This window comes from Bos mutus, chromosome 21 (genome assembly GCF_027580195.1).
Source record: "Bos mutus isolate GX-2022 chromosome 21, NWIPB_WYAK_1.1, whole genome shotgun sequence".
Taxonomy (NCBI): domain Eukaryota; kingdom Metazoa; phylum Chordata; class Mammalia; order Artiodactyla; family Bovidae; genus Bos; species Bos mutus.
The window spans coordinates 22,359,540-22,500,346 of record NC_091637.1 but is presented as its reverse complement, the minus strand read 5'-3'; the positions used below and the strand labels follow the sequence as shown (position 1 = coordinate 22,500,346).

The following is a 140,807-nucleotide window of genomic DNA, read 5'->3' as shown; positions in this document are numbered from 1 at the left end:
AGCCTCCTGAGCACACCTGGGAAGGTGGGCACAAAGCAGACCATGTCGCCAGGTCGGACACAGACCCAGGCCACTTCGATGGCATAAAGCAGAGGAGCCACGCAGGAGAAGGCAGTGGCGATGATGGCGCGGTTCTGGGCGGGGCCTGGAGGAAAGACCTGGATGTAGGAGGTGCCGAAGATGAAGGAAGTCACGATGCAGATGATGACGAAGTAGGAGGAATAAGCATGAAGAAAACCATCCCAGGAGCAAGGGAGGCGGGACTGCAGCCCACATAACTCCACTATGGAGATGATGAGGCTCATGGCAAAGCAGAGACACCAGACGAACACGCACCAGTTACCCAAGCCCTCCTCCCAAATGCCCAGGCTGACCCCTAGCGAGAAGGACACGCAGGTGGAGAGCAGCTGCCCCACGCGGAGGAAAAAACCCATGATGGGCTTGGAGGCCAGGCCTGAGGACCAGCACATGGTGATGGTGACGGTCAGGTGGTCAACGTCACCGCTGTTGTAACCTTGCTTGTTCTTCAACCAAAGGCTTGTAAACAGTTTAAACACAGCTCCGGATTTGACGTTCTGAGTTCAGATTTGCTTTGCCGGTTAAGTTCTGTTTCTGTCTCCGTTCTTTTTTCTCAAGAAAATATACGACCACTGACCCCTAGAACTGATGTGCTGATCTGAACAAAGTAAGGACCACACTCACCTTCTCAATCCAGCAAGGTGGCCCAAGGGTTAATGTAAAGTCCCCAAAATAGAAGCACAGCGCACCCCGGCACACAGTCTGCAGCCGTTTCAGCTTCCTTCCTTGTATAAATTCCAGGTGAGCCTTGCCGTGTTGGAAGTTGGTTCTTTTGCGCAGTGATCCACCTTCTCCCCTGCCCGCCGGCTTGCTTAACATAAAGCTACTTTTCTTCTGCCCAAGACTTATCTCTCAGTACTGGCTTCTTCAGGGATGAGCAGTGGAGCCTGAGCTGGGTGACAATATTATACATCCAGGCAGCAGCCAGGTCCCCGGAGTTCCTGCCCTCCCCCTCTTCCTGGAGCGAAAGGGACAATGCGGCTGGGAAAGTTGGGCTGCTCGCTGCTCCCACTGAAGATTTGTAGGTATTTTTCCAGCAGCTGTAAAACTTACCTACTCCTTGCTCACAGCCTGCTTTCACTTTCTGTTGAGAGCAGGAAACTGGGCTCTGACGGAGCAGCCAACCTCTTGATCGAGTGAGTAAAAGAGCATGCATCCTGCGAGGCCACCTTCCCCGCTATTTGGTCATATTCTTTGCTCTTTGGGACTATGCGGTCAGTAGGATGCTGCAGGAGTGGGGAATGGCTTATTTGTGACTCTGTACCACTCTCTTCCCAAGGAAGAATTGGTTTGGTTGCTTTAAATCTGTTCTGGGGGAGCCAGTTAAGTGGGGGGAGGGGGTCTACATCCGTCCCTTCTAGAAGTCCACTGGCACACATCTTGGCAGGTTGGCAACACTAGAGCTATTACCCAGTAGGTAGCCATGAATAAAATGCTTTTTTAATATAGCCCAAGTCGTGTATGTTTTCGATTCTGAAGAACAGTGGCCCTGGAATGGGTCTCTAAATTACTATTTTCCAGTTAGAATTCTTTTGTCAATGATCTGATAAGTGGGAGGCTTTCCTGTTACTCATGATAAAGATTCTTCCAACAAGGGCACCAAATTAAAAGCAAAAAAAAAAAAAAAAAAAAAAAGAAACTGTGAAAAGCCTGCCTCCTTTACAGGGGTGACTTTGCAGGCAAGGGAGGAAGAAGAGGGGGTCAGCTTTTTAGGGAACTGAATCCACACCGACCTCTATGGTTTCTGTCCTGGTCTCCCAGGCAGGGGATGCCCGGGTCTGTGCCGCCTCCCCCCAGTCTCTGGAGGGAGAGGGGTTCTAGTGCAGAGGCAAGGGTGGGAGGAAGAGCCTCAGCGCCCCCACAGCGTGAGGAAGAAAGGTGGTACGAAGTAGTTTCTCCCTTTAAGATCCCACAGGACACTCAATTTGCCTGGAGTGTGTCCCTTACAAGGGGAGAGGGAGGGAAAGTGGATTTTCGCTAAGACAATTCCCTACAGGAGGTTTGAATCCACAAGGACAGCCGGTTGGCTGTTGTTGGACATACAATCTTTTTTTCACCTCAGACCTACTAAACTGGAAAAAAGAAAATCCTCCATACCAAGATGACTCACAAAAAAATGATGGAAATGTTCATTAGTACTTTTTTTAACCCACTGCCCAACATGGGCTGATGCAGACATGGGTGGTGATTGTATTCACAGCGGAGGAGCGGCACCTTGTCCCAGACAAATCCTGACACTCGTCTCTCGGTATTTGGCTTCTTGAGGACTGAAGAGACAAGCCTGAGTTCAGTAACACAGCCACAAGGTAAGGGGCCTCCAGAAGCTAAAAGAGGCAAAGAGGGACCCTTTCCTGGGGCATCAGAGACAGCACAGCCCTGTTGACACATTGTTTCAAAACACTGACCTCCAGAACTGTGAGAGAATGCATTTCTGTTGTTTTAAGCCACCAGGCTTGTGATAATAGCCCTAGGAAACCAAGATGAACTTCCAGAAATGAAAAACATATTATTTGTCATATATTTTTATAGTTTCCAGAAAAACTTGCCGACCTCCTGCTCTAGAGCATGATGGTCACATGGATCCCAGGATCCCTTGTCATATCCTGTGTCCCCAGTGTCTGAAACTCACTGGGAAGGGTCCACTGATCTAGAGAAGGGGGTCCAGTCCAAATGCCCACAGGACTCAGGAGGGAAAGAAATAAGTAAAGGGGATGGAGAGGACTAGGGCCCCAAGAGAGGACGAGCTGCACCTGTCGGGGGTGGTGGAAAAGCAAGATGTGGTGTGTGATGATATGGTCTCATGTTTATAAAACAGCAAAAAAAGATACAGATACTCCTTACAAACATGTGTGAATGTATGTACACACATGTCTACATATGATCAGAGCCTGTGAAATGTGTTGAAGGCTGTACATGAAGTTGAGGACCTGGATGCTCCCTGGATGGGGGTGTGGACGTGCCTGTGAGCAGGCAGGAAGCCTGGTCACACCCAAGAGAGGGAATGGGGCACTTTTGAGATGATCACAGTCCTGCTTTATGTCAATTAAACATGAGAAGAAGAAAATGTAGAAAATACTAAACAGAGATGAAAATGAAAAATAATATAAATGGCAGAGCATTTGCTCAGCTTCACCCCACACCAAAGGAACATAGCCCAGTGACACCAGATCTCCTGCAGCTTGAAAAGGAGCTGGAAATGTGGATTTTCATGTGAAATTAAAACACTTTGCAGCTACCAAACACAATAGAAATAAATAACACCAATTCTATACCCTCTCTTTCTGAAAACACTGAAGGGACACCAAACACATCCTTAGATCACCTCCAATACAAACTGGTTTGCAACCTCTGATCTGGAGCAAATCAAGCTTGTATGTGCTATGTCCAGAATGGGGCCAGGGCCTTCTGGGTCCTCTGTGAGGGAGCAGGGGAGGAGAACAGACAGCTGGCATGGATTGAGTGTGCCATGTGACAGGCCTTCTGATAAGCTGTTCACATGATTTCGTTAATTAAAGTAGGTATTGAATCCATTGCACAGATGGGAAAACTGAGGCTCTGGTGAGTCACTTTCCCAGGATCATCCAGCTATGAAATGTCTGCCAAAGGTCCAGAGCCTCCTTGTAACTCTGGTGACCATCTCCCCTCCTTCTCTGCCCTTCTGGCACCTCCTCCTTCCTTCCTTCCTTCCTTTATCTTGGCCATGACCTTCCCGGCTCCCTGTCTTCCAGTCCACGTGCCTGGCTGCTGGGCAGGCAGGGCTCAGCCACATCCAGGCTGTGCTCTGACAGGGGCACTGTGTCCAAGCTCACATATTAGAGTGGAGGAGGGGCTGCTGGGGAACTCAGGCAAACCTGCTGCTTCCCAGTTGGGCAACTGAGGCCCAGAGTGGCACATGCCTTACCCAGGGTCACACAGCAGGAACACCCATGGCTCTCCTTCCCCAAGCCCTCCCTCTGTCCCATTGTGCACAGCTGCTCAGTCATGCCCAACACTTTGCAACTCCATGGACTATAGTCCGCCAGACTCTTCTGTCCATGGGGATTCTCCAGGCAAGAACACTGGAGTGGGTTGCCATGCCCTTCTCCAGGAGATCTTCCCAACCCAGGGTTCTAACCCAGGTCTCCCCATTGCAGGTGGATTCTTAAAACGTCAGAGCCACCAGGGAAGCCCAAGAATACTGGAGTGGGTAGCTTATGCCTTCTCCAGGGGATCTTTCTGACCCAGGGATCGAACCAGGGTCTTCTGCATTCCAGGTAGATTCTTTACCAGGTGAGCTACCAGGGAACCCCCTCTGTCCCTGGATCCAAAGTTGTCATTTCTCCCTGGAAGGAAATTCCAGATGAGTTCTGGGAGGTTGGTGGGAATAGACTGGCAAACAGCGAGCAGGACACCCCAGCCTCCCTCACCCCAGTGCCCCTCCCCACCTCTGGCATGCCCACTGGGAGGCCCACAGGCTCCAGGGCTCCACTGGCAATTGGGGCTCAAGGAGCTTTGTGAGTCCAGGGAGGTTCTCAGGTTTGCTCTCTGTTTCTCTTTCCAGCCTCAGCTTTTCCCAGGGTTTATTATCAGCAAAGGCAACAAGGCCCCTGATGGCAGGAAGCTGGCTAGGGCTCAGTCTGCTGACCCTTCAGGCCTGGGGGCGTCTCAGCAAATAGTCCTTTGGAAACAGGGCAGCGGTCCCTGAGGAGGGGGCGGGCTGGGAGGGGCCTCACTCCCCCCACACACTGGACCCTGGAGGAGCCCCTGTATGAGCAGGACTGCAGCTCTGGCTGGCGGGACTGTCTTGGGCAGGTGACCTGGGCAATTCCATGGTCTCCAGGGTCCCTGCCACTCTGGCCATGTGTCCCTGTCACAGCCCTGAAACCCCTTCAGGCCCCTGTTCTCCTGTCTCAGTTCCAGTCCAGGCCCCTCCTCCATGGGAAGGTTGGCTCCATGCCTGCATCTCTTCTGGGTCAGAAGACATGTACTAGACTGCCTCAGGGTCCCTGGGACCCTGGGATCCCCCCAGTCATCTCCACTCTGCCCCCCACCCCCACCCCAGTCCCAGGTGCATTCTCAGGGCTGTCACCTCCCAGGGGTCCTACAGGGGCCTCCTCTTTCAGCTCCTGCCCTTAAAAGGGGGTAATCATCCATCCATCCCCACCCACTCCCTGGGATGTATACATCAGCCTCAGACACAGCATCCTTGTTGATTTCCAGTCCCTTCTTCCCAGCTTGGAAGTTGCTAACCTGTCTCCCAGGCCAGGAGAATCCTCACAGGTAGGACTACTTCTAGATCTTTCCAAACTCCCACCTGGATGGCAGTTCTGGAGCTTAAGAGTCAGACATTATGTTAATTTATTCTGTGATTCTTCCATGATGCTCCATGATGCTTGGAGTCATGCTGAGTTGGGGTCTCCCTTCCCCAGTGCAGAAGAGTCACATGTGAAAGCAAAATTGGGGGAGGGGATCCACAACAGTCCCTACTTCCCATGTCATCTTGTCCCTAGGGCCTTGTTCTCACCCCATGGGCTCCTCTCTGTTCAGACCTGAAGCTGCCCTCCTCTGGGTGGGGCTATGTCTCCTCAGATGGCAGCTCCTTCTAGTGATGGCTGCAGGGAGGACAGGCCGGGACATGTGTCTCCAGGTTACTGTGGAAGGAGGCCGTGGGCCTGAAGGTGGGTCCTGGGTCCCAGAACTCCCACCCACAAGGGACCTGCTGACATGTGGGCTGTAGAGCAAAGTGCTCAAACCCACAGCTTTGCTATTTTTATCTGGGGTTTACACTATTATAGCCTTTTCACCTTAGTTTTCTCATCCACGAATGGATTATCAGATTTTCCTGGTGGTCCAGTAGTTGTTTCACTGAAGGGGGCACAGGCTCAAACACAGGTTGGGGAATTTTCACATACCATGCAGCGCAGCTAAAAATAATTGCATTAACAATGCAATCCACTACTTCTTTTCTGAACTCATGGGCTCAGATGCTCGTTATTCAGAATTTTTAAGTCAGACAGGTATATGGTGAATCTACTCTATATGCCATAACACTCGGCCTTGTGTCTGAAAGCACCTTGAAATAAACACGTTAGTGTTTTGGCAACTGAATTATAATCAAACATGTTAGTGTTTCAGCAACATAAATTGTCTCAACTTTGTTCAAGTCAAAGTTTGTTACTAAACAATTAAAAACTTTTTTTTTTTTCAATTTGGAGAGAGTTGAAACTTGGGATTATAGAAAACCATCACTGTAACCAGAGCTTCTCAGATAGCAATAGTGGTAAAGAATCCACCTGCCAGTGTTGGAGATGCGAGAGACAGGGGTTCGATCCCTGGTTTGGAGAAGATATCCTGGAATAGGAAGCAGCTATCCACTCCAGTATTCTTGCCTGGGAAATCCCAAGGACAGAGAAACCTGGTGGGCTACAGCCTATGAAGTCACAAAGAATCAGATACGACTGAGCACATTCTTGTACCCTGTATGGCTGTAGATAATGGCATGCAGTGCAAAGAGTTAAAAATGTGCATGGCTTTGTGGTGAGACTCAACCCACCTTTGAGATAAGACAAGTCTCTTGACAAAGCCAAGGGTGACGGGTGGGGAGAATAACTGTAGAGCAGCTGTGCTGTTACCAAGTGTCTGGTTCTAACTCCACAGATTCTGAGCCTCAGCCATCACAGGGCCCTGTGTCATTTCCAGACGTCTGACTTAATCTACCTCTGGAACTAGGTCTTTCTCTGATGAGTCCTCAGCGAAGACCACTGCCGTACTGGTGCCATACTGATGCCTGACCATCACAACACCATGTCCACCAATAGGACATTCACTTTGTCCATCTCAGCCTCTTGGAACACCATATGGTTCTACCTCCGCCTGCCGCAGCTGTTCTCCACTTGTGTGGCCTTCTCACTGGTGGCCAGCATGGGCACTGGGAGAGGGGATGTACGCAACTGGTCCATGGCCATCTGGTGCTTCTGTTTCACTGTGACCCTCATCATCTTCATTGCTGAGTTACGTAAGCTCCGGTCCCCCTTCATTTCTTCTGGCACCACCTCCTCGACACCTACACCTGCTATGCCGCCCTCTTCTGCCTCTCGGCCTCCGTCATCTACTCCATCACCTTTGTCCAGTTGCTGTTCAGTCACCAAGTTGTGTCCGATTCTTTGTGACCCTGTGGACTGCAGCACGCCAGGCCTCTATGTCCCTCACTGTCTCCGGAGTTTGCCCAAGTTCACGTTCAGCTGTGCAACATGAAGTACAAGCTGCCCGTCAAGGTTGTGCACACCCTGCTCATCGTGCTCCTCTACATCAGCGCTCTGGTCCTCTGGCCACTCTACCAGTTCTATGAGAAGTTGGGTGGGAAGCCCCAGCGGTCCAGTGATGAGGACTGCACTGATGGCTCACCACCTACATGTGCACCTCGGACCAGCGCCTGGCTGTGGCCGTCCTGACAGCAGCCATCAACCTGCTGGTTTATGAGGCCGGCCTGGTGTACTGGGCCCGCCAGCTCTCTGTAGGAACTAAGGCTCTGCCCAGCACTCCTGATTCCCTCTGCTCATAGGAGGTATCCTCACCAAGCTCTGACATCCTCTGACATCCTCAGTGGACGTGAACTTGGACAAACTCTGGAGACAGTGAGGGATCTAGAGGCCTGGCGTGCTGCAGTCCACAGGGTCACAAAGAGTCGGACATGACTTGGTGACTGAACAGCAACAACGTTGTCTGATATTCTCTTCCTGGCTCCCTGTTGCCTTAACGGTCCAGAAGCAAGCCACGAGAATGAAGACAGAACACAAAATCTGGTGCAATGGGTCAGGGGACCTGCAGCCTCTATTGGACTGAGGTGCAGAGTCCACTCTGAGTCCAGCTTTTATTCCTAATTGCAGACTACAAGACTTTCCTTGATGTTATCTTTCTCAAGACACGTGCTGTTTTAAGCACGTACTCCTAAATGTCATGGACTACACTGACATAGTCCAGATCTCCTTGTTTTTACTCCAGGCCATTCCCTTCCAGGCTAGTCTCAGGAACAATCAGCAAGTACGTAGGCAGTCTTCATGCCTGGCGCCTACCCGGTGTTCCAAAGTCCATGCTTTCATGATCCCGGTCATACTCCCTTCTGGGTCTGGCCTTGGGGTTTGTAGCAACGCTATTATTCTAAGAAAATCATGAAAGATAATCATTAACATAGTTTCTTAATATATGCTGTTTTTCCAGATTCTACTTCTGTGGAATCTCTCAAGGCTGGGTAAGTACATTATTAGGAATTCCCAGTAAATCTCCCCCTTTTTATTTTTGCAGGCGTAGATACACCAATTGAGCAACTTCTTTCTTCAGCAGTTCTTGGATGATTTCTTTCAGTTTCTCTTATCATCTGAGGATTAGACACAAAATAGTCAAAAATATACATCCTGATATTATAGTACTAAGCAATCCTCCTCCTACAGGGGTTTAGTTTATGTAAACCTTCTTCAATTTCTTCAAATAAGTTTCTGGGAGTAGTTGTAAGTGAGCATTCTGCATATTAGAAATAGTAGCCTGTAATTGGGAAATATCTAAGGATAGATTATTACAAACGTGTCCTCTCAAATGTTTAGATAATTGATCCCAAGTATATGCACTTTGATTACACTTATGAAGTGTGACACGAAATGAAGAGATATTCCAATCACACTTCAGATGAATTTGTAATTTTAAATTTTGTACTCTGTCCCCTAGTAGGAGAACTGCATTTTCTAAATCAATCAATTGTTCATTAACTTCTTGGTCTGTGTGAGTTTGAGTTCCCCAGGCAGAACTTGCATTTTGGTGCCACTGCTGGACAAATGCAGTCATTTGTATAGTTTGATGCAGTGGCACCCCGGCTACTGCCATGGTTGTGGCTATAGCAGTAATTCTCATAATAGCTACTATAAGGAGTCCAATAAACCTTTTGGAACGTTGCAGTACTTTCTTTATAACCTTTAAAAGAGCATGTGTTTCAAGGGGGCCTTCCCAAGGTCTGGTTTGATTTACTGGAAGCCATATCCCCAATCTTCTTCTTAATATAACAAATGAGTGATTAGAATTATAAAGTGAAGAATTTAAGCAGGTACATAATTTTCAGTCCTGGCAAGAAAGTTCCTGTACACTTTCACTGATAGAAATTGTTCCTTTCAAGAGCACATAAGGATCTCTCATGCAAGCCTGAATATAAAATGTCCAATTTGTACTGGTATTAAATGTCAATGAATAATTCGTTTTATCAGAATAATATCCATCCCAAATTTGGAATCTTTTAAGACTTAAAGCTAATTTCCAAATCCCTCCTTGCCCTCTTCCTTGATCTAATTGTGGGAAGGGGGTGACATGCCACTACCATGCCATATAATTGGATGATCTGAAGAGTGGTAAATTAGTATGGTTAAAGACTTTATGCCCCTGCCAACACAGCCTTTTGTGAGGATAGCAGAACTGCTTTTGATGAGAGCAATTAGAGACTGCATACCCCTTAGGGGACCAGTCCCATACAATTCCATAGGAACCATTAATCAAAATTATTCCCTCAGTCCCGCTGCAATTACCCCACTGAATACGATCTTGCTTTTCAGTCCACAGCTTGTGATGCTCGCATAAAGGTCTGTCCAATTTGGTGTCATCATGGGGTTCCCTAGTGGCTCAGACGGTAAAGCGTCTGCCTGCAATGCAGGAGACCCAGGTTCAATCCCTGGGTCAGGGAAGATCCTTGGAGAAGGAAATGGCAACCCACTCCAGTATCCTTGCCTTGAGAATCCCATGGACGAGGAGCCTGGTAGGCGACAGTCCACAGGGGTCACAAAGAGTCGGACACGACTGAGCGATTTCACATCGGGTTCTGAGTTGTTATAAGCAAAACTCAGACCACAGAGAAGATGTAGCTGAACCTTAACATAGTTACTATTTAAAGAATTAGTGGACAGCCAGGCTTGCATAGACAATTTAAGACATCTTGTAGTTGGTCCCATACAAGTTGGCCAGGATTCATACCCATAAGTAACACTGAAGGGAGTCCCTTCCTCTTGTTTAAAAAGAGGAAGGCGTGTATCTTTAGGTCCTGGTACCCAGGAAGAATAATAAACATAAACGGGGATCATAGAATCCCCCCAGTCAACGGGTTTTAGTAATGGGAGGCTAGGTATATATGCCCAATAAGTTTAATTTTTAGATTCAGCTGTTGCTAAGGGTATACTCACTGTGGTGGTGATAAAAGCAAACATGGCAACAGGCAGTTTGTTAGGAGTGACAGCATTCCCTTTATTTTCTAAGATCTCTTCTGATTTCTGTGTTAATCTTTTAATTTTTTATCCCCAAGTGGGGATCTTGTTGCGATAAGTCAACGGGAGAGGAATCATTATCTTTGTGTGTTTCAGACTCAGGCCTTTGAAACTTATTTCTGGGGGCGCAACGTTCCACAGAAAAGATGCTTTCAGATGACGTGAAGGGATGTTTCTGAATCACCTGGTGAAACACAAGCGAAACCCCTCCCCCAGGTTGTCAGAGTCCCCCTGTGCTATGAACGTGTTACTGGATCACATCACCGAACAGGTGGTTTGGGGTGAATTTCTTTTTGTTCCTTTTTAAAATGTCATTCTACTGCAGTGAAATCATTATTTTGATGCAAAAATTTTAAATTAATAATGCTTTACATAATTTTTACTGTGGAGGAAGTGACATTCCATTTCCCACCTTTTTGTTTTTGTAGCATTTCTTTAAGAGATCGTTAGCTCATTTTACAATATCTTGTCCTTGGGGATTATAGGGAGTTCATGTATGATGTTTTATAGACCAAGCCTTTTTAAAAATCCCTAAAAGTAGAACTAGTGTAAGCCAGGCCATTGTCTGTTTTTATATTTTGTGGGAGGCCCATAGTAGTAAAGCAACTACGCAAATGTGAAATAACATGTTTTGTAGATTCCCCAGAGCAACCAGTTGCCCAGATAAACTTAGAGTTAGTATCAACCATGATGTGTACATAAGCAAGCTTTCCAAAGGATGGAATGTGAGTTATGTCCATCTGCCAGATCCGACTTGGCTTCAGGCCACGGGGATTAACTCCCAAGGCTTCTGTTGGAGATGTGGTTATCACAACCATCTGGCATGTAGGATAAGGCCATACAATCTGTTTAGCTTAAGCCCAAGGGATATGAAACTTGGTTTTTAAATATTTTAATTACAATGTGACAGATCATGAAGGGCTGATGCTTCTATAAATGCTGGAAATAAAAGGGCATTGGCTTGATCATCTCTGAGATGGTTGGATGGCATCTCCGACTCAATGGACATGAGTTTGAGTAAACTCCGGAAGTTGGTGATGGATAGGGAGGCCTTGGATAGGGACGCCTGGCATGCTGCAGTCCATGAGGTTGCAAAGAATCAGAGACAACTGAGCGACTGAACTGAACTCTGTTAAAGGCCCTGGTAAATCAGTATGAGCTGGAGTATGAGTAATGTAGAATGGAGACTGTTGGTATCTAATCACCTTTTGTAAATTTGTAAAAAGTGTATACAATGTGGATGGGATAGTATCCTTAATAGTTTCTATTTCTATATGTTTAGTAACATGTACAGAATATTGAGAATCAGATAAGATGTTAATTGTTTGGGGAATATTTTGTAATGTGTGTTTAATAGCCAGAATTTCTGCTCGTTGTGTAGAATATTCAGGTGTTTAAATAACTAGCATAAACGTGCTTGTATATCCTGTTTTACCTCAGCTAGTGCCATCTGTAAAAATAGGAGGAGCTGAGGGAATGGGGTCAACACTAGTAATTCTAGACAAGATCCATCTTGTTTATTTTAAAAACTATAAGATAGGTAAATCAGAACAGTGTCTGTCGATTTGCCCAACATAGTCAGCTAAAGCAAGTTGCCAAGATAAAGAATTGTGAAGAGAATATTTTAATTCTTTGGAAGTTAGTGCAGTGCAAATAAGGCAGGAATCATGTCCAGTAATCTATTGAACACGCCCTCTTCCTTTGAGAATTATAGTGGCTATCATATCTAAATAAGGGGTAATAGATTTTGTTTGTGAATTAGCTATGAATATCCATTCAACTATTAAAGGAGTTAGCAAATCAACCTAGTAGGGGAATGACGGGTAGGGAAGATAAACAACTGGAGAGGCGCCAAAGGGTCTATTCTGTCTATTTGGCATTTTTGTACAGCTTGTTCTATAATTGATAGTTCTTTCTCAGCCTCAGGAGTTAGCTCTCGGGAGCTATTAAGCTCTGGATTCCCTCTTAATAGAATAAATGGGATAAAGAATAAGTTGGAATCCCTAACTTAGGTTGAATCTAGTTAATATCTTCCAGTAGTTTTTGTAAGTCATTTAGAGTTTTAATTGAGTCTCTGCATATTTGCGCCTTTTGTGGTTTGATTGTAGTATGCGTGACTATATTTCCTAAGTACTGAAAAGGTTCAGTGTATTGTAATTTATCAGAAGCTATATACAAGCCAGCACACTCCAAGCATTCCTTTAGCTTTAAAAACAGTTCCTTTAGGCTTTCAACTTCAGGTAAGGCACATAATATATCCTGATATATGCACGGGAACTGTTGTTACACTGGGTGTAAAGCCTTCATTACAAAATGTTGACAAATAGGGAGCTATTAAGCATACCCTGAGATAATACAGTCTATTAAAATCTTTTATGTGGCTCCTTTAAATTAACGGAAGGAACTGAAAAGGCAGATCTACGTTGATCATCAGGGTATCAAGGACTAGCAAAAAAACAATCTTTGAGGTCAATAATAAACAAATGCCAATTTCTTGGAATCATACTAGGATTAGGGAGGCGAGGCTGCAAAGCACCCATCGGAACAATAATAGCCTTAACAGCTCTCAGATCAGTAAGCGTTCTCCATTCACCAGATTTCTTTTGTATAACAAACACCAGAGAATTCCAAGGGCTAAAGGACTCAATAATATGTCCCTTGCTAAGCTGTTCATTAACTAATTCATGTAAAGCCTCCAATTTTTCTTATTTTGGAGGCCACTGCTCTATCTACACAGGTTGATCAGTTTTCCAATTAAGAGGTATGGGTGTGATGGAGGAAGATTAATATGAGCAGTGGCCACTAAAGAAAAGGGAGCGGTTTGAAATCTTGAGTAGTCAAAGGATAAATCTTCCTTGTTGATTTGTGCCCAGTCCCAATCCTGGTATATAACCTTGACTGAACATAATTCAGTGACTGGCCTCGCTATATTGATTTGAAGGAATATGTATCTCAGCATGTCATTGTTCCAAGAGACCATGACCCCATAGATTGCCAGGTATATCAGCAATATAAGGTTAGATAGTGGCTGCTTGTTTATCAGGCCCTGAACAAGACAATACCATAGCACTCTGCTTTAGCCCCTGTGCCTGTCCCGGACCTACAATAGGTATTGGAGCCGGCCTAGTCAGCCACACTTTAGGCCAATGTTGAGAGCTGATGATAGAAATGTCAGCTCCAGTATCTATTAAACCTTGAAAGTTTTTGCCACTTATATTGACTTGTTAGGTGGGTCTGGATTCTAAAATTTTTTCATTGAGAAAAATACCAGCCTTTCCTGTGCTTCCAAATCCCCCAGAGCTCTGCTTTTTGTCTGAATGTCCTATACCCACATAAGGTAGAATTAAAGGCTGAACAATTCTATCCCCTTTAGAAACCTTCCAGGGAAGAGCAGTAGAGGCCATAACCTCCAATTCTCCTTCATAATCACTGGCTATAACTCCGGTATGAATTTGAACTCCCCGGGAAGTCAGCCCTGATTTTCCTGACAATAATTCAACTGTCCCCTGTGGAAGCAGTCCCAATATTCCTGTTGAAATAACAGTTGGTGTCTCTCCAGGAGTAACAGTAATATCCTGACTACTACTTATATCAAGGGCTGTGTTTCATTGGGTTGCTGGGGATAATTCCATGACACAGCATGGTAAATCTTGTCATGGTCTAGGTGTGGGTGGGAATAGAATTTCCAGACATGAGACAGAATGAGAAGGAAATAAAGTTTATTAGAATGGGGGACACTGTTAGAACAGCGGGCCAGCTCAAGGGAGAACCAACATTGAACAGGGGTCTTTAGTCCACTTTTATACCCAGGGTACAAGGAGTGGGATAGGGGTCTTGTAGGTCATTTGCTGATTGGACGAGGCATGTATATTGGGTGGAGGGAAGAGTAAGGCAAATACCTTCTCCCTATAGGGTAAGAGGGGAGCCACGTTATGCTGCTCAGGAGGACTTGAAATCCATTAATAGTTACAACAAGGGGGAGGGAAGGATGACAAGGGTCTGGTTTTTCCATTCCTGCATTGCAAGATCCTCCTTGGTTTTATCTGCTCTTTTGTCCTTGGGTCACCATATTCCTCCCTCTCTTTATTTCTAGGGCTAATTCTTTGGCCTCTTTTGATACCCTGCTCATGTCTGTCTACCTATTTCCCTTCTCAGGCATTTGGGAACCCAGTCTCAGGGGAAAAGGGGCGATGACCACTCTGGCTTCTTCAGGCTGTACAGGGGCGTCGTGGGGCTCTGGGTTCCCTTTGTCTGCTCTCTGTCAGGTGCATTTACGGAGGGAGATGAGAGTCCATGGAATGATAAGGTGGCTTGTTTCAGCATTGTCTGGGTGTTGGTCAGGGAATATTCTTGTCATCCTACCACTTGGAGATTTGTTGTATTCTGGAAGAAACAAACTTAACAAGAAAGTTAAAAGTATATGGCCCAAAGATTAATAGAAGTAGAAAAGCTGCTCCGGGGCTACCAGGGGAACCAGGACCAGACATTGGTTTGTGACGTTAGTGTTTCTCTAGGTATGAGAAGATGCAAGAATTTGGGCTCATAAAATCTTTACCTGAAAACATCTGACTATCTGAAGGCCGGTTCTTCTGGGTTTTTCCCAGAGCACAGAGTGCCTTATTTCTGATCTCCACCCTGACTTCCTTTCAGGCAGTATCGAAGGTCAGCAGCTTGCAGTGGTCATGATGTAATCTTTGTAGACGCAGCTGGCAAGTACCAACTTCTGGTCAGCAGGGCCCCTTCACAGCCACATATTTGACCATGTCTGGGGGCCATTTCATGGCCATTGTGTCCCACGGTGCTGGGAAGGCTCATTCCCAGGTCTAGGGAATATTCCATTGACAGGCCACTCAGTGTGCTGTTATTGGACCAGGCCTTGCAAGTAGCAAGTCTCTGGACCACTGTCTTACTAGCCTCTTGGTCCAGGAAAATATTCCCTCTTTTTGCTTCTTCCCATATCTAGAGTTACATTATTACAATCATTGATCTCATATGGAACTGCATATCAGCATTGTATCACAGGCTCAGTCACACATTTGTTAACGTAAGAAATAATCTTCTGAAACAAGTGACATAGAAAATAATATAGCTATAGCTAGCTGTTATTAGTAAAGTCATAAGCAGAAGGAAATGGCAGCCCACTCCAGTGTTCTTGCCTGGAGAATCCCAGGGACAGGGGAGCCTGGTGGGCTGCCGTCTATGGGGTTGCACAGAGTCGGACACAACTGAAGCGACTTAGCAGCAGCAGCAGCAGCAAGCAAGAATTATAAGTCAAAAACTTTCATTAGGTAGAGCCTGGTATACCCCAGGTCATCTGACTTCATTTGTTAAATGACTATAGGCTGGTGTTAATCTCCTGGTTGTACATTATGGAACATCTGACCTTTATCTGAAGATTGGTTACTGAGATAAGCCTTAGAAACAAACTTAGAGTGTCCTTTTTAATAATTTAATTAAATCTTTTAGCAGTATAACATAACAAGGAACTATCTCAGAAGTGAGTCTTAGCAAACACTAGACCTTAATTAACAAAACTAGAAATTTAGTTTAACAATTTACAAAACTTAATATTCAGTGATTTTTTCATTATGGAGGCATTAACTCTGTAGCCAGGGAAGGTTTTAACCCATCAAATAAAAATGAGGTTTGTCAGGGAGCTGGGAAAAGCCAAGCGGCCGTCTTGGATTTCCCATAGCCCTGACTCTTTGATTTTCAGCTATCGTTCACCCATTTTTAATTCCCCAATTTAGGAGTAGACTGTTGCCATTTTTTAAGGACATTAGGATAGCACAAGTCTAACAGTGAGGCGTTATTTTTTGTAGAAGCAGAATGAGCTTTTACATGTACCATAATCTTAAATAACACTTATTTACTAAAGTAACAAAAGATTTTTAAAACAAATATAAATCACTTAAAGGCAAAGAAATTCATAATCTATTATTGAAAGATTCATTCTAAGAAAACTTTGTTCTCTTAACATAGAGAGTAGACTAAATTCCAGTCTGTTACCAATTTATCAGGTAGCAAACAAACAAAATTTATCAGTTAATCTTAGAAAAGTCTTTTCCATACATCTTGAAGAACTAGCAGTATTTTTCTAAAGGCATGAGAGTGAAACCATATAAGGCATGTTTAAAATCTAATTAAATTGTAATTGACAAAGTAGCCTGGTCATTGCTGTGACTTGTAACACTTTAACATGATAACTAGAATTATAACTGACAACATTTTACCAGGACATATCAGATTTTCATGAATTTCACATAATTTCTAGGATATCTATATAAGTAACATCAACCATACAATTAACCTGAGAAGATTCGTCACTCCTCCAACAATATTTCCCATGCAATTTAACATGTCAAATGAACTCAGGTAGTTTAAGAGCTCTTTGGGATGTCTCAGGGGCCCTCTGAAGCATCCCAAAGTCAGCTAGAAGTCAAGCTATTTAGGCAGTTTTGTCAATAAATATCAGAAGGGTTTATAACACTCAGTCAGATAGAATCATATAGATCATTGTGAAATAATATATTCACTTAGCCAAAGTAACAAAGAAGATTTCAAAGGTAAACATAGAACAGATCACTTTAGAGGCAAAGAAACTTAAAATCCATTATCAAAGGCAGTTCAACATCTCAAGAAAACTTTTATTTATACACAAAACTCTTCCCTTGGGGTCCACTTTCCATAAAGCCTTCTTATCACTCTCTGTACCCATTTGTTCTCCCATCGTGGAACAGCCAATGGTAAGTCAGACCTACTTCCTTCCCCTTCATAAAGTGTAACTTCATTCCTCATACCTTCTCTATTGAACACACACATCCTGCTTTCCTTAAGCAACCAAGAATTGACCTTTATATTAGCATTCTATAGATTGGTGAACACACATACCAGTGATAATTTCTCAAAAAAATTCTAGCGAACATCTCAGGATGGCATCAAACATTATTTATTAATAGTCCAAAATCTTTAGTTTCTCTGTAAATTAGTATTCAGTAATGAATGTTTCAGAATCTTATTTTATTTGGAAATGACCTAGCTGTTCAATAAACTTCTGTTACTTAGTTCAGCACAACCCTAGAAATCCAGGTTACCAAAATCTAGAGAAACTGTTTTAGACAGACGTTTTTAATCTTAATAGAGTTTATCTAAAAACTCATATCTCGTTTACATTTTTTTTGAAGTTTTTTCACTTGAGGTACCTTCCTTGCCGACAAACCTGTGACAGATATAACAATATAAAATATTTAACTTATAATAAATCTAGGTACAATGAAAATATGCTTAATCTTAATGACTCTTAGACATGTCTATATTAGATTAGCAAACAAATGTTAATACTAGATATTTAATATTGAATATTTCCCAATTCACGTGAATCTGAAATTCAGTTAGGTTAATTTCTCTTGTATTTAGAATTGTCTGATTTGTAAGCACTTACTTTTCTTTAGGCCAATTAAATTAGAACTCACAACTTCAGCAATATTATTAAAAAAAAAAAAAAAAAAAAGACACACACTGAGACACACATAAATCCAGACAGACAGACAGAGATCTCATAGTTTTCTGCCTGAGATTTAAAATGTCTCTTTGAACCACCTTCCCCCCCGCCTCCCCCACTGCTTTTTTTTTGCTGAAGTTCTAATTTGCCCAAGGCTGAGGTCTCAGGCAAAGTGGGCTGTGTATTTCAGGGACATAGAAAGAGTTAACTTCAAGCTTTTCCCTAGGCAGGGCTTTTATTTATTTATTTTTTTAGGGATGAATAACTTTTTATTTTTTATTTATTTTTTAATATAAATTTATTTTAATTGAAGGCTAATTACTTTACAGTATTGTATTGGTTTTGCCATACATCACCATGAATCTGCTACGGGTGTACACGTGTTCTCCATCCTGTAACCCCCTCCCACTTCCCTCCCCGTACCATCCCTCTGGGTCATCCCAGTGCACCAGCCCCGAGCATCCTGTATCGTGCATCAAACCTGGACTGGCGATTCATTTCACATATGACATTATACATGTTTCAATGCCATTCTCCCAAATCATCCCACCCTTGCCCTCTCCCACAGAGTCCAAAAGACTGTTCTATACATCTGTGTCTCTTTTGCTGTCTCGCATATAGGGTCATTGTTACCATCTTTCTAAAGTCTATATATATGCGTTAGTATACTGTATTGGTGTTTTTCTTTCTGGCTTACTTCACTCTGTATATAGGCTCCAGTTTCATCCACCTCATGAGAACTGATTCAAATGTATTCTTTTTAATGGCTGAGTAATACTCCATTGTGTATATGTAGCACAGCTTTCTTATCCATTCATCTGCTGATGGACATCTAGGTTGCTTCCAGGTCCTGGCTATTATAAACAGTGCTGCAATGAACATTGGGGTACACGTGTCTCTTTCAATTCTGGTTTCCTCGGTGTGTATACCCAGCAGTGGGATTGCTGGGTCATATGGCAGTTCTATTTCCAGCTTTTTAAGGAATCTCCACACTGTTCTCCATAGTGGTTGTACTAGTCTGCATTCCCACCAACAGTGTAAGAGGATTCCCTAACAAGCTAGTTGTTTCTAATTGCACATGCAAAAAGAACCGGTTTTGCAGTTTCCAAGAAAAAACATTTTTGTTTTAACCAGTTTTCTCTGGAGTCTAAAGAATATCATGGCCATCCTGTGTCAAAAAGTCATCTTTCCTTTCTGTAGTCATAGTTTTACACCTAAATTATAGACCAACTATGCTCAAATTGACTCTGATATCAGGGACAGATCAGTTGATAAAATTCTTGGATGGTCCCTCTGGTGGGAAGTGAGGTCTTTGTCCCATCAGAAGAATCTGAAGGGTTAAGGAAATTTGCAGGAGTGGGGAAGCTTGATCCTTCCCCACCCTGAGAAACAGTAGTTAGCAGGGAACTCTTTAGTATGTTTAGGAGTGGGGGGAACTTGGTTCTCTCCCCATCTGAGAGATAAGCATAGAGGACAGTTTTGATCCTTCAGGCTTTTGAATATAGGAGAAAGACCTGGACCAAAGGGAACCTCAGAATTCTTTCCTAGAGATCATGTGGATATGAAAGGTCGAGTAGGGGTTGTCTAGGAAATCTAATGGAGAGAGACACAGCAGGGGACAGGAGATAGGGAGGCAACAGAAAGACACCTGCGGCATGAGTCCCTCAAATCCATATTCTAACTGAGGGCCATGAAGGACTGAACATAAGGAAATTCTGAATCCTTTCTCTGCTTTTGGCAAAAGCTAGTGTGCCATTCAGAGGCCATTTTGGGGGGTCCCCCAGTTTGTATTGGGGCAGGCCTTTTGCAGGGTCAAAATTTTCCAGTTTCTGAGAATGTAGCCAAGGGGTGAGTCTGAGAAAGGCTCCCAAGACATACCAGAACCCATCCTTAGCCTATACACCATAGAACGGGGGTACTAAGAGTCACCGACGGCAAAAAATCGTCCCTTTTTTGTCTCAGTGACGTCTCGGTGCAACTCTTGGCACAAAAATAGCCGACCGTCCCAACAGTAGCGTACAACAGTGAGAGGTGACCTCTGAGAACTGTGCAGCTAAGGCACCACGTGACCTGGGCAGAGAAAGACAGAGATCCCTGGGAGCAGCTGGGTGACTCACCATTGGGCGATTGCCTGAAACATGGAAGGCACTCCTGGGATGGCTCAGAGGCAACACCGAGGCTCCTGTAAATCAATCCGGACCGAAAGGGAAAGAAGTGAAAGTGACAGGCGAGAAGGCTGAGGAATCCACCTTACAATGCTACGGGGGAGGCGGTGGCCAGGGGACAATGGTCTGTCCCTGCTTTGCTTCAACCACTATGTGCCTGACACGGTGCACGGAAGTTGTCTTCCTGGGGGCGGATGCCCTTGTGGCCTGATCCGCTCTGCGACCCTCCTAGTGGACCGGCTCACGGGAGTCTTCATGTGGCAGGCACCCTAATGGCTTTTAAGAGCCTGAGCCGTGCCCACACAACATTGGTTGGCCTAGTCCTCAGTTGGAAAGAAGACGAAGGAGAGACCCTTCCCATTTGGGTGGCATCTACTGGGGCTCAGTGAGCTGTGGGGTCCTTGGAACACACCAGAGGATAACCCTGGCCAGAGTTCCTCAGTTGCTTCCACAGCACTTGCCTGTTCGCAGAGGGTCCCTATGAGAAAGGAGAAGTGAGGAGGTGGGGAAGAGACCCCAAGTCCCCATATAGGCCACCAAAAATGTTGTGGTCTAGGTGCTGGTGGGAAAAGAATTTCCAGACATAAGACAGAATGAGAGGGAAATAAAGTTTATTAGAATGGGAGACACTGTTAGAACACTGGGCCAGCTCAAGGGAGAACCAACATTGAACAGGGGTCTTTAGTCCACTTTTTAACCGGGGTACAGGAGCGGGATAGGGGTCTTGTGGGTCATTTGCTGATTGGATGAGGCATGTATATTGGGTGGAGGGAAGAGTAAGGCAAATACCTTCCTCCTATGGGTAGGAGGGGAGACAGGTTATACTGCTCAGGAGGACTTGAAATCCATTAATAGTTACAAGAAGGGGGAGGGAAAGACGACAAGGGTCTGGTTTTTCCATTCCTGCATTGCAAGACCCTCCTTGGTTTCATCTGCTCTTTCGTCCTTGGGTCACCACAATTCTGACCGTTATTGTTGCTGGCAGGAGTAGTTGGGGAAGACACCTGTGGAGTCTGAACAGGACAGGCTCCCTTGTTTGATGGGGCTGGGAGCTTGCCCTGGGAGCCGTTTCCCAAAAGGGGGGTGCCATCCTTATGAAATTTAGAACGACATTGATTTGCCCAATGATTTCCTTTTTTACATTTTGGGCAGAGGCTGGGGACATTCCCCTTTTGTGAATTACCTTTTTGAAAGTTCCCTTTTTTGAACTTACATTCAACCCTAGTATGTCCAGGTTTCCCACAATTAAAACAAGTGCTGGGGAATTTAGGAAGTTGTAATCTAGCCATAGCTTGAGCTAATAAATCCCCTTTAAAGGATTCGGTTCCCACTCCCTGGCATAGCTTAACATAATCATTTAAACTAGCTTTTCCTTTGAAAGCGTTCATTACTTTTTTGCAATCAATGTTAGCATTATCGTAAGCCAACAATTGTAATAAGATGTCTGCTGCCTTGGCATCTGTGACTTGCTGGGAGATTGCCTCTTGTAATCGGGCAATAAATTCAGTATAGGGCTCCTTAGGCCCCTGGACAACTTTTTGAAAGGAAACAGAAGTCTGGCTTATTGACTGTATTTTCTCCCAGGCCCTCAAGCAACAGCTTCGCAATTGTTTTATGGCTTGATCATTCATACGTATTTGATCTTGCACTCTCCCCCATGGACCTATCCCCATAAGTTGTTCCAAGGAAATAGGGATATTATGAGTCTGATTGTGTGCAGCCAGAGTCTCAGCATGATCCTGCCACCAAGTTCTGAACTGACGAAACTCCCCTGGGGTCAAGACTGTTTTTGCTAAAGCCAACCAATCTGCTGGAATGAGGCGATTGCCCTCTGCCACACTCTGAACTATTTCTACCGTGAACGGGGAATTTACACCATAATTTTGTATTGCTTGTTTTAATTCCTTTAGGATTTTAAAAGGAAAAGGCTCACGAACAGCCTCATAGACTCCATTAGGGTTGTTAGGATCAACACCAAGAGCTATACTCTCATGAATAGTCATAGGAGAGGTAGTACAAAAAGCCTCTAAATCTCCTTCCCGTTGTGCTTGTAAAATTCCTTTCTGTATGGATGAAAGGCGAGGAGTGGGCATAGACTCTCGACTGAAAATGTTTCCTGCAAAAGCAGGTGGTAGGGATGGAGAACAGTGGGAAGGAGGTGGAGAAAAAAATCCCTCATCACCCTCCTTGGGAGCTGAGGGAGCGGGTTTTGCAGATGGCTTGCCCTTTCCCTCTGGCTTCACATACTCTGGACTTTGAGGCTTTTCAAAAGAGTCATCATCACTTTCATCAGAAGAATCAGAAGTCTGTAAAAGTTCCAGTACTGACTTAATTAATGCCCACGTACTCCAAATAGAAACAGGGAGCGGAGTTCCTTTCGCATATTCTTTCTTTAACTCAGCTCCAATCTTTTCCCAGGCTTTTAAAACTAAGGTCCCTATTGATGGGAACCAGCAGCAGTATTTATCCACTGCTTGTAACAATTCTAATAATTGCCCTTCACTAATAGAAACTCCTCCCACTTTCAAGAGCTGTCTTAATAAACAAATATACGGGCAGTAGTGTTCTGCACTCTCAACATTTCCCATTTTAACCCCGATTAAATGCCTGAAAGACTTACCAGTGGAGATTTTCAGAGGCCGCTCCATCGTCCCAGGTTCTGCGTCCTGCAGTTTCACTTGCACTCGTAGAGAGGTCTTCTGCTCCAGCCCCACGCTGGGTGCCAACTGTTGCCTTAACAGTCCAGGAGCGAGCCTCGAGAATGAAGACAGAACACCAAATCTGGTGCAATGGGTCAGGGGACCTGCAGCCTCTATTGGACTGAGGTGCAGAGTCCACTCTGAGTCCAGCTTTTATTCCAAATTGCAGACTACAAGACTGTCTTTGATCTTATCTTTCTCAAGACACGTGCTGTTTTAAGCACATACTCCTAAATGTCATGGACTATACTGACATAGTCCAGATCTCCTTGTTTTCACCCCAGGCCTTTCCCTTCTGGGCCAGTCTCGGGAACAATCAGCAAGTGCGTAGGCAGCGTTCATGCCTGGCGCTGACCCGGTGTTCCAAGGTCCGTGCTTTCATGATCCCAGTCATACTCCCTTCTGCATCTGGCCTTGGGGCTTGTAACAAGGCTATTATTCTAAGAAAAACATGAAAGATAATCATTAACATAGTTTCTTATGCTGTTTTTCCAGCTGCTATTTCTGTGGAATCTCTCAAGGCTGGGTAAGTACAGCATTAGGAAGTCCCAGTACAGCTCCCTCTCGCCCTCCTTTCACCCTTCCTCACTCTCCTTTCTGTTCCCTTCCCTCCTTTTGCTCTGTCTCCTTCTGGGTTTTGTGTTTCCCCACACCCTGTTTTGCCTTTTTCTCTTGGTGCTCCCATGTTTCCTGCATTTTCTGCTTTTTGTCCTTTATCGGGTCATCCTTGGTTTTCTTGTCTCCCGTGTCCTGACCACCTCTCCCCATTCTCCTTCTTCTGATCCATCAGGACCTGAGACTCCTTCCTTCTCTGCCCACAGCCCCCTCCCACCTCCTAACGTGCTGACTCCACAGCACACAGCCCTCTGTGCAGCTGTTCACACCCTGGGCCTCCGGAGGGACCTCATTGCCAAAGTGTGTCTGTCCCCTTGGGGGTGCCTTAGTTGGTGCCTGTGTCTGGCTTTGGGGGTGGAGTGGATATATAGGGATTGGAGCCTGTCTCAGAGCAGAGGGATGTACCGTGTGTCTCCCTTTTCAGTTAAAACAAAATCTCTGCTGCTGCTGCTGCGAAGTCGCTTCAGTCGTGTCCGACTCTGTGCGACCCCAGAGACGGCAGCCCACCAGGCTCTGCTGTCCCTGGGATTCTCCAGGCAAGAACACTGGAGTGGGTTGCCATTTCAAAACTCTGGAGGTCAATAATTCCCAGTGGGCGAGAGTCTTGAAGCAGAGACCCTGGGTCCCTGAGCCCCACCTGGTGCTCAGCCCCACCTGAGATTGGCTCCAGAATTTTGGCAGGCTCATTAAACACTGGCTGCCTAGAGGGCATCTTAGAGGAAGCTGGAGGTGAATGCCTTCCATCCCAATACTCTCTGGGAAACCAAAAATAGGAGCCAGTAGAGAACCCCAAGGTCTTGAAGACACCCGTCGGCAGTGTTGGTGAGGGGCAGTGATGTAGCCCCCCTGTCTCAGTGATGGAAACATCATGTCCTGCCTCTGCAGGGAGAAGAGCATGGCCACTGCAGCCTTAGAGGTGATGCTAGCCTGGAGTTTTTTTTTTCTCCTGTTCAAGGGGTCAAAAATTGCTGGGTGACTGTTTTTAAAGGGGAAGTCTCTTTTCAAATTTTCCTGGGCAGGTGCTTTAGGGGGTGAAGTTTGCTGCTTCTGTTCTCATAGGAATTGCAGCGCCTGGCTGTGAGGCGACACACATGTGTTTCTGTGTGCCAGGTGCTTTCTGCTTCTGCTTCCTGTTTCTCTGAGCCTCAAGCGTAATACGATCTATATCAGTGTATATTATTTTTAAAAAATTTCTGAAGCTTCCGGTTCCCATTAGCCCCTTCAGTTAATCACAGAGAAGAACCTTGTCCCTTCTCCCATATTGATAATGTCCTTTGTAATCTCAATAGAAAGATGGAAGGAAGAAAAAAACTCTGCAAGACAAATTCACATATACTAATGCCCCAAATTTGCTCACAGCAGAGACACAGGTCAGAAGGGTCCTAGCCAATTTGCACCCTCACCCAAACCTAGGTTTCTGGGAACCACTGCCACTGATTCCCCACCCACACCTGGACCACAGCCAGGGGTTGTAGCCCAGCCTGTGACTCAAGAGGTTGGACCCCACCAAGTGCCAATATCCTGTCCCCCTAACTCTTAAAGGGGCCATGGCAGCACCCAGATGCCTCTCTTTAAAGTTGTATGCCTGTGTGCACACTCAATGTGTGTCTGTGTGTGTTTGTATGTGTGTCTGAGTATATGTGCCCACTGTTCCCCTGCATTGAGATAGGCAGCCCTTTACAGTAACTGGTGGCTATGAAGGCCCCACAAGTCTCCCATGGACAGAGCAGTCTGGTGGGCTACAGTTCTTGTGGTTGCAAAGAGTTGGACATGACTTAGTGACCAAACAACGGCAACAACTACAGATATGTGAAAAAGAAACAGGAGGGAACCATTTCCTCAGGACTTGGGCCCAGACCACCTCTTCTCTGGGAGCCCTTTCAGCCTCATAAACAGTCAGATGACTTTAAGACTCCACTTGGTCAACAAATACTATTGTGCACCGAGTGAGTGTGTGCCAGGCGCTGATCTAGGCACTGGACAGAGAGCAGAGAACAGAACCAAGAGTTCCATCCTCATGGAGCTTGCACTCTTGTACAGGAGACGTGCACATCAGTATATAATAACAAGTCAGTGAGTGATAAATGCCACATAAGAGGAACACAGGTGAGAAGAGTTATTGGAGTGCCTATGCGGGGGGTGGGGGCGCAAGGCTGCTATTTTAGGTAGGTGGGCAGGGTAGATATTTAAGAAGATACTGAATGAAGCAAATAGGCTGTATAATGACAACTCCCCAATTCCTGCCTCCGGAGCTGATCTCACTTGGGATCACAGTCACAGCCAACCACCTCCTGATCTCTGCTTCTGGACATCTCAGGACACGTCACACTCAACATGTCCAGACCCATCTCTTTAATCCCCCACCCCCAACACACGCTAATCCTTCCTCATCTTTCCCATCTCAGTCAATGGCACCACCTTCACAGATGCTCTTCATAAAGTACTTGTGAATCCACACACTCGTCTTCATCTCTAGAGCCACCTGAGGGGATCCATCCATCCCCTCACCTGCACTCCTGCCATAAGCTTCTAGTTGCTTTCTCTATTTCCATCCTTTCCCTCAAAATCTGATTTGGAGTAAAGTCAAAGTAAGGCTTCTGTTTGCTCCCTTAGGCTGGAACACAGATTCCAAAACATCACCTCCAAAGCCCTGCAAGTTCAGGCCCCTTTCTACCTCTCCAGCCTCCTCACCTCCCTCCCTCCAACCACTGACAGCTGCTTCCAATTCCTCTTTGTTATCTCAGGGCCTTTCACCTTACATGTCCACACACCACCCAAACCTGCACTGAGACGAGAACTCAGCCTGGCACACAGTGTTCAGTCCTGTGTCAGTCAATGCCACTCTAAGCCTCAGTTTGCTCATCCAGAAAATGGAGATAATAGCTCCTGCTTTTAGTCATAAAGGCTGTTAACTGCACCTTGAAGAGAACATCTCTGGCCACTTAAGCAGAGAATAACTGTACTAGAAGGATGCAGGATAGCTTGGAGAATCATTAGGGAGGGACCAGCCTGACTCCAGGCTGAGACCAGGAGGAGGGGTGCTGGGCAGCCAGGTCACAGCCAAGGGCAGCGGGTCCAGGCACCGTGGTCATTGGAAGCACACATCAGATGCTGCTGCAGGCCCCGCAGAAGGAATTCTGGCCTTTGTTTCTGTGTATCACCTGTTCTTGTGTGTCCAGGCCCCACTTACAGGGCAAGTCAAATATTTATCTGGCCTTTTAAGGTTCTTATTGAGGGTGAGGCCCAGTCTCTCACCAGGACTCACACAATGAGTTTGTTCTCAAATATGGCAGGAAGTTCACATTCTCAGTGGTTCCCCTCCATGGCCACATCCATCACACAAGGCCAAGTGTTGTTAGGAATATTAAATGAGACAAAATATGACTCAGCGATTCTCAAAAATTTCCCCAAATGGCAGAAGGATGGAATGTCTCCTGGTCAGGAGGCTCATCCTGGAGCCTGAGCTGTAAGCTTATGTTATATTCATTTAACAAACACTTGCCATGTGCCAATGGGGTAGTTATGGCCATAAAAGTTATAAGAGGTGTAGCACTCACTGCATATCAGGTACTGCTTTAAATTCATTTGTTCCTTCCAGCAGCCCATGAACTTTGTACTCACTGTCTCCATTTTCACAGGTACAAAGAGCTTAACTGGCCAAGATCATACACTGAGTAAGTGGCCAAGCTGGAATTTGAATCCAGGCACTTGAGTTCAGGATATTAATTTCTGATTGGCATTGACTTTGTACCTTATATCCAAGAAAGATAGAGTAGTCAACATTTTCTCAGCAGCAACAGACTGACTGGGTGACTTACTACCTCCATATCATTTCATCATAAGGGATATTATTAGTATTATCCCCATTTAAAAGATGATGAAACTGGGGCTCAGAGTGTATATTACATCATTTGCTCAAGGTCACAGAGCAACTCCCTGACAGTGTCAGGATTTGAATAAAAGTCTGTCTGCCTGCAAAGCTCAGCAGGTAATAGAACCTCGGGAAATGCTGAGTCCCTTCCCTCTACTCTCCGGTCCAAGGATCACCTCCTGGCTTCTGTCTGTCCTGCTCTGATTGCAGTGCCCCACTCAGAGGTCCTGCAGCAGCACTGCCATCTCAGCCAGACCAGTTCCTGTTGACTAGCCAGCCAGAACACGCCAGAGAGAGTGGAGACCTTACATAGGCATTGATTAGAGCCTCACTGCCTTCTCCTCAGCTCCCATGACTCCCTACAGGCACCTTCAGACAGGAGCCAGCCGCACAGACAAGGGCCGCATGGATTGGCAGCCAGCACTGCCACCCCCAACCAGGGTGGACAGCCAGGTGCCTGAGGCCACAGGAGATAAGGGTCCCTCTTCTCTCCACTCAAAGCTGCACTGAGGAAGTCATCTTCATGATTTTCCACAAAACACCAGAGAATGGGAACAGCTGTGCCCCGGGCTCTGTTCTGGATGCGGCTCAGGACACAGTCTGGTGGGGCATCAGCTGGAGTTACCCTGTGCGGAGGAGGCTCTGGCCGGCTGAGGAAGCCTCTGGCTGCTGCCCCAGGAGACAGGGAGCCCAGACCAGGAAGGAAGCAAGGGAAGGGCCTGAGGCTTGGGCACCGGGCAAATGGGGGATGTTTTCTGACGGGGTCCAGACCCGGTGGATCCAGGGAATTCGAAGCCGGGATGGCATCGGCGAAGATCAGGAAACAATTGCTTAATTAAACATTAATTAAGGATATAAAGAGTGGTTAAATAAGGATAGCTCAGTGAGGAAATTCAGTGGAGAAAAGAGGCTGAATAATTCAGCCAGAAGGTGAGAGAAAGAACGACATGGGGAGACCAAGCTTTGGTGAACAAGGCCCACACTTTATTTTCCAAAGTAGTTTTTATACCTTAAGTTATGCATGGGGGAAGGGGTAGAGTCATGCAGTAAGCCAGGCTTTCTTCCTGCAAACATATCATATGCAAAAGTTTCAGTGATTTGCATCATCTTCTGGCCCGGAGGCCTGTTAACATTTTAAGACCCTTTCTTCAGAAAACTTATTTTTCTCTAAAGGTGATTAGTCAGGCGCCACCCTCCAAAAGCATTAGATAAAGTTGCATTCCTACAGAGCAAAGGTGTGGTGGGCTATAACAAGAAAAAGAATTAACTCAAGGGTCCAAGGTTACAAACATTAAAGCTACTACTTACACCAATTATATTAATCAATACACTGTCAGGGACACAGCAGGTAAGGGATATGGAAACTTAGCAGCAAACATTGGCCCAACAAGTGAAAAACCCTTCACCAATACAATTTCTAATCAATCTTTTAACTGCTCAAAGGAATCTGTATTTAGACAGTTTAGAACATCTCATGCCTCTCACAGTTGGGAGGCTCTGAGCAATCACATGTGGCCAGAAACACCTATTCAGGCAGGCTAGAGGACTTCCAAAGGAGTTTGTAGGTTGAAACACTATCATACCCAGGAATTATTAACTGGAGCTGTAAGTTAACTTTTTTTTTTTTCAGAGAGGTAGTAGGGGACAGCCCCCCATAAAGTCAGAGGTGCAGGTGAGAGCACAAAGCAGAAAGTAGGCAGACTCTGGTTTTGGGGGTAGATGCTCGAGAATTTCCAGGGGGACTCCTGAGGCTCGATCCCGCCTTGGCGTATGCCGAGCCTCCTTCCTCATGACCTTTGCCACGGGCGGAGCTCCTGCTCCCGGCTGTTTTCCATCAACTGTTTGTGCTAAAGGGCTGCGGGAGGCCCTGGTCATGCAGCAGGTGGGCTTGGGGGCCACAGCTCCCCCTCCCCAGATTCCTGGACCCAAGGCACCTCCCTTTCTTTTGCCTTTGGAGACAGGCCTGTGCGAGCATCTCTCAGCTCCCCCAGCTGGTCTGCTTTGGAGTCAGAACCACATGTGACTGTCGCCCAGCTGTGGCCCCTGATCTACCTCGCTCTCACTCTAGGCTTCCCTTTCTTCTTCCCCTGCTGAGATCAGCCCCTTTGTTCTCTCAGCAGAAAAGACTGTGTTTCCTAAAGGAAACAGGAGCTCCTCAAACAGGATGAGAGCATCCAGGCTGCTGAACTGGATTCTGAAGAAGAGAAAGTGAAGAATGTGCAGGAACAAGGGAGTCTGGGGGACCTCAGACGGTGGGGACACCTGGAAGCAGTTTATTTTTGAAAAGCATCACTGGAGAGTTGGACCACTGGGAGGTGACTGAGAAAACTCATGGGAGAGGAATATTACCAAGCAGAGGTTGTGGGGAAGGAGGGTCTGTGTAATCATGAAGGTTGTGACCAATAAATCAATAAACTGACCAATAAACCCAGCAGCCAAGAGCAAAGAAACAAGCAGAGAGGGTGGACCGAGGGGAGGGCTATGCTAAACAGAGGACCTTTAAATTTCCATTTGAGCTCCAAAGTGAAGAGACTGGACCTTGTCTTGGAATTGTGACAAATGACCTTTAACTCCCCAACGGGTGGGATGGAGCAGCCGCCCTCATGAACCACAGGCTTAGACAGTGAGTCTTTCTGGTGAGCTGGCCTTTGGCAATTCTTTTACTAAAGCATAGCCAGAGAAGGCAATAGCAACCCACTCCAGTACTCTCACCTGGAAAATTCCATGGATGGAGGGGCCTGGTAGGCTACAGTCCATGGGGTCTAGGAGTCGGACACGAAGTGGGAGTGACTTCACTTTCTCTTTTCCTTTTCATGCATTGGAGAAGGAAATGGCAACCCACTCCAGTATTCCTGCCTGGAGAATCCCAGGGACGGGGGAGCCTGGTGAGCTGCCATCTATGGGGTCACACAGAGTTGGACACGACTGAAACGACTTAGCAGCAGCAGCAGCAGCAGCGGCTGCATTTCCCTCCTCCTGGGAAGTGAGGTCCCTGGGCTGTGTGTGTGTATTCAATTTGGATCAGGGAAGTAGTAGAATATGAGATTCCTGCAGCAGACTTGGGGAGATCAATGCATATTTATTTTTGTGGATGAAAAATTAGTCAATATTCAACCTAAGAAAGAAATGTAAATTTTATTCTGGTCAGCCTGAGGATTGTGACTAGGGAGACAGCCTCTCAGGGAGCTCTGAGGACTGTTCTGAGGAGATAAGGAGGGGAGGACAGTGTGTATGTGACTTGGGGGAAGGGGGACACGCAACCAGCACACAGTTCGGTACAGGTTACTGCTCTTCAGGAGGAGCAGATGTCTTGGTTAGTGGTTTTAGAGCTTTTCTGAGTATGGGAGGATGCAAGAAACTTGGTCCATAAAAAAGTCTCCTGAAAATATCTATGTTCCTGAGGGCCAGTTCCCAGAGCACAAAGTACCTCATTCTGACCTTTTCCATGACTTCCTCTCAGGGCAGATTTTAGGTCAGTGAGCTGCAGTGGCTAGTGACTTGATTCTTGTAGAACCTGGTGGTGGGCAACATTCTTTATCACGCAATCTGCTCTGTTTCTGTCTTAATTTCAATCAAGATTTGGGAGAAATTTTGACCATTTTGTCCCAGGGTGCTAGGAATGCGCACTCCCAGGCTGGGCAAGGTTTTCATTGATAAACCAGTAAAAGGGCAATTACTCACCTAGTCCTGTTAATAGGAGCCAAATCATCCGGACCACCTGTCTTACTAGTCCCTCAGGCTCTGGGAAGTGGCTCCCTCTTGGTGCTTCTTCCCCAGTCTAGTCACACCGTCACAATCATGGTTGTTATAGAACTGTATATGAGGTCAAGTGTTTCAGTTAACTGGTTATTATCATTTTTGTCAGAGGCTCAGGGACACATTTGTTAATGTCAGAAACTATGCTCTTGTAAAATGGGAGAATACAAGTAATATAGCTAATGACATTAATAAAGTCATAGGTAGGCAGTATCATATAAAGATACAAGGCTGAAGTTAGAGGAATAAAAATTGATCTTTATGGTGGTTCAGGTATTTCTGCCCTTAGGAGGGCTGGTTAACACATACCACAGATGCACACTGCACACTAGAGGGGAGGCGGGAGGTCAAAACAGGCAGAGAAAGCTTTTAAAGTGTTTCTTGTCTTGCCTGAAAATATTAATTTTGTTTCATTGCTTCTTAAGATTTATCTGCCATGGGGACTACCTCCTGGAGCCCTCCCCATCCACCCCACCCGCCCCTGGGTGAAGATCACACGCTTCATCCCAGTACAGGAGCGAGGGGCAGCAGTGGGGTGGGGGGGTGGGGGGGCCTTCCCCTCCCCTCCCCCACAGCTCTGCTTGCCTGGCCCCTCTGGCCCTGGTGGCACCCAGATGCTGGGCTCTGGGGCTTTGTGGCTGCAAACAGGTGAGAAACAACACCTTTAAATACAGTCATCTAGGGTGGGGCCCTTTAAGAGCTAAGGGGACAGAAAGTCTAGTGTTGGGGGCACAACAGTTAGTCATTTGGGGCTGGGCCATGCCCCCAGGTTCTGGGGAAAGGTGGGAGTGGAGACACACTGGGAAGGGCTCCCAAAGATGGGGTTTGGGTGAGAATAAAAATCTGCTCAGTTTTTCTGAGTTCTAAGAAAATTTGGGGCAATTAGGCTATGGCTGGTTTGTATTTTTTTCTTTTATATTTGTATTGAGATTTAAAAAAGAACATTATAGATATGGGACAAAGGATAGGCTTCTCTCTATGAACAGCAAGATTTGATGGTATCCAGAAATTCCAGAGAATTAAAAAATATATGTATATTTACATTTATTTAGACCAAAAGATGTGTGGGTCCCAGAGAAGAAGGAAGCAGCATCAGAAAACAATTGACACACAGAAACACACGGGTATGCAGTACACACTCAAGCAATGCAGTTTCTTCAGCTATGGCATCAGCAATACCCACCCACCCAACACCACCCCCTAGTAAAAATTTGAAAAGAAACTTTATGTATAAATATACAGTCACCCAGTAACTTTTGCCCTTGAGACAATAAAATAGAAAAGAAAAAATCTCAGGCTGACATCAGCTTTAAGGCTGCAGTGGCCATGCTCTTCTCCCTGCAGAGGCAGGACCTGCTGTTTTCATCACTGAGGCAGGACGGCCACGTCTCTGCCTCTCACCAACACTACAGACAGCTGTCTTCAAGACCCTGGGGTTCTTCACCAGCTCTCCTTTTTTTTATTTCCCGGAAAGTAGTTGGGATGGAAAGAATTCGTTCCTGGATTCCTCTAAGAAGCCCTCTAGGTAGCAGGTGTTTAGTGAGCCTGCAAAGATTCTGGAGCCAGTTTTAGGTGGAACAGAGAACCAGGTGGGGTCTAGGGACCCAGGGTCTCTGCTTCAAGACTCCTGACAGTGAAAATTATAGACCTCCATAGATTTTAAGTTAAAAGGCAAGTGCACTGAGCACTCCTCTCCCATGGGAGATGAGGGCCTGAATCTCTAGCTGCTGCTGCTGCTGAGTCACTTCAGTCGTGTCCGACTCTGTGCAACCCCATAGACGGCAGCCCACCAGGCTCCCCCGTCCCTGGGATTCTCCAGGCAAGAACACTGGAGTGGGTTGCCATTTCCTTCTCCAATGCATGAAAGTGAAAAGTGAAAGTGAAGTCGCTCAGTTGTGTCCGACCCTCAGCGACCCCATGGACTGCAGCCTTCCAAGCTCCTCCATCCATGGCATTTTCCAGGCAAGAGTACTGGAGTGGGGTGCCAGTGCCTTCTCCAGAATCTCTAGCTACCCACCCTTATCCCCAGCCCTTCCCCCCACATCTCCAAATAAGACACTGTCAGGGGGACAAACACACTTTGGCAATGAGGCCCCTCCAGAGGCCCAGGGTGTGAACAGCTGCACAGAGGGCTGTGTGCTGTGGAGTCAGCACCTTAGGAGGTGGGAGGGGGCTGTGGGCAGAAAAGGAAGGAGTCTCAGGTCCTGGTGGATCAGAAGAAGGAAAATGGGGAGAGGTGGTCAGGACACAGGAGAAGAGAAAACCAAGGATGACCAGAAAGGGGGCAAAAAGCAGAAAATGTAGAAAAGATGAGAGTGGAAAAAAAGAAAGAAGCAAAACAGGGCTTGGGCCAACAAAGAAAACAAGAAGACAGAGCAGGAGGGAAGGAAATGGAAAGGGAAGGAGATGAATGGGGAAGGATGTGAGAAGGGAGAGAAAGAACCAGGAAGAGAACATCCCAAGCTCAGTGAAGAAACTGCAGGTGAAAAGAGAAATTGGGAGCCCCGGGGCCCATCCTTAGTCCCTACAGAAGACTCCAAGGCCAAGTATAGCAGGTCAGCCAAGTAAATCAGCAGGTTAGTGGATGTCAAGATGCCCACAGTCCAACCTTCATCCCAGATGCACAGAGCAGGTGAGTTTTTTAATCACAGCAGCTCACACTGCTGGACCTCAGGGGCTGCCTGCCCAGCTTTATTTCAAAGGTGTAGTAGAATGGCCAGAGGACCAGAGAGCTGGTGTAGAGGAGGATGGAGAGCACGGTCTCCGTTTATAGTAAAAGATGGTCCACAAATATGTGTGTTTCATTGTCATCCTTGAGCAACAGGGTGGACATGGTCCCCAGGGAGAAGCAGATGGAGCACAGGGTCATTTGTCTTACCATGGCAGAAGTACACTGGAAACGGGTGTCACAGTTTACAAGGATGCTATAAGTGAGAGCAAGAATGACACAGACCAGGAAGATCAACAGGCTCCCAAGCACATCTGGACCAGCAGGCACCGAGCAGGATGTATCACCAGTCAGGGCACAGGTCCAGGCCACTTTGGTGGCATAAAGCACAGAACTGATGAAGGAGAAGGCAGTGGCAGAGATGGCCTGGTTCCAGGTGGGACCCTGGAGCAAGAACTGAACATAGTTGATGATGAAAACAATGAGGCAGCAAAGGGTGAAATAGAAGGCATAGTGGTAGAGAATAGCAGGACAGGGGAAAGTGGGATTGGAGCCCACACAACTCCACTATGAAGACAGTGGAGGGTCCCACCGAAGCAGAAGCACCACAGGATCACAGACCAGTTGACTGTGCACTCACTCCAAGTGTCCATGCTGGCCACCAGCAGGGAGGGCACGCAGGCGGAGAGCAGCTGCCCCAGGTGGAGGAAGAAGCCCATGGTCCTGGAGCCCAGGCCTGAGGAGGTTCTCGTGGTGATGGTGACGGTCAGGCAGGTCACCAGCACTGGTGTGGTAATCTTGCTTATTTTACAATAAAATCTGTGAACTACACAGCTCTGGGTTTTGATGGACTGGTTCAGTTTCACTTTGCCTGTTTTGTTCTGTTTCTTTGTTTTTATTTTTCCAGGAATATATGGCCACTCACCCCTAGAGCAGATGTGCTGATTTGGACAATGTAATGACCACAAACTCAGGTTCTCAGTCCACCAAGGTGCCTTATGCTTAATGCAAAGTCTCCAAAACTAGAAGCACGACACACCCCCAGCACACATCCTGCAACCATTTCCTGTTTCTCTTGCGTAAATCCCAGCTGAACCTTGCAGCGTTGGGCGTTGGTTCCCACCTTCTCCCCTAGTTGCCGGCTTCCTTAAGATTAAGTTACTTTTCTTTCATCCAACACTTACCTCTCTGTATTGGCTTTTCAGCAAACTAATCAGAGCCTGGTGACAGTCAGAGCCTTTGTGCAACCAGGCAGGAGTCAGGTCCCCTAGCCTCTGCCCCTCTAGCTACACTTGAGTTGATGAGGAGGCTGCTGTTGGGAAGGTGGGGAGGATCTACAGGTAAGTTTTACAGCTGCTAAACTCATTAGTTTCTGGAATTTTCCTATCCCTCCCCACTGTGACAATGAAGTCATTGTCCACTCCCTTCATTGTGGACAGCCTGTTTTCAGTTTCTGTTGAGAGAAGGAAACTGGCTTCTGAAGGAGCAGCTGAGCTCTTGACTGAGTGAGTAGAGGGTTGTGCACCCCGGAAGCCCCCCATTCCCACCCATTTGGACATAATCTTTGCCCTTTAGAACTCAGACATAAAGAATCTGCCAGCAATGCAGGAAATGAGAGTTTGATCCCCGGATTGGGAAGATCCCTGGAGAAAAGAATGGCAACCCACTCCAGTATTCTTACTGGAAAATCCCATGGACAGGGAAGCCTGGCAGGCTACAGACCATGGAGTCACAAAAGAGTTGGACATGACTAAGCAGAGACTAACGCCTTCACTTTGAACACCGCAGGAGTGGGAAATGACTCGCTTGCCACTCTGTACTAGTCTCTCCCAGAGAATTAGTTTGTTTGTTTGTAATCTGCTCTAGGGTAACAAGTGATGTGAAGTGCATTGGGGGGGGGGAGGGGTGTCTTTATCCATCCCTTCTAGAAGTTCACTGGGACGCATCTTAACAGATTGGCAAAACCAGAGCTATAACCCTATAACCAAGAAAAAAGAGGTTTTTAAATTATAATACAGCCTGGCTCACATATGTTTCTTTTTGTGTGTGTGTGTGTGTAATAAAGTTTTATTGAAGTATAAAGGAGAGATAGAAAGCTTCTGACATAGGCATCAGAAGGGGCAGAAGAGTACCCGCCTGCTAGTCTTCAGCTGGATGTTATATAGTCACTAGCAGTCTGTTAATGAAAGAAAGGAATGCCTTAAAATTCAGAATGGCACCAGGCCCCTCACCCATAAGATGCATTTTGGGATAGTCTTGGCGCCAAATGGTTTATCCTGGGCCATAAAATGATTAACTTGAATCTTGAAGAAGGACAGATCACCATACAAATAGTTTCATTTACATAGATTAGGAGAACAATATCCATACTGGTTTGTCAAGTAGGTTCTGGGCCAAGAGGCGGAACCAACTTGGAGACAGAGTTTGGGGTAAAGGCATAGTACATTAGCATAGCTTAAGACGAACATTTCCATAAGAAAAAGGCATTGGTTATCTCTAGGCTCAAGAATAGCTAACTTCAGGCGAAACCAGGTGTCATTATGGCCACACAGTACTTTAAGAGAAACCTCCCTTTAAATTTGTATAGAGAAGGAAAAAAATATTGCTAGTTTGTTTCCTCCTGCCGCTTAAGAGAGATAAAAATGTCTGATACTTGCAGGCTATTTCCTCCATTTGGAGAACCCTGGCCTTCCTGCCTGTTACCCTCTCATTCCCCCCTTTTCTTTTAGGAGAATTATGTTGCCTAGGGAAAAGGGGCATCGTTCTCATTCCATAACTACTTCCGAGCTGACAAGGGGCATTGTCCCTAAATTGGTGAGGCAACATATTCTCCTAATCCTCATATTGAGGATATCTGATCCAGGGGCCCCAAATAGTAGTTGGAGGAAGCTACAGCAGTAGCAGGAGTTTGAGCAACCATTTGAAACTTAAAAGCTTTCATGCGGCTAGAAACAAATCCAGTTATACAATTACAGATGCAGGGAGCAAACAGCAAGAACAAAACAACCAGAATTCTTGTAATTAAGATAGTTGTCCACCATGGGGAACTAGTTAACGTTTCCCAAAGTGAAGCAATTGAGGCTTCAGGAGTATCCATGGCCCTAATCATCTTGTTCGTGTGGTTAGTAAAATGAGTAACATTCGTGCTCATATCAGGTATATATGTACAGCATTGGGTATGAATAATGGCACAAGTTCCTCCTTGTGCAGCTGTCAGAATATCTAGAGCCAATCTGTTTTGTAAAACCACCTTTCTAATTTGTGCTTGTTCAGCATTAAGAGCTGAAATAGCCTTTTGAGAATCTTGTAATGCCTGTTGAGTAAAATTAGTCAAAGCATCCACTCATAACATAACATCTGTAGTTCCCAAAGAGGGAACAAACGCTGCAGCCAAATAATCATACCAATAAAATACAGACCTTGCCCACTGAGTTTTAAGGTGGGGTAAATTAGCAGGCTTTTCTGGAAGCTCTGAAAATATAAAGCCATGAGTAAAGGCTAGACCCAGGGTGCATCTCCCTATCCAACCAGGGGGAAGCCATGCCCATAGGTAAGAGCCACATATCCAATAAGTCTCGTTTGGAGCAAGCCAGCACGACTGAGATATCCAGTCCCAATTCGTGCCTGGCCAGACAAAGGGAGAACCTGAACTGGGATTGGAAAACATGGGAATGATTACATTGCATGTTTCCTGAGATAAATATCCCACTTGTTTCCAATCATTGTAATTAAGTTGTTGGCTAACTTTTGGGGACGGCTCTGTTTGTTCCCAGCATATAGAGGCAGTAGATATTAAACGTCCTTTTTCAGGAGTTAGCCATGTAACCTCATGCCATATTTGATAAACATCAGGTAAAAAACCATTAGATCTAGACCTATTTACCTTATATGTAGCAAAATAGTCATTGAACCGAGACAATGTATAATCAAAATTAAAAGTCACATTATGTCCATAGTTAGAGTACAAAGTGTTGCACCAGTCCATTTTAGGGTTGGTAGATGTCATCAGATGAAGAAGAGGCATCGCATGTGATTGTTGTCAAAGGTATTCGCAGACTTGGAGAAAGTCTTTTCCTTGAAGTGGGGATGTCCACCACGGGAAGCCTTCCACTGACGAAGAGGGGAGCGCTCCGCAGACCCAGCAGTTAGACTGATTGTGGAATGCAGCATAAGAGTGAGCCCAGGACAGGAAGACATTGTCTTGAGGATCCAACGGCAGACTCAGGATATTTGGAGTCAGCAGAAGTAAGCTCACATAGGTTATCAGGCCCATCTTGTCCTGAAGGATCCCGGACGAGCCCCCAAGATGAAAGGTTGTTGTTGAATCACGCGAATACTTCTTGGCCCGGAGGAGAAGAATTCAATCTGGGGCCAGAGTCGCTCAGAGCTTTTGTGTAATAAAGTTTTATTGAAGTATAAAGGAGATAGAGAAAGCTTCTGACATAGGCATCAGAAGGGGCAGAAAGAGTACCCCCTGCTAGTCTTCAGCTGGATGTTATATAGTCACTAGCAGTCTGTTAATCCACATATGTTTCTGATTCTGAAAAGCAGTAGTCCCAGGTGGGTCTCTAAATTACTCCCCTATTTTGCAGTTAGAACTGATTTGTCAGAGATCTGGTTAAGTGGGAGGATATTCCACATTTGAGCATTCCTGTTACTCATAATAAGGATTTTTTCCAACAAGGGCACTAAATTAATTGTACAAAAGGGAAACTAAAGTGTGAAAAGCCTGAACTCTTTACAGAGGAGTCTTTGCAGGCAAAGGAGGGAGAAGAGGGGCCAGCTTCTTAGGGAACTGACTCCACCCCGACCTCTGGGGTTCTTATCCCGATGGCCCAGGTAGAGGTTGCCCCGAGGTCTGTGCCCGGCTCCCCAAGTCTCTGGAAGAAGGAGGGGTCCTAGTGTTGGGGCGGGGCACAGCCTTAGCGTCACCACAGCATGAGGAAGAAAGGGGGTCTGAAGTAGTCTCTCCTTTTAAGACCGTCAGGTCACTCAGCTTGGCCTCCATGTGTCCTCGAGGGTGGGTGGGGTTGGATTTCCACTAAGATAGTTCTCTGCAGGAGGACAGCCCGGTGGCTATTATTGGACTTACACTGTTTTCAACCTCAGACCTACTAAACTGGACAATTGCCAATCCTCTTTACAGAGATTATCCACAAAAAATGGTGGAAACGTTTATTATATTTTTCAACCCGCTGCCCATCATGGGCTGATGCACAGATGTGGGTGGTGATTGTGTTCACAGCAGAGGTGCAGCACTTTGTCCCAGGCAAAGCCCAACATTCATCTCTCAGTGTTTGGCCTCTTGAGGAATGAGCAAACAAGCCTGAGTTGGATAACATGGCTAAGGGGTCTCCAGAAGCTAAAAGAGACAAAGAGGGACCTCCCCTGGGGCATGAGAGACCGCAGTCCTGCTGACACCTTGTTTCAAAACGCTGACCTCTGGAACTGTGAGAGAACACATCTCTGTTGTTTTAAGCCACCAGGCTTGTGATAATTCACTGCAGTAACCCCAGGAAATCAAGATGAATTTCCAAAAATAAAAAGTATATTCTTTGTCATATTTTTTTTTAAAGTTTTCGGAAAAGCTTGCTGACCTCCTGCCCTAGAGCATGGTGGTCACATGGATCCCAGGACCTCTTGTTATCTCCTGTGTCCCCCAGTGTCTGAGACTCACGGGGAAGGGTCCACTGATCTAAAGAAAGGTGGTCGTCCAAACGCCCCCAGGAACGAGGAGGGAAGGAAATAAGTAAAGGGGATGGAGAGGACTAGGCCCCTGGAGAGGACCAGCTGCACCTGTCGGGTGTGGTGGAAAAGCAAGATGCTGTGTGCATGATATTGTTTCATGTCTATAAAATGGAAAAAGAGATATAGATACTGCCTCAAACCATATTTGCATGTATGTACACATGTTTCTACATATGATTTCAGAGCCCATGAAATGTGCTGAAGGCTGTACATGAGGTTGAGGACATGGATGGAAGGGTGGATGCTCGGGTGAGCAGGAGGAAGACGGGCCATGCCTAAGAGGGGAAACCAGGACATGGGAGATGATCATACTCCTACTTTATATCAATTATACATGAGAAGGGACTTCCCAGGTGGTACTAGTGATAAAGAACCCATCTGCCAATGCAGGAGACGTAGGACATGGGTTCAATCCTTGGTCAGGAAGATCCCCTGGAGGAGGGCAACACACTCCAGTATTATTATTATTTTTAATTTATATATTACTCCAGTATTCTTGCCCAGAGAATCCCATGGACAGAGGATCCTGGTGGGCTACAGTCCATAGGGTTGTGAAGACTCAGACACAGCTGAAGCAACTTAGCATGCATGCATACATGAGAAGAAGTAAACCACACAAAAATATGAATGGAAAACAATATAGAAGCCATCCACAGTACAATCCACAATCCCTTTTTTCAAACCCTTTTTTCTAAGGGTCTGAAAGCACCTTATAAACAAACATATTACTGTTTTTGCACTGAACCTTTGAACGTTCACACTAAGTGAAATAAATAAAGACTCTAAATTTTTCCCTACCATCTTTTTGGGGCTTCTCCTTTGTCCTTGGACATGGGATATCTTTTTTGGTTGGATCCAACATTCTCCTGTTGATGGTTGTTCAGCAATGAGTTGCCAACTCCAACTCTCCCTGGAGTTTTCAAGGGAGAAAATGAGTGCACATCCTTCGACTCCACCATCTTGTTGTTGACTCCTGGAATGGGCAAATTTAATTCAGATGACCATTATATTTACTACTGTGGGCAAGAATCCCTTAGAAGAAATGAAGTAGCCATCATAGTCAACAAGAGTCCAAAATGCCATACTTGGGTGCAATCTCAAATATGACAGAGTGATCTCTGTTCATTTACAAGGCAAACCATTCAATATCACTGGGATCCAAGTCTATGCCCCAACCACTAATGCCAAAGAAGCTGAAGTTGAACGGTTCTATGATGACCTACACGACCTTCTAGAGCTAACACCAAAAAAAAGATGTCATTTTCATCATAGGGGACTGGAATACAAAAGTAGGAAGTCAAGAGATACCTGGAGTAACAAGCAAGTTTGGCCTTGGAGCACACAATAAAGCAGGGCAAAGGCTAACAGACTTTTGCCAAGAGAACATACAGGTCATACCAAACACTCTACTCTTCCAACAACACAAGAGATGACTCTACACATGGACATCACCAGATGGTCAATACAGAAATCATATGGATTATATTCTTTGCAGCCAAAGATGGAGAAGGCCTATACACAGTTAGCAAAAATAAGACTGGGAGCTAATTGTGGTTCAGATTATGAATTTCCTTATTGCCAAATTCAGACTTAAATTGAAGAAAGTAGGGAAAACCACTAGACCATTCAGGTATGACCTAAATCAAATCCTTTACGATGATACAGAGGAAGTGACAAATAGATTCAAGGGGTTGGGTTTGATAGAGTGCCTGATGAACTATGGACGGAAGTTCATGACATTGTACAGGAGGTAGTGATCAAGACCATCCCAAGAAAAAGACATGCAAAAAGACAAAATGATTGTCTGAAGAAGCCTTACAAATAGCTGAGAAAAAAAGAGAAGCTAAAGGCAAAGGAGAAAATGAAAGCTATACCCATCTGAATGCAGAATTCCAAAGAATAGCAAGGAGAGATAAGAAAGCCTTCCTCAGTGATCAGTGCAAAGAAACAGAGGAAAACAATAGAATGGGAAAGACTAGAGATCTCTTCAAGAATATTAGAGATACCAAGGGAATTTTTCATGCAAATATGGGCACAATAAAAGACAGAAACGGTATGGACTTAACAAAAACAAGGTATTAAGAAGAGGTGGCAAGAATACACAGAACTATATGATAAAATAACTTAATGACCCAGATAACCATGATGGTGTGATCACTCACCTAGAGCCAGACATCCTGGAGTCCATAGTCAAGTGGGCCTTAGGAAGCATCACTACAAACAAAGCAAGTGGAGGTGATAGAATTTCAACTGAGCTATTTCAAGTCCTAAAAGGTGATGCAGTCCTAAAAGTACAGCACTCAATATGCCAGCAAATTTGGAAAACTGTGGCCACAGGACTGGAAAAGGTCAGTTTTCATTCCAATCCCAAAGAAAGGAAATGCTGAAGGATGTTTAAACTACCATACAATTGCACACATCTCACACGCTAGCAAAGTAATGCTCAAAATTCTCCAAGCCAGACTTCAACAGTATGTAAACTGAGAACTTCCAGATGTTCAAGCTAGATTTAGAAAAGGCAGAGTAACCACTCTGGTGGTTTCAAATTGCCAACATCCGTTGGATCATCAAAAAAGCAAGAGAGTTCCAGAAAAACATCTGCTTTATTGACTATGCCAAAGCCTTTGACTGTGTGGATCACAAAAAACTGGAAAATTCTGAAAGAGATGGGAATACCAGACCACTTGACCTGCCTCCTGAGAAATCTGTATGAAGGTCAAGAAGGAACAGTTAGAACCGGACATGGAACAATGACTGGTTCCAAATTGAGAAAGGAGTACATCAAGGCTGTATATTATTTAACTTATATGCTGAGCACGTCATGTGAAATGCTGGGCTGGATGAAGCACTAGCTGGAATCAAGATTGCCAGGAGAAATATCAATAAACTCAGATATGCAGATGACACCACCCTTATGGCAGAGAGTGAAGAGGAACTGAAGTGCCTCTTGATGAATGTAAAACAGGAGTGAAAAAATTGGCTTAAAACTCAACATTCAGAAAACTAAGATCATGGTATCTGGTCTCCTCACTTCATGGAAAATAGATGGGGAAACAAAGGAAACAGTGACAGACTTTATTTTCTTGGGCTCCAAAATCACTGCCGATGTTGACTGCACCCATGAAATTAAAAGCTGCTTGCTCCTTGGAAGAAAAGCTATGGCAAACCTAGACAGAGCATTAAAAAGCAGAGTCATTACTTTGCTGACAAAGGTCCTCATGGTCAAAGCTATGGTTTTTCCAGTAGTCATGTACGGATGTGATAGTTGGACTATAAACAAAGCTGAGCGCCAAAGAATTGATGCTTTTGAACTGTGGTGTTGGAGAAGACTCTTGAGAGTCCTTTGGACTGCAAGGAGATCAAACCAGTCAGTCTTAAAGGAAGTCAGTCCTGAATATTCATTGGAAGGACTGATGCTGAAGCTGAAACTCCAGTACTTTGGCCACCTGATGAGAAGAAGTGACTCATTTGAAAAGACCCTGATGCTGGGAAGGATTGAAGGTGGGAGGAGAAGGGGATGATAGAGGATGAGATGGTTGGATGGCATCACAGACTTGATGGCCATAAGTTTAAGCAAGCTCCAGGAGTTGGTGATGGACAGGGAGCCCTGGCTTGCTGCAGTCCATGGGGTCGCAAAGAGTTGGACACAACTGAGCGACTGAATTGAACTGACCTGATAAATTTTCTCATGTCTGTTCAGGAAGATTCTCTAGCCAAAGGAATTTATAAAAGTTCTTCTTTTCTTTTTGGAGCCTTAAAATGTTGGGATTGCGGATAAGGGCCACATTCCACGGTATCTCCAAAAATAGTGGCGCACAGCCAAAGAGATAAAAAGTCTTTATGGCTTGAGGCAAAACCAACTGGGCTGTGAGGTTTGGAATGGGATAGTCTTGACAGAGTCAGACACAACTGAAGCGACTTAGCAGCAGCAGCAGCAGTCTTCTTACAAGGTCAAGGGTGATGGGTGGGGAATATAATTCTGGAGCTGTTGCCCAAGTGACTGAGTTATTGGTTCTAACTCCACAGATCCTGAGCCTCAGCAGTCACAGGCCCCGAGACTTTTCAAGGCATCTGATTTAATCCGCCTCCAGAGTGTACGTTGGCTGGTGGGTCCTCAGTGAAGACCACTGCCATATTGGCGACGGGACTTGCCTGACCATCACAACATCATGTCCACCGGTAGGACATCCCCAGAAAAGTGTGGCTTGTACATTGTGTTCAGCTGCCTCCGCGTGCCACAGCTGGTCTGCATCATCTCGGCTTTCTTCCTAGTGCTCCACATGGGGATTCGATGGGGGGACATAAGTAGCTGGATCATGTTCAGCTGGTGCTTCTGTATCATCGGTACGCTCATCATCGTCATACTGGAATTATATAGGTTCCCGACCGACTTTCCTTTCTGCTGGTACAACTTCTCCATCACCTATGCCTGCTATGCTGCCCTTATCTGCCTCTCAGCCTCCATCTTCTACCCCATCACCTACATCAAGTTCTTGCCTTATGATGCCACCCGAAACCGGGCCATTGCTGCCACTGTGTTCTCCTGCATCGCATGTGTGGTTTATGTCATGGAAGTGGCCTGCGTATGGGAATGCTACAAGCTCAAGGAGATCCCCTGCTTCGTGCACACCATGCCAGGCCTGCTGAAGGTGCTGGAGACCTTTGTGGCCTGTGTGATCTTTGCCTTCCTCAGCAACACCTCCCTGTACATAGACCAGCCAGCCCTGGAGTGGTGCGTGGCCGTGTATTCCATCTGCTTCATCCTGGCAGTTCTGGCCATGCTGATGGACCGGGAAGAATGGGAGAACAGGCTGCCCATCTCCTTCCCCGTTTTTCATCTGGGACTGAACTTGCTGTCTATCCTCCTCCACTTCACTGCTCTGGTCCTCTGGCTGCTCTACCAGTTTGATGAGAAGTATGGCGGGCAGCCCCAGCAGTCCAGCGATGTGAACTGCATTGATAGAACTACCAACGGCATGTGCGCCTGGGAGCAGCGCCTGGCTGTGGCCGTCCTGACAGCCGCCAACCTGCTGACTTACATGGCCGACCTGGGGTACTGGGCCCACCAGGTTTCTGTAGGGACTGGGGGTCAACCCACAGACTCCTGATCCTCTCTGCTCACAGGAGATCTCTACTGAGCTCTGATATCCTCTGATACCCTCTTCCTGGCTCTCTCTCCCTCCTCACATCCTTCCCCATTAATCTCACTCTCTTTTCTGTTTCCTTCCCTCCATCTGCTCTGTCTCCTTCCTGTCTTATGTGATAGCCCCCATTCTCTTTTGCCTCTTTCTCTTGCTTCGCTCATCTTTTCTACATTTTCTGCCTTTACCCCCATTCTGACTCTCTTTGTTTTCTCACCTTCTGTGTCCTGACCACCTCTTCCCATCTTCCTTCTTCTGATCCATCAGGACTTGAGACTCCTTCCTCCTCTGCCCACCGCCCCCTCCCACCTCCTAAGGTGCTGACTCCACAGCACACAGCCCTCTGTGCAGTGGTCACACCCTGGGCCTCCAGAGGGGCCCCATTGCCAAAGGATGTCTGTCCACCTGGGGGTGCCTTAGTTGGTAATTGTCTGTGTGTTTTTTTGGAGAGTGGAGGCAGGTGGTAAGCAACTGGACACTCTCTCCTGGTGGAGCGTTGGAGGGTGGTGTGCAATGTGCCTCCCCTTTAAATTAAAAAAAAAAAAAAGTCTCTGGAGATCGGTAATTCCCAGTTGGCAAATTTAAAGCACAGACCCTGGGCCCCTCCTGGTGCTCAGCCCCACCTGAGAATGGCTCCAGAATTTTTGCAGGCTCACTAAACACCCACTCCCTAGAGGGCATCTTAGAGGAAGCCAGGGGTCAATACCTTCCATCCCAGCTATGCTCTGGGGAATCACAAAAGGAGCTGGTGAAGAACCCTAGGGTTGTGTTGGTGAGGGGCAGCGATGTGGCCCTCCTGCCTCAGTGATCAAAACTGCAGTCCTGCCTCTGCAGGGAGAAGAGCATGGGCCCACCAGCCTTAAAGTGATGTTAGCCTGCTTTTTTTTTTTTTTTTTTTTTTTTGCTGTTCTTGTCTTTTTTCTGATTGGGAGGGCAAAAATTACTGGGTGACTCTGTTCTTAAAGGGGAAGCTTCTTTTCAAATTTTCTTGGGCAGGTTGTTTGGAGAGGGGAGGGAGTTGCTGTTCCCATGGTCAAAAGAACTGCATTGCTTGAGTGTGCAGTGACACACAGTTCTTCTTTTTTTTTTTATAAAGAATTTTTTAAAAAATTATTTATTGATTAAGATTTTGCTATGCTGAGACTTCGCTGTTGTGAGTGGGCTTTCTCTAGTTGCAGAGCACTGACTCTAGTGCACACAGGTTTCAGTAGTTCTGACACACGGGTTTAGTCACTCTGCTGCATGTGGGATCTTCCCAGACCAGGGGTGTGCCCTGCGTGACAGGTGTTCTCTATCCACTGTGCCACCAGGGAAGGCCACATGTGTGTTTCTGTGTGCTGGTTGCTTTCTGCTGCTGCTTCCTGGTTCTCTGGGACTCCAGCATAATGTGATCTATAAAATGCATATAATTTTTTTTTTATTCCCAGAGCTTTTGGTTCCCATCAGCCTCTGCTGTCAGTCATTGAGAATAGCATTGTCCCTTCTTCCACATTCATAATGTAGCTTTTCAACCTCATAAAAGTGAAAGAAAAAGACAAAGACAAAAAACTCCAGAACCAAATCCACATAGTCTAATTGCGCCCAACTTGTCTAGAGCTCCGAAGGTCCTAGCCAGTTCCCACCCTCACCAAAGCTAGGTCTCTGGGAGCCCCTCCCACTGACTCCCATCCACAACTGGACCAGAGCCTGGGGGTGTGGCCCAGCCTGTGACACAAGAGGTTGGGCTCCACCCCAGTGCCAGCATCTTTTCATCTAACACTTAAAGGGGCCATGACAGCACTTGGATGCCTCTCCAGAAAGGTGTGTGCCTGTGTGTATGCTCAGTGCAGGTATGTGTGTATACATGTGTGTGTGACCATGTGCTTCCCTGCATTGAGACCACAGCCCTTTACAGTAACCGGTGGCTGTGAAGGCCCCTCAATCTCCTGTCCTCAATGACAAAGCCTCGAGCTTAGCCTCCTAGAGTCACCAGGGCCAGAGGAGCCAGGAAAGCAGAGCTGTTGGGGAGGGGAGGCTAAAGACCCGCCTCTGCTGCCCCTCACTCCTGTACTGGGATGAAGCGTGTGATCTTCACCCAGAGGCAGGTGGGGTGGAGGGGGAGGGCTCCCAGGAGGCCGTCCACATCACGGCGAAATCCTAAGAAGGAAATTGTATTTTAAAGCAAGATAAGAAAAATTTAAAAATAAAAATTTTCTCTGTCTTTTTCGGCCTCTTCCCTCCATTCTAGTATGCTTGTGCATCTGTATTATGTGTTAACCAGCCCTACTCAAGGGCAGAAATACCTACTCAAACATAAAGTTGAGTTTCTCTGGTGCATGCATGTAACTCCTTAGAAGGTACTACTACTTACTTATTTAGGACCTTATTGTCACTAGCTGTGTTACTTATTCTGCCTATTTTACAAGACTCTTGTTTCTTGCATTAACAAATGAGTGATTGAGCCTATAATAAACAATCATGATGACCAAGTGACTTGAAATGACTGATCTGATGTAAAGTTCTATAAGATCCATGATTGTAATAGTGTGACTCTGGATACAGAAAGGAAAGAGGCAACAAGAGGGAGCCGTTTCCTGGAGCTGACACACTAGTAAGGCAGGTGGTCCAGAGGATTTGGCTACTGTTACCAGGAGTGGGTGAGTAACAGCGCATTCAGTGGCCTAACAACAAAATCCTGGGTTGATTTTGGAATGAGCATTCCTAGAACCCTGGGACAAATTGGCCAAAAAAGCCTCCCAAACCTTGTTTGAAATTAAGATCAAAAGGAAGGGAATTGTGCAGTAAAGAATGTCGCCCATCACCAGCTGTACAAGAATCAAGTCATTAGCCACTGTGGTCACCGACCTATAGTTGATCCTGGAAGGAATTCAGGGGGGAAACTCAGGATGAGGCATTTTGTGCTCTGGGAAAACTGGGAGAACCTGCCCTCAGATAGTGATAGTTTTTTAGGAGAAATTTTTATGAACTCTGTTCTTGCATCTTCTCATACTTAGAAAAGCATGAAAGCCTTTAGCTAAAGTATTTTTCCTTGGGAAGAGCAGTAAGCCTCTTCCAAGCCGTGTGCTTGTTTGCATGTTCCCCTTCCCCAAATCACATACATACTAATCTCCTGCCTTATGTCTTCAGAACAGTTCTCAGTTTACTGAAAAACTAGGACCTGGGTTATAGTTGACAGGTTGGCTTGAATAAAGTTTTTGGTTTCTTTCTTAGATTGACTAGTGATTAATTTTTTTTCATTGAGAAAAGCAAGTGCACATTTACCCCTGTAAGTCTAGGTACAGGATTTTCACATTCTTCTATTTTCCTAAATCAAATTGAAAACAACCCTGGGACCTCACTTCCCGGGAAGATGAAGGTGCCTCTCTGCTTTAGTAAAAGAACTGCCCAGGGTGGGCTCACCTGAGGGGCTCACTGTCCAAGCCTCATGGTTCTTGAGGGCAGCTGCTCCATCCCCCTGCTGGGGGTTTAGCGTCATTTGTCACAGTTCCAAGGCTGGTCCAGTCCCCTCACTGTGGAGCTCAAAGGAGAGTGTAAAGGTCCTCTGCTTAGTTCAACCCTCTCGTCATAGGGGAGGAGCAGCTGGACCCCGGGGAGGGGCAGAATGTGTCCAGAGTCACCCTGTGTGTGGCAGAGTCAGAGTCAGGACCAGGTGCCCTGTCCCCAGGCCGGCTGTCTGTCCACAGCCCCACACTGCTTGTGACAAGTGTGGTAGCAACATCCTCCAGGCTGGGATTCTGCCCCATCCACCCTCATTCTGCATAAACCTGCTCCATCCCCCTGAGGAGGCACTCACTGCTGCTGAGTCAGTTTCCTCATCTGCTAGAGGGGGGAGGGGTGCCAGAGACCCCTGGTCCCTCCCAGCCCCCCTCTTCCCGGGGCCCCTGGACTTACCAGTCTTGGAAACTCAGATGTGGAGATGGAAGCCCCTGTGCCTCCCCTGTGACCATGCTTCCTCCACTGAGAGCGGGCTGTGCAGGAGGCGTGGAGCTTGAGATGGGGCTGGTGCCACGGCACATGCTACCCTCTGGGTCCTGACACTCGCTCACCTCAGCACCTACCTGGGAGGTAAGGAGGCTTCCCTAGCTTTTCCCTCCCCTGGGGACATCCAAACCCCAGAGCCAAAGCAGGAGGTTGAGTTAATTTCCTTCGGGAAAAGTTTTCCTTTGGGAATCCTGGTTCCTGTCCTTTTGAGGAAGCCTGAAGCCCTGGAAGGAACTAGGGGCTAGGAGTCAGGGAGCCTGGGGTCACCCTCCAGGCCAGGCCACAGCAAATACACCCCAAATACATCTTATGGATGAGGGGCCTGGTGCCATTCTCTGAGTTTTAAGACATTCCATTCTTTCTTAACAGACTGCTCAATGGCACCTCACTCCAGTACTCTTGCCTGGAAAATCCCATAGATGGAGGAGCCTAGTAGGCTGCAGTCCATGGGGTCGCTAAGAGTTGGACACGACTGAGAGACTTTACTTTCACTTTCATTCATTGGAGAAGGAAATGGCAACCCACTCCAGTGTTCTTGCCTGGAGAATCCCAGGGACGGGGGAGCCTGGTGGGCTGCCGTCTATGGGGTTGCAGAGTCGGACACGACTGAAGTGACTTAGCTTAGTGACTATATAACATCCAGTTAAAAATTATCAGGGGGGTACTCTTTCTGCCCCCTTCTGATATGTATGTCAGAAGCTTTCTCTATCTCTTTTATACTTTAATAAAACTTTATTACACAAAAGCTCTGAGCTATTAAGCCTCATCTCTGGCCCCGGATTGAATTCTTCTCCTCTGGAGGCCAAGAATCCCAGCGTCTTTTCATGGATCAGCAGCAACCTATTACCAAGGGCTCTCCCTTGGTGGCCACTCACAGCCACACAGGCAGCCCCACCCAACCCAACAGCTTCCAAAGTTCATTAAAATAATAATAATAACAACAACAGAGTTCATGACCCTAAACCCTAGAGCCAGAGCAGGAGAGAACCCTGAGAGGTCAGGCTACACATCCCCACTCTCCCAGACCTGGTTCCCAGGTGGTACCACCTACATCACCTGGTTCAGTGGTACAAATGACAGGCATTGCTGTTGTCCCCTTGGAGGTGCTCAGCCCTTAGGCCAGTGGCTCATCCGTGGCTGCACAGCACAGTAGCCTGATGTAGGCAGCACTTCTCAAACGTGAAACCTGTGCCAGGCTCCTGTGTCTATGGAATTCTCCAGGCAAGAATAGTGGAGAGGATTGCCATGCCTCCTGGCAGACTACAGTCTATGGGGTTGCAATGAGTCAGACACAACCAAGCAACTAACAGTTTCATGACACCAAACTACCGTGTTTTTCACTCAGGGGGTTGGGGGGCGGGGAGGGGGGTGCTGCTTTACAACAGCAATGCCTGCTATTTGTACCACTGAACCAGGTGAGAAGCACAGGCTGATGCTCTAGAGAGACCCCAGTCAGCCCACCTGACTCTGTGTCTACCTCTGTGAGCTCAGGTCCTGTCCATCAAAGGGCTGAGGAGGGGGCTGAGGTCCCCCATAGGCAGGGTGCCCAGCACCAGGCTGGGGGTGGTGGGGACCTATGAACAGAACCATCACCCCTGTTCCTAATAAAGGCAGAGCCACCCCTGCTGCCCCTCTGGACCCCTGACCTAGCTGGGCCCCCACACACCTGGGGTTGATGCTGCAAATGCTGGGTTTTCTCACTGAGGCTGTGATAGAAGGAGGCATGGGAGGTGATGTTTGTTGAGGGGCTGCTTTGTGACTGGTTCTGGGCTCCGTGCTTCACACATGTCATCTTTCACAGTCCTCCAGTGACCCCAGCCTGGCTCCTGAGCCCCTGCTCTGTCCTCCCCAGCAGACCACTGGGAGCAACTCCTCAGAGAGCACATTTGGGACAACCCAGGAGCCCTGCTGTCACCTATGGCTCTACTCATATCTGGGCAACTCCTGCCTCAGTCGTCTCCTCTGTGAAATGGGGACAATAGTCCCGACTCCGTAGCCACCATGGAAAGAACTGGGCTCATGCTGAACTCTGCTCTAGCCTGTTCAGGCATCCGCATGGAGGTCACTGCCTCCTGCTCTTCTGCTCTCAGTTCTGAAAAGAGCAGGTCAGGGTCCACCCCAGGCAACAGGGAGAAGTGAGAGCTGTGCTTCTCAACACCCTTCGCCTTTCGGTGGTTTCTTCCCAAGCCCTTTAGCTGCCCTACTCTGCTTCTCCAGATTAGTTCCCCAGCCCCTCTTCTCACCATCCACCCCCCACCTTCTCTCTGCTCCGTTGCTTCTGCCATCCTGTCCTGGGCCAGGGGGAGAGTGTGTGTCCCCATGTTGTCCTTCATCTCAGCTCACAGAACACCTGCCCTTGTGCCCTTCTCAAGCCTTCGACATCCTGGGGACAGTCTGCTGCAGGGCAGGAGGCTCCATGAGTGACTCTGCCGTCCTGGGTGGTAGGAACCAGTCCCTGGAGACCGGGATAGACCCAGCAGGATGGCAGCGGGAGGAGAGGAAGAAGGAACAGCCTGTGGGGAGTCTCCAGTGTGTGTGAGGTGGGAGGGGAGTGCATCTGGCATGGCAGTCCTGGCTGGGATGTGCTCTCACCTGAGCCTGTGGGAAGACATTGTGCGTCCCCTCCTGCCCCGAGGGGGCTGCGTGTGAACCTAGAAATGGGGAGGATGATGAGTGTGGTCAGGACCTCTGCTCCAAGGCTCACCACCCCCAATGCCTAAGCGGTTGACCCAGGAACAAGTGAGTGACCCCAGACTGATGCTTGTCAGGACTGAGAATGCAGGCTGCACTGCACAGGTGCCTCTCAGCCCAGCTAATGGTGTCTGTGAAGAAACGCTGACCCGTGGGAACAGGTTTGGGGCTATGTCTGGACCACAGGACACCAGGTTGAGCCCTGAACCCTAGCCCACCTCCCCCCTGCCACCTGACTCCTTTCACCTGGGCCATGGACCCTGGCCTGGACGTGCCCAAGGACAGAGGAGTCGTAGTCTGGAAAGCACTGCTCGGAGGGTTGAGTCCCTGGTTTATACACACAAGGCTTTCCCCACTGAAGTTTCCAGCCAGGATAAATCCAGTGTCACTTCCACATGGTGACCTGTCACCCATCTTCACCTCATCCTCATGTCTCCATCTCAACCCTGAGTTCTTGACTGTCCAGGTTACAAGGCCCCAGTTTCTTCAATACTTTCCCCTTATGTGGAACCTGACTCCATTTCCTTCTGCCCCACCACCCACCCCAATATTGGCCTCCTCCTCCCTTCTCTGCTCACTTTAATTTAGTCACATCTGCAAAGATCTTTTTTTTTTCTCCAAATAAATAACATTCACAGGATACAGGAGTTGACAAGGTTATCTCTCCAAGAAATATTTTTCCAGCCTACCAGAGGGACTGATTGTTTTTAAGGAAATAGGTATTTTTAGACTATTTCCCAAGGAGAAATTCAATGAGAAATTCAATAAGAAATTAACAAGAGCAGAAAAGAAATTGCTAGATAAAAATGAAACTGACCTGAATCAACCTGTATGAATTTTTAGTGGACTGTTTCAGGAAAGTCGGTAGGCCAATTTTGTGTCAAAACCTTATTTTCTGTTATTCCCTTATCACCTCGATTAGCAAAAACACTGAAATATCCATGTAGATTGTGTAAAGTTCAAGTGTGGCAAGGAAACAATGTGGAAAAAGATATTTTAGGTAAATGTAAATTCATTAACTAAAGCCCAGATTGCAAATTTAAATTCTGAGAAACAGAATTTGGGGTAATAAACATCACAAGGGACAAGGAGATAGTTTTTGAATTGAGAAAGTAAACAAGAAGACATAACAAGCCCAAACATATATGCATCTAACTATACGGCCTTGGAATATATGAAGCAGGGCAGTCAGCAGAACTTTTTAAAATATGTATTTATTCATTTATTTGCCCTCATCAGGTCTTCATTGCATCACTTGGGATCTTTGGCTGTGGTGCATGGAGTCTCTAGCTGATGCACGTGGGCTCGCTAGTTATGGCATGCAGGCTTAGTTGTTTTGAGACATGTGGAATCTTACTTCCCCAACCAGGGATTGAACCCACATTCCCTGCATTGCAAGGTAGATTCTTAACCACTGGACCACCAGGGAAGTCCCCAGTAGAACTTTCTGCAATGATAGAAATATTCTATACCTGTCTTGTTCAATACAGTAGCCTCTAACAACATGTAGGTATATGGTGCTTGAAATGTGGCTGGTAGGACTGAGGACTTGCATGTTTCAATCTATTTAATTTTATTTAGTTAAAAATTAGGGGACTTCCTTGGTAGTTAAGACTCTGCACTTCCACTGCAGGGGGCACAGGTTCAGTTCCCATTTGGGGAACTAAGATCCCACATGCTGCATGGCTTGGCTAAAATAAATAAATAAATAAATAAAACAAAAGGATATGATTAAAAAAAATTAAATAGCCGCATGCATCTACTGTCCAATATACTGTACAGAAGAATTGGGTTCATGAAGTAAGTAACTCTGAAGTGATAATCACAAGTTTCTTCACATTAATAACCTTTACCCTCTTTCTCTTTATTTCCTGTTCTGACTCCAAAACAGTTGGACCATTCAGACTGTTTGATAACAAGTTAACGTATCTCCTATTTACCTAAATGATTTCATACACTGTCACCGTGATTCACATTTTATCATGCTCTGGGCATTAAAAAGTATTTTCCCCTTTGGGCCTTGTGTCAGTATTTGGATGTTCCTTTGGGTTGAAGTCAAGCAATAGTAAATGACCTTTTGCAAACTTATCATCTAGGTTCCCTTGACCCTTGGCTCCTCTCCAACTGTGACCCTCTCTTTCCCCTTACAGACACTAGCTGCCCCAGGAGAAACCTATATTTACCGTCTTTCGTTCTCTTTCTCTGTCTCCAATGCACTGGCTTTTGTCCTGAGAACTTCATAAAAAAGCTCTAAGCAAGGCTGTCAATGACTTTCAAATGGTCACATCCAGTGGACACTTTTCAGTGCTTATTTCATGTGATCTCTGCAGTATTTAACCAAAAGTTTATGTTTAAATTTCTCTTGTCTTTCATTAAAATGTTAATTTTATTTCAGTGCTTCTTAAGATTTGCCTGCCATGGAGACTACCTCCTGGGAATGCCCCCTGCTCCACCCCACCTGCCCCTGGGTGAAGATCACATGCTTCATCCCAGTCCAGGAGAGAGTGGCAGCAGTGGGGGGCCTTCCCCTGCACCTCCCTCACAACTCCACTTTCCTGGCACCTCTAGCCCTGGTGACACTAGGGTGCTGTTTTGAACACTGGTGCAGGAGGGCCACATCGCTGCCCCTCACCAACACTGCAAACAGGTGTCTTCAAGATCCTGGGGTTCTTCACCAGCTTCTTTTTTTGATTCCCTATAGAGTAGTTGGGATGGAAGGCATTCACCCCTGGCTTCCTCTAAGATACCCTCTAGGCAGCAGGTGTTTAGTGAGCCTGCAAAAATTCTGGAGCCAATCTCAAAGGGGCTGAACACCAGGTGGGGCCCTGGAATCCAGGGTCTCTGTTTTAAGACTTCTGCCCGCTGGAAATAATTAACCTCTTGAGATTTTTTTTTTTTTAATTGAAGGGAGGGCACACTGTACACCCGCCTTCCACTCAGATAATTGAGGCCCAATGCCTAGTTACCCCGGAGAAGGCAATGGCACCCCACTCCAGTACTCTTGCTTGGAAAATCCCATGGACGGAGGAGCCTGGTAGGCTGCAGTCCATGGGGTGGCAAAGAGTCGTACACGACTGCGAGACTTCACTTCCACTTTTCACTTTCATGCATTGGAGAAGGAAATGGCAACTCACTCCAGTGTTCTTGCCTGGAGAATCCCAGGGACAGGGGAGCCTGGTGGGCTGCCGTCTATGGGGTTGCACAGAGTCGGACATGACTAAAGCGACTTAGTGGCAGCAGCAGCAGCCTAGTTACCCATGCCACCCCTAAACTCACACACACACACCAACTAAGGCACTGCCAGGGGTACAGACTTGCTTTGGCAACGAGGCCCCTCCGGATGTCCAGGGTGTGAACAGCCACACAGTGAGGTGTGTGCTGTGAAGTCAGCACCTTAGGAGGTGGGAGGCGGTGGTGGGCAGAGAAGGAAGAAATCTGATCTTGATGGATCAGCAGGAAAATGGGGAGAGGAGGTCAGGACATAGGAGACCAAGGATGATCAGAAAAGGGGCAAAAGCAGAAAATGTAGAAAAGATGAGAGAAGCAAGAGAAAGACAAAACAGGGTGTGAGCAAACACATAAAACAGGACAAAGAGCATATGGAGAGAAGGAAACAGAAAAGAGAGAGAGATGAACGGGGAAGGATGTGAGAAGGGGAGCCAGGAAGATGACATCAGAGCTCAGTATAGAAACCTCCATTGACAAGAGGGCTGATCCTCAGTCCTTGACAAAACCTAGCGGGCTGAGATCACCAGGTCGGCCACATAAATCAGCAGGTTGATGGCTGTCAGGATGGCCACAGCCTGTCGATGGTCCCTGCGGCTCCAGCGGTTCCAGCGGTGGGTGAGCCTCAACATGTACAAGACCCAGAATCCCTTGGGCTTGCCCTCAATCTCCTCATCTACTGGGTAGAGCCACCAGAGAACCAAAGCAGTGGAGTAGAGGAGGACGGAGAGCAGGGTCAGCTGGACGGGCAGCCTGTACTCCCAGCTGCCCAGGTTCAGCAGCGTGGCCACAACTGCCTGGATAAAGCAGATCAATAGATGGCCAGACACCACTCATGAGCTGGCTCCTTCGGGTGCCGGGAGGTGTTGCAGATGAAGGTGAAGATGACACAGGCCACAAACATCTCCAGCACCTTCAGCACGCCCTGCGTGGTGTACACAGCGCAGGTGAGGTCTTTGAGCTTGTCGCAGTCCCACGTGCAAGACAGTTCTACACCATAAAGGAAGCACGTAATGTAGGTGAATGATAGGGCAGCGTTGACCCGGTCTATGAAAGGGTCATAAGGCAAAAACTGGTGTCTCCGGATAGACTGGACGACGAGTAGTGAGAGATAGACGTGGGCGGCGAAGCAGGCATCTGTGAGGGGCATGTGGTATGAGAAATGAAAGTGGGACTGGATATAACATAATTCAACTATGACTACGATGAGGCTTATGGGCAAAGAGAGGAACCAGATGAGCATGGCCCAGATATTTACGTCCCCGTAGCCCCTCTTCCGAAAGCCAGAAGTCACCAGCCAGAAGGCCATACAGCTGGAGAACAACTGCAGCAGGCGGAAGCAGAACCACACCAAGGCCAAGTAGTCCTGGTCTGTGGATGTGGACCTGGTGGCCATGGTGCTGTGATGGTCAGACAGGTCACGGTCACTGGTTGTGGCAGTGGTCCTCACTGAAGATCCACCAGAGAAAGATCCAGATCCGGAGATGGATTGAGTTAGATGCCTGGAAACGACCCAGGGCCCTGTGAAGGCTGAGGCTCAGGACCTGTAGAATTAGAATCAATGACTCAAGACACTTGGGTAACAGCATAGCCACTCCAGAATGATTCTCCCCACACATCACTGGTGGCTTTTTCAGGAGACTTGTTTTATCCTAAACTCACAGCTAGACTGAGGGTGGCATCAAAACTGTGTATATATTTTTATCTCTTTGTGCTGCTGCTACTGCTTCTAAATCGCTTCAGTCGTGTCCGGCTCTGTGCGACCCCATAGACGACAGCCCACCAGGCTCCCCTGTCCCTGGGATTCTCCAGGCAAGAGTACTGGATTGGGTTGCCATTTCCTTCTCCAATGCATGAAAGTGAAAAGTGAAAGTGAAGTCGCTCAGTTGTGTCTGACTCTAAGCAACCCCATGGACTGCAGCCTACCAGGCTCCTCCATCCATGGGATTTTCCAGGCAAGAGTACTGGAGTGGGGTGCCATCGCCTTCTTTGTGTTAGATACCATTATTTAAAGGAATGTAGAGTATGCTTCTCCTTTTCTACAATCACAAACCTTCATGAGTCTCAAAATTGAAAAAGAATTTAAAAAAAAAATAGTTTGGTAGCAAATTTTGACCTGAACAGACCTGAGACAATTAACAATTTTTGTTTATTTCCATGAAAGTGAATGTTTAAAAGTACAGCTGCCAAAATGAATGTGTTTGATCACAAATTGTTTTTAGACACCAGTGGGGTGTGATGTCATATAGAGTAGATGCACCGTGTTACTAGTCGGAAGCAGAATGTTTCTGAATTCAGAAGCATATCTGTCCCAAAGGGACTTCAGAAAAAAGATTATGGATTGTAGTCTTTTGGAGGATGTGTCCCGGCCTGTCCTCCCTGCAGCATCACTAGAAGGAGCTGCCATCTGAGGGGACACAGCTTCAACCACAGAAGGGCAGTTTCAGGGGTGAACAGGGAGGAGCCATGAGGTAAGAGCAAGGCCGTGGGAACAGAATGACATGGGAAGTAGGGACTGTTGTGAATCCCCTCCACCCATTTTTGTCTCAACCTGTGACTCTTCCCCACTGGGGAGGGGATATCTCAACCCAGCGTGACTCCAAGGACGAGTGTCTTGGAGAAATCACAGAACAAATTAACATAATGTTTGGCTCATAAGCTCCAAAGCAGCCATCCATGCGCCAGTCTGGAAAGATCTAGGAGTAGTCCTACCTGTGTGGGTTTTCCTGGCCTGGAAGACTGGTTAGCAGCTTCCAAGCAGGGAAGAAGGGATTGGAAATGAACAAGGATGCTGTGTCTGATGCTGATGGGGAGTCTTCCAGGGCATCTCAGGGAGGGACTTAGGATGGATGGATGATCACCCCCTTTTAAGGGCAGGAGCTGAAAGAGGAGGCCCCTGCAGGACCCCTGGGAGGGGCCAGCCCTGAGAATGCTCCCGGGACTTGGGGGGAGGGGGTGCGGGGGGCAGAGTGGAGATGACTGGGGGGATCCCAGGGTCCCAGTGGCGCTGAGGCAGCCCAGTAGGGGTCTTCTGACCCAGAAGGGATGCAGGCATGGAGCCAACCTTCCCATGGAGGAGGGGCCTGGCCCCGAACTGAGACAGAACAGGGACCTGAAGGGGTTTCAGGGCTGTGACAGGGACACGTGGCCAGAGTGGCAGGGACCCTGGAGACCACGGAATTGCCCAGGTCACCTGCCCAAGACAGTCCCGCCAGCCAGGGATGCAGTCCTGCTCACACAGGGGCTCCTCCAGGGTCCAGTGTTGGGGAAGTGTGCCTCTCCCTGCCCGCCCCCTCCTCAGGGACAGCTGCCCTGTTTCCAAGGGACTATTTGCTGAGAGGCCCCCAGGGCGGAAGGGCCAGCACCCTGAGCCCCAGCCAGCTTCCTGCCATCAGGGGCCTTGTCACTTTGCTGATAATAAACCCTGGGACAAGCTGAGGCTAGAAAGAGAAACACAAAACAAAGCCTGAGAACCTCCCTGGACTCACAAAGCTCCTTGAGCCCCAATCACCAGTGGAGCCCTGGAGCCTGCTGGCCTCCCAGTGGGCACTGCCAAGGGTGGGGAGGGGCACTGGCGTGAGGAATGCTGGGGGTGTCATGCTCTCTGTACCCCAGTTTGATCCTGGCTTAATTACCTGAACTCACCCTGAGATTCCACCTAAGACTAAATGACAACTTTGGATCCTTCTCATGTCACAGAGGGAGGGCTTGGGGAAGGAGAGGATGAGGTTCTTGCTGTGTGACCCTGGGTCAGGCCTGTGCCCTCTCTGGGCCTCAGTTCCCCGACCTGGAAATCAGCAGCTTTGCCTGAGTCTCCCCAGCAGCCCCTCCTCCACTCTAATCTGTGATCCTGGACATGGTGCCCCCGTTGGAGTACAGCCTGGATGTGGCTGAGCCTTGCCTGCCCAGCAGCCAGACGTGTGGACTGGAAGACAGGGAACCAGGAAGGTCATGGTCAGGACAGAGGAAGGAGGAGGAGGTGCCAGAAGGGCCAGAGGTGCCAGAAGGTAGAGGGGAGAGATTGTGGGAGATCCCTCAGAGCTGGATGAACCTGGGCAAGTTACTCACCAGAGCCTTAGTTTCGCCGTCTGTGCAGGGGGCTTTAGTATCTACTTTACATTAATTAAATGTATGGAAGCATGTGAAGGGCTTATCAGAGCCCTGGTGCATGGCACACTCAACCCATGCCATTTACCTGTCCCCCTCCCCCTCACAAAGGACCCAGAAGGCCCTGGCCCCACTCTGGACATCAGCATATGCAGCTTGATTTGCTGCAGATCAGGGGCTGCAAACCAGCTTGGACTGGAGGTGGTCCAGGGATGTGTTTGGTTTCCCTTCAGAAAGCGATGGTAGAGAATCAACATTATTTTTTTCCTCAAGTGTTTGGTAGCTGCACAGTGCTCCAATTTCACATGAAAATCCAGATTTCCAGCTCCTTTTCAATCCTCAGGAGATCCAGTTTCACTGGGCTGCATTCCCTAAAAAGGGGGTCACTGGAGCTGAGCAGCTGCTGTCTCCTTTATATTGTTTTCATTCTCCGTTTAATTTTCTATATTTTCTTTTTCTCATGTATAACTGAACTGACAAAAATTAGGACTATGATCATCTCCCATGTGCCTGTTTCCCCTCTTGGGTGTGGCCAGGCTTCCTGCCTGCTCACAGAAGCATCTGCCCCTCCATTCAGGGAGCATCCATGTCCTCAACCTCATGTACAGCCTTCAGCGCATTTCACATGCTCTGACATCACATTTGGACATGTGTGTACATATATGCACACAAGTTTATAAGGCATATCTGTATATCTTTTTCAGTTTTATACACATGAGACCGTGTCATGCACATGGCATCTTGCTTTTTCACCACCCTTTTGAGGTGCAGCTGGTCCTTTCCAGGGGCCCTAGTCCTCTCCATCCCCTTTACTTATTTCCTTCCCTCCTGGCTCCTGCGGGTGTTTGGACTGACCTGCCTTCTCTAGATCAGTTGACCCTCCCCTGTGAGTCTCAGACACTGGGGGACACAGGATATGACCAGGGGTCCTGGGATCCACATGACCACCATGCTCTAGAGTAGGAGGTCAGCAAGCTTTTCTGAAAACTTAAAAAAAAAAAATATGACAAAGAATTTATTTTTCATTTCTGGAAATTCATCTTGAATATCTAGGGCTACTGCAGCAAATCATCACAAGCCTGATGGCTTAAAACAGCAGTGTATTCTCTCACAGTTCTGGAGGTCAGAGTTTTGAAACAAGGTATCAGCAGGGCTGCTCTGTCTCTGATGCCCCAGGGAAGGGTCCCTCTTTGCCTCTTTTAGCTTCTGGAAGCCCCTTAGCCATGTTACCCAACTCGGGCTTGTCTGCTTATCCCTCAGGAAGCCAAACATTGAGACACCAGTGTCGGGAACAAGGTGCTGCACCCCCACTGTGAACCCGATCATCGCCCATGTCTGTGCATCAGCCTACAACCGGGGGCGGGGTCGGAAAAAATACTAATGAACGTTTCTACCATTTTTCCTGGATCACCTGTGTACGGAGGACTGGTGTTTTTATGGTTTAGTAGGTTTGAGGTGGAAAACAAAGTCCAATGATGGCCAACTGGCTGTCCTCTCGCACTCAGACCTCCTGCAGAGAACTGTCTTGTTGGAAATCTACCCTCTCCCTCCCCCTCCCCCTGTAGTGGACACACCCTGACCAAACCGAGTGTCCTGTCAGGTCTTAAAGGAAGAAACTATTTCAGATCCTTTTTTTCTCATGCTGGGCAGGGGGTGGGGTGGGGGGTGCCCCAGGTTAGAACTCCCCTGGTGTTAGAACAATAGAACTCTTCTTCCGTCCAGAGACTGGGGGAAGGGAGCGCAGACCTAGGCAGCCCCTGCCTGGAGCATTAGGATAGGAACCACAGAGGTGGGGGAAATTCAGATCCATAAGAAGCTGATCCCCTCTTTTCCCTCCCTCGCCTGCAAAGGGGGCAGGCTTTTCACAGTTTAGTTTCCCTTTTGCCTTTAATTTAGTGCCCTTATTGGAAGAATTTTGCCTTTCAGTGCCCTGTTACTGTTACTATGGAGTAACAGGAAGGCCTGCACATGGAGTTCCCTCCCACTTACCAGATCTTTGACAAATTAGTTCTAAGTCCAAATAGTGGAGGAATTTAGAGACCCATTCAGGGGCCACCATTCTTCAGAATCGAAAGCAAACTGGGCCAGTCTGTATTGCAATTAAAAAAAAGACTTTTTTAAAACAAGGTCATAGCTCTAGTTTTGCCAACCTGTCAGGAAGTGTCCAGTGGACTTCTACAAAGTCTAGAAGTCCACTGGATGGATGTAGGCCCCCCGACTTCACTTCACCCACTCCCCTGGAACAGATTACAAACAAACATGCAAATTCCTCTTGGGTAGAGACTGGTACAGAGTCACAGAAAAGCCAGGTCCCACTCCTGTTCTGTCCAAATTGACCCCAAAGTTCCAAAGGGCAAAGAATATTCCCAAACAGGTGGGAAGGGGGCTTCCAAGGTACACACCCCTCTACTCACTCAGTCAACAGCTCCGCAGTTCCTTCAGAGGCCGGTTTCCTTCTCTCAACAGAAAGTGAAAGCAGGCTGTGAGGAAGTGTTAGGGGAAGCACGCTGACTGAAACCGCCCACCCTGGCCAGGCACTACCCACCCTGGCCAGGCACCATAGTAACCATTTCCGTGAGTTGTTTTACGACAGGAAGTCCTGGTAAGGAACAGGAAACTAATAAGCCTCCATCAACCAGAAGAGTTCGGGAAAGGTCAAAAGGAGGCACCACCTGTCCGACCACCTCCCAGAATCCTTCTCTCTGGCATCCGTCTTGCCTGAACAAGGCACCACCAGGAAGGACTCTGAGTCAGAATGATTGGCTAAAGACCACCCGGAAACTAATCCCATCACCCTAAAACCCGAGACGGCGAGCCATGTGACAGAGCAGTTCTGGGTTCCCTTACCCTCCTGCTCTCCACCCGGGTGCCCTTTCCCAATAAAATCTCTTGCTTTGTCAGCGCATGTGTCTCCTCAGACAATTCATTTCCAACTGTTACACAAGAGCCCAGTTTCGGGCCCTGGAAGGGGTCCGCCTTCCTGCAACAGAAGGACTCGGGAGGGACAGGGCAAGTTCGGAAACTAACACATTTGGCAGCTACTGGCACATCCCTGTAGATCCTCGCTGGGAGCAACTGGCACCTCGACCTTCTCAGAGGCACCACCCTTGTCGCCCCCGGAGGAGGGGGAGGGGCCGGAGCCCCAGGGACATGACTGCTGCCTGGATGGCCAACATTGTCACCCAGCTCAGAATAAGAACTCAGTATTGAGAAACAGGTGTTGAGTAAAAGAAAAGTAGCTTTATTTTAAGGAAGATGCAACCGGGGGAGAAGGCAGACCACTGTGCAAAAGAACCAGCTCGCAGCACTCCAAGGTTGACCCGGAATTTATACAAGGAGGGAAACAGGAAAGGGATGCAGGCTGTAGGCTGCATTGCTGGAGGTGCTCTGTGCTTCTATTTTTAGAGACTTTACATTAACCACGAGACACCTTTCTGGCTTTTAAACTTGAGTGTGGTCCTTACATTGTCCAGATCAGTGGGTCATTATTCTACAGGTCACTGGTCATATATTTCTAGAGAAAGAAGAACTAAGATAGAAACAGACAAAAACAGGCAGATCCACACAGTCCATTTTTTGGACTGATCAAACAGATCAATACAGATAAAAACAGTCCATCAAACTCTGGAGCTGTGTTTAACTATTCATAAGACTTTGGCTGTAAAACAAGCAAGGTTTTAACTCTGTTGATAGTGTCTGACCATCACCATCACTATGGCAGGAAGTTGCTGGGGATCAGGGTGCTGGCCCTTCAGCCCTGGGGGCATCTCAGCAAATAGTCCCTTGGAAACAGGGCAGCTGTCCCTGAGGAGGGGGCAGGCTGGGAGAGGCCCCACCCCCCGACACACTGGACCCTAGAGGAGCCCCCGTGTGAGGCAGGACTGCAGCCCTGTCTTGGGCAGGTGACCTGGGAAATTCCATGGTCTCCAGGGTCCCTGCCACTCTGGCCACGTGTCCCTGTCACAGCCCTGAAACCCCTTCAGGCCCCTGTTCTCCTCTCTCAGTTCCAGTCCAGGTCCCTCCTCCATGTGGGGAAGGTTGGCTCCATGCCTGCATCTCTTCTGGGTCAGAAGACACCTACTGGGCTGCCCCAGGGCCACTGGCCCCCCAGTCATCTCCACTCTGCCCCCTACCCCCACCCCAGTCCCAGGTGCAACCTCAAGGCTGTCACCTCTTAGGGGTCCTGCAGGGGCCTCTTTCAGCTTCTGCCCTTAAAAGAGGGCCGATCATCTGTCAATCCCCACCCTGTCCCTGGGATGCCCTGAAAGGCCCCCCATCAGAATCAGACACAGCATCCTTGTTCATTTCTAATCCCTTCTTCCCAGCTTGGAAGCTGCTAAGCAGTCTCCCAGGCCAGGAGAATCCTCACTCAGGTAGGAGTACTTCTAGATCTTTTCAGACTCACATCCGGATGGCAGTTTTGCAGTTTAAGAGTCAGACATTATATTAATTTGTTCTGTGTTTCTTCAAAGACGTTCCACTTTGGAGTCATGCTGGGTTGGGGGGCTCCCCTCCTCAATGGGGAAGAGTCACATGTGAAGGCAAAATTGAGGGAGGGGATTCACAGCAGTCCCTACTTCCCATGTCATCTCATGTCCCCACGGCCTTGCTCTCACCCCAGGGCTCCTCCTGTTCACCCCTGAGGCTGCCCTCCTACAGGTGGGGCTGCATCCCCTCAGATGGCAGCTCCTTCTAGTGATGCTGCAGGGAGGACAGGCCGGGACACTGTGTCTTAGTTTGCTGTGGAAGGAGGCCGTGGCCCTGAAGGCATGTCCTGGGTCGCAGAGCCCTGAGGCTTGGTCCTGGCCTCCCACCCACGAGCCCTGCTGACATGTGGGCTATAGAGTGAAGTGCTCAAACCACAGCTTTGGCATTGCTATCTGGGTTCCCACTCCTCAGCTTTTAACCTCAGGGAAGTCACTTGAGTCCTCCAGCCTTAGTTTTCTCATTTGTAAAATGGGGTTAGCAGTATAATCTACAGTCTCTTTTCTACAGTCTCAATTCTGGAGTCAGAGTTGAGATATGCTCCAGAATTCAGAGATTTTTAGCACTAGACAGATAACCTGGTGCATCCACTGTATATGACATAACACTGAAAGCTCTTTGCAATTAAACACATTAGTATTTGTGCAACTGCCTAAATTGAACTTTCACACTAAGTGAAATAAATGCATGCATGCTTGCTAAGTTGCTTCAGTCGTGTTCGCTTCTTTGTGATGCTACGGACTATAGCCGCCCAGGCTCCTCTGTCCATAGGATTCTCCAGGCAAGAATACTGGAGTGGGTTGTCATGCTCTCCTCCAGGGGATCTTCCCAACCCCGGGATCGAATCTGCGTCTCCTGAGGCTCCTGCATTGCAGGCAGATTCTTTACCCTTGAGCTACGGGGGAAACCCCAAGTGAAATAAATAAAGATCATTAATTGTCTCATGTATGTTTAGGTCAAATGCTTTTACCAAATGAATTATTTAATACTTTAATTTTCAGAGCCTGAAAGGCTTGGGATGTCAGATAAAGCCCATCCTACTCTGTGTTCCTGTAGATAATGACACAGTTTAAAGGGCAAAAATATGTTCATGGTTTGAAGCCAGACCCAACCCAGCTGGGAGTTTTGGGATAAGACAAGTCTCCTGACAAGGCCAAGGCTGATGGGTGGTGAGAACTCTTCTGGAGCGGCTGTGCTGTTACTCGAGTGTCTGAGCCATTGGTTCCAACTCCACAGATCCCGAGCCTCAGCCGTCACAGGGCCCTGAGCCTTTCCCTGGCAATTGACTTAATCAGCCTCTGAAGCTGGATCTTTCTCTGGCGGGTCCTCAGCCACGACCACTCTCATACTGAAGGTGAAGGTGACCTGCATGACCATCGTGACCTCCATGTAATCATCCTGAGGCCTGGACTTCTGGGCCATCATGGGCTACTTCCTGCGAACACTGCAGCTGCTCTCCACCTGCGTGGCCATCTCACTAGTGGGCAGCCTGGACAGCTGGACGGTGCCCACAAGTACCTGGTCCTTTGTTATCTTGTGCTTCTGCTTCGTGGTGACCTTCATCATCCTCATAATCGAATCACTGGCGCTTCATTACTGCTTCCCCTTCTCCTGGGGGGACTTTCTCCTCTGCCATGCCTGCTACCTCGCCCTCTTCTGCCTCTTGGTCTCCATCATTTACCCCGCTACCTATGTCCAGTTTTTGTTTTACACCCCCTCCTGGGACCACGCCATCGCTGCTACTGCGTTCTGCTTCATTTCTACTGTGTCTTATGCCACCGAAGCAATCTGGATCCTGGGCTGGCCCCAGACAGGTGATTTCACTGGCTATACAGGCAGCTTGCCATTCCTCCTCAAGATGCTAGAGACACTGGTGGCCTGTGTCATCTTACCCTTCATCAGCAATCCCTACCTGTACATGGACCACCCATTGCTGGTGTCGTGCGTGGCCGTGTACTCCATCTGCTTCATCCTGGGGATCGTGACCATCCTGTTGAACCTGGCTAACTATGAGAACTGGCTACCGATCTCCTCCTCCGTGTTCCATCTGGTGCTGAGCCTGCTGTCTGTCCTTCTCTACATTGGTGCTCTGGTCCTCTGGCCACTCTACCAATTTGATGAAAAGTTTGGTGGGCAGCCTGAGAGGTCCAGGGATGTGAGCTGTCAACATAGACTTACCAACTATGTATGCGTCTGGGACCAGCGACTGGCCGTGACCATCCTGACAGCCATCAACCTGCTGATTTACGTGGCCGACCTGGTGTACTGGGCTTGCCAGGTTTCTGTAGGGACTGAGGACCAGCCCGGGGACTCCTGATCACCTCTGCTCACAGGAGGTATCTTTACCAAGCTGTGACATCCTCTTCCTGGCTCCCTCTCTCTCTCCTCACATCCTTCCCCATTTATCTCACTCTCCTTTCTGTTCCCTTCCCCTCTTCTGCTCTGTCTCCCTCCTGTTTTCTCTGGTTTTCCACATTCTGTTTTGCCTCTTTCTCTTGCTTCTCTCATCTTTTCTACATTTTTTACTTTTTGTCCCTTTTCTGGTCATCCTTGGTTTTCTCATCTCCTGTGTCCTGACTACCTCTCCCCATTTTCCTTCTTCTGATCCATCAGGACCTGAGACCCCTTCCTTCTCTGCCCACCGTCCCCTCCTGCCTCCTAAGGTGCTGACTCCACAGCACACAGCCCTCTGTGCAGCTGTTCACACCCTGGGCCTCTGGAGGGGCCTCATTGCCAAAGTGTGTCTGTCCCCCTGGGGGTGCCTTAGTTAGTGTGTGGGGTGGATTTGGGGTGTGATTGGTAGCTAAGGATCAGGCCTCACTTCAACCTCATGGAGGGGGTGGTACACTGCACCTTTCCTTTAAGTTAAAAAAAATAAAGCTCTGAAGATCAATAATTTCCCTTAGGCAGGAGTGCTAATGCAGAGACTTGGATCCCTAGGCCCTCCTTGGGGCTCCGTCCCACCTGAGATTGGCTCTGGAATTTTTACTGACTTACCAAAACCCACTGTCTATAGGCCTGTGGACAAAAAAATATTGTGAATCATTTCTGCAAACAATCAAGCCTTCAGCCACTGCAGTAGCCCCCACATGGGGCAGCCCGAGGGGAATTCACGATGGAGAAAGACAGGGCACTGGCTGTAGATCGTTACGATGCATAAGAAAGGAATGATTCTAATGCACTCAGAATCCTGCACCTTCTGGTCCTGAGAAAAACACTAAACCTCGAGATGTCTGTTTCTGTGATTAGGGATAATCCTTTGATGTTTGACCACATGTTTCCTTTCTTTTTTTTTTCAGCAAAAACTCCCATGTATCCTGGCCCCCTCTCACCTCTTTGGAACAGTTGTGCAGCGTGATCTGTGAGGTGTCTCCCAAGCTATAGTCTCCAGTGAGGTCTCCAAATAGAACATAACTCACAACTTAGATTGTGAGGTTTCTTGTTTTTTCATTTCCCTTCAGTTAGCAGTTTTGGTGACTGATGAAGGAGGAACCCAGAGCAGACTTCTCCTAACTCTACAAGGCACTGGAGGTTGGGTACCTTTTGTGCCCATCTGCCTCCTCAGAGCGTCCAGATGACTATGGGGGAGGTTATTGGATCGCCTGTTATTGGGTGATGATGCAAAGTTTGATTTGGCGCTATTAAACTCTTCCCTGGAGGGGTAGGTGATCCTCGGCACTTAGTTCAAGAAGCAGTACCTGGGCTATTCTCAGGAGAAAGACACTAGGAAGATTTTGCTCAGTGGAAACACACTGAGTGAAATGAAATGAAATCCATATTTTAATGGCAAGAGGAGAAAAGATTAAATATAAAATTTTCCTTTCCCTGTTTGGGCCTCCTCCCTCCCCTCATTGGGTATTGTGCATCTGCATTAACCACGCCTCCTAAGTAGATAACATTCCTTCTTTATCATATCAAGGATCACAGCTTCTTAGGAAATAAACTTTCTTCTCCTAAGGGGGCCACAATGACCTGTACGTACCACACACTTTGTTGAGCTGATCTGGATCATGTTAAGTGTCAGTAATACCTCGCTTGATGGATAACCGTTTGTCCCAAAAGTATAACTGTGCTTTGACCTCCTGGGTAGAACATTTGCAGAGTGTTCTGAAAGACTGTCTCCTAGGTTATAATTCCCAGACTGGCCCAAATAAAATTTTCCACTTGTTTCTTAGACTGTCTGTCAATTAATTTTTTTCATCACAATGGGTTATTTTCAGATGAAAGACACAGAGAAGTGCCTACAGAATTATATCTACAATGTCTTGCTTAATTGGAAATTAAAGGAAACATCACCCCAAAATGGCCGAATTGGTGTTCACTGGACTTTGCAAAATTAATTAGTTTTGCATGTGCAGCAAGAAGAACCAGCTTGATAAAATATCTTTTTGGAATTCTGACCCTAAAGGATCAAAAGCCCTTTAGAGGGATCTTGCATTTCTCTTCCTGCATCTTTGATATGTAAACATACCTGATCTTCTGAGGCTTTTTTCCCCCTGTATATTAAGAGTTTCCTATATTTTAAGAGTCTCTACCATCCAGAAGGAGCACATGGCAGCCAGTCAAATAGATTAGAATTTTAAGGAGATTTTTTGGTCTGGCTGTGTCACTCGTAGCCCATAAGTGCCCTTTGTCACTTTCACCGGTGAGGTATAGGTATCTGCCTATACAATGAAAGCCCTTTACTTTTTTAGACTATTTTTGAAAGAAAGCTTTCTAGGTCTTGTGAAGGCTCTGTCCTCTTTTTGGGGCACCTCTTGTATCTTCTTGGTTTGAGTCACTATCAAAATTACTACTCATCAATGGCCAAACGACAACAGATTTTATTTTCTTGGGCTCCAAAATCCCTGCAGATGGTGACTGCAGCCATGAAATTAAAAGCCGCTTACTCCTTGGAAGGAAAGCTATGACAAACTTAGGCAGCATATTAAAAAGAAGAGACATCATTTTGCTGACAAAGGTCCATATGGTCAAGGCTATGGTTTTTCCTGTGGTCATGTATGGGTGTGAGAGTTGGACTATAAAGAAAGCTGAGCGCTGAAGAATTGATGCTTTTAAACTGTGGTGTTGGAGAAGACTCTTGATAGTTCCTTGGGTGGCAAGGAGATCCAACCAGTCCATCCTAAAGGAGATCAGTCCTGAATATTCATTGGAAGGACTGATGCTGAAGCTGAAACTCCAATACTTTAGCCACCTGATGAGAAGAAGTGACTCATTTGAAAAGACCCTGATGCTGGGAAAGATTGAAGGTGGGAGGACAAGGGGGACAACAGAGGATGAGATGGTTGGATGGCGTCACCAACTCAGTGGACATGAGTTTGAGTAAACTCTGGGAGTTGGTGATGGACAGAGAAGCTTGGTGTGCTGCAGTCCATGAGTTGTAAAGAGTCGGACACAACTGAGTGACTGAACTGAACTGAACTGAACTGATGTACTATGAGTTGGAGCTGAGACACTTCCCTAAAGCCAGGGCCATGTGGCCTACAGGGTCGGAGTAAGGGTAGACAAGCAAAACCATGGCCTTCAGCTAGAGGAAAGGGTAAGGCTGACATCCACCTTCACAGGAGTTGGGATTGTTTTTTTTTTTTTTAGTCACTACAGGAGAAATAGAAATCTCAAGTCTTCTCTTCTTGTGGGTTTGGGCCAAAATATTCTTGATCCTTGAGCTCTAAAAACTCCAACCTGGGAAATTAAGTCAATTTGTGCCCAACAGGTGATTGGCCAGGAGGATTCTGAGCAAGTGCAGTTCTTCTGGGTGAAGCTCCCAACCCAGGCGGCAGGATCCTCCCAGGTAAAGGGGGATCTTGTAAAAGGGGGCTCACAGTTTAATGACAAAGTACACGAGGGCTCAACCCACTGTGAGTCCCAAGAACTCCACTGAACAGACACCAATCTGAAAGAGACAGCAAATAAATACAGTTGATACAATTAATCACATTAGAAAAAGTCACCATGAATAAAGGACAGGAAGATGGGAGCGAGGAGCATATGAATTGAAGAGTGTCCTCCAAAAAAGTCATGTCTACTCAGAACCTCAGAATGTGGCCTTATTTGGAAGTAGGGTCTCTGCTGACATAGTTAAGGATTCCAGTGTGGAAATTGTCCTGGACAGAGGGTGGGACCACAGTCCAGTAACTGGTGTCTATAAGAGAAAGGACAGAGAGATTCACATACATGTAGTTGAGAGAAGATGAGCACGTGAAGGTGGAGACAGAGAGGGAGTTAAGTAACCACAAGCTAAGGGGTCTCCAGAAGCTAGAGGGGGAAAGGACAGACCATCCCCTGGGGCATCAGAGACAGCACAGCCCTGCTGACCCCTTGCTTCACACTTCTGACCTCTAGAACTGTGAGAGAACAAGTTACTGTTGTTTTAAGGTACCAAGCTTATGGTAGTCTATAACTACTATAGACTACGAATTTGTTACAAAACCAAGATAAATTTCCAGAAAATTTTCCAGAAATGCTTGCCTACCTCCTGCCCTAGAGCATGGTAGCCACATGGATCCCAAGACCCCTGGTCATATCCTGTGTCCCCAGTGTCTGAGACTCACAGGGGAGGGTCCACTGATCTAGAGAAGGGTCCAAATGCTCCCAGGAGCCAGGAGGGAAGGAAATAAATAAAGGGGATGGAGAGGACTAGGGCTGCTGGAGAGGACAGAGGCAGCTGCCTCTGTCGGGGGTGGTGGAAAAGCAAGAGGCCATGTGCATGATAAGGTCTTGTGTTTATAAAACAGGAAGAAAGGTTACAGATATGCCCTACAAACATGTGTGCATGTCTGTGCACACGTGTCTACATATGATTTCAGAGCATTTGAAATGTGTTGAAGGCTGTACACGAGGTTGAGGACATCGATGCTCCCTGAATGTTGGAGGAGTAGATGCTCCTGTGAGCAGGCAGGAAGCCTGGCCATGCCCAAGAGGGTAAACCAGGACATGGGAGATGATCATAGTCCTGCTTTATATCAATCAGACATGAGAATGAGAAAAATACAGAAAATACTAAGCAAAGATGAGCATGAGGAACAATATAAAGGGCTGAGTAAGTGCTCAGCTCCAGGCACAGCCCCCCACTGCTCCCTAAGGGCACACAGCCCAGTGACATCAGATCTCCTGAGGAGTCAAAGAAAGCCGGAAATGCAGATTTTCACTGAAATTAAAATATTGAGTAGATAACAAACACTTAAGAAAAAAATAACACCAATTCTATATGATCTGTTCTAGAACACACTGTATAGGGAAACCAAGCACACCTTTGGGCCACCTCCAGTATAAACTGGTTTGCAGCCCCTGATCTGCAATAAATCAAGCTTGCATGTGCTGATGTCCAGAGTGGGGCCAGGGCCTTCTGGGTCTTCTGTGAGGGGCAGGGGGACAGGTAGCGGGCATGGATTGAGTGTGCTTATGTTCCAGGCCCTCTGATGAGCCCTTCACATGCTTTTATACATTTAATTTATATGAAGTCAATATTAAGACCATTGCACAGATGGGGAAATTGAGGCTCTGATAAATAAGCTTGCCCAAGGTCATCCGTCTATGAAGCATCCCCTCCAGGCCCCACAGCCTCCTTGTCACTCTGAGTGTTCATCTCCCCTCCACCTTCTCTGCCCTTCTGACACCTCCTCCTCCTTCCTCTGTCCTGGTCTTGACCTTCCCAGCTCACTGACTTCCAGTCTGCACGCCTGGCTGCTGGGCAGGCAGGGCTCAGCCACATCCAGACTGTGCTCTGACTGGGGCACCATGTTCAGGCTCACAGATTAAAGTGGAGGAGGGGCTGCTGGGAGACTCAGAGAAACCTGCTGCTTTCCAGGTAGGGGAACAGAGGCCCAGAGAGGCACAGGCCTTATCCAGGGTCACACAGCAGGAACCCCATGCCTCTCCTTCCCCTTCCAGCTCTCCCTCTGTGCCATTAAATGAATCCAAAGTTGTCATTTATTCTTAACTGAAATTGAAGGATGAGTTCCTGGAGGTTAGTGAGAAAAAAACTGGGGTACAAAAAACATAACCTCCCCAGCCTCCCTCACCCCAGTGCCCCTTCCCTACCCCAGCAGTGCCCACTGGGAGGCCAGCAGGTACCAGGGCTCCACTGGCAATTGGGGCTGAAGGAGCTTTGTGAGTCCAGGCAGGTTCTCAGGTTTGCTCTGTGTTTCTCTTTCCAGGGTTTATTATCAGCAAAGGTGATATAATAATCTCCTGATGGCAGGAAGCTGGCTGGGGCTCAGGGTGCTGGCCCTTCAGCCCTGGGGGCATCTCAGCAAATAGTCCCTTGGAAACAGGGCAGGTGTCCCTGTGGAGGGGGTGGGCTGGGAGGGGCCTCACACCCCCGACACACTGGACCCTGGAGGAGCCCCTGTGTGAGCAGAACTGCAGCCCTGGCTGGTGGGACTGTCTTGGGCAGGTGACCTGGGCAATTCCATGGTCTCCATGGTCCCTGCTACTCTGGCCATGTGTCCCTGTCACAGCCCTGAAACCCCTCAGGCCCCTGTTCTCCTCTCACTTCCAGTCCAGGCCCCTCCTCCGTGGGGAATGAACAGCATCCTTGTTTATTTCAATCCCTTCTTCCCAGCTTGGAAGCTGCTAACCAGTCTCCCAGACCAGGAAAATCCTCACTCAGGTAAGACAACTTCTAGATCATTCCTGACCTACACCTAGATGGCAGTTTTGGAGCTTAAGAGCCAAACGTTATGCTAATTATCCTGAGGTTCCCCCATGACATCCCACCTTGAGTCATGCTGGGTTGGGGTCTCCCTTCACCAATGGGGAAGAGTCACATGCTAAGGAAAAGTTGGGAAAAGGATTCAAAGCAGTCCCTACTTCCCATGTCATCTTGTCCCCACGGCCTTGCTCTCAGCCCATGGCTCCTCCCTGTTCACCCCTGGAGCTGCCCTCCTCCAGGTGGGGCTGTGTCCCTCAGATGGCAGCTCCTTCTAGTGATGCTGCAGGGAGGAGAGGCCAGGACACGTGTGTCTTCAGTTTGCTGTGGAAGGAGGCCATGGCCTGAAGGCGGGTCCTGGATCCCAGAACTCCCACCCACGGGGCCCCTGCTGACATTTGGGCTATAGAGCAAACCACTGAAACCCACAGTTGATACTTTTATCTGGGATTCCCAGTTCCTAGCCATGCCACCTTAAGGAAGGCACCGGATTCCCCAAGAGTCAGTCTTCTCATACGGAGAATGGAGTGATTATGGAGTACTATCCATAATCCCTTTTCTGAAATCCCCGGGTCAGATCTACTCCAGGACTCAATATTTTTTAGCTTTAATCACATAACCTGGTGCATCTCCCTACATGCCATAATACTCAAAGGGGCCTGGAAGCACCTTTTAATAAAACATCTTAGTATTTCTACAACTGAACTCTTGAACATTTACACTAAGTGAAATAAATATAAACCACAAATGGTCTCATGCCTGTTCAGATCAAATTTCTTACGAAACAAGGTTTTTTGTTTGTTTGTTTTAATTTCTTTTCCAGTTTCAGAAACTTAAAGGTTTGGGGGTGTAGATAGAGACCACACTATTCTGTGTGTCTGTAGATAACGGCACATAGGAAGATCCAAAATGTTCATCATTTGAGACCAGACCCAACCCAGCTGGGGGCCTCGGGATAAGACAAGTCTGACAAGGCCAAGGGTGATGGGTGGGGAGAAAAAACTGTTAGAGCAGCTGTGCTGTTATCAGGGGTCTGAGTCACTGGTTCAAACTCCACATATCCTGAGCCTCAGTCATCACAGGCCCCCTGAGCCTTTTCCAGGCGTCTGACTTAATCCGCCTCCAGAGCTGGACTTTCTCCCTCAGTGAAGACCACAGCCGTATTGGTGACACAGACGTGCACCACCATCACAGCACCATGAGCTTGTTCTCAGGCCTGGACTCTGTGACCATCGTGGGCTATTTCCTCCGCCTGGGGCAGCTGCTCTCTACCTGCGTGCCCTTCTCGCTGGTGGCCGTTGAGGACACTCTGCGGGTGGGCATAGGTAACTGGTGCATCTTCATCTGGTGCTTCTGCTTCTCTGCATCCCTCCTCATCCTCCTAACTGAGTTATGTATATTCCGGTCCCGCATCCCCCACTACTGGGATGGTTTTCTCCATGCCTACGCCTTTTACTTTACCTTCATCTGCCTCTCAGCCTCCATCATCTTCGGCATCACCTACATCCAGTACTTGCCTCAGGGTCCTGCCCCAAATCATGCCATCATCGCCACTGCCTTCTCAGCCGTGGCTTCTGTGCTTTATGCCTTGGAAGTGGCCTGGGTGTGTGCCCGGCCTGGCAATATATACTGCTTTGTGCCCACCTTTCAAGGTGTGATCAGGAGGCTGGAAAACGTCGTGGCCTGTGTCATCTTCGGCTTCATCACTAACATTGACTTGTACCAGCACCAGCCGGCCCTGATTTGGTGTGTGGTCGTGTACTCATTCTGCTTCATCCTGGGGGCCATGAACTTCTTTATCAACGGGTGTGACAGTGACAACGACAGAAGGCTGTCCATTCCCTACCCTGGTTTCCTGGTGGGGCAGACAGTGCTCTCCATCCTCCTCTACACCACCGCTGCGGTCCTCTGGCCGCTCTACCAGTTTGATGAGAATTTTGGGGGCCAGCCTCTAAGGTCCAATGACATGACTTGCAGCAGTGACCTTCCCCACACACTGTGTGTCTGGGACCAACGATTGGCTGTGGCCATCCCGACAGCCATGAATTTGCTAACTTACATGGCTGACAGCGCATACATGGCCTTGGTTTTTGTAGGGTAACGTTCTGCCCACAAGTCTCGATTCCTCTTCTTAACAGAAATTTCATTACTGAGCTCTGCCCTCTCTGATGTCGTCTTCCTGGCTCCCTCTCTCTCTCCTCATATCCTTCCCCATTCAGCTCACTCTCTTTTCTGTTTCCTTCCCTCCTTCTCTGACTCCTTCCTGTCTTGTGTGGTTTCCCACATTCTCTTCTGCCTCTTTCTCTTGAAATTAAAAGATGCTTACTCCTTGGAAGGAAAGTTATAACCAACCTAGACAGCATATTAAAAAGCAGAGACATTACTTTGCCAACAAAGGTCCATCTAGCCAAGGCTATGGTTTTTCCAGTAGTCATGTATGGATGTGAGAGTTGGACTATAAAGAAAGCTGAGTGCCAAAGAATTGGTGCTTTTGAACTGTGGTGTTGGAGAAGACACTTGAGAGTCCCTTGGACAGCAAGGAGATCCAACCAGTCCATCCTAAAGGAGATCAGTCCTGGGTGTTCATTGGAAGGACTGATGTTGAAGCTGAAACTCCAATACTTTGGCCACCTGATGCGAAGAGCTGACTCATTTGAAAAGATCCTGATGCTGGGAAAGATTGAAGGCAGGAGGAGAAGGGGACGACAGAGGATGAGATAGTTGGATGGCATCACCGATTCAATGGACATGAGTTTGGGTAAACTCCGAGAGTTGATGATGGACAGGGAAGCCTGGAGTGCTGCGGTCCATGGGGTCACAAAGAGTTGGACATGACTGAGCAACTGAACTGAACTGAACTTGCTGTTCCATCTTTCCTACATTTTCTACTCTTTGTCCCTTTTCTGATCTTTCTTAGTTTTCTCATCTCTTGTGTCCTGACCACCTCTCTCCATTTTCCTTCTTCTGATCCATCAGGACCTGAGACTCCTTCCTTCTCTGCCCACCACCCCCTCCTACCTCCTAAGGTGCTGACTCCACAGCACACGGCCCTCTGTGCAGCTGTTCACACCCTGGGCCTCCAGAGGGGCCTCATTGCAAAGCGTGTCTGTCCCCTGGCAATGCCTTAGTTGATGTGGGTGAGTATGGGGCAGTGAGGTTGAGGGGCAGGCTGGATAGGGATTGGACCCTCTTTCTCCCAGTGGACGGAGGTGTCCACTCCACCTTTCCTTTAAGTTAAAAAATAAATCTCTGGAGGTCCATAATTTCCAGCAGCAAGAGGATTAAAGCAGAGACCCTGGGTCCCTGGGCCCAACTTGGTGCTCCAGGTGTTCCAGCCCCACCTGAGATTGGCTCCAGAATTTTTGCAGGCTCACTGAACACCCACTGCCTCGAGGGCATCTTAGTGGAAGCCAGAGGTAGATACCCTTCCATCCCAACTACTCTCTGAGGAATCAAAGTAGGAGCTGGCAGAGAAACCCAGGGTCTTGAAGACACCCGTCTGCAGTATTTGTGAGGGGAAGCAATGTGGCCCTCCTGCCTCAGTGATCAAAACAGCAGGTCTTGCCTCTGCCGGGAGAAGAGCATGGCCACTGCAGCCTTAAAGCTGATGTTAGCTGGATTTCTTTTCTGATTAGAAGAACACAAGTTACTGGGTGGCCCTATTCTTAAGGGAGAAGGTTCCTTTCATTTTACTTTTTCTGGCATGGTTTGAACAGGATGGGGATTGCTGCTGCCAGTCAAGGAAACTGCATTTGTTGAATGTGTGCAGCACACACGTGTGTTTCTGTGTGCCAGCTGCTTTCTGATGCTGCGTCCTGTTTCTTTGTGACTCAAGAATAATGAGATCCATGTAAATGTGCATCATTTTAAAAAATTCTTGGAGCTCCTGGTACCCATCAGCCCCTGCAGTCAATCACTGAGAGAAGCGTTGTCCAGAGGTGGTGTCCCTTGTACCACGTCTATAATGTTAGCTTTTAAACCTTTAGCTCAGAGGTTAAGGAATCTGCCTCCAATGCAGGAGCCCTGGGTTTGATCCCTGGGTCAGGCAGATACTTTGGAGAAGGGAACAGCAACCCTCTCCAGTATTCTTGCCTGGAGAATTTCATGGACAGAGGGGCGTGGTGGGCTACAGTCCCTGGGGCTGCAAAGAGTCGGACACAACCAGCACATACAAGATAAAAGAAAACATATGAAATCCGCAGATCCTAATTACCCCAAATTTGCCTGGAGCTCAAAGCTGCCAAGCAGACTTCCTCCTCAAGCAAGCAAACAACCCTCTCAAGGAAACCCTCCCTGAGTCTCTATTCCCCTGTCTCCACCCCTCCAGCCCACCATTTACCACCCCGGCCAAATCCTAGAGAATGGCCCAGTGTTAGGAAAGAAGAGGTGGGCCCCACAGTAATGCCCAGCATCTGGTCCCCTAGCTCTTAAAGGGGCCCTGCCAGCTCCCGGGTGCCTCCTTTTAAAGGTGTGTGTGTGTGTGTGTGTGTGTGTGTGTGTGTCTTTGTACATGCTGAGTGTGTGTGTGTGTGTGTGTGTGTGTGTGTGTACTCTCAGCCACAGAGCCCCAGAGCCCAGCATCCTGGCATCACCAGGGCCAGAGGGACCTGGCAAGCAGAGCTGTGGGGGAGGGGAGGGGAGGGGAAGGCCCCCCTCTGCTGCCCCTCACTCCTGTTCTGGGATGAATCGTGTGATCCTCACCCAGGGGCGGGTTGCATAGTTGGGGAGGGCTCCCAGGAGGCGTTCCCATGGCAGAACAGTATTAAGAAGTAATGTAGTAATTTCCATATTTTTAGGAAGACAAGAAAAAGATAAATGTATTCTCTGCCTGTTTGGCCTCCTCCCTCACCTCTAGTGTGATTGTGCATCCATGTTACATGTTAACTAATCTTCCCTAAGGGCAGAAATACCATAAAGATGAATTTTTCTTCTTCTGGTGCAGCCGTGTAACTCCTTAGGAGATAACAATGCTTACTTATGACTTTATTAATACCACAAATTCTATTGCTTGTATTCTGCCTATTTTACTTTTATATGAATTTTTCTTGTATTACCAAATGTTTAACAGAGCCTATGATAAAAATAATGATGACCAAGTGACTTGCAACAATTGCCCTGATGGATAGTCTGTAAGACCCATGATTATAACAGTGTGACTCTAGACATGGGAAGAAGCAACAGGAGGGAACCATTTCCCGGAGGCTGAGGGACTCGTAAGGCAAGTGGCCCAGAGGAGCTTGCTACTGTTTCTAGGACTGGGTGAGTAACAGCATTTGAGTGGTCTATCAGTCAAATTCTTAACTCTTGAGACAAATTGGTCAAAGATGCCTCCCAAATTTTATTGAAAATAAAACTAGAATGGACAGGATTATGTAATAAAGAATGTTGCCCACCACCCAGGTCGACAAGAATCAGGTCATTAGCCACGGTTGTTGCTGACCTAGTATCCATCCTGGAGGGAAATCAGAGTGAAGGTCAGGATGAGGTGCTTTGCTCTCTGGGAGACCTGGCAGAACCAGCCCTCAATTAAATATCACAAGAGAAATATTTATGAACTCAGGGACTTGCATATTCCCATACTTAGAAAAGCACTAATCCCATTAACTAAGGTATCTGTTCCTCTCAAATAGCAGTCACCTAAAAAGACCTGGTTGCACGGACCCTCTCACCAAAATCACATACATATTTGTGTATGTATGTGGCATGTTTAGAAAGTAGAGACATCACTTTGCTGACAAAGTCCATCTCGTCAGGCTATGGTTTTCCCACTAGTGGTGTGCACATATGACAGTTGAACCATAAGGAAGGCTGAGTGCCCAAGATGCTTTCGAATTGTGGTGTTGGAAAAGACTGTAGGGTGTCCCTTGGACAATAAGGAGATCAAACCAGTCCATCCTAAAGGAAATCAGTCCTGCATATTCATTGGAGGGACTGATGCTGAAGGACTGAAGGACTGAAGCTCCAATACTTTTGCCACGGGATGCGAAGAGTTGACTCATTGGAAAAGCCCCTGATGCTGGGAAGATTGAGGGCAGGAGGAGAAAGGGGAGACAGAGGATGAGATGGTTGGATGGCATCATCAACTCAATGGACAAGTCTGAGCAAACTTGAGAAGACAGTGAAGGACAGGGAAGCCTGGCATGCTACAGTCCATGGAGTTGCAAAGAGTTGGACACGCCCGAGCAACTGAACAACAATGACAAATGGTTTTACAAAATAATGGCTATAGTTCCCCTCATCTGTTTACTATATCCTTGTAGCTTATTTATTCTACACATAGTGGTTTGCATCTCTCAATCCTCTGTTTCACCCCTGCCTCCTCTCTCTCCCCACTGGTAATCACTGGATCTCTGTATCTGTGAGTCTGTTTCTGTTTCATGGATAAGTTCGTTTATGTCATAGTTTGGACTCCACATACAAGTGATATCATACGGTACTTGTCTTTGCTTTCTGCCTTTCTTCACTTAGTATGAGAATCTGTAGGTTCATGTTGCTAAAAATGGCATTATTTTAATATTTTCTTTATTTCACATATGGAAATAGGGGGGCAGATTTGCATCTATGAAATATGGAATATTATATATTTCACATATGGAAATAAGGGGGAAGATTTCCTTCTGTGAAATATGGAATTTTCTATATTTCCTGTATGAAAATATGGTGGCATGTTTCATATGGGAAAACAGAATTTCCCATATTTCACTTGTGAAAATATAGGGGCATATTGCCATATATGAAAATAGAATTTCTTATATTTCCTGTATGAATATAATGGGGCATATTGCCATTTATGAAAATAGAATTTCCTATATTTCATGTATAAACATATGGGGGCATATTTCATATATATAAATAAAATGTCCCATATCTCATATATGAAAATACATAAAATTTCCTATATTTCATATATGAGAATAAAATATGGGTGTATAGTTCATATATGAAAATAGAATTTTCCATGGTTCATATATGAGTATATGAGCAGTTCTAAAGCTTCTGATTTAGTAAATCAGTCCAGGAACCACAGTAAAAATCATTGTGCCTTTTGAGTAATGCTTTTAAAGACTTGAGATAATTGTTCTAACTCAAGTACACTGTCTTACATCTCAATATATACATACAAAAGTCTCAATTTGAAATAGTAAGATTTCTAAGTGACTCTATTTTAGAGAAATGTGAAATGAAATAACAATGTAGGCATCAAAAATAATGCTAAAATGTTTTATCAGAGAACACTGACAAAAGCAACTCAAAAAAAAAACATATTTATCCTGTAGTTAGATTTATTGGCTTGACTAATTAGTTCTTCAGGAAGCAAAAATTAAAAGAGTAAATCTACGTCATGTGATTTTTTAAAATCTCATCAAAGTTAGTTTCATCTTTTATTTTTACAAATATTTTACAAACATCTTTTATTTTTACAAATTTCCCCTTTTTATTTTGCTAATTTTTTTCTGTTGATTATTTTTTGTATTTATAGCTAGCCTTCAACTATTTTTTAATGAAGTACAGTTAATTTACAGTACTATATTTGTTTTCAGTGTACAAAATGCTCATTCAATGTTTTTACTGACTATACTCAATTTAAAGGTATTACAAAATAATGCCTGTATTTCCCTCTGCTGTATGCTTGTAACTTATTTATTTTATATTCAGTGGTTTGTGTCTCCTAGTCCCCTAGCCCTGTATTGGCCCTCCCACCTCCCTCTCCCCACTGGTAACCATTAGTTCTCTGTATCTGTGAATGTTTCTGTTTCACAGATAATTTTATTTGTGTCATATTTCACATTCCACATATACATTTTCTCACATGGTATTTGTGTTTCTGACTTACTTCGCCTTCATGATAATCTCAAGGTTCATGATGCTGAAAATGGCATTATTTTAATCTTTTCTTTATTTCGTATATGAAAATATGAATGGATATTCCATACATGAAAATAGAACTTTCTAGATTTCATTTATGGAAATATGGGTGCATATTTCCATATATGAAAATAGAATTTTCTAGATTTCCTGTAAGAAAGTATGGGTGCATATTTCCATATGTAAAAATTGATTTTTTATATTTCCTATTTGAAAATAAAATTTCCTATATTTTCTATATGAAAATATGGATGTATATATCTATATATGAAAATCTAATTTTCTGTATTTCCTGTCTGAAAATATGGGTGCAGATCCTAGGGTTAGCCCTCTAGATAATTTTTTTTTCTGGCGTTTGGAGACAGTCACTGTGGGTGTTGCTATTGTCCCTTCCCAAGACAGAGGAGGGGCATTCCCTCCCTTCCAGCTGCTATCCTGTATCTATTGTTTGTAGATTTTTGATGGTGGCCCTTCTGACTGGTGGGGATTGAGTCCTTATTGTCTTTTTTGATTGTCGTTCCTGAGGTAATTACAGATGCTGACCGTCTTCTATGGTGATTTGGTGTTTGGGGTTTTTCCCCCCTCAAATCGTGGGAGGAAAATTTACCTGTGGCAAGTGGCTTCTAGAAAGTTGGTTGTGTTTGGAATTTATTTCGGCAGTACTTGCCCCAGGACATTTCTTGAGGATAGCTGTCGTGAACAGCCCTCCAGGCTTTCTGAATTGGAGGTGCCAGCAATGGCACCCCACTCCAGTACTCTTGCCTGGAAAATCCCATGGACGGAGGAGCCTGGTAGGCTGCAGTCCATGGGGTCGAGAAGAGTCAGACACGACTGAGCGACTTCACTTTCACTTTTCACTTTCATGCACTGGAGAAGGAAATGGCAACCCACTCCAGTGTTCTTGCCTGGAGAATCCCAGGGACGGGGCAGTCTGGTGGGCTGCCGTCTCTGGAGTCGCACAGAGTGGGACACGACTGAGGTGAGTTAGCAGCAGCAGCAGCAGTGAGCACCGGCGGTCGAGTTGAAGTTACAGGAAATGTCCACAAGGGGACAGCCGTTTCTCACGCCCGCCTCTGGACCCTCCAGTAAGGAGAGTCTAGGGAAAGTTGGCTTCCTGGGATGTGAATTGGAGTGGACTGTGCCTGACCAAACACTTAAGGTCTGGTGGCTCAGTACTTCTTCCCACTAAAGCTTCACAACCCTCCGTTCCTCGTCCTATGCAGGGCCACAGCGTCCTGCTGAGGGTGCTGAGGTGCCAGGAGGCAGCACTCTCAGGAAGGAGGCTTGAGTTGGGAACCTCAGCACCAGGAGACGTGGTGGCTAGGTGTCTATTGCCCCGAAGGTCCTCCAGCCCTTGGTCCCACTCGAGACTCTGGTCCCAGCCAGAACACAGCAGACAATAGGTCTTTAAAAAGGGTTAACCGAAGGGCACCGTGCCAGGCTGGGTGGACCCCACCCTGTCCAGCAGTGGGACCGAAGGCTGATCAGCCTCCAGGGATAGGATAGCATCCCACATTAGGGAGGCTGGAGATAAAAGAGTAGGCACCGCTCTTCTTTCCTTTTCTTCAACATATTGCTGATGCTACCTTGCAGTATAGTTGGTTTGCTGCCAGGGTACAGCCACCTGGTTCAGGCAGGACGTATCCATGGAGTGTATTTGTCCTTTTTCAGATTCTTTTGCCATAGAGTTTATTGCAGAAGGTTGAGCAAGGTGCTGAGCGTCAGGTCTTTGGGGATTATCTATCTCACATGCAATTTTCTCTGTATATGAGGAAGGAAGGAAGGAAGGAGATAATCCTTGTGGAGTGTCTCTTAGAGACACATATTTCTGGGTATAGGTCAGAAATAGAGATTTCTGTGTGTATGCGAAAGGAAGGAAGCTGATAATCCCTGTGGATTACTGATTACAGATACAGATTTGTGCCTGTGTTAGTCAGACAACAATAAGGAGAGAAGTTTCAACCTTCAAACAGCACTGGTGGGAATGGTGAAATGGTGCTGCCATTTTGGAAAAGAGTCTGGCAGTTCCTCAAAATATCAAACTTGGAGTCACCACATGACCCAGCAATTCCACTCTTGTGGCTAAACCCAAACACTTGTGCACACATGTTCACACCAGCCCAGTTTCCAACAGCCAAATGGGGGAAACCACCCAAATGACCATCAATAAGCAATCAAACAGATACACAATTGGGGTCCATCCACACAGTGGAATATGACTCAGCCATGAAAAGGAGCGAAGCTCTGACACAGGCTACAGTGTGGATGGACCTTGAACACATGATAGTGTTCAGTGAGAGAAGCAGACACAGGACACACAGCACGTGATTCCATTTATAGGCAATGTCCCAAACAGGTACATCCACAAAGAATGAAAGTGGGTTTGTGGTGGCTTAGGGGATAGGGGAGGGGAGTGGGTGGATGGATGGATGATGGATGGGTGGATGGATGGATGATGGATGGATGGATGGACGTGAAAGGTTGTTGCTGAACCATGAAAGACACCGGGATTCTTGGCCTCTGGAGGAGAAGAATTCAATCTGAGGCCAGAGACGAGGCTTGATCGCTCAGAGCTTCAGTGTAATAAAGTTTTATTAAAGCATAAAAGGGATAGAGAAAGCTTCTGACATAGACATCAGAAGGCTGCAGAAAGAGCACCCCCTTGCTAGTCTTTAGCTGGATGTTATATAGCTACTAGCAGTCTGCTAATTAAAGAAAGGAGTTATCTCAAAACTCAGAGAATGGCACCAGGCCCCTCACCCAGAACATGCATTTTGAGATAACACTGGCACCAGGTGAGTCATCCCGGGCCATGAAACGATTGACAGAAACCTTGAAGAAAGGCAGATTTCCACACAAATGTATCGTTTCATTAACACAGATTAGGAGAACAATGTATGAGTATAACCTACCGGTTTATCAAGTGGGTTCTGAGCCTTTAGGCGGAACCGACTTGAAGACAGAGTCTGGGGTAAATGCATAGCACATTGACATAGCTTAAGACAAGCATTTCCATAAGAAAAATGCATTGGTTAGCTCAAGGTTTGAGAAAAGTTAAGTTTAGGTAGAACTGGGTGTCATTAAGGCAACACAAAATTTTAAGAGAAACCTCTTTTTATATTTGTATAGACAAGGGGAAAAAATATAACACTAGTTTGTTTCCTCCTGGCGCAAGAGAGAGATAAAAATGTCTGACACTTGCAGCCTATTTCCTCCATTTGGAGACCCCTGGCCTTCCTGCCTGTTACCTTCTCATCCCCGCTTTTCTTCTAGGAAAATTATGTTGCCTAGGGAAAGGGGCTTCGTTCTCATTCCATAACTGCTTCTGAGCTGATAAGGGGCATTGTCCCTAAATTGGTGAGGCATCCTATTCTCCTAATCCTCAGGCTCCAAGTAGTAGATGGAGGAAGCTGCTGCAATTACAGGAGTTTGAGCAACCATTTGTAACTTAAAAGCCTTCATGCAAATAGAAACAAATCCAGCTACACAGTTACAGATGCAGGGAGAAAACAGCAAAAACAGAACAATCAGAATTATTGTAATTAAGATAGTTTTCCACCATGGGGAACTAGTTAATGTCCAAAGTGAGGCAGTTGAGTCTTCAGGAGTATCCATAGCCTGAATCATCTTGTTCATGTGTTTAGTAAAATGAGTAACATTCGTGCTCGTATCAGGTATATATGTACAGCACTGGGTATGAATAATGGCACAAGTTCCTCCCTGTGCAGCTGTCAGAATATCTAAGGCCAATCTGTTTTGTAAAACCACCTTTCTAATTTGTATTTGTTCAGCATTAAGAGCTGAAATAGCTTTTTGAGAATCTTGCGATGCCCGTTGAGTAAAATTAGTCAAAGCATCCACTTGTAGCATAACATTTGTAGTTCCCAGAGAGGGAACAAACACTGCAGCCAAATAATTACACCAGTGAAACACAGACCTTGCCCACCGAGTTTTAAGGTGGGTAAATTAGCAGGCTTTTCTGGAAGCTCTGAAAATATGAAGCCATGAGTAAAAGCTAGACCTAGGGTGCATCTCCCTATCTAGCCAGGGGGAAGCCATGCCCATAGTAAGAGCCACATATTCAATATGTCCCTTTTGGAGCAAGCCAGCGTGACTGAGATATCCAGTCCCAATCAATGCTTGGCCAGGCAAAGGGAGGACCTGAACTGGGGTTGGAAAACACGGGAAAGATTACATTACACATTTCCTGAGTCAAAAATCCCAATTGTTTCCAATCATTAGAAGTTGTTGGACCTTTAGTATAGGCTTAATTCTCTCAGGGCCTATGGTCCTGGTCCCTTCTGATATGATTAGGCCCAGATAGCTAACAGATTGTTGACAAAGCTGAGCCTTTTCCCTTCATGCCTTGTAACCGCAGCCTGCCAGAGAGTTTAAGAAATCTTCTGAGGCTTGCAAACAAGCTTCCTCTCTCAGCACAGAGCAGAATATCATCTATATATTGTAGTACCACTGCTTCGGAGCTATTCAAGTTTTGTAGATTTCGTGACAAACTTTGCCCAAATAGGTGAGGGCTGTCACGAAATCCCTGGGGCAAAAATGTTCAGGTTAAGTGAAAAGCGGGCTGCATAGGGTCTTCAAGGCAAATGGAAATTGACTTTCCTCCTCCAAAGGCACTGAATGGAAAGCATCTTTTAAATCAATTACTGAGAGATATTTGGCTTGTTCAGGAATTTCAGACAATAGAGTATAAGGTTAGGCACCACGGGGTGTAAAGAACTACAGTCTCTATTATTCATAAATCTTGAACTAGTCTCCATTTACTATTTGATTTCTTTATACCCAAAATAGGAGTGTTGCATGGACTGTTACAGGGAATTAATAGCCCCTGCTCCTTTAAATTCTCAGTGATAGGTTTTAACCCTTCCTTAACCCTTCGGCAACCCACTCCAGTACTCTTGCCTGGAGAATCCCATGGACGCAGGAGCCTGGTAGGGTGCAGTCCGTGGGGTCGCTAAGAGTTGGACACGACTGAGCGACTTCACTTTAACCCTTCCTCAGGTTTCAGTGGGTACTGCTTCTTATACGGAAATAAGTGTGGGTCTTCTTTAAGCTCTGGGGATCAAATCTATCCCAGTTTTTCAGGATACAGTTCAAAGGAGTGAGGCCGAAATTGTTAGTTCCCATCTGTAAGAGAGAGCAAAAAAGCATTGGAGACCCCTGGCCTTCCTGCCTGTTACCCTCTCAGATGGATGGATAGATGGGTGGATTTGTTGCAGGAAAGGGGACCCCTTCCAGGGTCCGAAACTGGGCTCTTGTCTAACACTCAGAAATGAATTGTCCTAGGAGACACATGTGCTGACAAAGCAAGAGATTTTATTGGGAAAAGGCACCCGGGTGGAGAGCAGTAGGGTAAGGGCACCCAGGAGAACTGCTCTGCCGCGTGGCTCGAAGTCTCGGGTTTTATGGTGATGGGATTAGCTTCCAGGTGGTCTTTGGCCAATCATTCTAATTCAGAGTCTTTCCTGGCGGCGCACGCATCACTCAGCCAAGATGGATGCTAGCGAGAGGGATTCTGGGAAGTGCACGGACACGCGGCGTCTCCTTTGGACCTTTCCCGAACTCTTCCGGTTGGTGGTGGCTTATTAGTTCCGTGTTCCTTATCAGGATGCCCTGTCAGAAAACAACTCATGCAAATGGTTACTATGGTGCCTGGCCAGGGTGGGCGGTTTCAATCAGTGTGCTTCCCCTAACAGATTGATCTGTGGGTGGATGGGTGGGTGGATGGATGAATGGATGATGGATGGATGATGGGTGGGTGGATGGAAGAAGGGGTAAACAGAATGTGATCCACTAACACAGTGGACTATGACTCAGCCATGAAAAGGAGTGAAGCTCTGACACAGGCTACAATGGGGATGAACTTGAACACACAATGCTCAGTGAGAGAAGCAGACACAGAAGGACGCACTGTCTTAGTCTGCCTGGGCTGCCATAGCGAAATAGAAGGCTGGGGGCTTCAGCAACAGGAGCGCATTTCCTACAGTTCTGGAGCCCAGACGTCTGAGATCAGGGCATCAGGGTGGTCAGGTTCTGGTGAAGCTCTGTTCTTGGTGGGGGCAGGGGTCTTCACTGCGTCCTCACATGGAGGAAGGGCTGAGGAGGCTCCTTCGGGGTCTGTTTCTTAAGAGCATTAATCCCATTCACGGGGTCTCCACTCTCACGACCTCATCACTTCCTCAAGGCCCCCCCTCCTCACACCATCCCCTGGGGGTTAGGTTTCAACATGTGCATTTTGAGGGGGACACCAACACACAGCCCAGAATACTCACAAACCATATGATTGCATTTATAATAAACATCCAGAACAGGCAAATCCAGAGACAGGGAGTCAGGGAGTGGGGCCTGGTTCTGGGGGAGGGGAAGGGCAGTGGGAGGACCTGAATAAACCCTGCACCTTAGGATGTTCAGGAATAGCCAGTTCTGACTCCACGTTGGAACTGTGTCTTTGACTTGCTCTCTGTTACTTTTGTTACTATAATCACACATAGCAGCCTGCCCCAGAGAATCCTGCCCCTCTGCCTGACTGTTAAAGCGCCTTTTTCAGAACCCTGTCCACCTGTGGATGGCAGGAAGGAAGAGATTAACACATCGCCTGCCTGAGGCTTGCCGTTCTCCAAGATATTTGCAAGATTTAAGGACTTTTTAGTTTGTTTCCTCACATCTCCTTCTCTAATTCATAAAAGAACCTGGCATCCAGAACCCAACAACAGGGTTATTTGGAAACATTAATCAGCCATAATTTTGGTCAGCTGGCAGTTAGGATACAGTCATATTCCTTGCCTCAACACCCGTGTCATGTGGTGAGCATAACAAGCTTGGATCCCTGACACCTGTCCTCAGCTGATTTTAATCTGCATCCTAAGCAGCTCTGTGCCAGCTGCAAAGAGGGATCCTGTTCACAGGGCCCTCCCAGGGCACGGGGCTCACATGGGCAGACCCCTCCCAGGGCAGGGGGCCTGTCTGGGCAGGGCTCAGCACACAGGTACCCTGCATGGAACCCTCATGCAGAGCACCCCCAGCCCTCTTCCTGGTCACCTCAGAGCAGGACCTGGACTAACAGCCGCTCCTGGGCAGGTCAGTGACCCTGGGCTTCACTCTATGTGGCCTCCATCCAGCAGGTCTTCCAGAGGTTCCACTGCACCTGGGCCCCTGGGCTCCTGTCTCCACCCACCACCCCTCCTCTCCCTGACTCCTGGGTTCCTCTCTTTAGGAGAAGATCTCTCCCACTCGTGGGCCAGAAAAAAAGACTAGAAATGAAACCAGAGCTGCAGTCCCATGTCCATCTTGACCCTCAGGCCCACACCTGTTCCTTGTACCTGGCAGGCACAACAAGACCCATTTTCTGCAACTGTGAGCCCCTGGTGGGTGAGGATTGGCTGACTGGATGAGTCAGCCAGCCCTTCCCAGCAATGCCTGGGTTGAGGTCTTTATAAACAACCTCCTCCAGGCAGTGGGGCTTCTCTGGTGGCTCGGTTGGTAAATGAAATAACCTGCAATGCACGAGACGCGAGCTGGATACCTGGGTCAGGAAGATCCCTGGAGAAGGGATGGCAACCCAGTCCAGTATTCTTGCCTGAGAAATCCCATGGACAGAGGAGCCTGGCAGGCTACGGTCCATGGGGTCACAAGAATCTGACACGATTTAGCAGCTAAACCACCACCACTTCCTAGTAGCTCAGCTGGTAAAGGATCCGCCTGCAAGGCAGGAGATCTGGATTCAATCCCAGGGTTGGGAAGATCCTCTGCAGAAGGGAATGGCTACCCACTCCAGTATTCTGGCCTGGAGAATTCCATGGACTGTATAGTCCCTGGGGTTGCAAAGAGTCAGACACAACTGAGCGACTTTCACTGGTAAAAAAACCACCCCCTCCAGGCAGCAAGAATGCCTGCAGCGGCACCCTCAGGAGCACAGCTGGTCTGGTGAGAAGGATGGGGTCACACATCGTAGGCTGACTTCTTACTTTGGGTTTCTTTTTCATTGTTCTAAGAAGTGGATCCCAAAAGAACTTGCTATGATGAATGACAAAGCTTCTACCGCCTATATTTTCCTCAAGAATTCCATAGTATCTGACCTTACAATTAGATCTTCATCTTGACAATCTGTTGCTAACTCGTGTCCAGCCCTTTTGTAATCCCATGGACTATAGCCTGCCAGGTTCCTCTCTCCATGGGATTTCTCAGGCAAGAATACTGGAGTGGGTTGCCATTCTCTTTTCTAGGGAATCTTCCTGACCCAGGGATCCAAACCTGAGTTTGTTGCATTGACAGGCGAGCTCTTTACTACTGATCCATAATAAGGTGGGATCTTTATCTTTGTTGGTCAGTCACTCAGTCGTGTCTGACTCTTTGTGACCCTATGGACTATAGCACACCAGGCTTCTCTGTCCATCACCATCCCCCGGAGTTTTCTCAAACTCATGTTCATTGGGTGATTCCATATAACCATCTTGTCCTCTGTCATCCCTTTCTTCTCCTGCTTTAAATCTTTCCCAGTATCAGGGTTTTTTCAAATGAGTCAGCTCTTCACATCAGGTGGACAAAGTATTGGAGCTTCAGTTTCAGCATCAGTCCTTCCAATGAATATTCAGGACTGATCTCCTTTAGGATGGACTGGTTGGATCTCCTTGCAGTCCAAGGGACTCTCAAGAGTCTTCTCCAACACCACAGTTCAAAAGCATCAATTCTTTGGGGCTCAGCTTTCTTTATGGTTCAACTCTTATATCCATACATGACTGGAAAAACCATAGCTTTGACCAGATGGACCTTTGCAGGCAAAGTAATGTTTCTGCTCCTTAATGCTATCATTATACTGCTGCCTTATTGAGTTATGACATACACACAGCATATCTCTTTTCTGGATTCTTTTGCCACAGAGGAATTGCAGAAGGTCTAGCAAAGTTCCCTGTGCTGAACATCAGGTCTTTGTAGAGTATTTATTAGAGATACAGATTTCTGTGTATATGTTAAAGATACAGATTTTGGTATATGTTTTAGACATACAGACTTTTGTTTATATCTGGAGGAAGCAAGGAAGGAGATAATCTTGCAGATTATCTATTACAGATATAGATTTCTATTTATGTTAGTGATACAGATGTCTGTGTAATCTTAGAGATTCTAAAATTTTTGTATTTGTGGGAGTAAAGTAATAAAAAAGTGAAAGTGTTGGTTGCTCTGTCTTGTCCAACTCTTTGCCACCCCTGCCAGGCTCCTCTCCATGGAATTCTCCAGGCAAGAATACTGGAGTGAGTAGCCATTTCCTTTTTCAGGGGATCTTCCCAACCCAGGGATCAAAGCCAGGTCCCCTGCATCGCAGGTAGATTCTTTACTGCCTGAGCCAGCAGGGAAGCCCATTTCTGGGAGGAAAGGGCAAGGAAAGAAGAAAGGAGGTAATCCTTTTGGATTATCTATTTTAGATACAGATTTCTGTGTATATGTTAGTCCCGAACTCCTAATTCATCCTTGCTCTTTCAACTTTTTGGAACCCTGTCTGTGTTTGAATTCTCAGAGTCTCTTTTTGTGTTGTAAATTAGTTTGTCTACTTCCTTTTAGATTTTGCCTAGTATTCACATCATATGCTATTTTCTCCCTCTGTCTGCCTGACTACTGTCTGACCCTCCCAGGTCCATCCTTGTGGTGACCAGTGGAATAATTTCATAATTGCAGTGGCAGTTCTCATGGTTGACTTGCGGTCCACTGTATGCATGTACCACACCTTCTTTAAGCTTTAATGTGTCAGCAGACACTTTGCTGGATCTGTGTCTTGGCTACTGTAAGCAGTGCTGCAGTGAGTGTTGGGGTGCATGTGGGTTTTCAAATGATGGTTTTCTCGGGATATAGGCCCAGGTGTGGGAATGTCAGATCCTAGGCTTAGCTTTCTGGAAAGTGTTTTTTTCCACCCCCCGACACAGGGAGGCTGTCCTTTCTAGTGGCTGTTGCCAATGTCCATTCCCACGTACTGTGTAGGTGGGTTCTCTCTCCTCCTGGCTCGCTCCTGAACTGTTGTTTGTGACATGTGAGAGTGCCCATTCTGAGCGGTGGGATTTGATTTGTCATTGTCACTTTAATTTGCAACCTCCTGTAATAATTAGGGATGTTCAGCATCTTATCCTGGAGGAGGAAATGGCAACCCACTCCAGTGTTCTTTCCTGGAGAGTCCCGCGGACGGAGGAGCCTGGTGGGCTGGTGTCCATTGGGTCGCACAGAGTCAAAGGCAATTGAAGCGACTTTGCATGCATGCATGCACTGCAGAGGGAAATGGCAACCCACTCCAGTAGTCTTGCCTGGAGAATCCCAGGGACAGAGGAGCCTGGTGGGCTGCCGTCTATGGGTCGCACAGGGTCGGACACGAATGAAGTGATTTAGTGGCAGCGGCCGCAACATCTTATCCTGTTGCAGGGTGGGAATTTATTTTCCCCCTTTATACTTTTCTTTAAAGGATGTCAGGAAAATTTACCTGTTGCAATTGGCTTCTTGAACATCGGTTGTGTTTGGAATTTACGTCTGCAATGTGAGCCCCAGATCCTTTCCTGAGGGCAGCTGTCATTCACAGCCCCACAGGCCTTTTTCATTGGAGGTGTGAGTAAGCGCTGCTGGCCAAGTTGTAGTTACAGGAAATGTCCACAGGGCGGCAGCGCTGTTTCGTGCTCAACTCTGGTTTCTTGGACAACCAGAGCCTTCGGGATGTCTGCTTCCTGGCTTGTGAGTTAGAGGACTGTGCCTGAGTAAACACCCAAGGGCTCGTGTCCCCCTGCCTCTTCGCCCTAACGCTTCACTCTTCATCGTCCGAGTCATCCCTGCCTCGCCCACAGAACCCTGCTGAGGTGTCTAGGAGGCTGCACTCTCAGAAAAGAGCATTGAGCTGGGGACCCCAGCACCAGTCGACCTGCAGTCTCGGTTACTTTTCAAAGTTCAAGGCCAGAGGGTCAGGTGACCATCCTTTGGTTAAACTAAGGACTCTGGTCGCAGCCAGAGCAAACCTCACAGTACAGGTTAAAGACGCGGCTCAGTTAAGGGCACCCTGCCGGGCTGTTCAACCCTACTCCTGGCCAGGCATGGATCCAAGGCCGTTCAGACTCCAGGGATGGGATGGCAGCCCAGGTCAGGGAGGTGGGTGGAAATTAGGCTTTGCTTTTCTTTAATCTAATGGCGATGGTATACGGGAATATAGTTGACCTGCCGTTTGGTGCTTGTTGTCAGTATACAGCCACCTGATTCAGTGTGACATATATTAACACACAGCATATCTGTTCTTTTATGGATTGTTTTGCCCTTGAAAATCTTGTAGAATTTCAAGCAAAGTTCCCTGTGGTGAACATCAGGTGTTTGTGCAGTATCTGTGAGATACACAGATTTCTGTATAAATGCGAAATTAGGAAGGAAGGAGATAATCCTTGTGGATTACCCATTACAGATACAGCTTTTGGGGTATATGTTAATATCAACCTCCTAATTCATTCGTGGTGTTTCCTTTTTTTTTTCTTTTAATTCTTTGTTTTTCGATTCTCAGAGTCTCTTTTTATATTATAAACTACTTCCTCTGTTTCTTTTTTTAAACTTTGCCTAAAAGGGACATCTCCTGTTATTTTCTTCTTCTGTGGCTGACTTCACTTAGTGTATGATCCACCAAAGTTCATCCTTGTGGGAACCATTTTCAGAATTTCAGTGGCAGTTTTTCATGTCTGAGTAATAGCCCATTGTATATATAGACCACATTTCTCTAAGGTTTAATCTGTCCGTGGACATTTCTTGGGTCTGTGTCTTCGCTATTTGAAGTAGCACTGGAATGAACATTAGGTTGCATGTGTCATTTTGAATGATGGTTTTTTGTAATATAGGCCCAGGTGTGGGCACAAAAGTCCTAGGCTTAGCTCTCTTGAAATTTTTTCTTCTGGCCTGTGGAGGCTGTCCTTTCTAGGGGCTGTTGCCAATGTCTGTTCCTAGGGAAGGTATAGGGGGATTCCATCATCTCCCTGCTCTTTCCCCCCTTTCCTGTTTGTGGACAGTCAGGATTCCCATTCTGTCAGATGGGGTTAGATTTCTTGTTATCATTTTGATTAGCATTCTTCCTGTAATAACTCAGGATGCTGAGCTTCCTGTCCTGTGGCCATTTGTGGTTTTTTGGTTTTTTTTCATTTCTTTCTCTTAAAGGGAGTGAGGAAAATTTACCTTCGCAGTTGGTTTCTTGAAAGTAAGTTGTGTTTGAAATTTATTTCTACAATAGCTGCCCCAGGTCCTTTCCTGAGGGTAGGGGTAATTAATACTTCCAGGTGAAAGTGAAAGTCACTCAGTTGTGTCCGACTCTTTGCGACCCCCTTGGAATTCTCCAGGCCAGAACACTGGAGTGGGTAGCCTTTCCCTTCCCAGGGATCTTCCCAAACCAGGGATTGAACCCACGTCTTCCACATCATGGGCAGATTCTTTACCAGCTGAGCCACAAATAGCTCCAGAGGCCTTGTTAATTGGAGGTGCTAGTAAACACGCAGTGGGCAAGAATGCTCAAACTACTGCACAACTGCACTCATCTCACATGCTAGTAAAGTAATGCTCAAAATTCTCCAAACCAGGCTTCAACAATATACGAACCGTTAACTTCCAGATGTTCAAGCTGATTTTAGAAAAAGCAGAGGAACCAAAGATCAAATTGCCAACATCTGCTGGATCATTGAAAAAGCAAGAGAGTTTCAGAAAAACATTTATTTCTGCTTTATTGACTATGCCAAAGCCTTTGACTGTGTGCATAACAATAAACTCTGGAAAAAGAGATATGAATACCAGACCACCTGACCTGACTCTTGAGAAATCTGTATGCAGGTCAGGAAGCAACAGTTAGACCTGGACATGGAACAACAGACTGGTTCCAAATAGGAAAAGGAGCATGTCAAGGCTGTATATTGTCACCCTGCTTATTTAACTTCTATGCAGAGTACATCATGAGAAACACTGGGCTGGATGAAGCACAAGCTGGAATCAAGATTGCTGGGAGAAATATCAATAACCTCAGATATGCAGATGACACCACCCTTATGGCAGAAAGCGAAGAAGAACTTAAGAGCCTCTTAATGAAAGTGAAAGAGGAGAGTGAAAAAGTTGGCTTAAAGCTCAACATTCAGAAAACTAAGATCATGGCATCCGGTCCCATCACTTTATGGCAAATAGATGGAGAAACAGTGGAAACTGTCAGACTTTATTTTCTTGGACTCCAAAATCACTGCAGATGGTGACTGCAGCCATGAAATAAAAAGACACTTACTCCTTGGAAGGAAAGTTATGACCGAGCTGGACAGCATATTAAAAACAGAGACATTACTTTGCCAACAAAGGTCTGTCTAGTCAAGGCTATGGTTTTTTCAGTAGTCATGTATGAATGTGAGAGTTGGACTATAAAGAAAGCTGAGCGCCAAAGAATTGACGCTTTTGAACTGTGGTGTTGGAGAAGATTCTTGAGAGTGCCTTGGAGTGCAAGGAGATCCAACCAATCCATCCTAAAGGAGATCAGTCCTGAATATTCATTGGAAGGACTGATGTTGAAGCTGAAACCTGATGCGAAAAGCTGACTCATTTGAAAAGACCCTGATGCTGGGAAAGATTGAAGGCAGGAGGAGAAGGGGACGACAGAGGATGAGATGGTTGGATGGCATCACCGACTCAATGGACATGAGTTTGAGTAAACTCCAGGAGTTGGTGGTGAACAGGGAGGCCTGGCGTGCTGCAGTCCATGGGGTCGCAAAGAGTCAGACACGACTGAGCGACTGAGCTGAACTGAACTGAACTGGGCAAGTTGTACTTATAGGAAATGTCCACAAGGCGGCAGCACTTCTTCATGCCCAACTCTGGTTCCACCTGCAACCAGAGCCTTAGGGAAAGTGGGCTTCCTGGTCTATGAATGAGAGTGAAATGTGCTTGAGCAAACTTCCAAAGGCTTGTGTCTCACTACTTCTTCCCCTTAAAGTTTCACCCAGTCTTCCGTCCAGACTCATCTGAACCTGGGGCACTGCTCTTGCTGAGGTCCTGAGAGGCTGCACTCTTAGGAAGGAGGCTTCAGCTGGGGACTCCAGCACCAGCGAACCTGGATTCTTGGTGACTTTACCCTGGTCCTCAAGGTCAGAGGGTCAGCCACCATCGTTAGGGGGCACTAGGGACTCTGGTTCCAGCCAGGGCAAGCCAGATAGTGCAGGTTTAATAGTGGTGTCAATGAAGGGCACCTCCTGGCCTGTCTCAACCCCACCCCAATCCAGCCCTGGGACTCAAGTCTACTCAGGTTCCAGGAATGAGATATCAGCCCAAGTTAAACAGGTGGCAGGGTATAAACTAGTAATTCCTTTTCTTTAATCTCATGGGTAGCTGTGCTGGGACAGTTTTCCGTTTTGTGCTTGGCAGTGTACAGCCACCTGAGTCAGTTGTGACATATACAGACAGGATATCTGTTGTTTTCGTCAATTCTTTTCCACAGAGGATATTGCACAAACTCAAGTAAAGTTCCGTGTGATGATCCTCAGGTCCTTGTGGAGTGTCTATTAGAGAAACAGAGTTTCTGCACCTGTGGAAGGAAGGAAGGAGATAAAGCCTTTATTTATTTATTTATTTAGGTTTGCTTTGTCTGTGTTGGAAATCTCAGTCTCTTTTTGTCTTGTACATTAGTTCCTGTACCACCTTTTTTATTTTGCCCAGAATGGACTCATATGCTATGGTCTTTCTCTGTCTGGCTGACTTCACTTAGTGTGTGATCTTCAAGGTCCATCCCTGTGGCTAGCAGGGGTGTTATTTCAGTTTCAGTGGCAGTTTCTCTGGGGTGAGTAACAGTGCATTATCTACATGTACCACATCTTTTTTAAGTTTTAGCCTGTGGGTGACATCTTGCTGGTTCTGTGTCTTGGCTATTGTAAGGAGTGCTGCAGTGAAGGTCGGGGTGCATGTGCGTATTTGAATGTTGGTTTTCTCAGGATATCAGCCCAGGGTGGGAACGTCAGGTCCTAGGCTTAGCTGTCTCAAGGGGCTGTCTCTACCCCACCCTAGTTTTTCCTTCCTCTCTTATTTATTGTTTATCTTTTTTGGCCAGATGTGTGTTTCAAACCTTACCAAATTTTTGGGGGGTTGTTTGGTATAATTTGAGTACAGATCCCTTATCTGATATGTGGTTTGAAAACAGTTTCTTCCAGTTTGTGGTTCATTTTTTGATGTTCTGAATAAGGTGTTTCATAGAGTAGAAGTTTTAATTTTTATAAATAATTTTATAATTTTTAATTTTCTGAGGAAGTTTTAATTTTCTGAGGAAGGTTTTAACTTCCTGAAGAAGTTTTTAATTGTATGAAAGTGAGTAGTTCTATGAATCTTATTAATTATAAAATATTTATTTTAGGAATGTCAATAATTTTATAATTTTATTCAATTTATAGAAGTTATGCAAATTTTGATATTAATTTTATGAAAATTATCAATTTTATGGAAGTTTTAATTTTATAGAAATTTTCAATTTTATGGAGGTAATTAATTTTATGGAAGTTATTAATTTTGTGGAATATCTGTGTAGCGATATAAATATTTATCTACAGAGAGATATAAATATCTATCTACCTAGACATGTAAACGTCTATCTACAGAGAGATAAACAGTTCTCTATATATTGATAAAAATATCTATGTACACATCTGTTTATATTTTTTGTCCAGGTGTGTTTTTCAATCTTTATCAAATTTTAAGGAGCTGCTTGATACAATTTGAGTACAGATCCTTTCTTGATTGAGTACAGATCCTTTCTCTGATATGTGTTTTGGAAATAGTTTCTTTCAGTCTGTGGTTCATCACTTGGTTTTCTGAATACGGTGTTTCAGACATGGATGCAGTCACCATCCACAGTGCATTTTGAGCCCAAGAAAATAATATCTGCCACTGTTTCCATTTCTTCCCTGTGTATTTGCCATAAAGTGATTGGACCAGATACTATGATCTTAGTCTTTTGAATGTTGAGTTTTATTCCAGTTTTTTCATTTTCCTCTTTCACCTTCATCAAGAGGCTCTTTAGTTCCTCTTCACTTTCTGCCATTAGGGTGGTATCATCTGCATATCTGACATTGCTCACATTTTTCCTAGCAACCTCATTTGTAGCTTGTGATTCATCCAGCCCAGCATTTAATATGATGTAGTCTGCACAGAAGTTAAATAAGCCATGTAGCAAGACACATCCTTGACATACTCCTTTCCCAATTTTGAACCAGTCCATTGTTCCATATCCAGTTCTAACCGTTGCTTCTTGACCTGCATACAGGTTTCTCAAGAAGCAGGTAAGGTGGTCTGGTCCTCCAATCTCTTTAAGAATTCTCCAGTATGTTGTGATTCACATAATCAAAGGCTTTAATTCTTTTTTAGTTTTAAGTTTATGAAATTCTTCAATTTTATGATATAAAAATAGATACCTATATTTTATGACATATATACCTATATTTTTGCATATGAGATATGTACCTACATTGTCATAGATATATACTAATATTTTCACATGACATACATTCCTATATTGCCATATATGAAATATATAACTTTATTTTCATGTATGAAACACACATGGAATACTACTCAGCAGCATAGCAAAATAAAAATGGGAAAGTTTTAAAAACAGGAGATGCCATCAAGAAACAGGTTTTGATGAGATTTTTAAAAATCATGTAAAATTGTTTTACTCTTGATTTTTGCTTTACAAAGAACTTATTAGTCAAGTCAAGCCAATTAATATAACTACAGGATAAATATGATTTTTTTTAAACTTAAGTTGCTTCTGTCAATGTTCTCTGACAAAACATTTTATTTTCATTATTTTTCATGCCTACAAATTGATTTCAGTTCACAATGCCCTATAAGTAGAAGTCATTTAGCAATCTTCTAGCTTCAGATTAAGACTTTCGTATGTATTAAGATGTAAGACAGTATACTTGATTTGGAAGGGTTATCTTAAGCCTCTAAAAGCATTACTCAAAAGGCACAATGGTTTTCATTATGGTCCGTGGACTGGTATTTGCAAATCTACTAAATCAGAAGCTCTGGAACTGCCGTCTGATGATTTTAGTAAATAAGCTGTCCAGGTGAATCTGAAGCACTGAAGCAAACTGACTTTTGAGAACTTCAGTTTTCAGTTTTTATGCTGAAAATCCTGGCAAAATACACATTTACCAAGCCCCAGTTGTAAGAATTAGTATCATTAGAAGTTATTGTAAAATTTTTATCCTTTTGGTTAAAGGTAGCAAAGGAGTGCACTCTGCAAATATATGTACATATATTTTCATATATGAAATATATACCTATGTTTTCTTATATGAAATATATACCTAGGTTTTCATATATGAAATATATACTGAGTACTGCTCAGCTATAAAAAGATTAAAATAATGGCATTTTCAGCAGTATAATCCTAGAGATTATCATAAAAAGAGATGTAAGTCAGAAAGACAAAGAGAAATCCTATATAATATCACTTACATGTAAAATCTAAAGTATAACACCAATGAACTTATCTATGAAATGGAGACAGACTCATAGATATGGTTACCAGTGGGAGGAGCAAGATAGGTGTTACCAGTTACCAGTGGGAGGGGCAAGATAGGTGTAGGGGATTAAGAGATAGAAACTACTATGTATAATATCCATAAAGTATAAGGATATATTATACAGCATGAGGAAATATAGCCTTTATTTGTAATACCTTTAGATGGAGTATAATCCATATAAATATTGAATCACTATGTTGAATACCCAAAACTAATATAGTATTGTAAATAAACTGTACTTCAACTTAAAAAAATGTTGATAGCTATCTACAAAAACAATGAAGTAGTCAAAAATTAAAAAATAAGTGAAATAAAAATGGGAAATTTTTAAAAATAGAAGATTCCATCAAGAAATTAATTCTGATGAGAATTTAAAAAATCACCTAAAATAGCTTTACTGTTTTAATTCTTGCTTTTCAAGAACTTATTAGTCCAGTCAAGCCAATTAATCTACCTAACACTAAACCTTACCAAGCTAAGGGCAGTAAGCACATTTGGTCACCATGTTTTTCCAAGAAGCCTCTAGTTGGCAAAGGTTTTTTTAACTTTAACCTTTCTTGTCACTAATTGTAGCTATTTCAGGAACAATATTGTTCTGGTGGCAATATCACGTGGTATAACAGGTCCTAAGATCACATTACCAAGGGTTTTCTTTTTAACTGAGCAACTTTTTAAAAAGTCGTGCTGTGCTTCATCCTGTCGGTGTTAAATTCTCATTGGAGAGGAAGTCACTTGTGACGCTGCTAGCCCCAGAGTCTTCTGCTCTCATCCTAAAGTGCGCCTGTGTTGCCGTATTAGGAACCTGGGGTCTGTAAAGTGAAGAGATTACCGTGTTGAAGGAGCTGGGAAGTGGCCCGTTTGGAGCAGTCCCTCTGGGCAGGTGGACGGGGCAGTATAATGTTCTGTTAAGGTGATCAGGGAGTGCTCCATGTCAGAAGATGAATTCTTCCAGGAGGCCCAGACCATCAGGTAAGTTTCTTCTGGGGAATCATGGTTTAGCCCTCACCATGAGAGCACGTTCATGCAAACAGGTCTGTGGGTAACATCTCTAAGGCCTGAATCAAGAGTCCACATATCATAGAATATACAATGGAATAGTACTCAGCCGTAATAAATGAAATAATGCCATTTCATCAACATGAATGGACCTAGAGGTTAGCATATTAAGTGAAGGCACAGACAGACAAATAGCATATGATATCACTTATGTGTGGAATCTAAACTATGATGCAAATGAATTTCTTGACAAAACAGAAATAGTCTCAGACATAGAAAACAAACTTATGGTTACCAAAGGGGAAAGAGGTGGGGGACAAATTAGGAGTTTGGTATCAACAGATACATACTACTATATATAAAATAGATAAACAAATCCCTATGTACAGGATGTGGAGCTATAGTCAATATCTTGTAATAACCTAATAATCTGAGAAAGAACATGTATGTGGGTATATTTATATGTATGTATTATATATGCTTATATAAATATATGTAATATATATTATATATATATAATATATATATAATTGAATGTCTTTGCTGTACACCTGGAATTAACATAAAACTACTCTTCAATTAAAAATGCACCTGTTTTCAATAGAAAACAAGTCGACATATCATGAATACAAATATTTGAAGTTATAAATCAATTTAGCACACCCTTACACAAGATTGACTCTATGCGAACAGAAGTTTTTGGCTGCGGCTGGCTTCATGGGCACAGGCTTGCATAGTGTTGGGGGCTCCTCCTGCACTTAGAAGGGCTCTGTGCTTGGTTTAAGGTGGGCTGTCACCATCCAAATTCTTAATAATGCTTACACAAGGATTCCAACATTTTCATTTTGTGCTGATCCCTCCCAATTATGTAGCTCATCCAGTCTCTGGCAATTGTGCTGTCATCAAACTGGGGAAGGGCCTTGATGTCAGAACAGAAAAATCCAGTAGAAATTCCCTCAGGCTCGTGGTGTAACCCTTGAGTCCTGGTGTAACTTTAAAACATATATCTTGCTATTGCTGCAGCTGCTGCTGAGTCACTTCAGTCGTGTCTGACTCTGTGCAACCCCGCAGACGGCAGCCCACCAGGCTCCGCCGTCCCTGGGATTCTCCGGACAAGAACACTGGAGTGGATTGCCATTTCCTTCTCCAATGCATGAAAGTGAAAAGTGAAAGTTAGGTCACTCAGTCGCGACCCCATGAACTGCAGCCCACCACGCTCCTCCATCCGTGGGATTTTCCAGGCAAGAGTACTGGAGTGGGGTGCCATTGCCTTCTCTGATATTTTGCTATTAGAGGGCTGTTAATCCTACAGAATCCTAAAATGTCATTAACAACTCACCTAGTCATACAGAAAGAGGTCAAGCTGTATCACCAGGGCAAACTGTTATACCGCAAATGGAATGGTCAGTCTGAGGCCTGAGATGTGGGAAGTGTCAGCTGACAAGGTGGTCTCACCATGTGCCCCCTGGGTGACTGAATTTGCTCAAGGAACAGCATTTATTTGCTCAAGGAACAGCAGACCTTGGTCCCAACACAAGCCTTCCCTGTATAAGGAGCAATGCAGTTCTCTAAAACTGTTCAAAGATGCGTGTGTGTGTGCGTGCGTGCGCGCGTGCATGTTAGTTGCTCAGTCGTGTCCAACTCTTTGCAACCCCATGGACAATAGTCCACCAGGATCTTCTGTCCATGGAATTCTCCAGGCAAGAATACTGGGTAGCCATTCCATTCTCCAGGGGATCTTCCCAACTCCTGGGATCGAATTTGGGTCTCCTGCATTGCAGGCATAACCAAGATCATTGCCTTAAGTAACATGATAATGAATGTCCCCTATAGTTAGACTAGGAAGAAAGGAAATAACTAAATATTCAATAAATCCTCATCGGTGAAAATAATGGTCAAGTTGACAGGTTACACTTAACGTACTTCACATATCTGAAAATTAAAGAATCATCCTGTAATGCTTCTCATTGTTAATTATTAGAGAAACGCAAATCAAAACTTCAGTGAGGTACCACCTCAAACTGGTCAGAATGGCCATCATTTAAAAAATCTCCAAATAACAAGTGTTACAGAGGGTGTGGAGAAGAGGGAACCCTCCAACAGTGTTGGTAGGCATGTAAATTGGTACAGTCACTGTAGAGAACAGTATGGCATTTCCTCAAAAGAAAAAAAAAAAATAGAGTTACCATATGATACAGCAATCCCACTCCCAGCCATACAGACTAAGCTATAATTTGAAAAGATACATGCAGTATTCTAAAAGAATTTGTGCATACAAGCTGCAGATCTGAGAAGAAACCTTTACTCTCACATCTGAGACATCAAATTTGTCTTCACATATTGCTTGCTACATGGAGACCCTTAGTTCATACTCCATGTAATCACATTCTGTCATAGTTTGAATCTGTCCAATTTGAAGTTTAGGATGTGGTTTCTCTCCAGCAGCTTAGGAGCATTCCCTTTTCTCCAGGCCCTGTTACCCTGGCATGACATTTCAAACCTCAAAACTGTTACTTGTTGCTATGAGCATCAATTTCATTTTAGCTCAATTTGAACAGAGAAGCAAAAAATCAGGGGGGCCTACGTTTTCTGTTTTCTTCATGGAGAAAAATGAAACTGTTAGAAGAAAAATTCCTGCAGCTCATGTGATCTTTGTCACTAATTGTTGGCAGGGATTTTATTTTAAGTGTGACCCTTCATTCATATAATAACAAGAGAATTAGAAGAAAGAAGTTTGAAAAGACGGCTTGAAAATCTGAACCAAAGGAAACAATGAAAACCGCAAAGGTCAGGGTGCCAAGCTTTTAAGAATATTTTAGGTGTGCAAACAGTACGCTTGCGATTTCAACAATATATTTTTATACTGATAAAGAATGTATTTTTCCAGAAGATTTCCAGCATGGCCACCTCCTGCTGGAAGCTGGGATGCTGGAATCAGGCCTCTTCCTGTCTGTCTTTACAGGACACTGGGCTGCACTCTGAGAAGTTCCTGTTGCTCCCCTGACCATCATGTGGCCAGAGAAATTGGTAACGTTGTTGTTTTGCCTGTTGAAATGTGTAATAGGACAGATTCTTTCGGTTTCCTGATGTGGGTGAAGTGTGGAGCCCAGTGATGACTTCTTCCTAGTTCCCACACGAGGGTGAGCCCCCATCCGATGATGAGAGACCCTGCATGTGTAACCTGTGCCTCCTGGGAGACCAGCGCTAAACTAGTTTGAACCTGACCAAGTTCTGTCTACATGGTAGATTTAGCCCTCTATAAGTCCTATCTACACGATGATGTTTAGATGAGACTGTGCTTTCTGAAGGAAAGTTACAGGCTCAAAATAGCCTGGAGTTAAACTCCCCTCTGGTCCTCCCCACCATTCTATGCGAAACAAAGAACTCTCTCACCCAAAGGAAAAAATGGACATTAAGGTTGGTTACAAACCAGCTCCCAGCCAGTCCAGCCTCTGGCCGATCTCCAGAATTCCTTGCCCCAGCCAGTTAAGAGATAACTACTCTGAACAACCTTGGAGAAGAACAGCCCCCCTTAAGACAGTAGATTTCCACATATATGCCTATACATACCTGCTCTTTTCTTGGGTTAGTGTAGCAGCTCACTAATCTGACTGCTGCCCCTTCTCACCTCATTAAAGGTGATCTGTTCCTGTAAAGTGCTGGTCTCCTTCTTTTTCTGAACCTCGCCTTCTCTAACTCCATTCCCTACACTTTCTGCAGTGAGAACATTTAGACCTGAGCTTGTACTCTCTGCACTGGGACATGGAGACCCGGGTGGAGGCCTGGTCTAGCTTCTGTCCTAGAAAACTCCGTGCTTGCATCTGAATGTCACTGCTCAGCTGTCTGGGGTCTGGAGCTGAGGAGGCCTTCTCTAGGTAACCGTACTCTTCTCTGAGTGGGGTTCCATGGCCCTCCTGGGGGGCCTGCCAGGTTCAGCTTCTCTGGGGCTCCTGGAGACCCCTCAGGTGGGCTACCTGGTAATTATTTCAATTTTCCAGCACATTCAGGTTGAGTAGAGAAGCAGGTTCACCTGGTGCATTGGTTCCAGGGCACAGGGATCGGGCATAAAGTCAATGGGCAGCAGGTGAGGCTGTGGCTGTGAACTTCCAGTCGATTCTCTCCTCCGAAGAGAACAGAGCTGCCCCTCGTCTTTCAGCCCAGCTCTCCTGTGTTTTCTCAGCACCTCGGCGGGACAAGACAGAGCCCGCCAGAACCAAGGTACTGTGTTTAACTCCAGCATGAGCTTCCATACCAGTAAAAAAAAAAAAAAAATCACACAGAACCAAAGTGAAAACAGGAGGGGCCTGACTTCTCAGGGACAATTGAGGGGAGAGGAGACAGACCCTGCACTTCTTTCTAGGGTCCCGGGGGTCCCACAGACCTGGCTCGTTTACACACTGGGGTCTGGCTGACCACAGCCATGGTGTCCTGATCGAGGGGGCACATGACCCGAGGCGGGGTTCTGGGGACTGTGTGAGTCTCAGTCCCTCTGCATGGGTCAGGATCACGTATGTGGGGAGACCACACACACAAAGACAAGAAAAAGGGAAGGATACGTGAGAGCTTCACTTGTGTTTAGGAATCAATACTTTATGGAATTCACTTTATACAGGCTGTGCCTGTTTGCCTTTTTACCCCCGCGAGGTTCACCCTCCCTGGGGCTCCTGGAGACTCCTCAGGAGACTCCTCAGAGACATGACACCCTAACCAAGGGTCGTGGGACCCCAGGTGCAGGCTCTGGGGATTGTGTGGGTCTCACCCCATCCACGTGGGTCGGGATCCTGTGTACACCGAGGCCACGTATCTGCTGTGTGCCTGCAGTGTGTCTTGTCACCTCGGAGATTCCCAACATCTGAATTGAGGGTGTTGCCTGATTAACCTGTGGTCCCTTTTCTTCTCTTCACGTTGTCACACTCACGTGAGGTCAGGCGCCTTTGAGTGGGTTGCTGCTCTGTGTTCTGCTGAGTGACAACCTTTGCTGTCACATTAATAGCATAGCATATCACATGTCTAAATCATAGGTCACCACTGCCTGGTTTCCCCTTCACCAAGCTCAAGTATTTTAATTGTTATTGGTTTTTCATGTTATTGGTTTTCATGGTGTTGTTACAGAAAATGGCCACAAGGTGGCAGCACTTCTCCACGCTACAATGTTTATTTCTTCTGTAATTTTCTTGTAATTTTATATCGGAACATAGTTGATTTCTGATGTTTTTGTTTCAGGTGTACAAGAACTCGATTCAATTATACATAGATGTGTATCTGTTATCTTTCAGGTCCTTTTTCGCGTTTAGGTGATTCAGTTCCGTTCAGTTGCTCAGTCGTGTCCAACTCTTTGCGACCCCATGAATCGCAGCATGCCAGGCCTCCCTGTCCATCACCAACTCCCGGAGTTCACTCAAACTCATGTCCATCGAGTCGGTGATGCCATCCAGCCATCTCATTCTCCGCTGTCCCCTTCTCCTCCTGCCCCCAATCCCTCCCAGCATCAGAGTCTTTTCCAATGAGTCAACTCTTCGCATGATTACAATGTGTTCAATAAACTTCTGGATCATCTATCCGACACGTATTAATGTGTATATGTTAACTCCAAGCTCTCAATTTCTCCTGCCTGTATCTGGAGGTTGGGGGCTCTGCAGAAAGGAAGAGATACTCCAGGTCCGTTTTGGAGGTACACTGCCTGCCACATGCTCCCAGCTCCCTCAGCTCCTTGACTCTCCAGCCTTGGGACGCAAGCCAATCCGGCTTCAGGGATGTGACGCCAGCCCGGTCACTACTGCCTGGAGGGAATAGAGTTAGCATCCCCCCCCTTTTTTTTTCTGTTTTTAATCAATTATTTGAACTGGAGTTTTTAGGTGAATTAAAATCTTGTTTTTGTTTCCCCCCCCCCCCACCCTTTCCTTTTCAATCTACTGCAACTGGTTCACTTCCATATAGATGTATACGCTTTTTGGGAGGTTCTTTTTCTATATAGGTGATTACATAGTATGGTGTAAGATTCCTTGTGTTACACAGTGGGTCCTGGTGTCTTACTTTAGAAATAGTTATGTGCATATGTTAGTCTGAAGCAGCTCATTTCTCCCTGCCCCACATCTTACATTCTTGGTGACTGGAGGTTTCCCTTCTAAGTCTCTGAGCTGTGTCTCTTTTTGAAAGAGTTCACTGGTATCCATTTTCAGGTTACACCTGGAAGTGATACCATGTGATACTTGCAGCTGCCTGTCTCCCTTACTTCACTTGGGATGACCACGCCTCCTTTCTTTTCTGTGGCTGGACTCCGCATTATATCCTACTTTTTCTGGTGGAGGTACGCTGCACTGTGAACATGAACCCACCTCTGTCTCCATTCATGTGTGGTCCTATAATTAGCTGCTTCCCTGTCTTGGCTGCTGTACCTTGAGGGGTCAAAATTACATAGGTACACTTCTCTATTAAAGTTTGGGTTGTCTCGACCCAGCCGCCTGGACCCCACCCCAGTCCAGACAAGAGACCCAAGTCTGCTCAGCCTCCAGGGATGGGGTAGCAGCCAAAGTCAGGGAAGTGGGCAGGAATAAACTAGGCATTACTTTTTTATTCTGTTTTTTTAACCTTATGTCTATGCTGAGCTGGAGTATAGTCGATTTCCGCCTGATTCAGTTATGACATATACATGCAGCGTATCTCTTCTTTTTTAAATTCTTTTGCTTAAGAGCTTATTGCAGAAGGTCAAACCCGTGCTGAACATTAGGTCTTTGTGGAGTATCTGTTAGAAATACAGATTTTTTTTTTGTATATGTGGAAGGAAGGAGATAAGCTTATATAAGATAAGATATATTAAAATTACAGGTACAGCTTTCTGTGTACATATTGCTGCTGTTTAGTTGATAATTTTTTCTGACTCATCTCGCCCCTACAGTCTGCAGCACACTGGCTTCCCTGTCCTTCACTATCTTCTGGAGTTTCCTCAAATTCATGTCCATTGAATCAGTGATGCTATCTAACCATCTCATCTTCTGCTTCTCTCTTTTCCTTTTGCTTTCAATCTTTCCCAGCATCAAGGTCTTTTTCAATGAGTCAGTTCTTCACATCAGGTGGCCAAAATATCAGAGCTTCAGCTTTAGCATCAGTCCTTCCAATGAATATTCAGGACTGATTTAGGATGGACTGGTTGGATCTCCTTGCAGTCCAAGGGACTCTCGAGTCTTCTCCAGCAACACAGTTCAAAAGCATCAGTTCTTCAGCGCTCAGCCTTCTTTATGGTCCAACTGTAACATCTGTACATGACTACTAGAAATACCATGCTGCTGCTGCTGCTAAGTCGCTTCAGTTGTGTCTGACTCTCTGCGACCCCATAGACGGCAGCCCACCAGGCTCCCCCGTCCCTGGGATTCTCCAGGTAAGAACACTGGAGTGGGTTGCCATTTCCTTCTCCAATGCATGAAAGTAAAAAGTGAAAGTGAAGTCACTCAGTCGTGTCCAACTCTTCGAGACCCCATAGACTGCAGCCTACCAGGCTCCTCTGTCCATGGGACTTTCCCAGGCAAGAGTACTGGAGTGGGGTGCCATTGCCTTCTCCCAGAAATACCATAGCTTTGACTATAGAGACTTTTGTTGGCAAACTGATTGTCTCTGCTTTTCAAAACGCTGTCTAGGTTGGTCATAGCTTTTCTCACAAGGAGCAAGTGTAATCTGCCAGGCTTCTCTGTCCATGGAATGGACATTCTTCTCCAGTCAAGAATACTGGAGTGGGTAGCCATTCTCTTCTTCAGGGGATCTTCCCGACCCAGAGATTGAACCTGCATCTGTATTTCTGTATTTCATATATGAATGTATAGGTGCATCTACTTATAGAATTTTCTGTTTCATATATGAAAATATATATGGTTATTTCACATATGAAAATAAAATTTTCTCTATTTTACGTATGAAAATATAGGGGTACACATTTGTAGAGTCAACTTGTTTGCTATTGTTCTTTAACCAAAAGAATCAAAATTTTACTATAATTTATAATGATACTAAATCTTACAACTTGGGCTTGGTAAAATGTGAGTTTTGCCTGGATTTCTAGGACAATAGTTCTCAAACTTCAGTGTGCTCCCGTGCTTCAGAATCACCTGGAGAGCTTGTGAATTCACATCCTCAGAGGGCAGTTCCAGAGCTCCTGATTTAGTAGATATGCAAATACCAGTCCAGGGACCATAATGAAAATCCTTGCGCCTTTTGAGTAATGCTATTAAAGATGTAAAATAACTTTTCAAAATCAAGATAATCTAAATTATCTTACATCTTAATACCTACAAAAGTCCTAATTTGAAACTAGAAGATTGCTAAGTGGCTTCTATTTTAGGGCACTGTGAACTGAAATCAACATAGGCATCAAAAATAATGTTAAAGCGTCTTGTTAGAGAATACTGACAGAAGCAACTTTAAGAAAAGTGCCGGTGCCAGCTGGCAAAGTCGATCAGGTCCCGAGAACGTGCACGGTGGGGCTGAGAAAGGAAACTACAGCAAGAGACTACAACAAAGATGGGGTCGAGAGGTTCAGACATGTCTCCACAAAGGGGAGCGGTCTGACACCGACTTTATTCAGCATCTTATATTTATACAGAAGAGCATGAGAAAGACAAGACAGTTAACATTTTCTTGGTTGACCTATACATCTTACAAACAGTCACAAGAAATCTTGAGAGCATGGGAATGGCACCCTGTTATTATTTCTTACACCAGATAACATTTCTCTGTGCATGAGAAGTTTGCTCAGAACTCCAGGTGTCTGCAGTAAATAAGCGCCTAATCTCTGGGGTGGCGGGACAGAGAGCTATGTTTGCAAGCAAACCCTCAAGGACTGAGGCAGCTCCCAGAGCTCTGTCCTTCAGACAAAGGACCCCCTTTCTCACGGGCAGCTCCCCACATCTCCCCCTTTCTTTTTATATAGGCGCACACTTATGTTCCTTTAACCGCAGACCATTTCCATAGATGGAAGCCTTTATCATCCATAGATCATCAATCAGTTTTTTAATTAAACAAGGTGCAAGAAATAAAAGTTTCATTAGTGTACATGGGAATGGACTGACCCTCACAGTCCACCGGTTGGAGAAGGCGAGGGTCGGGAAAATAAGCCCAGTAAGTACTTGAATATTCTTTAGAATGTGCAGTATTAATCTGATTCAAGATAATTAATGAGGTTATCAGGAAGCTCAAAGGCGATATTGAATTGCCCTGCACAGCAACACGATTTTGTGCCTCTCGCATCAATGCCTGAAGTTGTTGTCGAGATGATAATTTATCATGTTCTTGAATCGCCAATCTCTTCATCTGGTTTACTAGAGATCGTCTCCACCGTGCGTACCAACCTTTCCAGCAGCCAGTGCGGCGCTTCGGCATCCTGTGGGAAAACACAAACATGCCCTCGTCCCCAACTTAGTACTGGATCTGGTCCATACCATTTTCCCACAAGTGGGTCTTTCCAAAAGACTTTAGGTCTTATTGTTTGTGCATCAAAGTTCCAAAATTGCTGTGCTGCTGAACGGCCACATATATCCAATTGTAAAAAATTTAGAACAAATAAAGCATGGTTTAGAGAGTTGGAGGGGGTATTGGGATACAATTCCCCCTTCTTTAGTTTTTGCAATTGATGTTTGAGAGTTTGATGTGCCCGTTCAATAATTCCTTGACCTTGAGGATTATAAGGGATACCCGTTTTATGTGAGATAGACAATTGCGTACAAAATAGTTGAAAATTTTTTCCAGTGTATCCTGGACCATTGTCTGTTTTTATGGTCTTAGGGGTTCCCATAACAGCAAAACATTTAATGCAATGAGCTATACAATGTTTGCTAGCTTCTCCGGATTGTAGAGAGGCATGTAAAAAGCTGGAGAAGGTGTCAATAGTAACATGAACAAATTTTTGTTTACCAAATTCAGGAATATGGGTAACATCCATTTGCCATATATCGTTTGGCAACAATCTTCGGGGATTAACTCCATAATGGGGGATGCTAAAAAATTGAGGACATGTTTGACATTGCTTAACAATCTGTCTGGCAGCTTCTCGAGTAATGTCAGATTGAAGTCTTAAGCTATTGCTGTTTCGATGGTGTAAGCTGTGAGAAGTTTTTGCCATTTGTTCCAATGAAGGAAATATCATATGTGTAGCTTCGTCAGCCAAAGCATTGCCTCATGCTAAAGGTCCAGGAAGTCCAGAGTGAGCACGAATATGACCGAAATAGCATTTATTAACTCTGGAGCAAATTAAATGTTGTATATCACGAAAAAGAGTTTGGATAGTAGAATTCAGGGTACCAATAAATGGAACAGTCTCAATAGTGTTTAAGGCTCTTATGATATATTGACTGTCAGAATATAAATTAAATGGAGCAGAGATTTGTAATAGAGCCTGAAAAATGGCAAATAGTTCTACTTCTTGAGCAGACTTATAATTAGTATGCCAGGCAGCAGTATTGTCCTGTATAATCAAACTAGCTATTCTATTAGAAGAGCCATCAGTAAATACAGTTAGGGTGTTGGCAAGGGGCTGAGAAACAACGATTTTTGGGAAGAGAAATTGGTGATAGTGAGCAAATTGCAAAATTTTATCTGAGGGATAATGATTATCAAGCTGTCTACTAAAACAAGCTAAGGCAATAACCCAATTTAGCCAACACCATTCCCGCCTGCTGATTTTTTATCATTTTATTAATTGTCTCAAGCAGGCAGGCAACAAAATCCTGATATGGTTCATTTGGCCCCTGGTGAATTTTAGATAAATCTTCAGTCTTTTTATCAAAATTTGGAAGCTTTTTCCATGTTCGTAGAGCCGCAGCACTAATCTGAGGGTAGGCTCCAGGCAAATAATTAAGTTGATTATTAGTGTCTCGATAATCTCCCTCTCCCATCATCATTTCATAAGTGGTGTTCAGTCCCTGTCACCGATTGATATCAGCTGTGATCCCACACTGCTCAGCAAACTCAGATTTCCATAATAAATAATCTCCTCCAGATAAACAAGCCTGAGCAACCTGTTTCCAATCATTAGGTGGCAGATTTTGATTTCCTAAAGCCTCTATAATAGCCTGAGTAAACGGCGCAGTTGGGCCGTATTGTGCACAAGCCACTTATAACTCTTTCAGTTGCTTAAAGGGCAGCGGTTCATAATACCTCTGCTGTTGAGCATTTTCAAACACTGGATAGATTCCTGAAAACTCGGGAATATGTTCTCCTTCTTCATTAGCTCGCTTAATCGCTTGTTGAAGAGGAGATAATAATATCTCACTTCTAATTTTTATGTTTTCACCGGGTAAAGAAGCAGGGATAGATATAAGCTCTCGCGGTTCTACGAAAGGCAGAGGTGGATCGAGTCCAGCAAGAATCGAGGGAGGATATGGTGCAGGCACAGGCTGGCTGGAGTGGGAGTCTCCCTGTGCATCCTTCTTTACTGCTATAACAATCTTCTGAATTAAATTCTCCAGCTGTTCTTCAGAAAGCCCTGAATGCTTTAATTCCCCTTTTCCCGAGGGGGATTGCATGTTAACCATCATTTCCCAAGGCATATCCTCTCTATGGTACTGAGCCGCTTGTTCATTTAACTCTTCCTGTTCATCAGAGCTTAACACATCATCACTCCCTCCAGCCTTACAAGCTGTTCCCTCAGGCACAGCATAAAGCAGCTCAGGCGGAGGGGCGGAAGGCTCTGCAACTTCGGGTCCTGTGGAATTCCTGAGAGCCGTTTGAATTTTATGTCCCTCATGTTCAGGATCCAGACAGTCTCTTATGAGAGTCCACAAAGAAAAAGCATCCACAGGAACACGATTGGGACCATGTAAGGAATAATATGTCTGCAATTGTTTTCCTACTTTTTTTCCAAGTTTCCAGACTAACTGTTCCTTCCTCTGGAAACCAAGGACAAACCTCTTCTATAAAAAGTAAAAACTTCTCTAGCTGTAACTTATTTACATGAATTCCCCTACCTTTTATCATAGTTTTCAACATATGTACAAATAACTGGCGGCTATTGCCTTGTCCCATGATTTATTACTCTCGACAGTAACACTCCCTGCCCTTTACTTTAATTAATTAGGAATTCCTTGTTACTTACCTCAATCTTGGCGGGCAGCGGCCATCGTTGGCTCCGATTCTAGAGTCCCTGTTCAGGCGCCACCTGCCAGTGCCAGCCAGCAAAGTCGATCAGGTCCCAAGAACGTGCACAGCGGGGCTGAGAAAGGAAACTACAGCAAGAGACTACAACAAAGATGGGGTCGAGAGGTTCAGACATGTCTCCACAAAGGGGAGCGGTCTGACACCGACTTTATTCAGCATCTTATATTTATACAGAAGAGCATGAGAAAGACAAGACAGTTAACATTTTCTTGGTTGACCTATACATCTTACAAACAGTCACAAGAAATCTTGAGAGCATGGGAATGGCACCCTGTTATTATTTCTTACACCAGATAACATTTCTCTGTCGTGAGAAGTTTGCACAGAACTCCAGGTGTCTGCAGTAAATAAGCGCCTAATCTCTGGGGTGGCGGGACAGAGAGCTATGTTTGCAAGCAAACCCTCAAGAGCTGTGTCCTTCGGACAAAGGACCCCATTCTCACGGGCAGCTCCCTGCAGAAAAGCATGTTTTTTTTCTGTAGATTAATTGGCTTGACTAATTAATTCTTTGTGAAACAAAAGTAAAATTACTATATGTGATTTTTTAAAATCTCATCAAATTTAGTTTCTTGATGGAAACTATTTTCTATCTTCTACTTTTAAAAATACCCCATTTTTATTTTCTAAAATTTTTGATTATTTTTGTGTTTGTAACCAGACATCAACTATTTTTTAAATTGAAGTACAGTTGATTTATATTACTATATTTGTCTTGGTTGTACAACATAGTGACTCAATATTTTTATGGAATATGCATCATCTAAAGGTATTAAAAATAATGACTATACTTCCACTGATTTATATGATAACTTTAGAGCTTATTTATTTTACATGTGGTGGTTTGTACCCGTAATCCCATATTCCATCTTGTCCCTCCACTTCCAGCCTTCCTCTCCCCGCTGGTAACCAGAGTTCTCTGTATCAGTGAGTCTGTTTTTGTTTCATAGGTACGTTCATTTCTGTCACATTTTAGACTCAACATATAAGTCACATCACATGGTATTTGTCTTTGTCTTTATGATTTATTTCACTTAGTATGTTAATCTCTAGGTTCCTGTTGCTGAAAATAGCATTATTTTAATCTTTTCTACATTTTATATATGAAAATATTGATACCTATTTATATGTGAAAAATGGAATTTTCTATAAATCACATTTTAAAATATCAGCATATCTTTCATATATGATAATAAAATATTTGGTATTTCACAAGTGAAAATATTGGTGCATATTTCATACATGAAAGTAGAATTTTCTGTACTTCTGTGTGAATTTATCCATGCATATTTCAATAAGAAAACAGAATTTTCTGAACTTCACAAATGAAAGTATCACTACATATTTCACATATGAATATAGAATTTTATATACTTCAGAATACATAACTGCATATTTCTCTAGTGAAAATAGAAGTTTCTGTTTCACAGGTGAAAATATTGGCGCATATTTCATATATGAAAATATAGGCATATACATTTGTAGCGTGAACTCCTTTGCTATTGTTCTTTATACAAAAGAATCAAAAATTTACTATAACTTATAATGATACTAATTCTTACAACTTGGACTTGGTAAAACGTGTGTTTTTCTGGCACTTACAGGGCAATAGATCTCAAACTTCACTGCTTCAGTGCTCCAGAATCACCTAGAGGGCTTATGAACTCAAATTGTCAGACCGCAGCTCCAGAACTTCTGATTTAGTAGATTTGCAAATACTAGTCCAGGGGCCATAATGAAAATCACTGGGCCTTTTGAGTAATGCTTTTAGAGACTTAACATAACTCTTCTAAATCAAGTATACTGTCTTACATCTTAATACATACAAAGGTCTTAATTTGAAACTATAAGATTGCTAAGTCACTTCTATTTATATGGCACCGTGAACTAAAATCAATATGTAGGCATCAAAAATAACATTAAATAAAGTGTTTTTTCAGAGAACACTGACAAAAGCAACATAACTTTCAAAAACCATATTTATTTTGTAGTTAGATTAATTGGCTTGACTGATTTGTGAAGCAAATTTTAAAAGACTAAAACTAGTTTATATGATTATTTAAAATCTCATCAAAAATAATTTCTTGATGGAATCTTCTATTTTTAAAAAATACCGTTTTATTTTGCTAACTTTTTTTGTTGATTATTTTTTGTGTTCGTACCTAGCCATCAACTGTATTTTTTAACTGAGGTATGGTTGATTTACATTCCTGTGTTTGTTTTGGGTGTACAACATAGTGATTCAATGTTTTTATGGAATATACTCTGTTTAAAGGAATCACAAAATAACGACTGTATTTCACTCTGCTGTAGTAGCTTATCTCTTTTACGGATAGCAGTATGTGTCTCTCATTCCCCTACCCCTGTCTTGCCCCTCCCACCTCCCTCTCTGCACTGCTGACTATTAGTCCTCTGTCCAGTGAGTCAGTGTCAATGCAGGAGACACGGGTTCGATCCCTGGGTCAGGAAGATCCCCCGGAGGAGGAAATGGTAACCCACTCCAGTATTCTTGCCTGGAGACTCCCATGGGCAGAGGAACCTGGTGGGCTACAGTCCTTGGGGTTGCACAGAGCTGGACACGACTGAGTGACTGAACAACAACAGCACCTGTTTTGAGGTGTATATATTGACCTGAACCAGCTAATTCCCCCCACACCCCCTCAGTTTCTTTTCTAAGTCTGTTAATCTGCTTCTCTTTTGTAAAGATGTTCATTTGCATCCATTTTTTTATACCTAGAAGTGACATCATACAATATTTGTCTGTCCCTGTCTCCTTTACTTCATGTGGAATGATCATCTTGACTTTCTTTTCTGTGGCTGGCCTTGGAATTATTTCCTACTTCTTTATGGTTGAAAAGTATTGCTTTGGGTATATATTCCCCACTGTGTATCCATTCATCTGTAATTTCATCAATTAGCTTGCTTCCCAGACTTGGCTGTTGTACCTTGTGGGGCCGAGACTGCAGGCGTTCCCTTGGCTTTTGAATTTTTGAATTTCTCCAGATTTATGCCCAGACATGGGCTTGCTGGGTCCTGAAGTACTTCTGTTATTTTTTAAATGAACCTCCATGTGTTCTCCCTACCGGATGAACCTATGTACATTACGATCAACAGTGCAGGAGGGTTCCCTTGTCTCCACACCCTCTGTAGCATTTATTCTTATAAAATAATTTTATTTATTCATTCTTCTGGTTGCACTGGGCCTTAGTTGCTGAGCGCAGGCTTCCTCTGTCTGCAGCGAGCGGGGCTACTCTCTAGCTTCACTGTGCAGCTTCTCCTTGAGGTGCCCTATGGCTGCAGAATGTGGGCTCCAGAGCACCGGGCTTCTGTCTCCTGCATTTGCAGGCAATTCTTAACCACGGCACCACCAGGTAAGTCCTAGCATTTTTTTTCTAGCATTTATTCTTTAAGATGTTTTGAAATGGCCATTCTGACCAATGTGAGTGCTTAGCTTATTGGACTTTGAGTCTTTCTATAATTAGTGATGCTGAGCATCTTTTCATGTGCCCAAGTGCAATCTGCAGGCCTTCCTCTGAGAAATATCATCTTCAATCTTTGGCCCATTTTGTTCTTGGGTTGTATTTATTTTTGATATTGAGTTGCATGAGCTGTTTGTATGTTTTGGAGATGAATTCCTTGTGGGTGTCTTGGTTTGCAAATCTTTTTTCCTATTCGGAGGGTTGTGCTTGTCTCTTGTTTAGGTTTCCTTTGGTAGCCAAATGGTTTTAAGGTTAATAAAATCCCATTTTCTGATCTGTGGTTTATTTTTCATTGTTCTGAGAGGTAGATCCACAACAAACTTCCTGCATTTTATATCAAATCATGTCTTGTTTATATTTTTCTCAAGAATTTCATAGTATCCATCATTACCTGTAGATATTTATACTATATTTATTTTGTGTGTGGTGTTAGGAAGTTTTCTAACTTCATTCTCATTTTCATGTCTGAAGGAACCCTCACTGCGTCCTCCACAATGACTGTTACCAATTTCCATCCCAAGCATCAGTGGAGGAGTGTTCCCCTGTCTGCATAGCCTCTCCAGCACTTACTGTTTGTGGAGTGTTTAGCAATGGCCATTCTGACCAGTGTGATGTGATGCCTTGCTGTAGTTCAGATTTGCATTTCTCTAATATTTAACGATGTTGACATCGTTTCATGTGATTTTTTTGAAAAGGGTGTGAGTTGTACTTATATCTTGAAATTGGCTTCTTTAATGCCTGCCTTATTTTGAATTATTTTTCCATGGCCACCCATAAAACATTTCTCGAGGGCATGTATTTAATTTTTTGGAGCTCCTGGATCCTTGTGAATATTAAATGTCCAGCAGCACAGCTCTTCATGGTGTTATTACAGACAATGTCCACAAGGCGGCAGCACTATTTCTTGCCTGCTGCTGCTGCTAAGTCTCTTCAGTCGTGTCCCACTCTGTGCGACCCTATAGACGGCAGCCCACCAGGCTCCCCCGTCCCTGGGATTCTCAAGGCAAGAACACTGGAGTGGGTTGCCATTTCCTTCTCCAATGCATGAAAGTGAAAAGTGAAAGTAAGGTCGCTCAGTCGTGTCGGACTCTTAGCGACCCCATGGACTGCAGCCTACCAGGCTCCTCCATCCATGGGATTCTCCAGGCAAGAGTACTGGAGTGGGTTGCCATTGCCTTCTCCTCAGGCAAACTGAGCCTTTGGGAAACGTGGCTTCCAAGGCTGTAAATTAGAGAGGAATGTGCCTGGGCAAACACCCAAGGCCTTGGGTCTCACTTCTTCCCCTTAAGGCTTCACCCCTCCCCTGGAGACTCCTCCCATTCTGGGGCACTGCTCCCTGCTGAGGTGCCTAGGAGGCTGCACTCTCAGGAAGGAGGCTTCAGCTGGGGACCCCAGCACCAGGAAACCTGGAGGAAGGTGACTTTTCCAAGGTCCTTGTGGCCAGAGGGTCAAGCCACCATCCTTTGGGTGCACTAGGGTCTATGGTCCCAGCCAGAGCAAACCGGATGCTACCGGCTTAGGAGCAGGCTCAGTTAAGGGCACTCACCCTAACTGTCTCAGCCCCTCTCCTGCCCAGTCATGGGACTCAAACCTGGTCAGGTTCCAGGTACAGCAAGCAGCCCATGTCAGGGAGACCAGAGGGAATAAAAAAGGCATTACTCTTTTTCTTTAATATCATGCTGATGAAATGCTGACCTGTATGTGATTCGCAGTGTTGTGCTTGCTGTCAGTGTACAGGCTCCTGATTCAGTTATGACGTGTACATACAGCATATCTGTTCCTTTTTCACTTCTTTGTCATAGACGTAATTGCACAAGGTGAGTAAGCTCCCTGTGCTGAGCATTCTGTCCTTCTGGAGTATCTATTTTGACTCTATGTGACCCCAAGGGCTGAAGCCCAGCAGGCTCCTCTTTCCATGATTCCCAGGCAAAAATACAGTGGGGGGCCATTCCCTTCTCCTGGGGATGTTTTGACCCAGGGTTGAACCCAGGTCTCCATCATTGTTTTATTATTTACACTTTGAGCCACCAGGGAAGCCCACAGAATCTATTAGAGATACAGATATTTATGTATGTAGAAGGAAGGAGATAATCCTTTGAAATATCTATTATGAGTACAGATTTATGTGTATATGTTAGACATATGGATTTGTGTGTACCTGTCAGACATACAGATTTCTGTGTATATGTGGAAGGGAGGAATAAGGAATGAAGGAATAAGGAAGGACGGCAGGGAAGAAAGCAGATAATCCTTGTGAATTATCTATTACAGATACCATTTCTGTGTATATGTAGTCCTGAATTCCTAATTCATCCCTGGCCCTTTATTGTTTCTTTTCTTTGGAATTCCTTGTTTGTGTTTGAATTTTCAGAGTCTCTCTCTCTGTACTGTATATTAGTTTCTTGGTTTCTTTTTTTTTTTGTCTAGAAGGAACATCAAATGCTATTTTCTTCCTCTATTTTCTATCTATTTTCCTCCACTTAGTGTTTGATTCTCCAGCCTCCATCATTGTGGCAAACCGTGGCCTAATTTCATCACTGCAGTGCTGCTTTTCATGGCTAACTAATAGTCCAGTGTATTTATTTACCACATTGTCCTTAAGCTTTAATCTGTTACAGGATTTTGTTGTTCTGTGAATTGGCTATTATAAGTAGTACAGCAGTGAATGTTGGGGTGCATGTGTCTTTTTGAATGATGGATTTCTGGGGCTATAGGCCCAGGTGTGGATGTCAGACACGAGGCTTAGCTCTCTTGAGAGGTTTATCTTCTGGCATGCGGAGGCTGCCTTTTCTAGGGGCTGTTGGCAACGCCCATTCCCACCAACCATGTAGTGGGGTTCAATCATTAACTGGCCGTCTCCCACATTTACTCTTTGTCGGCCTTTGAGGGTGTCCATTCTGACTGGTGGGATTTGGTTTCTTGTTATCGTTTTGGTTGTCATTCCTCCTGTAATAATTAGATGCTGAATGGTTTGTCCTGTGGCCATTTTTTCTTTTTTCTTTTTCCCCCACAAAGGATTTGAGGAAATTGACTTCTTGAGTCGGTTATGTTTGGAATTTATTTCTGCAATAGCCACCCCAGGACTTTTCCTGAGGGCAGCTGTCATTAACCACCCCACAGGGCTTTTGAATTGGAGGTACAGGTAAGCGCTGGTGGGCAAGTTGTTGTTACAGGAAATGTCCACAAGGCGGCAGCACTTCTTCATGACAACTCTGGTTCCACCTGCAGTCAGAGCCTGAGGGAAAGTGGACTTTTGGGGCTGTGACTTAGAGTGGAATGTGCCTGAGCAAACACCCAAGGGCTTGTGTCTCACTATTCTTCCCCCTGAAGCTTCACCCTAGCCCACTACCCTCATGCCTACCTGGCGGACCGCTCCCTGGTGACGGGCCCAGGAGGCTGCACTCCCTCCTGGGACCCCAGCACCAGGGAACTGGAGACTAGGAGACTTTTTCAAGGTCTTCGAGGTCAGAGGGTCCTGCCACAATCCTTTGGGTGCCCTAGGGCGTTAGGAACCAGCCAGAGGAAACCACAAAACACAAGCGTCATAGGGGTTTAAATTAGGAGCACTCTTCCTAGTGTTAGACCCTCCCAGCCCAGTCATAGGAACCAAGCCTCCTCAGGCTCCAGGGATGCGATAGGAGCCCAAGTCAGGGAGGGAAGAGGGAATGAAACAGATACTGCTTTTCTTTTCTTTTCTGTAACCTCATGTCTTTGCCATGTTAGAATATAGTTGATCTGTAGTTTTGTGCTTGTCGTCCATGTACAGCCACGTTTTTCAGTTATGATGTATACTCACAGCATATCTGTGCTTTCTTGGATTCTTTTTCCATAGACGTTATTGCAGAAGGTAGGGGGAAGTTCTTGTGCTGAACTTCAGATCCTTGTGCACTATTTATTAGAGATACAGTTTTTGTTTGTTTTTTGCGTGAATGTCAAGGAACAAATGAGGGAAGGAGATAATGCACGTGGATTAGCTATTACAGATAAAGACTTCGGTGTATGTGTTAGTGCCAACCTCCTCTGAATTCATCCTGGCCTTTTATTTTATTAATCCTTTATTTGTATTTGAATTCTCAGAGGCTCCTTTTGTGTTGTAAATTAATTTCTTTTTATCTCTTTTTATGTTGCCCGGAAGGTTCTTCCTCTGCTACTTTCTTTGTCTGGCTGATTTCACTTAGTGTATGGTCCTTCAGGGTCCACCCTTGTGGAAACCTGGACATAATATCACAATTTCAGTGGCACTTTTTTATGGCTGAGTAATAGTCCATGGTAAGTATGTAGCACATCTTGTTTAAGCTTTGAGCTGTGGGTGGAAATTTTGTGTTTCTGTGTCTTGTCTGTGGTAAGCAGTGCTGCAGAGAATGTTGGGGTGCATGTGTCTTGTGAATGATGGTTTTCTCAGGACATAGCCCAGGTGTGGGAATGTCAGACCTAGGCTTAACTATCTTGAAACTTTAATTTCTGGCCTGCAGAGACTGTCTTTTCTAGTGACTGTTGCCAGTGTGCATTCCTACCGACCATGTAGGGGGTTCCCTTACCTCTTGACTCTCTCCTACATTTATTTCCTGTAGACTTGTGTGGATGGCCATTCTGACTGGTATAGGATGATATTTGTCTGTCATTCTGTCATTCTTCCTGCAATAATTAGGGGTGCCGAACATCTTATTGCACTTTGGGGTAGTTTTTATTTCTTTGTTGTTTTGTGTGTGTGTGTGTTCAATACTTTTTATTTTATTTTTTTATTTTTAAATTTTATTTTATTTTTAAACTTTACAAATTGTATTAGTTTTGCCAAATATCAAAATGAATCCGCCACAGGTATACACGTGTTCCCATCCTGAACCCTCCTCCTCCTCCCTCCCCATACCATCCCTCTGGGTCGTCCCAGTGCACTAGCCCTAAGCATCCAGTATCGTGCATCGAACCTGGACTGGCAACTTGTTTCATACATGATATTATACATGTTTCAATGCCATTCTCCCAAATCTTCCCACCCTCTCCTCTGCAACAGAGTCCATAAGACTGTTCTATACATCAGTGTCTCTTTTTGCTGTCTCAGTATACAGGGTTATTGTTACCATCTTTCTAAATTCCATATATATGTGTTAGTATACTGTATTGGTGTTTTTCTTTCTGGCTTACTTCACTCTGTATAATAGGCTCCAGTTTCATCCACCTCATTAGAACTGATTCAAATGTATTCTTTTTAATGGCTGAGTAATACTCCATTGTGTATATGTACCACAGCTTGCTTATCCATTCATCTGCTGATGGACATCTAGGTTGCTTCCATGTCCTGGCTATTATAAACAGTGCTGCAATGAACATTGGGGTACACGTGTCTCTTTCCCTTCTGGTTTCCTCAGTGTGTATGCCCAGCAGTGGGATTGCTGGATCATAAGGCAGTTCTATTTCCAGTTTTTTAAGGAATCTCCACACTGTTCTCCAGAGTGGCTGTACTAGTTTGCATTCCCACCAACAGTGTAAGAGGGTCCCCTTTTCTCCACACCCTCTCCAGCATTTATTGCTTGTAGACTTTCGGATCGCAGCCATTCTGACTGGCGTGAAATGGTACCTCATAGTGGTTTTGATTTGCATTTCTCTGATAATGAGTGATGTTGAGCGTTTTTTCATGTGTTTGTTAGCCATCTGTATGTCTTCTTTGGAGAAATGTCTATTTAGTTCTTTGGCCCATTTTTTGATTGGGTCATTTATTTTTCTGGAGTTGAGCTGTAGGAGTTGCTTGTATATTTTTGAGATTAGTTGTTTGTCATTTGCTTCATTTGCTATTATTTTCTCCCATTCTGAAGGCTGCCTTTTCACCTTGCTAATAGTTTCCTTTGATGTGCAGAAGCTTTTAAGTTTAATTAGGTCCCATTTGTTTATTTTTGCTTTTATTTCCAATATTCTGGGAGGTGGGTCATAGAGGATCCTGCTGTGATGTATGTCGGAGAGTGTTTTGCCTATGTTCTCCTCTAGGAGTTTTATAGTTTCTGGTCTTACATTTAGATCTTTAATCCATTTTGAGTTTATTTTTGTGTATGGTGTTAGAAAGTGCTCTAGTTTCATTCTTTTACAAGTGGTTGACCAGTTTACCCAGCACCACTTGTTAAAGAGATTGTCTTTAATCCATTGTACATTCTTGCCTCCTTTGTCAAAGATAAGGTGTCCATAGGTTCGTGGATTTATCTCTGGGCTTTCTATTTTGTTCCATTGATCAATATTTCTGTCTTTGTGCCAGTACCATACTGTCTTGATAACTGTGGCTTTGTAGTAGAGCCTGAAGTCAGGTAGGTTGATTCCTCCAGTTCCATTCTTCTTTCTCAAGATTGCTTTGGCTATTCGAGGTTTTTTGTATTTCCATACAAACTGTGAAATTATTTGTTCTAGCTCTATGAAGAATACCGTTGGTAGCTTGATAGGGATTGCACTGAATCTATAAATTGCTTTGGGTAGTATACTCATTTTCACTATATTGATTCTTTCAATCCATGAACATGGTATATTTCTCCATCTATTAGTGTCCTCTTTGATTTCTTTCACCAGTGTTTTATAGTTTTCTATGTATAGGTCTTTAGTTTCTCTAGGTAGATATATTCCTAAGTATTTTATTCTTTCCGTTGCAATGGTGAATGGAATTGTTCCCTTAATTTCTCTTTCTGTTTTCTCATTATTAGTGTATAGGAATGCAAGGGATTTCTGTGTGTTGATTTTATATCCTGCAACTTTACTACAGTCATTGATTAGTTCTAGTAATTTTCTGGTGGAGTCCTTAGGGTTTTCTATGTAGAGGATCATGTCATCTGCAAATAGTTAGAGTTTTACTTCTTCTTTTCCAATTTGGATTCCTTTTATTTCTTTTCTGCTCTGATTGCTGTGGCCAAAACTTCCAAAACTATGTTGAATAGTAATGGTGAAAGTGGGCACCCTTGTCTTGTTCCTGACTTTAGAGGAAATGCTTTCAATTTTTCACCATTGAGGATAATGTTTGCTGTGGGTTTGTCATATATAGCTTTTATTATGTTGAGGTATGTTCCTTCTATTCCTGCTTTCTGGAGAGTTTTTATCATAAATGGATGTTGAATTTTGTCAAAGGCTTTCTCTGCATCTATTGAGATAATCATATGGTTTTTATTTTTCAATTTGTTAATGTGGTGTATTACATTGATTGATTTGCGGATATTGAAGAATCCTTGCATCCCTGGGATAAAGCCCACTTGGTCATGGTGTATGATCTTTTTAACGTGTTGTTGGATTCTGATTGCTAGAATTTTGTTAAGGATTTTTGCGTCTATGTTCATCAGTGATATTGGCCTGTAGTGTTCTTTTTTTGTGGCATCTTTGTCAGGTTTTGGTATTAGGGTGATGGTGGCCTCATAGAATGAGTTTGGAAGTTTACCTTCCTCTGCAATTTTCTGGGAGAGTTTTAGCAGGATAGGTGTTAGCTCTTGTCTAAATTTTTGGTAGAATTCAGCTGTGAAGCCATCTGGACCTGGGCTTTTGTTTGCTGGAAGATTTTTTATTACAGTTTCAATTTCCGTGCTTGTGATGGGTCTATTAAGATTTTCTATTTCTTCCTGGTTCAGTTTTGGAAAGTTGTACTTTTCTAAGAATTTGTCCATTTCTTCCACGTTGTCCATTTTATTGGCATATAATTGTTGATAGTAGTCTCTTATGATCCTTTGTATTTCTGTATTGTCTGTTGTGATCTCTCCAGTTTCATTTCTAATTTTATTGATTTGATTTTTCTCCCTTTGTTTCTTGATGAGTCTGGCGAATGGTTTGTCAATTTTATTTATCCTTTCAAAGAACCAGCTTTTGGCTTTGTTGATTTTTGCTATGGTCTCTTTTGTTTCTTTTGCATTTATTTCTGCCCTAATTTTTAAGATTTCTTTCCTTCTACTAACCCTGGGGTTCTTCATTTCTTCCTTTTCTAGTTGCTTTAGGTGTAGAGTTAGGTTATTTATTTGACTTTTTCTTGTTTCTTGAGGTATGCCTGTATTGCTATGAACTTTCCCCTTAGGACTGCTTTTACAGTGTCCCACAGGTTTTGGGTTGTTGTGTTTTCATTTTCATTCGTTTCTATGCAAATTTTGATTTCTTTTTTGATTTCTTCTGTGATTTGTTGGTTATTCAGCAGCGTGTTGTTCAGCCTCCATATGTTGGAATTTTTAATAGTTTTTCTCCTGTAATTGAGATCTAATCTTACTGCATTGTGGTCAGAAAAGATGCTTGGAATGATTTCTATTTTTTTGAATTTACCAAGGCTAGATTTATGGCCCAGGATGTGATCTATCCTGGAGAAGGTTCCATGTGTGCCTGAGAAAAAGGTGAAATTCATTGTTTTGGGATGAAATGTCCTATAGATATCAATTAGGTCTAACTGGTCTATTGTATCATTTAAAGTTTGTGTTTTCTTGTTAATTTTCTGTTTAGTTGATCTATCCATAGGTGTGAGTGGGGTATTAAAGTCTTCCACTATTATTGTGTTTTTATTAATTTCTCCTTTCATACTTGTTAGCATTTGTCTTACATACTGTGGTGCTCCTGTGTTGAGTGCATATATATTTATAATTGTTATATCTTCTTCTTGGATTGATCCTTTGATCATTATGTAGTGACCATCTTTGTCTCTTTTCACTGCCTTTGTTTTAAAGTCTATTTTATCTGATATGAGTATTGCTACTCCTGCTTTCTTTTGGTCCCTATTTGCATGGAAAATCTTTTTCCAGCCCTTTACTTTCAGTCTGTATGTGTCCCCTGTTTTGAGGTGGGTCTCTTGTAGACAACATATGTAGGGGTCTTCTTTTTGTATCCATTCAGCCAGTCTTTGTCTTTTGGTTGGGGCATTCAACCCATTTACATTTAAGGTAATTACTGATAAGTATGATCCCGTTGCCATTTACTTTATTGTTTTGGGTTCGAATTTATACACCGTTTTTGTGTTTCCTGTCTAGAGAATATCCTTTAGTATTTGTTGGAGAGCTGGTTCGGTGGTGCTGAATTCTCTCAGCTTTTGCTTGTCTGAAAAGCTTTTGATTTCTCCTTCATACTTGAATGAGATCCTTGCTGGGTACAATAATCTGGGCTGTAGGTTATTTTCTTTCATCATTTTAAGTATGTCTTACCATTCCTCCTGGCTTGAAGAGTTTCTATTGAAAGATCAGCTGTTATCCTTATGGGAATTCCCTTGTGTGTTATTTGTTGTTTTTCCCTTGCTGCTTTTAATATTTGTTCTTTGTGTTTGATCTTTGTTAATTTGATTAATATGTGTCTTGGGGTGTTTTGCCTTGGGTTTATCCTGTTTGGGACTCTCTGGGTTTCTTGGACTTGGGTGATTATTTCCTCCCCATTTTAGGGAAGTTTTCAACTATTATCTCCTCAAGTATTTTCTCATGGTCTTTCTTTTTGTCTTCTTCTTCTGGGACCCCTATGATTCAAATGTTGTAGCGTTTAATATTGTCCTGGAGGTCTCTGAGATTGTCCTCATTTCTTTTAATTCGTTTTTCTTTTATCCTCTCTGATTCATTTATTTCTGCCATTCTATCTTCTAATTCACTAATCCTATCTTCTGCCTCTGTTATTCTACTATTTGTTGCCTCCAGAGTGTTTTTAATTTCATTTATTGCATTATTCATTATATATTGACTCTTTTTTATTTCTTCTAGGTCCTTGTTAAACCTTTCTTGCATCTTCTCAATCCTTGTCTCCAGGCTATTTATCTGTGATTCCATTTTGATTTCAAGATTTTGGATCAATTTCACTATCATTATTTGGAATTCTTTATCAGGTAGATTCCCTATCTCTTCCTCTTTTGTTTGGTTTGGTGGGCATTTATCCTGTTCCTTTATCTGCTGGGTATTCCTCTGTCTCTTCATCTTGTTTAAATTGCTGAGTTTGGGGTGTCCTTTCTGTATTCTGGCAGTTTGTGGAGTTCTCTTTATTGTGGCGTTTCCTCACTGTGTATGGGTTTGTACAGGTGGCTTGTCAAGGTTTCCTGGTTAGCGAAGCTTGTGTCAGTGTTCTGGTGGGTGGAGCTGTATTTCTTCTCTCTGGAGTGCAATGAAATGTCCAGTAATGAGTTATGAGATGTCTATGGTTTTGGGGTGACTTTGGGCAGCCTGTATCTTGAAGCTCAGGGCTGTGTTCCTTTGTTGCTGGAGAATTTGCTTGGTATGTCTTGCCCTGGAACTTGTTGGCCCTTGTGTGGTGCTTGGTTTCAGTGTTGGTATGGAGGCGTTTGATGAGCTCCTGTCAATTAATGTTCCTTGGAGTCAGGAGTTCCCTGGAGTCAGGGTTTGGATTTAAGCCTCCTGCTTCCAGTTATTGGTCTTATTTTTACAGTAGTTTCAAAACTTCTCCTTCTATACAGCACCATTGATAAAACATCTACCTTAAAGATGAAAAGTTTCTCTACCGTGAGGGTCACCCAGAGAGGTTCACAGCATTACATGGAGAAGAGAAGAGGAAGGAGGGAGTTAGAGGTGACCCAAATGAGATGAGGTGGAATCAATAGAGGAGAGACTGGGCTAGCCAGTAATCACTTCCTTATGTGCACTCAACAACTGGACCGCTCAGAGATGTTCACGGAGTTATACAGAGAAGAGAAGACGGATGAAGGAGACAGAGGTGGCCAGAAGGATAAAAGGGGGGAATGAAAAGGAGGGAGACAGATCCAGCCAGTAATCAGTTCCCTAAGTGTTCTCCACCATCTGGAACACACAGAAATTCACAGAGTTGGGTAGAGTAGAGAGGGGTTAGGGAGGAGACACAGGGACCTGGTGGAGAAAAAGGAGAGTCCAAAGGGAGAGAGCAGTTAAGCCAGTAATCTCGTTCCCTAGTGAAAAATGAGTACTGAAGATTGGGTTCTTAAAGGTACAAAATTGGTAACAAATACATAAAAGCAAAAATTAAAAATCTAGAGTAGAGTTTGGAATTTTAAAAATATGATGTTAAAGAAAAGAAGAAGGAAAAGAGAGAAAAAACGAAGAAAAACAAACAAGGTCGCAAAAATTATAAAGAAAATATAGGTACAAAATTGATAACTAATACCAAAAAGCAAAAGTTAAAAATCTAGAGTAGAGTTTGGAATTTCAAAAATACAATGTTAAAAAAAGAAGAAGAAAAAGACAGACAGAAAACAAAAACATAAACAAAAACAAACAATGTCACAAAAATTATAAAGAAAATACAGGTACAAAATTGATATCAAATACCAAAAAGCATAAATTAAAAATCTAGAGTAGAGTTTGGAATTTCAGATATACAATGTTATATAAAAGAAGAAGAGAAAGAAACAGAAAAAAAAAAAGTCACAGAAATTATAAAAAACTATAGGTACAAATTGATAACAAATACCAAAAAGCTAAAATTAAAAATCTAGAGTAGAGTTTGGAATTTCAAAAATACAATGTTAAAGAAAAGAAGAAAAAAAAAAAAGGTCAAAAAAAAATTATAAAAAATATATATATGAAGTTTGCTGAAAAAAAAAAGGGTCTTTTTTTTTTTTTGTAAGTAATAGGTTATAAAAGTGAAAATTAAAGGAATAATAGAGGACTTAAAATTTTTTTTTAAAATTAAAAAAAAAAGAATGATCGTAAAAATAGTAAAAGTATATTGAGGACTTTCTCTGGTTTTGTTGTGAGTATTGTGGGTTCAGCTCATTTTTGGCTAGATCCTTGGTCCGACTTTTATTTCTCAAGATCTATAGGCCCCTTCCTATGTAGTCGGTAGTAACCACAGGGTTTTAATCTATTGCCTGTAGCTTCCAAGGCAGTTCCCTCTGTTATAGCTTCTTCTGTTTGCTGGACTCTTCAGTGTCTGGTTTCCGCCCTGACACAAAGGGGATGGTGGAGGACACTTTTTTTTTTTTTCTTTTTAGGCTCACTTGTTCAGTCCGCTGTGGGGAGGGAGGGAGGGATGCTGCAAACAAGTAACACTGGCGTGTGCTCGCAGTGCCTCAGCCACACTGGGTCTGCCCCCGCTCACGGCGCGTGTAGCCTCCCTGCCCACACTGCTCAGGCTCTAGGTTGTTCCGCCGGGAACCATCCGTGGCCGGCCCTGGGCTGCCTGCACCTCCCAGGTCCAAGCCACTCAGGTTCAGGCACTCGGGTAGTCCTCAGAGGCGCAGACTTGGTTGGGCCTGAGTTTTGTGCCCTTCCCAGGTCCGAGCAGCTCAGGTGATGAGGTGTTTAGCGAGCGCGATTGCTGCGACTTATTGCCTCCCCTGCTGCTTGGTTATCTAGGTGTACAACCAGCACACCTTCTCAGGCAGATGTTGACCATCCAGACCCCCAAGAAGTTTTAGTTAGCAAAGAAGCCTGCTTACAGTTTTATAGATAATGTCTCTCTGGGGCTGCGATTGCCCCCTTCCGGCTCTGGCTGCGCTTCACTGGAGGGGGAAGGTCTGCAGCCGGCTATCTCTGTTCAGTCCTTTGTTCTGTGCGCGGGCCTGGCGGTGTCTTAGGTTAGGGCTGGCTTTTCGCGTGATAGATATCCCACAGTCTAGTTTGCTAGCCCAGATTATTTTGCTCAGATAGTGCTCAGGGTATTCAGGCCAGGTCCTTACTCTAAGCGATGCAGCCTGTGCTGCGCCTCCCTGCCCAGCCCCCACTTGCTAATGGCATGTGCAGGCATCTGCGCTGCTTCTCCACTGGGGGAGTTACCGTAGGGCTTGCAATCTGCGAGTTTTAATTGTTTGTTTATTTTTTCTCCCTGTTATGTTGCCCTCTATGCTTCCAAAGCTCGGCACAGATTCGGCAGTGAGAAGGTTTCCTGATGTTTGGAAACTTCTCTCTTTTTAAGACTCCCTTCCCGGGACAGAACCCCGTCCCTCCCTCTTTTGTCTCTTTTTTTGTCTTTTATATTTTTTCCTACCTCCTTTCAAAGACTTGGGTTGCTTTTCTGGGTGCCTGATGTCCTCTGCCGGCATTCAGAAGTTGTTTTGTGGAATTTACTCGGCTTTTAAATGCTCTTTTGATGAATTTGTGGGGGAGAAAGTGTTCTCCCCATCCTACTCCTCCACCATCTTGGCTCCTCCCCTATTTCTTTGTTTTTTGTTTTTTTTCCCTTAAATTAGGGTGTTAGGAAAATTTACCAGTTGCAGTTGGCTTCTTGAAAGTCGACTATTAGGAATTTATATCTGCAATATCCACCAGAGAGAGTGGTCAAAGTTGGGGCACGATATTTTGGGTGCACAGGAGACTTTGTTCACAGTCAAGCAAACCCGACAGTACAGGTTTAAGTGGGGGCTCAGTTAAGGGCACCCTGCCCAGCTGTCTCTGCCCCCATGCATTCCAGCAGTGGGATCCAAGCCTGCTCAGACTCCAGGGATGGGATAGGAACTCAAGTCAGGGGGTCGGAGGGAACAAAATGGGATTCCTTTTCTTTTACTTTTCTTTAATCTCAAATTTTGTGCCTCTTGTCAGTGGACAGCCATCTGATTCAACTATGACATAAAGAGACAGCGTAACTCTCATTTTGAGGATCCTTTTGCCATAAAGATTATTGCAGAAGGCTGAGGAAAGTTCCATCTGCTGAAAATCATTTTCTTCAGGATTATCCATTATTACAGATGTCTGGTATTTGTGAAAGTAAGGAAGAGAAGAGATAATCCTTGTAAATTATCTATTACAGATTTAGTTTTCTGTGTATATGTTAGAGATAGATTTCTGAATATATTTGGAAGGAAGAAAGAAAGGAAAAATATAATTTTTGTTGATTACCTATTACAGATAGAGATTCATGTGTATATTTAGTCATGACCGCTGAATTTATCCATATCCCTTTATTGTTACCTTTTGAAGATTGTTTGTTTGTTTTTGTATTCTCAGGGATTTTTTTGAGTTTTCAGTGAGTTTCTTCATATATTTAAAAATTTTCCCTGTAGGGGTATCATATTCTTTTGTCTTCTCTGGCTGACGTCACTTAGTGTGCGATCCTCCAAGGTCCATCCTTCTAGTGACTGACGACATAGTTTCATACTTTCAGTGGTGCCTGCTCATAGCTGAGTAACAGTCCATTGTATATGTGCCCCGCATTTTCTTTAAGCTTTTACCTGTCATTGGACATTTTCTTGGGTCTGTGTCTCAGCTACTGTGAGTAGTGCTGCAGTGAACGTGGGGTGCATGTGTCTTTTGGAATGACAGTTTCTCGGCCCAGGTGTGCATATGTCAGATCCTAAGCTTAGCTACTTGGAAAGTGTTTTTTTTCTGGCACGCGGAGACTCTCCTTTCAGTGGCTATTGCCAATGTCCATCCCACTGATTGTGCTGAGTCAGAGAGGGAGGTGTTACTTGTCTTCTCGGATCTGTATGCATTTATTGTTTGTGGATTACTGTGATCAGATTTCTGGCTATTTTCATTGACTTTCCTCCTGTAATAATTAGGGATGCTGAGTATCTTGTCCTATGGCCGTTTGAGGATTGTTTTTTCTTTATTTTCTTCCTTAAATTGTGTGAAGAAAATGTACATGTTGCAACTGGCATCTTGAAAGTCAGTTGTGTTTGGAATTTATTTCCGCAATACCCACCCCAGGACCTTTCCCGAGGGCAGCTGTCATTCCAGCCCCACAGGCCTTGTGAATGGAGGTGCAGTAAGCAAGGTGTTTAAGTTGTAGTTACAAGAAATGGCCACAAGGCGGCAGCACTGTTTCTTGCCAACTCTGGTTCTTCAGGCAAAGTGAGCCTTTCGGAAAGTTGGCTTCTAGGGCTGTGAATTAGAGTGAAATATGCCTGGGCAAACACCCAAGGGGTTTCACTGCTTCTTCCCCTTAAGGCTTCACCCCTCCCTTTCAGATTCATCCCATTCTGGGCCACCGCTCCCTGCTGAGGTGCCTAGGATGCTGCACTCTCAGGAAGGAGGCTTCAGCTGGGGACCCCAGCACCAGCGGACCTGGAGGAAGGTGACTTTTCCAAGATCTTCGTGGCCAGAGGGTCAATCCACCATCCCTTGGATGCAGTAGGGTCTATGGTCCCGGCCAGGGCAAGCCAGATGGTACATGTTGAAGAGGAGGCTCAGTGAAGGGCATCCGGCCCGAATGTCTGGACCCCTATCCACCCACTCATGGGACACAAGCCCGCTCAGGTTCCACGGGCTGGAAAGCAGCCCAAGTCAGGGAGATGGGAGGGAATAAAAGACATTGTTCTTTTCTTTTCGTTAATCTCACGCAGATGCTACGTTGGCCTACGTTTGATTTGCAGTGTTGTGCTTGTTGTCAGTGAACAGGCTCCGGTTTCAGTTATGACATTTACACACAGCATCTCTGTTCTTCAAGTCTTTGCCATAGAGATGATTGAACAAGGTCAAGTAACCTCCCTGGGCTGAATATTATGTCTTCTGGTGTATCTATTCTGAGTGTATGCGACACCAAGGACTGTAACCCACTATGTTCCTCTCTCCATGGAATTCTCCAGGCACAAATACTGGAGTAGGTAGCCATTCCCTTCTTTGGGGGATATTTTGACCCCAGGCATTGAATCCAGGTCTCCATCATTGCCTTCATATTATTTACCCGTTACATCACCAGGGAAGCCCATAGTATCTATTAGAGGTAGAGTTTACATAAATATATATATGTGTGTGGAAAGAAGGAGATAATCCTTGTGAATTATCTATTACAGATTCAGATTTTTGTGTGTATGTTATGCAGATACAAATTTCTATGTGTATGTAAGAGATACAAATTCCTGTGTATATGGTAGTGCTGATTTCCAAATATATCCCTGGCCTTATTGTTTCTTTATTGGGGAAATTTCTTATTTATGTTTGAATTTTCCTAGTCTCTTTCTGTGTTGTAAATTAGTTCCTTAGTATCTCTTTTTTTATTTGCCTCAAAGGAACATTATATGCTATTTTCTTCCTCTGTCTGACTGATTAAATTTAGTGTATGATCATCCAGGCTCCGTTCTTGTGGCAACCTGGAGCATAGTTTCATATTTTCAGTGCTGCTTTTTCTTGACTGAGTAATAGTCCATTGCATTTATGTATGACATTTTCCTTAAGCTTTAATCTGTCAGGATATTTTGTGGTTCTGTGTCTTGGCTATTGTAAGCACTGCAGCAATGAACGCTGGGGTGCATGAATCTTCTTGAATGATGGTTTTTCTCTGCACATTGACCCAGGTGAAGATGCCAGATACTAGGCTTAGCTTGTCGGAAAGGTTTTTTGGGGATTTTTTAGCATGTGAAAATTGTCTTTTCTAAGGGATGTTGGCAATGTCCATTCTCACCAACCATGTAGTGGAGTTCAAACATCCCCCAGCTTTCTCCTACATTTACTGTTTATAAACCTGTGATGATGTCCATCTGGACAGGTGGGATTTGATTTCTTGCTGTTGTTTTGATTATCATTCCCCTTATAGTATTTAAGGATATTGATCATCATGTGTTATGGCTGTTTGAGTTTTTTTTTTTTTTTTTTTTCCATAAAGAATTTAGATCCTTACCTGTCAGAATTGGCTTTTAAATGTCAACTCTGTTTGGAGTATATCTCTGCACCACCTGCCCAAGATCTTTCCTGAGGGCAGCTTGTCATTACCAGCCCCCCAGGCCTTGCGAATTGGAGGTGCAAGTGGGCACTGCTGGTCAAGTTGTAGTTACAGGAAATGTCCACAAGGCAATAGCAATTCTGCCTGTCCAACTCTTGTTCCCCTTGCAAGGAGGTCCTTAGGGAAAATCAGCTTCCTGAGCTGTGAATTATAGTGGAAAGTGCCTGAGGAAACACTCAAGGGCGTGGTCTGAGTACTTCTTCCCCCTACATTTTCACCCCTCCCTCTAGACTCCTCCCAGCCTGGACCACAGCACCCTGCTGAGGGGCCGAGGAGGCTCCACTGTCAGGAAGGAGGCTTGAATCGGGCACTAGAGCACCAGGAGACCTAGAGTTAGGTGATTTTCCAAGGTCAGGGAGGTCAGAGGGTTGGGTCACCATCCTCTAGGTGCCCTGGGACTCTGTTCCCAGCCAAGCAAACCAGATAGTACAGGTTTGGGGGTGGGGGGGCTCTATTACCAGCACCCTGCCTGTGGTCTCTGCCCCATCCAGTCCAGCATGGGCACCCACGCCTGCTCAGGGTCCAGGGAAGGGATCGCAGCCCAAATCAGGGAGGTTGGAGGGAACAAATGGGCATTCATTTTCCTTCTTTTACTTTTCTTTAATCTCCATTTTTATGCTTCTTGTTAGTGTACATCCGCCTGATTCAATTATGACACATACATATAGCCTATCACTTCTTTGGGGGATTCTTTTGCCATAAAATTTATTGCAGAAAGTTGGTCCAAGTTCCCTTTGCTGAAAATCATGTCCTGGATTATCCGTTAGATATACAGATTTTTTTGTGGGTTTGTGAAAGGAAGGAAGGGAGGAGCTAATCCTTGTGAATTACCTATTACAGAGGGAGGTTTCTTTGTATAGGTTAGAGATACAGATTTCTGTGTATATTTGAAAGGAAGAAGGGAAGTAAAGATGATCCTTCTGGATTATCATTGTCATTGTTGTTCAGTTGGCCAGTCATGTCCGACTCTTTGAGACCTCATGGACTGCAGCCCACCAGGCATCTCTGGCCCTGATCATCTCCTGGAGTTTGCCCAAGTTCATGCCCATCACCTTGCTGATGCCATCCAGCCTTCTCATCCTCTGACACCCTCTTATCCTTCTGCGCTCAATCTTTCCCAGCATCGGGGACTTTTCCAACGAGCTGATTGTTTGCATCAGATGACCAGAATCCTGGAGCTTCAGCATCAGTCCTTCCAATGAGTATTCAGAGTTATTCTCCCTTAAGATTGACTGGTGTGATGTCCTTGCTGTCCAGGGGACTTTCAGGAGTCTTCTCCAGCGCCACAGTTTGAAGCCGTCAATTCGCTGGTGCTCTGCCTTCTTTGTGGCCCCGCTCTCACAACCACGCATGACCAATGGGGAGACCACAGCCTTGACTATACGGACATTTGTCAGCAGAGTGATGTCTCTGTTTTCCAATACACTCCCTAGGTCTGTCATAACTTTCCTGCCAAGAAGCAATCATCTTCCGGTTTCATGACTGCAGTCACCATCCACAGTGATCTTAGAGCCCAAGAAGAGGAAATCTGTCACTACTTCCATACTTGCCCTTCTATTTGCCATTAAGTAATGGGGCCAGATGCCATGATCTTAGTATTTTTAATATTGAGATTTAAGCCAGCTCTTTCACTCCCCTCCTTCACCCTCATCAAGAGGTTCTTCAGTTCCTCTTCACTTTCTGCCATTAGAGTGGTATCATCCGCATATCTGAGACTGTTGATGTTTCTCTCAACTATCCTGATCCCAGCTTGTAACTCAGCAGCCTGGCCTTTCTCATGATGCACTCAGCATATAGGTAAACAAGCGGGGTGAGAACAGTCAGCCCTGTCATCCTCCTTTCTCAATCTGGAAGCCATCAGTTGTTTCCTGCAGGGTTCTAACTGTTGCTTCTTGACCCACATACAGGTTTCTCAGGGGACAGGTAAGTTGGTCTGGTATTCCCATCTCTCTAAGAGCTTTCCACAGTTTATGATGAAACAGAAGTAGATGTTTTTCTGAATTCCCTTGCTTTCTCTATGATCCAGCGAATGTTGGCAATTTGATCTCTGGTTCCTCTTCCTTTTCTAAACCAGCTTGGACATCTGGAAGTTCTTGGTTCGCATAATACTTTGCATGCAAGTAAGATTTTAAGCATGATCTTGCTAGCATGGGAGATGAATATAACTGTCCGATAGCACATCTTTATTGCTACCCTCCTTGGGAATTGGCATGAGGATTGACCTTTTCCAGTCCTGTGGCCACTGCTGGGTTTTCAGGATTTGCTGACATATTGAATGCAACACATCAATGGCATCATCCTTTTATGGTTTCAAATACCTCTACTGGAATTCCATCGCATCCACTAGCTTTTTAAACAGCAGTTCATGAGTTTCTCATGGCAAGTCTACTGGGGTGGTTTGCCATTCACTCCAGAGGATCACGTTTTATCAGAACTCTCTGGTATGACCCATCCTTCTTGGGTGGCCCTACACGGCATGGCTCATAGCTTCATTGACACGACAAGGCAGTGATCTGTGAAGGGGGGTTATCATTACAGATACAAATTCCTGCATATATGTTTTTCAGGATCTCTGATTTTATCCCTGCCCCTTTATTGTTACTTTTTTGAGATTCTTTGTGTTTGAATTCTCAGCAATCTTTCTGTGTTTTACATTGGTTCCTTTGTATATTTTTAAAATTGTGCCTGTAAGAGAAATCAAATTCTTTTGTCTTCCTCTGTCTAGCTGACTTCATGTAATGTATGATCCTCCAAGATCCAGTCTTGTTGTGACTGATGTCACACTTCAGTGGTGGCTTTTCATGGGTGAGGAAGAATCCACTGCGTATGTATGTGTACCACAGTTTCTTTAATCATCTGTCGGTGGAGATTTTCCTGTGTCTGAGCTGCAGTGAATGCTGGGGAGCATGTGTCTTTGGAATGATGGTTTTCATAGGATAGATGACCAGATGTGGCTATCTCAGATCCTAGGCTTGGCACTTTGAAAGTTTTTGGGGTTTTTTTTCCCCCTGGCATAGCCTTCCTTTCTGTGGTTGTTGCCAATGTCAATTTCAGGGACCGAGTCAGGAGGGACGCCGGGGGTAGACATGGTTTGTAGACTTTTAGAACGGCCATTCTGACTAGTACGTTGTTATTTTGATGGCATTCCTCCTGTAATAATTAGGGGTGCTGAGCATCTTGTCCTGGGTCCCTTTGGGGATTTTCTTCTTTACTTTTCCCTGAAAGTATGTGAATAAAATTTACCTGTTACAGTTGGCTTCTTGAAAGTCAGTTGTGCTTGTAATTTATCTGCAATACCTGCCCCAGGAACTTTCCTGAGGGCAGCTGCCATTAGCAGCCTAACAGCCCTTGTGAATTGGAGGCACCATTATGCACGTGTTCAAGTTGTAGGTACAGGAAATGCCCACAAGGCGGCAGCACTTCTTCATTCCAACTCTGGTCCTCCTGCAACCTGAGCCTTAAGGTGAGTCGGCCTCCTGGGCTGTGATTTAGAGTGGAATGTACATGAGCAAACACTCCAGAGCTTGTGTCTCACTAATTCTTCCACCTTAAGCTTAACCCCTCCCCTCCAGACTCATCCCAACTTGGGCCACAGCCCCTGCTGAGGTGCCTAGGAAGCTGTAGTCTCATGAAGGAACCTTGAATTGTGGACCCCAGCACCAGGAGACCTGGAGGCTAGGTGACTTTTCCAAGGTCCTTGAAGTCAGGGGGTCATGCCAGCATCCTTTGGGTCTCTAGGGCATGTGGTTCCAACCAGAGAAACAGACAATACAGTTGTTATAAGGCTCTAAAATAAGTGCATCCTTCCTAGTCAGGTCAAGACCAGTGTCCCATCCCTGTCCAGCCATGGGAACCAAGCCTCCTCAGACTCCAACTGGGATGGGATGGGATAGCAGCCAAGTCAGGGAGACAGGAGGGAATGAGATAGATATTGCTTTTGTTTCCTTTTCTTTTCTGTAACCTCATGCCATTGCTATGTTGGAATATGGTTGATTTGAGGTTTTATGCTTGTTGTCAGGGTTTATACACCCTTGATTCAGTGATGACATATCCATATAGCACATCTGTTCTTTTTTTGGATTCTTTTTCCATAACGGTTATTGCAGAAGGTAAAGGAAAGTTCCATTTGCTGAATATCAGATCCTTGTGCAGTATCTATTAGAGACACAGATTTTTTTGTGTGTATGTCAAAGGAAGGAATGAGGGAAGGAGATAATCCTCATGGATCTTCTATTACAGATACAGATTTCAGTGTATATGTTGAAGTAGTGGATTTCTGTGTATTTGTCAGTCCCAAGCCCCTATGAATACATCCTGGTCCTTTTTAAAAAAATTCTGTGTTTGATTTCTCAGAGGCTTCTTTTGAGCTGTGAATTAGTTCTTTTTTTTTTTTTTTTTTTGATCTTTTTTTATGTTGCCCTGGAGATTCTTCATCTGGTATTTTCTTCCTTTATCCGGCTGATTTCATTTAGTGTATGATCCTGTAAGGTTCACTTTTGTGAATCACATAATTTCATAATTTCAGGTGTGGTTTTTATGGCTGAGTAATAGTCTATGGCAAATATTTTCCCATCTTGTTTAAGCTTTAAGCTGCGGGTGACATTTTGTGGTTCTGTGTCTCGGCTGCTGTGAGCAGTGCTGGGGTGCATGTGTCTTTTTGAAAGATGGTTTTCTGGGGATATACTAGAAGTTTGGGAATGTCAGAGGCTGTAGTTAACTTGAAATTTTATTATTATTTGGGGGGGGATGCAAAGATTGTTGGCCGTTCTGACCGTATAGTGATATTTGTTGTCATTTTTCCTATAAGTAGGGATGCTGAGCATCTTGCCCTGTGTCTGAGTTTTTTTTTTTTCCTTAAAGAGCATGAGGAAAATTTACCTGTTGCAGTTGTCTTCTTGAAAGTCAGCTGTGTTTGGAATTTATTTCTGCAATATCTTCCCCAGGGCCTTTCCTGAGTGCTGCGGTCGTCAGCATCCCCAAAGTCCTTGTCAGTTGGAAGTGGCATTATCTGTGTTCAAGTTGTAGTTTCAGGTAATGTCCACAAGGAGGCAGCACTGTTTCATGCCAACTCTGGTTCTTAGGGGATTCCTGGTGGCTCAGACGGTAAAGAGTCTGCCCTCAATGAGGGAGACTCGGGTTCGATCCCTGGGTCAGGAAGATCCCCTGGAGAAGGAAATGGCAGGCAAGCTGAGACTTTGGAAATTGACTTCCTGGGCTGTGAATTAAGAGTGTAACGTGCCTGAGCACAGGCAAGGCCTGTCTCACTGCTACTTCCCCTTAACACTTCACCCTCTGCTTCAGACTCATCCCAATCCGGGGCACCGCTCCCTGCTGGGGTGCCTAGGAGGCTGCACTCTCAGAAAAGAGGCTTCAGCTGGGGACCCCAGCACCAGCGGACCTGGAGGAGGGTGACTTTTCCTGGGTCCTCGCGGCCAGAGGTTCAGGCTGCCATCCTGTGAGTGCACTAGGTTCTATGGTCCCAGCCACGGCAAAGCAAGACAGTACAGGTTTAACAGGGGCTCCATTTAGGGCCCCCGCCTGACTGTCAACTCCTCTCCAGTCCAGTCATGTGACTGAAGCCTGGTCAGGGTCCAGGGAATGGAAAGCAGCCCAAGGCAGGGAAATCGGAGGGAATGAAATAGACGTTGCTTTTTTCTTTAATCTCATGCGGATGCTGTGTTTGTTGGTCTGTATTTGATTTGCAATGTTGTGCTTGTTGTCAGTGTACAGGCTCTTGATTCAGTTATGACATTTACATACAGCATATCTGTAATTTTTTTTTTTAATTCTTTGCCATAGAGATTATGGAACAAGGTCAAGTAACCTCCCTGGGCTGAATATTATGTCCTTCTGGTGTATCTGTACTGACTCTATGCAACCCCAAGGGCTGTAGCTCGCTGGGTTACTCTTTCCATGGATTCCCCAGGCATGAATGCTGGACTAGGTAGCCATTCCCTTCTCCTGGGAATCTTCTGGACCCAGAGGTTGAACCCAGGTCTCCCACATTACCGTCATATTGTTAACCCTTTGGCCACAAGGGAAGCTCTAAGTAGCTATTAGAGATGCAGATTTTTTAATATATATGGAGGGAAGGAGAAAGGAGATAATCCTTTGAATTATCTATTATGGGTACAGATTTCTTTGTATATGTTTGACATATGGATTTGTGTGTATAGATATACAGCTTTCTGTGTATATGTGGATGGAAGGAAGGAGATAATCATTGTGGATTATCTATTACAGATACAGATTTGTGTGTATATGTTCAACATACAGGTTTTTGTGAATATGTAGTCCTGAATTCCTAATTAACCCCTGGCCCTTTATTGTTTCTTCTCTTTGGGATTCCTTGTCTGTGTTTGAATTTTCAAAATCTCTTTCTTAGCTGTATATTAGTTTCTTTGTGTCTCTTTTTTTATTTGACTGAAAGGAACATCATATGCTATTTTCTTCCTCTGTCTGTTGAATACACTTAGTGTATGATCCTCCAGTGTCCATCCCTGTGGCAAACAGTGGCATAACTGCATAATTTCAATGCTGCCTTTTCATGGCTAATAGTCCGATGCATTTATTCACCACATTGTCCTTGAGCATTAACCTGTCAGAGGACACTTTGTCATTCTGCGCCTTGGCTATTGTAAGCAGTGCAGCAGTGAGTGTTGGGGTGCATGTGTCTTTGAATGATGGGTTTGGGGGGATATAAGCCCAGGTGTGGACGTCAGATACTATGGTAAGCTGTCTTGAATGTTTATATTCTGGCATGTGGAGGCTATCTTTTCTAGGGATTGTCGACAATGTCCATTCCCACCAACCTTGTACAGGGGTCCAATCAGCTTCTGGCCCTCTCGAACATTTACTATCTCTAGACTTTTGTGGATGTCCATTCTGACTGGTGGGATTTGGTTTCTTGTTATCGTTTTGATTGTCTTTCCTCCTGTAATAATGCTAAATGTCTTGTTCAGTGCCATTTATTTTTTCCATAAAGGATTTGAGGAGATTTACCTGTCACAATTGGCTTCTTGAGTCGGTCGTTGTAATTCATTTCTGCAATACCAGCCCCAGGACCATTCCCGAGAGCAGTTTTAACTGCCCCATAGGCCTTGTGAATGGAGAGACCCCTAACAGAGGTGTACAAGTTGTAGTTACAAGAAATGTCCACAAGGCGGCAGCACTTCTTCATGCCGAACTCTGGTTCTCCTGCAACCAGAGTTAAGGAGAGCGTGCCTCCTGGGGCTGTTTGTTAAAGTGCAATGTGCCTGAGCAAAAACTCGAGGGCTTGTGTCTTACTTCTTCTTCCCCCTAAAGCTTCTCCCCTCCCCTCCAGACTCATCCCAACATTGGCCAAAACCCCAGGTGAGGGACCTAGGAGGCTGCACTTCCAGGAAGGGTCCTTGAATTGGGGACCCCTGCACCAGGAGACCTGGAGGCTAGGTGACTTTTCCAAGGTCTTCAAGGTCAGAGGGTCATGACACAATCCGTGTGTGCCCTGGGGCTTGTGGTCCCAGCCAGAGGGAACCGCACAGTACCAATGTCACAGGAATCTAAATTAAGGGCACACTTCCCGGTGTCGTGATGCTCCGAGTCCAGCCACAGGAACCAAGCCTCCTCAGGCTCCAGGGATGGGGTAGGAGCCCAAGTTAGGGAGGCAAGAGGGAAATGAAATAGATATTGCTTTCCTTTCCTTTCCTTTCCTGTAATCTCATGCCTTTGCTGTGTTAGAATATAGTTGATTTGCGATTTTGTGCTTGTCATCACTGTACAGCCGCTTTTTTAGTTATGACACACACACAGCATATCTGTGCTTTCTTGGATTCTTTCTCCATAATAGCTATTGCAGAAGGTAGGGGAAAGTTCCATTTGCTGAACATCAGATCCTTGTGCAATATCTATTACAGACACAGATTTTTTTTTAATCTCGAAGGAATGATACAAAGAGATAATCTTAATGGATTATCTATTACAGATACAGATTTCAGTGCATATGTTAGTCCCGACCTCCTCTGAATTCATCCTAGCCACTTTTATTTTTTAAATTCTTTGTGTTTATATTTTCAGAGGCTCCTTTTGTGTTTTAGTTTCTTCTTTTTATCTCTTTTTATGTTGCCTAGAATGTCTTCATCTGCTATTTTCTTCCTTTGTCCTACAGATTTTACTTGTATGATCCTTCAAGGTTCACCCTTGTGGAGACCCATGGCATGACTCCTTAATTTCAGGGGTGCTTTTTTATGGCTGAGTAACAGTCCATAGTAAATATGTACCACATCTTGTTTAACCTGTAAGCTGTGGGTGGAAATTTTATTTCTGTCTTGTCTATTGTGAGCAGTGCTGCAGTGAGTGCTGGGGTGCATGTGTCTTTTTGAATGATGGTTTTCTTGGGATATAGTCCCGGTGTGGGAATGTCAGACCCTGGTTTACCTTTCTGGAAACTTTAACTTCTGGCCTGAAGAGACTCTTTTCTAGCAGTGACTGCTTCCAATGTGCATTCCCTGTATAGTGGGGGTCCCCTCACCCCCTGGCGCTCTCCTACATTTGTTGCTTGTAGACTCGTGTGGATGGCTATTCTGACTGGTGTGGTGTGATATTTGTTGCCATTTTGTCATTCTCCTGTAATAATTAGGAATGCTGAGCATCTTGTCTTTTGGGCATTTGGGTTTTTGTTGTTGTTTTTCTTTTCCTTTAAGGGTGTGAGGAAAATTTACCAGTTGCAGTTGGCTTCTTGAAAGTCGGCTGTGTTTGGAATTTATATCTGCAGTACCCACCCAAAGACCTTTCCTGAGGACAGCTGTCATTAACAGTGCCCCAGGCCTTGTGAATTACACCTGCAATTAAGCAGGGCTGGTCAAAGTGTAGTTATAGGAAAGACCCACAGGCAACAGCAGTTCTTCCTGCCCAACTCTGATTCCTCGGGCAATGAGATCCTTAGGGAAAATCGGCTTCCTGGGCTGTGAATTAGGGTGGAAAGTGCCTGAGCAAACACTCAAGGGCTCCTGTCTCAGTGCATCTTCCTCCTAAAGCTTCACCTCTCCCCTCCAGACCCATTCCAGCCTGGGGCACCGCTCCCTGCTTGAATTGGAGACCCCAGCATCCAGAGACTAGGTGACTTTTCCAAGGTCCTGGTGATCAGAGGATTGGGCCACCATCTTTGGGTGCACTGGAGACTTTGTTCACAGCCAAGCAAACCAGACATACAAGTTTAAGTGGGGGCTCACCCTGCCCAGCTGTGTCTACACCATCCAGTCCATCAGTGGGACCCAGGCCTGCTCAGGCTCCAGGGATGGGATGGCATCTCATGTCAGGGAGATCAGAGGGAACAAAATGAGCATGCCTTTTTTTCCTTTTATTTTAATCTCCAGTTTGTGCTTCTTGTCAGTGGGCAGCCACCTGACTCAATTATGACATACACAAAGAGCATAACTCTTGTTTGGGGATTCATTTGCCACAGAGTTTATTTCAGAAGGCTGAGGAAAGTATTGTCTGCTGAAAATCACGTCCATCAGGATTACCTTTTAGAGATGCAGATGTTTTTGTATTTGTGAAAGGAAGGAAAAGAGGAGATAATCCTTGTGAATTATTACAGATATCGTTTTCTTTGTATATGTAGAGAGGCAGGTTTCTGTGTATATTTGGAAGGATGAAAGGAAGGAAAAATATAATCCTTGTGGATTTTCTATTGCACATAGATTCCTGTGTATGTGTTAGTCGTGACCTTGGAATTTAAACCTGCCCCTTACTGTTAATTTTTGCGGATTGTTTTTGTGTTTGAAATCTCAGGGGTTTTTTTTGAGTTTTAAATGATTTTCCATCATATATTTAAAACATTTTGCCTATAAGGATATCACATTCTTTTGTCTTTCTCTGTCTCACTTCACATAATGTATGATCCTCCAAGGTCCATCCTTGTAGTGACCAATGGCATAATTTCGTAATTTCTGTGGTGGATTTTCAAGGCTGAGTATTAGTCTCAGCCTTGTATATGTACCACATTTTCTTTAAATTTTAATCTGTCAGTGGACATTTTCTTGGATTTGTCTCTTGGCTCCTGTAAATAGTGTTGAAGTGAACTTTGGGGTGCCTGTGTCTTTTGGAATGGTGGTTTTCTTGTCATAAGAGCCCAGGTTTATGTATGTCAGATCCTAGGATTAGCTCCTTTGAAAGCTGTTTTTTTTTTTTTGCCTGGCAGATGCTATCTCCTTTTTGGTTATGGGGACCCTAGGCAGACAATCAGCAGTGTTTATCTAGAGGCCTCAAGATTCTTGTTTAGGTCCTGTGTGCCTAGCAGACACTCAGCTTGTCTGTAACAATGAGGCATCTAGATAGAATCTCAGCTCCTTTCCTCATCTTGTCCTGGGGCCATTTGAGTTGTTTTCTCTCTTTTTTCTTTCCTTAAAGCATGTGAAGAAAACTGACCTTTGAAATTGGTCTTTTGAAAGTCTGTTGTATTTGGAATTCATTTCTGCAATACCTTCCCAGGACCTATTGTGAGGACAGATCTCATTAACCACTCCACCATCATCAGTCATCAGTTCAATTGCTCAGTTGTATCTGACTCTTCGCGACCCCATGGACTGCAGCACTC

General features: G+C 45.1%; 4 protein-coding genes, 1 long non-coding RNA gene and 1 other non-coding gene across 8 annotated transcripts; 4 read left to right on the top strand and 2 right to left on the bottom strand.

Moving 5' to 3' along the window:
- Nucleotides 1–9,703: 9,703 nt before the first annotated feature.
- On the top strand, nucleotides 9,704–9,776 carry TRNAC-GCA (transfer RNA cysteine (anticodon GCA)). The gene has a single exon. It is a non-coding gene; the product is annotated as a tRNA-Cys (tRNA).
- Nucleotides 9,777–14,034: 4,258 nt separating this feature from the next.
- LOC138984392 (uncharacterized) lies at nucleotides 14,035–23,101 on the bottom strand. The gene is made up of 3 exons (XR_011461651.1): nucleotides 22,636–23,101; nucleotides 19,968–20,032; nucleotides 14,035–17,568 (listed from the first exon to the last, which is right to left on the bottom strand). It is a non-coding gene; the product is annotated as an uncharacterized lncRNA (long non-coding RNA).
- An 11,748-nt stretch (nucleotides 23,102–34,849) lies between these two features.
- On the top strand, nucleotides 34,850–47,613 carry LOC102278806 (myeloid-associated differentiation marker-like). Of its 2 annotated transcripts, none has more exons than XM_070358375.1 (2): nucleotides 34,850–34,964; nucleotides 43,399–47,613. In XM_070358375.1, the coding sequence occupies exon 2, from the start codon at nucleotides 43,542–43,544 to the stop codon at nucleotides 44,478–44,480; it is 939 nt and encodes a 312-aa protein (XP_070214476.1). In that variant the 5' UTR covers nucleotides 34,850–34,964; nucleotides 43,399–43,541; the 3' UTR covers nucleotides 44,481–47,613. The 2 variants fall into 2 exon arrangements, with proteins under 2 accessions (XP_070214476.1, XP_070214477.1); XM_070358376.1 differs by lacking the exon at nucleotides 34,850–34,964 and adding an exon at nucleotides 35,080–35,129.
- A 4,440-nt stretch (nucleotides 47,614–52,053) lies between these two features.
- Nucleotides 52,054–60,992, bottom strand: LOC102274871 (myeloid-associated differentiation marker). 2 transcript variants are annotated; one of them, XM_014479064.2, is made up of 2 exons: nucleotides 60,932–60,992; nucleotides 52,054–55,954 (listed from the first exon to the last, which is right to left on the bottom strand). In XM_014479064.2, the coding sequence occupies exon 2, from the start codon at nucleotides 55,804–55,806 to the stop codon at nucleotides 55,222–55,224; it is 585 nt and encodes a 194-aa protein (XP_014334550.2). In that variant the 5' UTR covers nucleotides 55,807–55,954; nucleotides 60,932–60,992; the 3' UTR covers nucleotides 52,054–55,221. The 2 variants fall into 2 exon arrangements, with proteins under 2 accessions (XP_014334550.2, XP_070214480.1); XM_070358379.1 differs by lacking the exon at nucleotides 60,932–60,992 and adding an exon at nucleotides 60,507–60,645.
- A 3,300-nt stretch (nucleotides 60,993–64,292) lies between these two features.
- Nucleotides 64,293–65,319, top strand: LOC138984364 (myeloid-associated differentiation marker-like). The gene has a single exon (XM_070358197.1). The coding sequence runs from the start codon at nucleotides 64,426–64,428 to the stop codon at nucleotides 65,317–65,319; it is 894 nt and encodes a 297-aa protein (XP_070214298.1). The 5' UTR covers nucleotides 64,293–64,425.
- A 7,531-nt stretch (nucleotides 65,320–72,850) lies between these two features.
- On the top strand, nucleotides 72,851–73,753 carry LOC102279367 (myeloid-associated differentiation marker). Its single transcript, XM_005898558.2, has one exon. It carries the CDS (start codon nucleotides 72,851–72,853, stop codon nucleotides 73,751–73,753), a length of 903 nt encoding a protein of 300 aa, XP_005898620.2.
- Nucleotides 73,754–140,807: the final 67,054 nt, after the last annotated feature.

What these genes read in the sequence shown, in the direction of transcription:
- LOC102278806 (XM_070358375.1), top strand. Translation starts at nt 43,542, where the DNA reads ATGTCCACCGGTAGGACATCCCCAGAAAAGTGTGGCTTGTACATTGTG.
- LOC102274871 (XM_014479064.2), bottom strand. Translation starts at nt 55,806, where the DNA reads ATGGCCACCAGGTCCACATCCACAGACCAGGACTACTTGGCCTTGGTG.
- LOC138984364 (XM_070358197.1), top strand. Translation starts at nt 64,426, where the DNA reads ATGGGCTACTTCCTGCGAACACTGCAGCTGCTCTCCACCTGCGTGGCC.
- LOC102279367 (XM_005898558.2), top strand. Translation starts at nt 72,851, where the DNA reads ATGAGCTTGTTCTCAGGCCTGGACTCTGTGACCATCGTGGGCTATTTC.